The following is a 115,341-nucleotide window of genomic DNA, read 5'->3' as shown; positions in this document are numbered from 1 at the left end:
CACACACACACACACACACACACACACACACACACACAGCGCCCCCTCGCCCTGCAGCACTCACTCCTCGTCCCGAGCCCAGCCTGGGCGCTGCGTCCTCCCATCAGGGCCCGTCTGGCTGACTCCACACCCCCGTGTGCTCTAAGCTTCGCTTCGGGCCTGCTCTGAGTTCAGAGGCACGTCTGAAAAACGTATTTCTGGTTTTAAATTCAACAAACACACCACAAACTTGCACTCCATGTAATAACACGCTCCCCAGCTCCCAGTCAGCCCTGAAAGAATCTTCCCAAAGGTCCCAGGCCGAGGTGTTGGGGCGGGCGTTCATGCCACCTACTGTAGTGATTGGCACAGATCTTCAGGGTCTTGTCCCTCCGCATGAGGAGGCGGATGGCCCCTTTCTCCTTGTGCTTCAGGAGCTTGACGTCACCAGTGCCTCGCTCCTTCCATTCTGGGAGATCGTTCTCGGAGGCAAATCGGAACAGTTTTGCCCGCCTGCAAGAAAAGCCGTGAGGTAAGAGTGCAGACCTGCAGCCCACATGCAGGATCTGCATGGGAGGACACAGGACAACGCTGCACTGCAGGACCCCATGCCTCCACGAACGCCCCAGCCCTTCTTCAGGCTCCAAGAACTTCCCGTCACGACACCACCAGAAAGCGCAGCAGCCCAACAAACTCCAGGCCCAACGAACTCCAGGTCATCTTGAATTCCAGCTCCACAACCAAGAGAATTAGACGACTCGGAGCGGTGGCTCACTTGTAATCCCAGCATTCTGGGAGGCCGAGGCAGGCAGGTCATCTGAGGTCAGGAGTTCAAAACTAGCCTGGCCAACATGGTGAAACCCCGTCTCTACTAAAAATACAAAAATCAGCTGGGCGTGGTGGAGGGTACCTGTAATCCCAGCTACTCAGGAGGCTGAGGCACGAAAATCACTTTAGCCTAGCAGGCAGAGGTTGCAGTGAGTGGAGATCGCCCCACTGCGCCTACAGTCACAATATTTCCCCCAGTGGGGACCAGCCTGGGCAACACAGCAAGACACTATCTCTAAAAAAGATAAAAAAATTAGCTGGACATGATGGCTAACACCCGTTGTCTCAGCTACTCAAGAGGCAGAGGGAGGAGGATCCCTTGAGCCCAGGAGTTCAAGGCTGCAGTGAGCCATGATCTCACTGCTGCACTCCAGCCTGGGTGAGAGTGAGACCCTATTTAAAAAAAAAAAAAAAAAAAAAAAAAAAGCCGGGCACAGTGGCTCACGCCTGTAATCCCACACTTTGGGAGGCCAAGGTGGGTGGATCACCTGGCGTCGGGGGTTCGAGACCAGCCTGACCAATGTGGAGAAACCCTATCTCTACTAAAAATACAAAATTAGCCGGGTGTGGTGGCACATGCCTGTAATCCCAGCTACTCGGGAGGCTGAGGCAGGAGAATCCCTTGAAGCCAGGAGGCACAGGTTGCGGTGAGCTGAGATCGCACCATTGCACACCAGCCTGGGCAACAAGAGCGAAACTCCATCTCAAACAAAAATAAAAGAGGCCAGGCGCAGTGGCTCACGCCTGTAATTCCAGCACTTTGGGAGGCCAAGACAGGTGGATCATGAGGTCGGGAGATCCAGACCATCCTGACTAACTCGGTGAAACTCCATCTCTACTAAAAATACAAAAAATCAGCCGGGCGTGGCGGCACGCACCTATAGCCCAGCTATTCAGGAGGCTGAGGCCGGAGAATCGCTTGAACCTGGGAGGCAGAGGTTGCAGTGAGCCAAGACTGTGCCACTGCACTCCAGCCTGGGCAACAGAGCAAGACTCCGTCCCATGGTCACTGTGCAAGAGCACCCCAGCCCCAGAGATCTGCAGGGACAACATGGATCAGGTGCAGGCCAAAGACCTCCGTCACGACACCACCAGAAAGCACAGCAACCCAACAAACTCCAGGTCATCTTGAATTCCACTTCCACAACCAAGACAATTAGACGACCGGGCGCGGTAGCTCACACCTGTAATCCCAGCATTCTGGGAGGCCGAGGCGAGGGGGTCATCTGAGGTCAGATGACCCAGAGAAGAGGCCCAGGCCTCTAATCAGGCAACAGGCCCTGGCCAACACCCAGCCCTCCTGCCCAGGAGCAGCCCCTCCCGCTGGGGACCAGGGCACCCAGAATCCAGCAGTGCACTCAGGGCTCAGGCTGGCGCCCTCCCTGTGTCCAGCTCTGCCTGCCTCTCAGACGACTCTGCTCTCTGACCCAACATGATTCTGGCAAGAGACTGTCTCATAAGGTTCCCCAACAGGATGCCCCTGGAGCTTTACTGGGAAGACCCAGGCCCACCCTGCTGGCCTCACCTCCCTCAGGGAGGGCCTGGGCCCAGGCCACCAGAAGCACCTCCCACTCGATGTAAGCAGTGAGGGAACAGAGGCAAGCACTTCACCACAGCAAGGAGCTACTCCCAAACGGGGGCTGCGGCAACGCATCAGCAGAGTGGAGCCATGGCCACCCAGTGGCTTCAGGGAGATGTCCATCACCCTCTGTGACCAAAGGGTGACACACAGCTCTCCTTTCCCAGGTATCCCTCCTGGCCCCCTTCCTTGGAGAGGAAACTCACAGTAGGAATGACTCTCTGCTTCCCTCTCCCACCCCAGAGCAACCAAACCTTAACCTGGACTCTTAAAGCAACTTCAAGGGTGGGGGGGTTCCATGAACTTGAACAGGGAAAAACTACAACCTCATTTTCACTGAGGTGTGTAACTAAACATGATGTTTGTTGCAATCCTGAGTGTAGGCGACAGGCCACAGTCTCTGTGGTGCTGTGACGCTGTCACAAGACACAAGGCTGGCACCCACCACCACAGCTAGCTCTTAACTGAAAGCGTCAAGAAGCACACATACAGAATTTTTTTAAGTGGTTTTAATAACTAAACTATCACCTATTTTCATGTGTTATCACAAGCATTATGTTGTGTATTAAGGGTGGGCCAGGCGCGGTAGCTCACGCCTGTAATCCCAGCACTTTGGGAGGCTGGGGCGGGCAGATCATGAGGTCAGGAGATCGAGACCATCCTGGCTAATACGGTGAAACCCCATCTACTAAAAATACAACAAATTAGCCAGGCGTGGTGGCGGGTGCCTGTAGTCCCAGCTACTCCAGAAGCTGAGGCAGGAGAATGGCGTGAACCTGGGAGGCGGAGCTTGCAATGAGCCGAGATGGCGCCACTGCACTCCAGCCTGGGCTCAAAACAACAACAACATCAACAACAACAACAAACACCGGGTGGGGGATTTATAAGCTTCACAATGCCAAAGAAGTCTCTGCTGCAAAAACTTAAAACCCCCTGCTCAACCAAGGGACTCCCTGGATCCTAAGAAGCCAGTGGCAAAAAAGGGCAGTGGGGCCGCCATGCCAGTGGACACAGCAGCAATGATGGGATGCCCTTCATGCAAATGGCTGCAGGGCAGCAAGGGCCCCTGGTGAGGATTCATGAAAGGAACGGGTTAAATTTCCACATGGGATTAGTCACCAACTTCAGGCCCTTTCTTTAAGCAGCCTCAGTCTGATTAGAAGTCAGGCCAAGACCTGGACATCCATAAAAGTTGTAACCTCAACCTTAAAGAGTCCTATTTCTGGGACATCAGCCTACTTACATTTTAAAAAGTTCCTCTTCATCTTCTTCCAGTGTTTTAATTTCTTGCTCAGGAAGAGAAACTATTGGCTCAAACTGAGGGTCATGGTTGGACTCGTCTGTATTCTCAGTGGAAGTATCATGGTCCTCATGAGTGTCCTGTGGAGATACAAAGAGGTCACACTGCTGGCCTATGGATCTGGCTCACAACCAGAGCCCAACCAGTGCCTGCAGTGGTCAGCCCCTCGACAATGAAGGGACTTCAGACATAAGGATGGGCCCCACCCCAAAGCAAGAAATTAGGCCCACTCTTCCACACTAGGAAAGCTCTGCATTTACGCCCAGCTCCATACACTCAGTGCGTGAGCATAGAGTGAGACACCAGAGTTTGGGGCCCCTCCCCTAGATTCACAGACATCAATCAGATCCGTGCACAGACTGATGGGGGACCCTACAAGCCGCCAACACTTGCAGAGAGTGGCCTGGGAGAAACTGCCTCATCTCTTTTGAGCATCAGTTTCTTCCTCATCCATAAAATGCAGATGATACCTGCTGTGTGAAGATCAAAGGACACAATGATGGGTCGAAATAGATTTTAAAACGTTACTTTAAAGCAAAATGTAACTATTTCAGTTTTTACTAATTAGGAAATAGTTGTGCTCTTGCTTACTAGAACGAAAACAGTCGCTACAGGACTGCTAGTATTTACAATGGATTCACAGCTCTGCCAGCAATTTTTTCACAGCTCAGAAAATTAAGTTACTAACTAGATAAATTGTACCGGTGAAAGTCATGAAATCCTGGCCCAATTTAGAGGATAAGAGAGCACCAATAATCAAATTTTAGGTTCGAGTCTTCCAGAACACGTGCCTTGGTCACCCAGAAGTCCGTAAGAGACCCAAGACTTCACCACTAGAGTCAAACTGGAAGAGAAAACATAAGCTTTTCGCTGCTCTTCACTGTTCCCCACAACACTGCGGCTCTGCAGCGGCCCGCACTCAACCAAACACCGCAGCCAACAAAGCCGCCGCCTGGGTCGGCGCATCTAGGACCTGTGCCCTACGCTGGAACACGAGCTTCTGCCACAGAGGCCAGTGGCGGTTCCAGACCTAAGAACCGAATGAATGAAGTGCTGCGTGGGCGACAGAAAGAATAAATGCACCGTACTAGTGGGAGCCCCAAGTGGGCCGAGCCGGAGGAAACCCGCCGCCCGTACCAGTTCCCGGAGGCTGGGGCCGTCCCGCGTGTCGACGGCCGCTCCCCAACCACCCCAAGGTCACGCGGGCGCCCTGCAGCCCCCAGGCCTCTGCAGAGCCTGCACCCCTAAACGCCCCAATTCCGCAGGCCTCGAGACCCCAAACCCCACGCGCCCCGACTCCGCGCCACCGAGGCCCAGCAGACGGCCGAGCCTGCAGGCCGGCGGGGGTTGGTGGCGGCGGCGCGGGCCGCCCACGTGGCCGCTGATAACGGCCCCGGTCCCACCCGCCCCGCCCGCCCGCCCACCCACCCTGTCCCCGCTTGGGCCCGGCCGCACCTTGGCGGCCGCCATGGGGGCGCGGCGGCGGCGGCGGCTCGGCTGGGTCGGTCGTCGCTGGCTTCGCGGCCTCTCGGCGGCTACTCGTAGCTCCTTCCCTCCGCGTCTGGCGCCGGCGCCTCCCGCCCGCCCGCCCGCTCTTCCCTCCGCCCCACGACCCGAACCTCGACCCCTGACCCCAGCGGCGGGAAACGCGCCGCGATTCAAAACCAGTACAGCTTTATTGGCTCAGGAGGCGGACACTCTCATTGTCCGGCCCGCCCCGCGCTTCCCGCCAAAACGCCCGCGGCGCATGCCCGGCCCGCCCGTCAGCCAGGGGAGCGCGCACTCCCGGCGACCCCCGCGCGCTCTTCCGTCCCGGCCACGCGCGCCGCTAGAGCTGGCTAAAGTGGTTGGGGGTTGGATCCGGCGTGTGGCGATGACGTTGCCAGAAGCCAGGATCATAGAGACGCTCGGCCTCCGCCGCACGCGCTGGCAGACTAAAAGTGGCTGGCGAAGCGAGCGGCCGGCGCGGGCCCCTGGCGGGCGGGCGGTACAGCCCCAAGCCTGAGACCCAGACCTGAGCAACGCAGGTTCGAGTCCCGCCCCGCCTGGGGCGAAGCCGGGAGTGGCGGCGACCTCGCGGCGTTGCACCGGCTCTCTGAGCACCTCCCCTCTGAGAACTTCCCTTGTGACGGGCCCAGGACGAGGTGGCCGGGCAACCCCGATGGCACCCCTGGTCTAGGCGGAGAACCGCCTAGGCGATGAGTGAGAACCTCGACAACGAGGTAGAGTGCGGGGAGACGCTGGGTAGAGGCGGGGATGGGGTGGGAGGAGGCGGGGTGGGGCAGGAAACCTGCCAGAGAATAGGTGGGGACGAGGCAGGTGCGATGGGGGAGGAAAGGAGACGGGAATGGGGTCGGGAGGGTAGAATGGGGGAGGGGAGGGGCAGGGCTGAGTGCTGAGTGCAGAGTGCACCAACGGAGGTCTGGGTGTGCCATAGGGAAGCCTGGGGGGCCAGGCCCCAGGGCCTAGTCCTCATCCTAGCACCCCATCTGTCCCCACACAGGGCCCGAAGCCCATGGAGAGCTGTGGCCAGGAGAGCAGCAGCGTCTTGAGCTGCCCTACAGTCTCGGTGCCCCTTGCAGCCCCGGCAGCCCTGGAGGAGGTGGAGAAAGAGGGCGCTGGGGCGGCTACAGGGCCGGGGCCTCAGCCCGGGCTCTACAGCTACATCAGGGATGACTTGTTTACCTCTGAGATCTTCAAACTGGAGCTGCAGAACGTGCCTCGCCACGCCAGCTTCAGCGACGTCCGGCGCTTCCTGGGCCGCTTTGGTCTGCAGCCCCACAAAACCAAACTCTTTGGGCAACCACCCTGCGCCTTTGTGACATTCCGCAGCGCTGCAGAGAGGGATAAGGCCCTGCGCGTTTTGCATGGTGCCCTCTGGAAAGGCCGCCCACTCAGTGTGCGCCTGGCCCGGCCCAAGGCCGACCCCATGGCCAGGAGGAGGCGACAGGAGGGTGCGAGTGAGCCACCAGTAACACGAGTGGCCGACGTGGTGACCCCTCTATGGACAGTGCCCTATGCTGAGCAGCTTGAGCGGAAGCAGCTGGAGTGCGAGCAGGTGCTGCAGAAACTTGCCAAGTGAGTGTGGGTGCAAGACACCCCTCCTGGCCAGGGCTCTGCCCGGCCCTGTGCTTCCTCAGCCTGCCCATGCACCAGTTGGGAGGCCCAGCACAGGATCTGGCGGCCCCTTTGGGAGCTTGCCAGCGAGACACCCATGTCACAGTGGGCACAATGACATCCCAAAGGAGGGGTCAGGAGCCTGGACATTTGGGGAGTGGGGAGTGGCTTGGCATGGGTGGGGGGCAGTAGGTGGAGTCCAACCACAGATCTGCTCCTCTTACAGGGAAATCGGGAGCACCAACCGTGCCTTGCTGCCCTGGCTGCTCGAGCAGAGGCACAAGCACAACAAGGCCTGCTGCCCGCTGGAGGGGGTCAGGCCATCACCCCAGCAGGTCAGGCTAGACTTCGGTGGCCACAAACCCCTATCCTGGGTTTTGAAAAACTTTGCTTTTGCTCACCCTTCCTGTTGATCTCCCTGCTTTGTGTCTTCTTCTGGTAACTTATCGCATAGTTGTCAGCTGTTCCTCTTGTTTGACTGCCAGCCCCTGTGGGGAAATCAGGGTTTCCAGGCACAAGCGCTGGGCAGCCAGGGTAAGGTGCAGCTGTCTCTCCCTGCAGACTGAGTATCGTAATAAGTGTGAGTTTCTGGTTGGCGTCGGGGTGGATGGGGAGGATAACACCGTGGGCTGTCGGCTCGGCAAGTACAAGGGCGGGACGTGTGCTGTGGCAGCCCCGTTTGACACCGTGCACATCCCCGAAGCCACCAAGCAGGTGGTGAAGGCCTTCCAGGAGTTCATCCGGTGAGGACCTGTGACGGGGCTCCTGGGAAGTCCTATGTGGTGTGGGAGCAGAGGGTGGTGATCCTGCCCCGGGAATTCTGGAGTGCCTGCCATTTCAGCCAGATGAAGGAAGGTGTGGCCAGAGGAGAGAGCAGGGGGACTGCTTGCCCAGTTGTGGGCACTCAGGCCAGCTCGTGATTCCCACAGGTCCACTCCATACTCGGCATACGACCCAGAGACATACACAGGCCACTGGAAGCAGCTGACTGTGCGCACCAGCCGCCGCCGCCAGGCCATGGCCATTGCCTACTTCCACCCCCAGGTCTCAACGGGGGCCCTGCCGGGGGAGGGTGCCTAGCCTGGGTGGGACTCAGCACAGCCTGATGGGAACTTTGCACCACTTACTCCAGAAGCTGAGCCCTGAGGAACTGACAGAGCTGAAGGCCTCCCTAGCGCAGCACTTCACAGCAGGGCCAGGCAGGGCCAGTGGAGTGACCTGCCTCTACTTTGTGGAGGAGGGACAGCGGTAAGGAGCCCGAGTGGGGCGGGGCAGGTCTCTGCAGGGACTGTGACACTGAAGGACCTGCACCTCTGCCCACAGAAAGACTCCTAGCCAGGAGGGCCTGCCCCTGGAGCATGTGGCTGGGGACCGGTGCATCCATGAGGACCTGCTAGGGCTGACATTCCGGATCTCTCCGCACGCCTTCTTCCAGGTAGTCCTGAGTCCCTGGTGGGCATGGGGACATGTTGAGGGAGGCCTGACACACCATCAGGACGTGATGGGAATAGTGGGCTCAGGCAGTGAGGTTTAGGGGAGCATCCAGGCAGGGGAGCCACAGGGGAGGGTGAAGTAGGAAGGAGGTTGGTCATCACTGATTTGACTCGGGACAACCTAGAGGTACACACGGCAGTGGTCCTTGTCACAGGGAGGATGAGGAGTGGCCCTCAGTGCATTACCACAGGGCGCTGCTTTGGGCTCGGCAGGAGGTAGGCCATGGTGGCCTCTGGGCTGGGAAATACTGTTTCACTCTCTGCTCACTGCTGCAGGAAGGCTGTGGGGACCTGGAGGAGCCCTGTTTTTGGAGACAGGCCTGGCAGGACCTCCTGGAGGGCCAGGTGTGGGGGTGGGAGTTGCAGTTGGGTGATTCCAGGGGCCCTGGTGTGAGTTGTGGGAGGCAAAGCCCCCTTGCTGGGGCAGGGAAGGTGCAGCCTATTGGCCTGTGGGACCTCGTGACCCCTCAACCAAGTGGGGCAAGGAGGAAGCTGTGCTTAGCACGGGCTTGGCTTTTAAAGCCAGGGTGCCCGTGAGGGCATCAGCAAGGCTGGTGCAAGGTGGGGTCAGGGAAGACGTTGGGCACCATAGTGGGGAGTGGGCGCCGGAGGTCCCAGCAGGATGGAGGGACCAGGAATGTGGGCCTCAGGGGGCACCAGTGGCACCCCCTGAGAGGAGCCACTGACATCCTGGGCACCGTCTGCCCCCAGGTGAACACACCTGCAGCCGAGGTGCTCTACACAGTCATCCAGGACTGGGCCCAGCTGGATGCAGGGAGCACGGTGCTGGACGTGTGCTGTGGCACTGGCACCATTGGCCTGGCCCTGGCCCGGGTGAGCCCTCCTGCCCTGCTGAGGGCACCCTCTCCCCACCCCAAGACCCCCATTGACCCCAGCTCGAAGGTACCGCAGCTGACTCCATCATGCCCAAGGCCCAGCTCCTCTTTGCTGCCCACAGGGCCCCATGCACTCCCCTCCCTGGGTGGGGCGACACCACGCTTTCCTGTTTCAGAAGGTAAAGAGGGTCATTGGGGTCGAGTTATGCCCAGAGGCCGTGGAGGACGCCCGGGTGAACGCCCAGGACAATGGTGAGTGGCAAGGCCGTGGGTGGGGGTGGGGATGGGGGCGGGGATGGGGGCAGCCGCCACCCCTGCTGCAAGCCTCAGCCATGGCCAGGGCTTGGGGGCTGCCCGACAGGTACAGCAAGTGAGCAAGCTCTTTGGCTAGGGGTTCCCCAGGGCTGGCCCTGCTGGGAGGGCATGTGGCCCTCTGACAGGCCACGGTGCCATCTCTTCAGAGTTGAGTAATGTGGAGTTCCACTGTGGGAGGGCCGAGGACCTGGTGCCCACCCTGGTGAGCAGACTGGCCTCCCAACACCTCGTGGCCATCCTGGACCCACCCCGTGCTGGCTTGCGTGAGTGGCTTTTGCTTAAGGAGGTGGCACGGGAACGAGGACACATGGGGTGGCTCACCATGTTGTGCATTCTCTGGCTGTGGGGACCCAGCTGGTGTTTGCCTCCTCAGATTCCAAGGTGATCCTGGCCATCCGCAGAGCTGAGAACCTCAGGCGGCTGCTGTACGTCTCATGCAACCCCCGGGCAGCCATGGGCAACTTTGTGGAGTGAGTGTCTGCAGGGGCCTGGGTGGGGGCTAGGCCTGGCACCAAGCCCCCAGCTCCCACAGGAGCCCCTGATTAGCCTATCGGCTGACCTTGGCGCCCTCCTTTTCCCCCCACAGCCTCTGCAGAGCCCCATCTAACCGGGTGAAGGGCATTCCCTTCCGGCCAGTCAAGGCTGTGGCAGTGGACCTGTTCCCGCAGACCCCTCACTGTGAGATGCTCATCCTGTTCGAGAGGGTGGAGCACCCCAATGGCACAGGGGTCTTGGGGCCCCACAGCCCTCCAGCTCAACCCACACCAGGACCCCCAGATGACACCCAAGAAACTGGGGCCTTCCCCTCATCCTAGGCCCAGGACCCATCATGGGGACAGGAGCTGAAGGGCTCCCAGGGCCCCAGGGGCGGGGAAGGCATGGCTTGCTGGCCAGGATATTCAGAGGTAGGCAGCCAAAGGGCACAGACCAGAATTGGCCTGCTGCTAGGGGCCAGGGGCCCTGACCAGGAAGGCAGGTGGGCTCCTGCAGCCTGTTCCCCATCCCCAGGGCCTTTGTGGACTAGCCAAGGCCGTGAGGGCCAGAATAAACAACTGCTCGACAAAGGGTGTTTCTGTGATGAGAACCAGGGTCTGAACACAGGGCCGGGGTGCCAGGGAAAGGGCCAGACTAGGCCTAAGCAGCTCTGCAAGCCTCTCTGCATGGCTGAGGGAGTCAGGGCAGAGCTTACTTTAAAAAAGAATGTTGGATTTGATACTTAAACTTGAGGAGAGGCAAAGACAAGTCTGGGAACTGCACCAGCTGGGGGGGGGGAATGGGGTGAACACTGGGCAGAGTTGGCCCCTCCGTGGCCAGCCTGGCCCTCAGCCCGGCAGAGAGGGCATCAACCAAGGAAGGGGCCATGCTGGGGTGCTGCTCAGCTGTACAAAGGCAGGGTCCAGCCTGCAGGGAGGCTCCAGGAGGAGATCTGGCCAGTCAAGGGTCCACAGGGTGCCAGCCTCTCACCCTCAGAATAAAGACACCAGCCATTCCCTTCTGGACAGTTTGCTTTATGCGTTCAGACAATCAAGGCTCGCCTTCCAGGCGCAGCCCAGTGCCCTGGATGGCATCAGCACAGGCTCCCCTGCCCTGGCCTTGAAGCATGGCTGTGTACACGATTCACACCCACGCTTAGCAGACGGGGGGTGGGGGAGGGGGCACAGAGACCACAAGAGTATGGCAACACCGCTGTGGTGGTGCCTGGGAACAGCAAGACACAGCGAGGCTCCCCAATCTTTAGGGGAACACATGTGCACGAAGCTTTGGTTCACAGGCGCATCTGGCTGGCTAAGGGCAACAGTCACAGTCAAATGACTATTCACAGCTGCAGACAGGAGGCAAGACAGAAGCAAGTTTCTAATTATAGCAATTTGAGTTGAGGGTTTCTTTTTTAAAGGTCAACAGAAGCCAACCTTGGTCACACAGGTAGTGAGGGAAGGATATGTTGTGGGCGGCCCACAGGCCAACATTGTTTTCCTGACCAAAAAAAAAAAAAAGCGCCATCAGTACCACCTGTGGGAGGCATGGTGGGGGACAGACACGGCAGAACGCTGGACTCTTGCTTCAGATGGCGCACCAAAAGCACACGGCACTCTGCACAGGTGCCAATCCACCATCAAGGCCAGCCTTTGAGCACACCCTGGTGCCTCAGACTCAGGCAGGAACACACTTCCATCCCACACCCACCCATACGGGCCACCAGTCGAGAAGCAAGCTGGGCACCTGGCAGCTGCCTTTGACATCCAGAGAAGCCGCTGTCACAGGCAACAGCTCTGGATCAAGAATGGGCTACACTGAAGGCCCTTGCTTCCTGTTTAAACAAGTCCACTTGCTAAAATGCATGATTCCAAATCTACCTTCTACTCTCACTGTAAAAGTCTTTCAAAATGCTAAAATATCACAAAAGCTTTAAAATTCAATGGGTGGACATATGGACTCGACTGCAAAAAATCTTTGTAAAAAAACTGTTGCCGGAGGCCAGGAAAGGCAGGGAGGGCCTCAGTATCCAGAAAGGCGCTTTTAGGGCATTAAGACTTCATCAGAAAAAGGGGCCCTAGGAGGCCAGGGCAACTCTGGGAGGTGGCAGGACATCATCCTTGCTGGCATCGTGTCCAGACTGGAGAGGGACCACCTTGATGGTTTGCCTCCAATCCCAGAAAGGTAGTTCTGATGCTAAAATTCTGTTTAAGCCAAAAGGTTTAAAATATTCCTTTCTGTTCTACCTTTTCAAAGAAGGGGAAACACAGAGGGTGGGTGAGGGCAGGGCACCATGTGCACTTCCTGACCAGGTCCCTGCAGCAGCCCTGCAGGCGCCCTGGGCACATGGGCCACCTGGCATCACGGGCCAGCCACAGGACTCAGCCATCCCCTCATCTGTCATCCAAGCATCATGTGTCGTCAGTGCATATTACATACTAAAATTCGTGAAAGCCTTCATAAAAAGAGCCTGCAGCAGGTGCACAGAAGCAGGGTCCACCACTGTCCACAGTCACCAGCTGCCACTGGTGCAGTCGCTGAGTTCATCCATTCAGGCCTGGAGCTTTCCAGGGAGAGCTGCTGCTCCACATGTGTGCTGTGTGGCCATGGCTGTCCCTGTACACCAGAGCGTCCACCCTAAGGCCAGGCCCACAGGTTGGCCACAGGGAAGGAGCTTGGGTTGGAGGCCTGACACTGTGGTGCACGATGCATGACTGCTGGTCTCCTCAGAAGTGCCACTGGCAGCCCCCGCGCCCTGGCCCGTGCCACCTCCCTCACACGTCCACGGTGCACAGGGGCTCACCGCCAGGCTGGGCGGACGCCACAATGGACATCTTGGGCTTCTTTCGAGTCTCCTCCTGAAAGAACAACAAAGGTCAGGGGTACCAGTGAGGTGGGCTCGGCAGAGGCTCAGGAGGGCACAAGCTGGAGGAAGAGCCCAGCAGATCATGCCAGGAGGCTCTGGAGCCCCAAGGGCACAGTGCTTCTGATGCCAGGCTAGAAAGAGCAGGGAAGGCCTGAGGCAGGCCAGCCTGAGACTGCAGAGGCCCCCTGGATTGCCATCAGAGCACAACATGTGCAGCCTCCCTGGCAATCAGGACATGTACCAAGAAGTGAAGAATTTTGGGTGCAGTTACAGGGACGGGCCAGGCCTCCCCACTGGGTGTTCCTCCCTTGCTTGGCTTCTGCTTGCCCCAGGCCCGGCCAGGAGCACTGTGTCCTGCACCTGCTGCCCTTGAGCCCCACAGCCCCTCTTCCGACCAGGGGCAAACCAGGCAGTCCCACTGGCTCCAGGAGGCCAAGCCCCACCCCAGGGAGCAGCGAGGGAGCTGCTGGCCTGGGTGGCAGCAGATAGGTCCTGGGGCTCTCACCCAGGCCAGGGGACTGCCACACTTAAGAAAACTCCCACCCAGAAGGCCCAGGTGGGCAGGTCACGCCGTGGCCACACAGACGATGTCTGAGGACAGAAGACACCACTGCCAGCCTGACAGGCCCCTCTTTGAGTGGGGTTCCCAAGGTGGCTTTAGGAGGCTTCATCAGGACCAAGCCCTACAGATTCAACCCTGGCAGGTGCACTGACCTACCTCCAAACACCCAGGGAGGACATGGGACACAGGCGGCCCACCAAGGCTGTGACCTTCATGGTCCACCAACAGGCTGGCCTGCCAGCTCTCTAACAACAGAACCAAAACTGAAGTGATTTATAAAAGTATCACACATGTTGAAGCTCAAAGAAAAGCCTGTATCTGATTTTGGAAGGAGGATCCAAGCATTTCCAAGGTGTCAGCTAAGGCACAGGTCCTGGGGTTTGCTGTCCCTTCACAGCTGCCACAGGAATGGCTGTGGCCCGGCAGCTCTCCCGCTAGGGTGGCACTCACCCTCTCCTCGGCCAGCCTCTTCATCTCCTCTTGGAGCTTGCTGAGGATGTGCAGGTTGGGCTTGTTCTTCTTGGCATACTGCTGCAGCTCAATCACACTCTTGTCCGACGTCTCCTGGGAAGTATAGCACCTCACGCTCAGGACTGCAGGCTGTAGTTCTACGGCTGCCCGCTGCCCAGCAGCTGTGTGCCTGGGACCCTGAAGGCAGGCGTGCCCAGGGTCTGGCAGACACAAAACAGCCAGGAGCCGTGGCAACATAACTGCATGCTGACTGGCCCGCCTCAGTGATGCCAGGCCCACTGACAGCAGCGGAGAGCGAGAGGCAGTCCACAGCTGCCAGGCCTTTCTGCCCACACCATGCCACTTATATGGCCTCCTGCCATGGGCAGAGTAGGGAAGTGAGGTGCTTGTGGTGCCCAGAGTCCTCATCAAGGAGAGAAACCAGAGTGTGGCCGCAGCCAGTAAGAACAGCACGCTGCAGCCCAGCCCATCAGCCCCAGGCACTGAGTTCTCTGCATACTCCATGAATGCACAGCAGCATCAGGCTGGCCTCAGCCCCTTCCCGTCTTAGGCTAGCCCCAAGGGTGTTGTGGTTCCTCGGGATGCCAGAGCTCCCCCAAGCTGTGGCTGTGCCAGGCTGGGACTTTTCCTCCTCCTGCTCAGGGAAGTTTCCCACCCCTGGCCCAGAGTGGGGCTTGCCTTCTCTCCCTCTGTCAGAGCCAAGGACCATGCACAGCAAAGGCAGAAGCAAGTGCTACCTACATTTCAACTTGCTTCCCAAAAATGTCTCTCCTCAAGTTCCTTAACACGCCCTGGTGGCCCATGTGGGCTCCCTCACCCTCCCTTATCATGTCCAGAGTAAACGCCTCTTCAGGGACAGTGCCAAGGCCTCGGTCTCAGGGACCTAAAGACAGGCCCTGCTCTTGGCAGCTGGTTCGGGCAGAGGGCCCACCCACCACACAGTCCTGGGGCTGCCCCACCTGCAGCCCCAACCCCTCCACAACTACTTCCCCTTCTAATGACCAGGAGGGCAAGAACCCAGAGAGTTTCTGTAATCATTTGGGGAAAATGAGAAACGTAAACACTCACCTCCCCATGTTACCCTCCACCCCTCAGGAGTGGGCACTGGCTTACATTGCAAGATGTTGGCCACAACAGCAGAAACGAGACAGATGGCACACACATGCTCTTCTCTTAGAGATGGACCGGCGCTAGTACCAGGGAGAGCTACCCTGACACACTCGCTCTCCTTCAAGCAGGGAGAGCTGGCCCTGGCTCCTGAGCCTTTGCACACCTCCGAGCCGGGCGCACCTTCAGCATCTCCTGCCTGGCCCTGCCTTGCACTTCAGCCATCTCCCTACAAGCCACATAGCTGGGCCCAGGCTGCGTTCCCAATCACCCACACTTCACTGACCATTCCCAGCAGGCTGGGATGGGAGATGTGGCTGGGACGACCCCGCCCCCTGCCCACAAAGCCACACAAGTGGCCCAGGAGAGAGGCAGCTGTGAGCAAGAGCAGAGCTGCCCAGCTCTGCCCGCTCTGAGCACAGAGCCTCAGGAATATGCTCCACGGTGGCAGCACAGGCTCCCCTGGGACCTGCTGATGGCCAGTTACCTGCTTGACCATCTTGCTGCTCTCACGGCCGTACATGCGCAGTAAAGACCCCCAGTTCTTGACATGTGGGTGCAGCAGCTGAAGGATCTTCTGTGAGGCTAACTGCTTTCCAACTCTCTTGTTCTTACCTACACAGAGAAAGAGCAAGCATGGAGAGGGGGTCACAAACACCCAGTGCTCACGGGGCCCCCTGCCGCTCCCAGCCCTCCTGACCCACACCCCGAGGGCCAACCAGGGCACATTCTACAGGAACAGGCAGCACTCTGCCACTGCTCTGGGCACCTGAGTCTCACAGTACCCAGCTGCCACCTTGAGAGTGGCCCTCAGAGTCTAGGAGCTGAGGACACCACCACTCAAAGCCACGCAGCTGAGAGCGTCCCTCTTGCCAAGATGCACACCTCCAGAAACAGGGAGCAGCAGGATTCTGCTGGCTGTTCGAGGAGGAGGGCCTTTCCTCCTGTCACAGGGACAAGGGCTGGACGGAGACAGGGGTGGCAGCGGGGGAAAGGGAGAAGACAGAAAAAGTGCAGGCAGGGCGGCCGCCAGTCCGCCTTAGGCTGAACGTGTGGTGGCCAGCACACACAGCTGGTCTCAGGGACAATGCCAGGGCAACAGCTGAGACCAAGCCACAGAGGCGCAGGGCCACACCAGGGGCCGCCCGCCCGGCAGCCACCGGGCAGCAGAGAAGGAGTCCTTACACCACCCGCGCACTGTGTGCTTGCCACACGCCATGACGTATTCACTCTTCTGGTTTTTCCCAGGAACCACTTCAAACTTGATAGATGTGTCACCCATCCCATGGTTTCTTTAAGAGAAAACAGACAACAGATGGCATCCCCTGAGCATAGCAGCCAGCTGCCTCTGAGGAGGCCTGTTCTGGGAAGCCCTTAGGAAATGACCAAGCCTCTCCCCAGACTGCATCTCAGCCAGGGGAGGGAATTCTCCACACGACCGATTCAGGCCTGTGGGACTGACTGGTGGCCAGGGCCAAGGGGCTGCTGTGTACCCAGGGAAACCTGGCCATGCCTCTGCCTTGGGACAAACAACCACAAGAATATGAGACGCCAGAGAGGAGCTCCCCCGACCTGACTCGTGGGGGAGGCACCCCCCTACCCTACCTTTTAAGGCACTCGTGGAGGATCTGATATGGAGACAACAGCCCAGCCTTGCTGGTCAGCTCGTAGACCCGTGAGTCCTCGATGCTGATGTGGTTAAAATACTACAACACAAAGCAGAGGCTTGTGAGTCCCCACCAGGCCCACCGGCCTCTTCATGGCTGGGCCTGCGGTTGGCTTTCCCCAGATGCTTAATGCCTGTTCTTTCAAGCTCACCTAGCGCATCATACCTCAACTCTGCAAGGAACCCACCGGGTATGAGACATGCTCCGTACCTCACCGTCCAGTTGCCCATCTCGAGCCCACAGCACCCTTCCACCCTGAGCACTGTGGGACGGAGTCTGGCATCCCAAGAGGGCCCCAGGTACATGGCTAGCTGGCCAGGCCCACCTTAACTGGATCTGATTCTGATCCATAAGGCACCCTTCTCAGAACTCTATAAAGATAAAGCACCTTTGGAGAGAGGCTTTACTATTGCCACAACTGAGACTACAGGAGAGGGAAAGTCAGCCAGACCCAAAAGCTGGCCTTAAAAGGCCCAGCTCCCCAAAGGCCAAAGCCCCACACAGCTACACAGAGCCCAGCCCCAGGTGGCCTGCAGAGGCCCAGCCCAGCACAGCTTCCAACAGTGTCATCACCCTGGCTCTGCAGCCAACCCAAGAACACACATAGGAAGGGCAAGAGAGGCAGACAGGGAAACAAGAGGGGATGGGGAGATTCCACACAGTGAGGTGTAGGGAAGCTGCACCAGGCTGAAGTGCAGAGATAGCACCTGCTGTGCCTTCCCAGACTAGGCCTCTGGCTGAAGCTGAGAGTGCCTCCTGGGTGAAAGGAAGATGCCATCCAGCCCACTCTGGAGCATGGACAACCTCCCTGGTAGAGCTCCTGTGACAACATACCACAAACTCAGTGGCTTAGAACAAGAGGTTTATTCTCTCCCCATTCTAAAGTCTGAAATCAAGGCCTCAGCAGGGCCATCCTCTTTCAGAAGCCTCTAGGGAGCCTCTGCCAGCTCCTGGTGGCCCCAGCATCCCTTGGCTATGGCAGCATTGCTCCGATTTTCATATGGACTACTAGCCCTGCCCCTCCTCCCTCTTCTTAGACAAACACCAGACATACTGGATCACACTACTGCTCTGCTTCAGTGTGATCTCATGTTAACCTAATTCTATCTGCAATCATCCTCTTTCCAAAAAAGACCACACTCTTTGATACTGGAGATTACCCATCAGCCACACCCTTAAAGAGCTTCCCCCACCGGCCCTGTTCTGGAGGGGTCTGCAGGGACCTGGAGCCTGCCTGGCCCATGGGCAGCGAAGAAGCCTAGAATCAAATGATTCACACACCTCACCGTGCAGGCCCCACAGTTTGCCAAGCCTGCTTCACAGGGATACTGGCCCTACAGACAGGGCAGCGGGCAGCTCCTCTGCCCTCACCGCTCCAGCAAGCAGCAAGGCCAACTCACTGCAACTGCATGGAAGAGGAAGGCACTAGCCCGAGGTTGGCAAGCGAAAAATCCTCGAGGTATGACTTGGCTACTGTCTTCAAATAGGTCCCTAGAAGACACTGCTCCTCTCAAGTGCACAAATCAACATGGGTCTTTTTCCAGGGAAGGTCACTCACCAAGACATCAGGCCCTGGAACCTCAACAGTTTGTTAACCAGCCAACCAATTAGCAACATCCAGTGCTCTCGGCCCACAAGAACCCACATACCCCACGGCTTCGGGACTGGCCCTGGAGAAGCTGAGGCCGTGGCTGACACACACACGGCTAGAGAACACGCTCAGAAGTTTCTGGCAAAAGACCAACGCCAAGATGCCCTGCACCAAGCTGCCTGAGGCCACATGTGCTACTGAGGGTTAACCCGCCAGGGACAGGTGGAAGCTCCAGCTTGTGAGAGCAGACAGATGGCGGAAGTGACCTGCAGACAAATCCCTGCTGCTTCTGACAAACAGCACAGAAGAAACCTAAGCAATCAGTGCCTGGTAGATGCCAAAGGACCATGCGGAAGCACCACAGATGCCCGACACCTCTACATTCCACTATCTATATGAAATGGACCAAAGCCTGGCAAGACACAAACTATCTCAGTAGCCTCAACAGCCCTACACCTGTTCAAGAAACTCAACAGTAGTTCGGAGTAGTTGTAGTTATAGTTAGTAGTTCATACAGTAGTAGTTAAAACTTTCCCATTAGGAAAACTCCAGGCCCAAATTTTAAGGAAGAAATGATACCAATCCTGTATCTGTCTTGCCCTTCTGAAAAACTCAGGAGGAGGGCTACTTCCCACTTCACTTGATGACACTACCCGTACCATGACCTCAACACCAAGAACACAGATGCAGCAGGGAACTAGCAAATTAAAGCCATTAACACATGAAAAGGAACATATACCATGCCCAAGCAGGACTTATCCCAGGAACACATTTTTAAAAAAATAACATAATTAACTATATTAACAAATTAAAGAAGAAAACTGCATAAGGAATCTACAGAAAAACTACTAGAATAAATCAGTACAAATAAAACAAATTCTAGCTCTGTAAGCTAGCAATAAACAATCAATTGGAACTAAGGTACTATTCATCACAGTGCCATATATAAAATATTTAACTATAAATCTAGTAGAATATACACAGGGCCTGTGTGATGAAAACTGCCAACCACCCATGAAAGATATCAAAGAAGACCTAAATAAATGGACAGATGAACTATGTTTATGATTTGGAAAATCCAATATTGTTAGGATGTCCATTCTCCCCAGATTGATCTACAGGATCAATTCCAATCAAAATGCAGACAGATTTTTTTTTTTTTTCTAAGATGGGGTTTCGCTCTTGTTGCCCAGGCTGGAGTGCAATGGCACAATCTCGGCTCACTGCCACCTCACCTTCCGCCTCCTGGGTTCAAGCGATTCTCCTGCCTCAGCCTCCTGAGCAGCTCGAATTACAGGTGCCCGCCACCACGTCCAGCTAATTTTTATATTTAAGTAGAGATAGGGTTTCACCATGTTGGCCAGGCAGGTCTCGAACTCCTAACCTCAGGTAATCCACCCACCTCGGCCTCCCAAAGTGCTGGGATTAGAGACGTGACCCACTGCACCCAGCCCAGAATTTTTTATAAAAACTGACATATTGTTTCTAAAGTCTACATGGAACAGCAAAGGAGCTAGAATAGTCAAAACAATTTTTTGAGAAAGAATAACAAAGTTGGAGGATTCCCACTATCAAGACTTCAAGTCATCAGCAAAGTGTGGCATCAGGAAAAGGACACACAGCTCAAAAGACAGAAGACAGCCCTGAAACAGACACACTGTCACCTAATGACTGAGAAAGGTGTGAGGTCAACACTAACATAAGCATGCACCTGCCACACAGCCCAGCAACCCCATCCCAAGGGTTTACCCGAAGGGAACGAATCCGCCCATCACACACAGACCTGGACAGCCTTACAGCAGCCTTACTGTCCATCACCAAAACCCAGAAACCTGCCAGTGTCCCTCAAGGGAGAATGGAGAGACACACTGAGGGGCACAGCCACCTGGTGGCCAGCACTCAGGAGTACAAATGACCATACGACGGATGCATCACACCACGCCAAGCCAGAGGCCAGGTTCAAAGGCTGCCTACCAGGTGACTCCACTAAGAGGACATTCAGGACCTGGCAAAACTACAGGGGCAATTCAGTGCCCACCAGAGGATACAGGTGGGAGAGTCTGGCCAACAAAGGAGAATGTGGGAGTGTACAGAAATGTTCTGCATCTTGACTGCAGTGTTGGTTACATGACTGTGTATTTGTCAAAACTCACAGTACTGTACCAAAAAGTGAATTTAACTCTATGTAAATTTTAAAATAAGTTGAAAAAAAAAAAAAAAAAGAAAACACTTGGTCACTAATACCTAAATTTAAGAGCCATGAACCACCAACCCACAGCTAGCAACAAAATACCAAGAAGAGATCACCACAAGCTTTGTGAAAAGGAAATGACGCCAGTTCTGTTCCTTTTTTCCCTTTTTAATCAAGTAGCACACATGGGTGGCCACCATACCTCACAGGCATCAACCCGCCCCTCCCGACATGTCAACCCCACCTCCGGAGTCCACACAAGGAGGGGATGCTACCCCACGCCCCAGGCTGTCCAGGGGACAGTCCAAGGACAGGTGTTGGCACCTCTGCACAGGAAGCTGGGAGGAGCAGGGGGTGGGGGCACAACCTGAGAGCCTCGCTAGGGAGGACCAGCAAATAGAAACTTCCCAGGAACAGGAGATGGCCACCCCTGTCTAAACCCCCCCACTCTACAACTAAGGGAAAAGCTACTTTCCCCTCTGACAGATTTTAAAATGGGGATATCACAGATGACATATATACTTTTTTTATTATTTTTTATATTTTTTGAGACAGATTCTCGCTCTGTCGCCCGGGCTGGAGTGCAGTGGCGCGATCTCGGCTCACTGCAATCTCCACCTCCCAGGTTCACGCTATTCTCCTGCCTCAGCCTCCTGAGTAGCTGGGACTACAGGCGCCCGCCACCACGCCCGGCTAATTTTTTGTATTTTTTTTAGTAGAGACGGGGTTTCACCATGTTAGCCAGGATGGTCTCGATCTCCTGACCTCGTAATCTGCCCACCTTGGCCTCCTGAAGTGCTGGGATTACAGGCGTGAGCCACCGCGCCCAGCCCACAGATGACATATATACAAATAAGAGGGTCAAAGAGCTTCTCGGGAGGGGCACATACAAAAGGCACCCTAAACCAAGGCACGGCATCATAAAAACACACCGTCTTCTCTCAGGTCCCCAGAACAGAGCTCTTAAAACCCTGAGGATTTCCTGAGTGCTAGGTTTGTCTTTTGTGATTCAAAACAACCCCACCAGAGCTTATGCTGAGGAAGTGGCTCAGGGTGAGCTCCCCAGAGAAATCAAATGTGTCAGTAGAGGGGAAGAACTTTCAGCCCTTCATGAAAAGTAAGTTTCATAAGTAAAATTTTTCCTGAGTTCCCTGAGTCCTAGCAAATTTCCAAGAACGAGGAGGGGTCCTGTGCTGGGTGGCAGGGGCCCACATTTGCAGCTGGCACAGGAAGTGGGGGCAGTCCCACGGAACTGAGCTCCTTACCTGGGGAATCGCTAGCTCCAGACAGGCTGCAGTGTGGGAGGACCGGAGTAGGGGTGTGGAAACAGCCCCAGACAGGGGAGTCTACAGCGGAAGCCACCACATGCCCCACCCCCATGTCCTTCTCCACCTGGGGAAACCTCTTCTTTCTCAGACTACTTTGCAATGTGGTTTCTGCAAAGCCTCTCCACTTCACAGAAGAGCCCGAGTGGAGGCTGAGAACCTGACACCCAGCTGGACCCTTTCCTGGCGCCAGAACCCACAGTGGTTCATGGACATTTCCACCACCCCATAGCAAAGAACAGGCAGGAAGGTGGCGTGAGACCTACACAACTCAGGCACCATCATCTGCAGCAACCCATACTAAGAGTCCTGGTGGGCCGAGGTCTACGCAAGCACTTCCCCAGAGGGCCTTGGAAGCCTCCCTGGGAGGCATCTTTCCCACAGTTGGGTCACTCAGAAATAAAATCAAATGTGGCCAGGCATGGTGGCTCAAGCCTATAATCCCAGGACTTTGGGAGACCAAGGCGGAGGGATCACAAGGTGAAGAGATAGAGACCATCCTGGCCAACACAGTGAAACCCCATCTCTACTAAAAATACAAAAATTAGCCGGGCGTGGTGGCGTGTGCCTGTAGTCCCAGCTACTCAGGAGGCTGAGGCAGGAGAATCGCTTGAACCCGGGAGGCAGAGGTTGCAGTGAGCAGAGATCGAACCACTGCACTCCAGCCTGGCAACAGAGCGAGACTCCGTCTCAAAATAAAGGGGACAAATGTGACTCTTCCTGGAGCAGCTAATACTTGGAGACTGTGCTTGATCCACGTGCGGTCTGCAATCTGTCTGTAGCCTGTCCACGATGAAGCAGTTACATAAAGCACAGAAAACATGTAAAAACTTGAGAGCAAGAGGCTAGGTGTGGTGGCTCATGCCTGTAATCCCATCATCCTGGGAGGCTGAGGCAGGAGGACTGCTTGAAGCCAGGAGTTCAAGAAACTTAAGAGCAAGTTAGTACTACCATGGTCACTTAACCATATTTTATAACAGCACCAGTCCACAAAGATGAGAAAACTTTACAAAACCCATCCTAAAGTAGTTCTGGAATGGCCAAATAAGGACCTCCAAAATCTGCTCTCCTCCATTAAAACAACAAGAACACTAGCAAAAATGGTCAGAATCAATTCTTTCAGAACCCTGGAAACTAAAGAAAGGCTTTCAACAATCTGAGGAGTGTTGATTCAAGAAAGACAACGAGTCTTGCTAAGAACAAGGAGTTGCTGGCATCTTAACTCGCCCCATTCCCAGCCCTTCCCAGCTCTGTGGTAGCCACTCAATGGAGAACGGGTCCTCAAGGCCCCAGGCCCAGAGAACTGTCACTGTTGGGTCTACCTGGCCACCCTCTGGAAAAGCCTCATGGCAGGATTTGTCTTTATTTGACCTCACTCAGTGAAAATAGCCCAGTTCCTGAGGGCTTTTGTCAAAAGGAACCAGTGGCAACTGTTTCACCCTGCAGCTGCCAGAGGCTGGGGCACTAGTTGGGCAAACGAGAGGCTGGCCAAGAACCTGGGAAGGAAAAGCTGGAGATGTCCATGGGGCTCTGAAAGGCTCTAGCGTATGTCTGGAGATGGCTGCGCGCAGGCCCAGGAAAACCTCCAGCTGACTGACCTGGAGACTCTGTGCAGGCGGCAGACAAAGGCTAAGACAGTTGGCAGCCACTGGAGCACACCAGGTGAGCGCCACAGACCCACAGCTCTCATCACAGGCTGGGAGACTTACTGGCTCAGGGAATTTAAGAAAATCCCTGTCCAAGCATCAGGAGACCACTCAGCTAAAGGGCCAGTGTATTCAGTGGCCACAAGTCACAAAGAATACACACTTCACAGAATCAATCTAGGAAAGTCACTATTATGAGGTAAACCGTCACCCCCAAATTTACATGTTGAAGTCCCTCAGAATGCAACAGTATTTGGAGACAAGGTCTTTACAGAGGTCATCACATTACAATGAGGTCATTAGGGTGAGGCCTAATCCAGTGAGACAGGTGGCCCTATCAAATGGGCAATGTGGAGACCAGCATGCACACAGAGAGAAAAGCATGGACATGGAGATCGCTATCCTCCAGCCACGGAGAAAGGCCTTCTCTTAGCCTTCTGACACCTTCATTTTGGACTTCTGGCTTCCAGAACTTTGAGACTATACATCTCTGTCATTTAAGCCTCCCAGTCTGTGATACTTTGTTACAGCATCCCTAGCAAACTGATACAGTCACAAATAGAGAGCAAGGACATATGACAAAAACTATAAACTTAAGGGAGGTGAGGTAACGTGATTTCCAGAGTTGCCATATATTTTAAATGTCCAATTCTCAACAACAACAAAAAATTCTGAGATATGCAAAGAAATACGACAGTAGAGACGGCCCATACATGAAGGGAAAGGCAGTTTAATATACACGCTCTCTAAGGACTGGACTTACCAGAAACAGATTTTACATCACCTACAGAAAACATGCTCAAATGACTAAGAAACCATGTCTAAAGAACTGAAGTATAATGCCAGCACAGTGGCTCACGCCTGTCATCTCAACACTTTGGGAGGCTGAGGTGGGCAGATGGGTTGAGCCTAGGAGTTCAAGACCAGCCTGAGCAATATGGTGAAACCCCATCTCTACCCCATATATATATTTTTTTTTCTTCTTTTTTTTTTTTTTTTTGAGACAGGAGTCTCACTCTGTCACAAGGCTGGAGCGCGGTGGCGCAGTCTCGGCTCACTGCAACCTCTACCTCCTGGGTTCAAGTTGTTCTTCTGCCTCAGCCTCCCAGGTAGCTGCGATAACAGATGCCCACCACCACACCCAGCTAATTTTTGTATTTTTAGTAGAGACGGGGTTTCACCATATTGGCCAGGATGGTCTGGATCTCCTGACCTCGTGATCTGCCTGCCTTGGCCTCTCAAAGTGCTGGGATTACAGGTGTGAGCCACCATGCCTGACCCTATATATATAATTTTTTTTAAAAAAAAAGAATTAAAGTATAAAAACAATGCATTACCCAATAGAGAATTTTTTTTAAAAAGACAGAAATTATGAAACAGTCACTAGAGGGGTTCACCAGCAGAATGTGAGCCAACAGAAGATAGAGAAGCAAACTTGAAGACAGGGCAATTGAAATAATCCACACTGAGGAACAGAAAGAAAAAAGAACAGAGAAGAAACAACAGAGCCTCAGAGACCTGTGAGATATCATCAAGTGTAACAATTTACTGACCAAGAAAAAGAAGCTTCAAATTACTGAAATCAGAAATGACAGCAAGGGACCATCGCAACCACATAGAAATAAAAAAGGGTCATATGGGGATACTAGGAACAAATATATGCTAATCAATTAGATAATCTACATCAAATGGGAAAAAAATTCCACAAAAAACACAAACTATCAACACTGGCTCAAGAAGAAATAGATAATCTCAATAGACCTATAACATGGAAGATTGAATTAACAATTAAGTAGCTCTGAACAAAGAAAAGCCTGGTACCAGAAGGTTTCACTGAGCGCAGTCTATCAAACATTTAAAAAATGAACACCAATCCTTCACAAACTATTCCACACAACAGAAGAAAATGGAACATGTTCCAAATATTTTATGAGACCAGTATTATCCTGATACCTGTACCTGTTGTTACACTGGACAAAGATATCACAAGAAAACTACAGATCAATGTTGCTTATAACTACAAATGCAAAAATCCTTAACAAAATACCAGCAAAATGAATCCAGCAACATATTAAAAAATCATTATATGTCATGACTAAGTGGGATATATCCCAGGAATGCAAGGTTGGCTCACCATTCAAAAACCAATATAATACACTATATCACTAAAATGAAAGACAAAAAAAAACACATGATCATCTGAACAGAAGCAGAAAAACATTTGACAAAATCTAACATCATTCCTACAAAAACTCTCAGCAAACCAGGAACAAAAGGAAATTTCCTTATTCTGATAAAAACCTACAGCTGACAAAGCACACTAAGTGAAGGAAGCCAGTCACAAAAGACCACATATTGTATGATTCCACTAATATGAAATGTCCAGAGTTGGCAGATATATAGAGACAGAAAGCAGATTAGTGGCTTTTGGTGGTTGGAGAGAACTAAGAGGGAATGCTAATGGGTATGGAGTTTCTTCTGGGGGTGTTGAGATATTCTAAAATTAGGTAGTTATGATCGTTATACAACCCTGAATATACAAAAATCCACTTATATAGTTTAAAAGGCCAAATTTATAGTTGTAAATGATCTCAATAAAGCTATTATATAAATAAGAATGCACCCTTCAAAATTTCACAAGCCCCTGCTACAAATAACCATTTACCCAAAAAGGTTTACAGCTAGTTTTAAATGGTTCTTCACATGGCTGACCCTTGAACAACATGGATTTGAACTGCATGGGCCCACTTAATACAAAAATTTTCTTCTGCCTCTGCCACCCCTGAGATACCAAGGCCAACTCCTCTTCTTCCCCTTCCTCCTCAGCTATTCAACATGAAGATGTGGAGGTGAAGACCTTTATGATGATGTTTCCATTTCAAGAATAGTAAATAAATTTTCTCTTCCTTATGATTTTCTTAATAACATTCTTTTTGTAACTTACTTTAATATAAGAATATAGTATATATCAGAGGTCCCCAACCCCCAGGCCATGGACTGGTACCAATCCATGGCCTGTTAGGAACCGGGCTGCATAGCAGGACATGAGTGGTGGGGGCAGGGGGAGCAAGTGAGCAAGTGAAGCTTCATCTGTATTTACAGCTGCTCCCCATCACTCATTTTACGCCTGAGCTCTGTCTCCTGTCAGATCAGCAGTAGCATTAGATTCTCATAGGAGTGTGAACCCTACTGTCAACGGTGCCTTCAAGGGATCTAGGTTGTGTACTCCTTATGCAAATCTAACGCCTGATGATCTGTCACTGTCTCCCATCATCATCAGAGGGAACCATCTAGTTGCAAGAAAACAAGCTCAGGGCTCCCACTGGTTCTATATTATGGTGAGTTGTATAGTGATTACATTACATATTACAATGTAGTGATAACAGAAATAAAAAGTGCACAATAAATGTGACGTGCTTGAGTCATCCTGAAACCATCCCCGCCCCCCCAACACCGTCTGTGGAAAAATTGTCTTCCCTGAAACTGATCCCTGGTGCCAAAATTAGGTTGGGGACAGCTGTAGTAATATGTACATAACAAAATATGTATTAATCAATTGTTTATGTTATTGGTACGGCTTCTGGTCAAGAGTAGGTTACCAGTAGTTAAGGTTTGGGAGGACTGAAAGTGATGCGTGAATGTTCAATCACGTGAGAGGCTGGTGCCCCTAACCTCCACGTTGCTCAAGGGTCAAGTAGATAAAGAACAATCTAGGGCCAGGCGCAGTGGCTCATGCCTGTAATGCCAGCAGTTTAGGAGGCTGAAGCGAGTGGATCACCTGAGGTCAGGAGTTCGAGACCAGCCTGGCCAACATGGTGAAACCCCATCTCTACTAAAAATACAAAAATTAAGGCCGGGCAAGGTGGCTCACGCTTGTAATCCCAGCACGTTGGGAGGCCGAGGCAGGCGGATCATGAGGTCAGGAGATCGAGACCACGGTGAAACCCCGTCTCTACTAAAAATACAAAAAATTAGCCGGGCGTGGTGGCGGGCACCTGCAGTCCCAGCTACTCGGAGAGGCTGAGGCAGGAGAATGGAGTGAACCCGGGAGGCGGAGCTTGCAGTGAGCTGAAAACGCGCCACTGCACTCCAGCATGGGCGACAGAGCGAGATTCCGTCTCAAAAAAAAAAAAAAAATACAAAAATTAGCCAGAAATGGTGGCACACACCTGTAATCCCAGCTACTCAGGAAGCTGAGGTGGGAGAATCACTTGAACCCGGGAGGTGGAAGTTGCAGTGGGTCAAGATCAAACTCTGTCACTGCCTGGGTGACAGAGCAAGACTTTGTCTCAAAAAAAAGAACAATCTAAATCTTGTAGACTCTGCCTCAAAGATTCATTCCCATCACAAACCTACATGTACCGACATTTACAGTGCACACTCAATGCTGCAAAACAGAGGACAAAAATCTCTAACAAAAAGGACATTTTTCCCCTGCCTATACAAAGACAGGCAAGTTTCCTCTTTTATGAAATACAAACAGAAGAACCTGGAGGCTGGATGACTAACCTGCAGGGCATGGAAGGCATGGGCATGGCCCACGGACACCCCCAGTTCACACTAACAGGGCAGGGTAACCACACTGCATCCGCAGCTCCCAGTAGGGCAGGACCACAACACTCACCTCGAGTTCTTCACTGTCTTTGGGCTTCTCTTCAGAGGTCTGTTTAACAAAGTCAGGGATGAGGATTTCCAGGGTAGCTCGGGCTATGAAAAAAAAGAGCCCAAGGGTGAGGCTTGGGCACTGCCCTCTTCTCACCACCCTGCAGAGTGAACCGTGCACTGCTGCCTCCCATCCCCACAGCTCAGGGGCTGAGCGAGGGCCCTGAGGAGTGATGGCACTTCAGAGACAGGGTCAGGAGAGGACAGAAGGAAAAGCCCAGACGTGTGGCAGGCTGCCGGAAAGCCTCACGGGCCACACTGGGTGTGTGCGCTCTCACCCTGGGGTCCTGGGAGCAGGCAGGGAGGAGCTCGGAGCTGTGTGTGTTAGGGAACCACTTTGGTGGCACGTGAGAAAACAGCTTTGCGGGCCCTGGACCATGCAGGGAGGCCTGAGAGCAGGCTGCTGCAGGCACCTAGACCAGGTGGCAGCAGCAGTGGCTGGCATGGGTGGAGAGATGCAGCCAGGTCTGAGAGACACTAGAGGGAGCTGCTGGAGGGCAGAGCATGGGTATGGCCACTGGGGTTGGAGGTGCCATAGCTGATGGCTCCATAGACCCCACAGAGCTATGAGTGCTGGCAAGACATGGAGCCAAGATATCTATAGGGCAGCTGGAGTCTGGGCAGGAGAAGTGGGTTCCAGCACATAGGGAGGAAAGCGGGTGACCCCGCAGAGGAAAGAGCACACAGCCACGCCCAAGGCATCTCCACCCCCACACAAGGCTCCACTGCAAGTTATCTGTCAAAACCTCCACTACACCCCCTTTCTTGAGTTGCAAAAGTCTCTTAGGCAGAATCTAAGATGGGCAGCAGGCCTTCTGGAAAACACACGGCAATGACAGATACCTCGAGAATCGACCTGTGGGTGTGAGGGCCTGGGGTACACCCAACACCACCCTATAAGAGGCCAACTAACCCTGACGCTGAGGCAAATGGCTTTTTGTGAAAGAATGTCAACTACCACGAATGCAGGGCATGAATGCAAACGGCAAGGGCATGGTCCAAAAGGGCAGTGGGTCTTCACCAGGACACACAGCCTTCCCAGAGCCGCACTGTGCCAGGTGTTCTGTGTGGCCAGGCCCAAACATGGAGTGGGAGGACCCAGGAAATACTGCCGGTAAGAGCCAGCACCACTGGGGGAGGATGCCAACAGCATGCTGGCCCACTTCTCCTCCCTCCTGGCATGCCTACATGCTGCTCGGTTTAAAAACAAACAAGCACTACAGCATGTGCCCAGTACAGCCCAGTTGGCTCTAGGCACACCCCTGAATATGTGCAGGGCCAGGACTAGGGAGGGACGTATTGGCCCAGCTGTCACTCAGTAGAGAGGCCTTCTACTTTTTTTTTAGATGGAGTCTTGCGCTATCACCCAGGCTGGAGTGCAGTGGCACGATCTCAGCTCACTGCAAGCTCTGCCTCACTTGTTGACGCCATGCTCCTGCCTCAGCCTCCCAAGTAGCTGGGACTACAGGTGCCCACCACCATGCCCGGATAATTTTTTGTATTTTTAGTAGAGACAGGGTTTCACCGTGTTAGCCGGGATGGTCTCAATCTCCTGACCTCCTGATCCGCCCACCTCGGCCTCCCAAAGTGCTGGGATTACAGGCATGAGCCACCGCGCCTGGCCGAGGCCTTCTACTTTTAAGTCTCACATTTTGCTCTATTTGAGTCTTTTCCAATGAGCATGTAATTTTAAAAATCAAAGTAGATGATTACATAAATAAAATAAACATGCCCCACCCACATCCCCCACTTGTCACCACTGCTCAGCCCCTCCCTAACCAAGCAGCGAGGCAGATATGGCAGGCAGCACGTATCTTTGACACCCAAGCAAGCACATTACCAGCTTTATTCTTCGCAAGTTTTTTGCTGCTTGCAGTTCCAGATCCGTAAGTCACACCATCAATGGTCACCGAGGCACCAAAAGGCTCACTTGGGTTCTCTTAAAATTAAAAGTACTTGTTTTAAAACATACGAGTCAAGACATTAAAAGCGTGTGCACAGTCTGCCCACACCGACAGACAAGGAGCAGTCAGGGGCTGTCCCTGCAGAGAGTGAGCCTGTGCTTGACTGCAGAGACCTGGGGCTCCCTGGGACTGGAGACGGGCAGCAGACAGGCAGCAGCAAAGGGCACAGCTGGGAAAGTGGAGGGAAATGGGGCACGTGGGAGATGGTGAGCCAGAGGGGCAGCAGGAGGCTGGGGGTAGAGCCTCCTATGACAGGGACTGAGGTCTATGATGGACACAAGACTGTCGGAATGGGAAAGCACAAGATGTGGCTTGCCAAAGAAACACCACCTCAAAGGATGAGTGACCCCCAGGCTCCAGCTTCCAAGGGGAAGACGACAGACTGGTCTTCACAAAGGTGTGATGAGGGCACCCAAGGAAGACAGAGCTGGTGGGAAATGCATGCCCAAGGACGCTTCAGACACCCAGGGGCATCAGGAGACCAGGGAAAGGACCCAGTGCACAGTGGGGAGGCCTTGCTGCAATAAGGCTGTCCATGACAACACGGGATCAGAAACCAGCAAGGCAGATGGGGCAGGACAAGCGGAAGGTGGGGAGAGGGGACAGACTGGAAGGGGAAAGCAGAGCCACTCACTCAGATGGGGCGCGGCTCCAGGAAACAAGCCACCCATCTGCAGTACGCTGCTCTCTACCCTTCCCTTCCCTCCCGTCCCAGTAGAGTAGGGCTAGCGGTCAGCGCCTGCCTCCCCAGCCCTGACCGAAGTGACACCTTGTGATTCTTTAGGACTGAAATGGGGAAGGTTAGACTTACCACATTCAAAGAAATTATAGACAGGGCGGACCTTGAGGACACGCTGCATGTACTCGTGCAGGATGCAGACCTCAGATTTCCCGTTGGGGTTAATAACAAACTCTGTGACAAAAAGGACCATCTCAGCAAGTGTGAAGCAGTGCCACAAGCTAGCACACAGCTTCCTGTTACCATGTCAGTAACTAGGGGCTCACCACCGTGAATGTGGCAGACCCCTGCATTCATGGGATAAACATAAGCTTTGAACGAAATGCAACTCATAAAACATGCCCTCAACACATCACATTAGAAATAACAGCATAACCAGTCTGCTGATGTTAAAATGCAGAGGCTTATACCTTTCTTTGTGGGTGCATCTTGCACTGATAAAGTAATGAGCTTCTGATTGGCTGGCAAGATGGGCCTCTCGGACTCCGCCTGCTTCCGCTTCATTTCCCGATTGAATTGCCGCCGCTCAGCCCAAGTCCTGAATTTTTTCACAGTAACTTGCTCAAAGTCAAAACGTTTCTCCAGGTAGCTTCGAAATTCCTCGAGATCTGTCCCAGATTTACCAGAGAAACAAATTACTTAACTTCCAACATAGGAGTCAGGTTCTCACAGCCCAGTGCGTGGGGCAGCCCCAGGCCACATGACACTATTTCCCTTCCCCGTCCCTTTCAAAGGGGAGGGAAGCAAAGAATGAAGGCCTCCCTACACCAGCTCAGATTATTCTGGCAGGTCCCTTCTGGATGAATTTCTGAGATGTTCTTTTACTTTATTTGGGGCAGGAAGAATATAAAAATGAAAAGGAAAAAAGAAAGCTTAAAAAAGTCAGATGGCCATTGGGACTTCCTCCCTGTATCAAAACAGGTGCCCAAATGCCAGCAGCACCCAGGCTCCATGCGCCCGCCACCTCTCTGACCACCTCACTCTTTTCCTTCTGGCCATCCTGGCCACCTCTGTAGTCAGCAACACACCCAGGCAGCTCCCTGCACAGGGCCTCGCATTTGTCACATTTCCTCCCGGGCCACTTCCCCATCCTCTGCAACAGCCCCCATCACAGGCTCTTCTAGGACACCCCACACTCCACGGAGTTATGAGACAGGCTGGGTAGTGATGTACAGACAAACAGAAACCTAGAAAATGGAAAGTGCTCTTTGAAAGTAATCCAGCAGGTGGGTTCACAGAGACCTGCCACACCTGAAGAGAAAACTAAGACTTAAATGGTGGGACTAGGCTAAAAGACATGGAAGAGAGAATGGGAAATACCAGTACACATCCAGCAAGCAATTGCAGGATTGAAGAGAGAACTATCCACAGAATGGTGACAGTTTCCCAACACTGAGTCATGGATTAAAGAGGCTCACTGAGCTCATCAAGACAAATCAAAACAATGCCACATGAGCACATCCTACTGAAAAAGCAAGACTTAGGGAAAGATCATACAAACCACCAGAGAGAAAAGGGCCCACTGCCAGTGCCAGCAGCCATCTCCCCAGCAGCCTCAGCCATGCAGACGCCACAGAGCCCACAGACAGGAGCCTAGGGTGCTGCACCCAGGCAGGTTCTTGCAAGGACAGGAAGACAAGCCTTTCAGCCACACCAACAGTGGAGGTGTGCAGCCCCTTGCTCACAAGTACAACTAGGAACTAGGAGCAATTATGGCCTTCATTAGAAAAACAAAGCTCATGGGTCCCAGGAGGCAAGAAGGGAAGAGTCCTTCAAAAACTCACCAACAGATTCGTCTTTGCACACCTCGACTTTGGCCTTCACCTGCCCCAGGGCCCCAGGGGCTGCCTCAGCCCCTAGTGGGTCTTTCTCGTCTGGGGGCCCCAGGTCAGCACCCATAGAGTCAGGCTCATCCAGGGGAAACTCCAGCTCTGCAGATCGGCTCAGGGGCTTGACAGGGGACACATCCTCACTAGGGGTGAGGTCACTGCTTTGCTCCCGTTCCTCGTTGTCCTTCATTTTCTTATAATGCAGACAAGGGATGCTACTCAGAGGAGGGTCGTGTTTCTGTGGATAGTGAAATTGCAATATGGATTACAAGGACAACCCGAGAGTCTGAAACTCTGATGCCTTTCACCGGCCTCTGCTTGGCTGCGGTGCCATGTGTGTGGATGTGCACATTTTGGTCTGAGAACTTACAAGCCTAAAGTCACGACTGATGCCTCCCCTACCCGTATGCTTCCCGTTCCCAAGAAGTATGGCCTGGACCAGGTGACCACCCGAGACTCTCTGTGTAGGTACACCGGGACTCCAGAGTTATGGAATGTCATGATCCACCCGTCGGGCAGCGGCTCTGTAGGTGGGCGGCCACGACCTGCACGGGAAGACGAGAACATCCTATAATCACTGTAAAAACACTTGGAATTGTTGCCACAGCACCTCCTGCACAAGAAATTGTTGGGTACTATGCATGTGTTTATCTGGGTCTTCACAGAGAATCGAAGTTCCTCTCTGCCTTGCTCACTGCTATGCCTCCAGGCCTAGGACAGACAGCATGTGGCCTGAAGTGGGAATTTACACGTGTCAAACTAGCACATGAAGGAGCACAGAACAGGTCTGTGCAAGATACAAGTCCCAGCCTCAGCTCCTGCCTCCACATCTGGTAAGCACTGTGGACACTGGACTCCTCTCCTGCCTGTCTGGTTGTGGCCAGAGGTGCCTTGGGGCCGGGTGAGTTTTGCTAATAAACTGCATGGCTGTCAGCCACTGCTCCCAGTGACCAGGTGACAAGTCTTTATTGTAACTGAGCTGCACTCTCAGCAGCACACAAAACACTGCTTCAAATGATTCTGTTTCTAAGTCGGTTTAATACACTACTCCCAACCCCTTCTTTGCTTTATAGGCAGTTGTGAGGAAGAGGTTTACGACTTATCAACTTGACACCTGCCACCAGGCCTGACTGCTGGGAAGAGCGTAAGGCAAAGATGTAACCAAAACTTAATTTTCTCACAGGTATTGGGAACAAGTTAAAAACTTAGAAAGACCAGCCTAAGCAACACAGCAGGACTCCGACTCTACAAAAAACTTTTTAAAATTATCCAGGCATGGTGGCACATACCTATAGTCCTAGCTACTTGGGAGGCTGAGGTGGGAGGATCACTTGAGCCTGGGAGGCTGAGGCTGCAGTGAGCTACTCCAACCTGGGTAACAGCAAGACCTCGCCTCAAAAAAAAAAAAATTAGAAAACAGAAGAAAGCAAATGAAACCTTAAAAAATATACATGGCCGGGCATGGTGGCTCACGCTTGTAATCCCAGCACTTTGGGAGGCCGAGGCAGGGGGATCACGAGGTCAGGAGATCGAGACCACAGTGAAACCCCGTCTCTACTAAAAATACAAAAAATTAGCCGGGCGTGGTGGCGGGCGCCTGCAGTCCCAGCTACTCGGAGAGGCTGAGGCAGGAGAATGGCATGAACCCGGGAGGCGGGGCTTGCAGCGAGCTGAGACTGCGCCACTGCACTCCAGCCTGGGCGACAGAGCGAGACTCCGTCTCAAATAAATAAATAAATAAATAAATAAAAAACAAATAAATAAATAAATAAAATAAAAAATATACATAAGGGGAAAAAGGGCCAGTGACTCTCAGGGCCAGGTACCCACCAAGTGGCCCTGACCCTGGACCTGACACCTGTACCCAGGCCACCATCAGGTGATGATCCAGAGAGGGAGTGTTAAAGGCCAGGGGTGCATGCACACTGCGGGGGCGCTCTCCCCATGGAGTCAGGCCGAGATGGAGCTGCCTCTTGCCAGCTTTGGGCTAAGTCAGGAAAAGAAGCAAAGGGAATACGGAGCCAAGCAAGAGACGGGCCACGGGTCCGCTGGGGCTGCTCCTCTGTGACAGTGAGTGGTTACAAAGTTGGCCCAGCCACCTGAGGTGGGGGTCACATGCAGCTGTCCATCTGTGAGCGTCCAGGCATCCAGGCCAGAATGGCTGCTGGCCTGTGAGCTGTGCAGGACGACAGGTGAGTTTACCTTCTGAATGAGCCTGCTGAAAATGCAGCACCAAACCAGCCTCCTAGAGGCCCCGAGGTCAACACTCCTGCCCCCAGCCCCAGAAGCTGAAGCCCTAGGTTTACCCTGCCTGCAACCGTCTAGCCCCAAAGCCCTCCTGCTTAACTACTACCAACACGACATAGGCAGCAACATGTAGCACCTGGCATAGCTGACTTATCCCCTCAATAGCCCAAGGAGGATGGCCATGTGCCACCCGCCCCTTGCTTTGCTCCCAGTCGCACCCTGCCACCTTCTGCACCCCAGCCCTCAGCCTAGGGTCTCACCTGTGAGCCTGAGTCCCCGTGCATCTCTTCAGTCCCTCTACCGAGCCCCACATCTCCACCAGGACCCTCACAGGTGCCTCCAAGCCACCAGCTCCGATTCCCCCAACACTTGCACCACATCAATGGCAGAGCCTCACAGTGCAACTCTGGGCGCCTCCCAAGTGCTCTCCCCACTGCCCTCAACTCAAAGTTGAGGAAGTGCCATGTCTACCAGGGCACTTCCACCCTGCCCACCTGAAGTGCACGCACCATGCTGTGGCCCAGAAGCCATGTTGTTAAACAAAAATCAGGTAACACCACTTGCTTCTGGTGGCTTCCTGTGACACTTGGTCCAGAACTAGAACCTGGATCACAACTATCACCTGCCATCTCACTGTGTACCCACCTTGCCCTTGGCCTCCACACCCTCCAGCTGATGGTCATGCTGGCTTCTGGCATACACCAACATCGCCTCCTGACCCCCTCAGAAGTCCCCTCCCATTCCTCTGCACAGTGCCTGCTGCTCTGTGGTTTCCATAGCACACACCAGGATCTGCATCTGGGTCATGCATCAGGACGTCCTTGCATCCTGTGTTTCTCTCCTCAGATATTTCTGTCCTGTTCTCAAACATGCCTCCACCCAGCCCACTACCTAGCACCAGAGCTCTCTCAAAGCATTTCTGCTAAGGAAGCAACCACCCTTCCACCGCCCTGGAACACCCACTGCTTCTGACCCACACACGTACTTTTGAGCACTGTTTTAATCTTGGTCATCATCGGCTGCACACTCGTCTCTCCATCGGACGGATGGTCGCTGTCTCCGCCGTATTTTTCCTCTGTTCGCCTCTTTTTGGGGGCACAAAGGCCTTCTTCCAGCAGAGCATCCACATCATTGTCAAAGTCATCCTGCAAAACACGCTGTTCAGACACCAGAGCCCCTCGCGCTCATGCTCCTGCAACAGGAGAGCTCAACAGCATTCCTGAGAACAGACACAGAAAGGAGGTGCTCTCAGGGGGCCTAGATGTGCCCTTAGGGTGCATGATCATCTGAAAAACAAACGGGATGAAGCTACCAGCTGACACCAACACACCTGGTCCAGGGGCACACAGTGCCAAAGAGCGTATCTCAGCAGCACCTGCTGCCCCACACGCTGGATCAGGGGTACAGGGCCTACCCATGGGCCAAACTTTTCATTAGGAAACTTTAAAAATCTGGACTCCTTACATCTTTCTCTTCTCCACATTAACATTATTCCACCTCAGAGGAGATTTTGTTTTTTGTTTTTTTTTAATTTCCCTGCTTTCAAAAGATGCCGCAATTCCCAAATCTCTCTTTGGGTTTTGCTAAGAGCCCTCTAGAGGAGGGGCTGCCAACATACCTCGTAGGGGAAATTCAAGGCCTCTTCATCCACTCTGTCTCTCTGAACGATTGCTTTAGCCGTGAACCCGCCTGCTCCTTCTTCATCTAGCTCCAAATTGTCAGTAAAATCTTCTAACTCATCGAGCACTGCATACTCCACTCTCTTTTCCTGATCCAGCTCATTCTCCTCATCCTTCTTATCAGCACTCTCACCCCCTATGCCTACCCCGTCACCAATACTCCCGCCAAAGGGACAAGCATGCACGTCCCCACTGACAGGGCTAAGGAGCAAACCGCACTCCGCCCGCACGTCGCGCTCTGCTCCTGTGTACAGCACCTTCCTGTCCTTACTCCTGCAGCTCTCGGTAAAGCTCACGCTAATCTTTACATCCTTAAGCAACTTAAGGTCAGGGGAGAACTTCCGGACCGCAGGTGCGTGCCGGGCGGTGCGTGGGCTGTGGCCACTACAGTTCGGGTCTATGAGGAGGCGGCCCTTAGAGAAGGATCCTTTGGAGAGAAGAGAAGCTCCGTAGAAGTTGAAGGGGTCCTCAGCAGGGAGTTCGGACTGTCCATCACCACCAGAGCCAACGTCCATTACCTCTGCACCACTGGACGTTTGCAGGGGAGGTGGTGGAGACTGCTCACGGGGCAGCGCTTGGAAGGGGCGAGCTCGGCTCTCCATCACCGCTTCTCCTGCGGGCCCACACGGGAGCGGAGAGGGGCTCTCATCTGTCTCCATATTAAAAGCGCTTAAGACTAGTTTACAAGACCAGAGTTTTACAAGCCCTCACATAAATCTACACAGCTAACATGCACAAGTCCGCTGAGACCCGGGCGCGTCCTGCCGCGCTGTGCGCTGGCGGCTTAGTCAAGCTGGCCACATTGCTCTTTTCATTAATGTAGACAGCTTTTAGAACCACTGCCTCAATTATTGGAAATCACAATGCACTCAGCTTAAGTGACTGGCGACTAAGCGAGTCTGTCTTCATGCCGGAGTGGCACCTTTCTTCTTCCACCTGCAAAGAAATTTAAAAATATCGTCACAAAATGACAGAAACCTTCCACTTCCCTGGTACCAAGTTAAAAGCCAAGCACTATTAACAGCATAGTAAAGGGCTTCAAAATAATATTCCCTAAGAGGACCTTTTAGGCATCAAAACAAACTAACCTTACTTTTTTTCTTCAGAACCTGAATTATAACTTAAGTCCAAAGTTAAATATTTTGTTAACTGCCCACTTTAATTCCTACTTCAGAAACACAAAAACTATATAATCATAAGGGTCAAAAAATATTTTAAAAATTTACACTAAACTCCACCACAGCATTCTTCTAACTCAGATAAGCACGCATGCGGTGGGAGGCACCCTTTCTGGAACACACAGAAGGCGCGTGGCCTCCCTCAGGCCACCAGAGCACAGCAATCCACTCACCTGCAAGGGCTGGGTCAGTCAGAGGGCGAGCGCGAGACCCTCAGCTCAACTCTGCGGCACTAGGGGCCTCAGAGGCATGGCCAGGCACTCTGCTACCCAAGGACCCCAGGGCTCTCCTGGGCCCACAGGGTAGCACGTGGACGGGGACAGTGATGCAGCGTGCTGAGGTCACCAGAGGTGGCAGCATAGTTCTGTTCCCGATGGAGGAGAGGGGTGGGTGGCTGTGGGGAAGGGACCTGCCAGGATTTGGGGTGGGGAGCCACAAGAGACAGCTGGAGCCGAGGCACAGAGAGGCCTGGGTGCCATCTGCAGCCCGTTCCGCCCTGGGGACAATAAGGAGCCACTGAAGGTGAAGCGACTCTCATGCCACAAGTAGGTTCCTACTTGAGAGGGGAGACCCACAGCTGTGCCAGGCAGAAGCAACTGCATCCGAGGCACGGAGACAGTCCTCCAGGCCAGAGGACAAAGGTGTGAAAGAGGCCCTGGCAATGGGCCAAGAACAGTGTCGCAGAACTAACCGCACTTGTTGACCCAATGGAGGTGGACAGCAGAGAAAAGAGGGAACTAAAGACAAGGAAGGACACCCAAATTCCAGCATGCAGGCAGGAGCCTGGCGAGGAGAACAGAGGGGACCTCCAGGCAGGCTCTGAAGGTGCCGAGGCCACAACTCTGGAGCCATGACTGGCCCAGATACGGAAGGCCAGGACGCACTGAGGAGGTAGTCGCCAAACCCACAGGAGGAAGGCCACCCAGAGATGAGGGTTAGGGATGCAATTCTAGGAAGCCTTACTACAGGGGAAGCATGAAGAAAGGGACAACATGAAGCAGGGAAGATGGGTCTGAGGGGGCAGCCAGAAAACCCTGCATCAGAGCAGGAGGAGCACATGCAGACACACGCACATGCACACTCCCACAACGTGCACAGGAACACGCATGCATGCACATGCGTGCACACCAGTAAAGATGCACACATGCAAACCGCACTGCGTGACCTAACATCCTCCCAAGATTCCCGGAAAGAACAGGAGATGCAGACACCACACATTTAACAAGGGATAGGGCACGGTGGCTGTACTTCGAAGGGGACACAACATGAAAACCAGAGACTAGTTTAGGTTTAATCAATACATTTAACAACTATCCACTGGCAATCTACTCCAAGGAACGCACTATATGGACAAGAGACAAGGTCACAGGGCCTGGACACACTGGCAGGGCAATGACCACTGCACTGTCACCCCATTTCCTGGATTCTAAGATGTCCTAACATTTCTGAATCCAATGGGAATTTCACACCGTATGTCCCCAAAGATGTGTCTATCAAACTTGCTGAGGATCCAGGAAACACAGCACAGAGCTAACAACTGACTATAAAGTGCCGAAGACGCTCAAGAGGCTGTGGGCAGCAAGCAGGCAGGCATGAGGAACACTAAGTGGGGTGAGGTCAGTCTCCTGGCAACCAAGAAAGACCATTTCAGAGAACAGATCGAGGGGTCAACGCGCCCAGTGCCACAGATTATAAGGAAGACCAGGGCCAGACACCTCAGAACCTGGCAGTCCCACAGAGACCCTGGTGAGTCAATCCATGATTCTGGGACACAAAAAGCTACGTGAAGAAGCCACAAGGAGCAGGGGATTAGAGACCAACAGTGGGACGGAATGGGGAAGCCTGCTACCACAGAAGGCGAAGAAGCAGCCAGAGTAGACGTTCCAAGCAAAGGTGCTAATGGTGCCAAGCGGCAGCACTGAAGAAATGCACAGCAGGGAAACCTGGTGCCATACAAGTGAGTGAGCTCCTTGGGAAAGCAGGAAACCTGCCCAGCCCCAGAGCTCAGTGGTGGGCAGTCCTGGGCAAATTCCTTCCTCCCCTCTATAAGCTTTCTCCATTCATCGCACACACGCACCATCCTAGATGCTACAGACACAAGGTGGACAAAACCCTGCCCTACAGAGCTCACATTTTAGTGGGGGAGATGGACCGCTAACAACTAAGAAAAGCATGTACCCTGTCACATGCCAAGAAGTATTCAAGCAAAAACAAAACAAGGAAAGCGCCTGAAGAAGGGGAGGCAGTTTTAGGGAGGGGGATCCAAGAAGGCCTCATGGCCTGCGTCCACGTGAAGGCAGAGGAGTGAGCCCGATGGGTTACAGGGCTGGGAGGAGGGGATGTTCCAGGTGACACTGAGAGGAAAAGCAGAGGGCTGGGGTCAGGAATGTGGTGTGGCCAGCTGGGGCAGTGTGCTGAGGGGACATGACAGTGGGCCAGGTCCATGAGGGCAGATGGATCAGGGCTGGTCCTCCCAGGCTGCTGCCAGGACTTTGGCTCTTAGTGAGAGAGAGAAGGGCCACCGGATAGGAAGGCCCACACAGTGGCATCAGCTGATTCCAGGATAGCAGTGGCAACCAAACCTCAGCCAGACCCTGTTCTAAGCACTTTAAGCATTTTAGCTCACCCAGTTCTCACATAGCATTATGGAAGAAAGGTTCATCCACATGCTCAAGGTCACACAGCTAGGAAGTGATGGAGCTGCTTCACAAGCAGGCAAGCTGGCTTACATCTACACCACCTCTGTTTTATACCATCTTATGGTTTAAAAGAACCACTCTGGGCCAGGCGCGGTGGTGCACGCCTGTAATCCCAGCACTTTGGGAGGCTGAGGCAGGCGGATCACAAGCTCAGGAGATCGAGACCACCCTGGCTAACACGTTGAAACCCCGTCTCTACTAAAAATACAAAAAATTAGCCGAGCGTGGTGGCGGGCGCCTATAGTCCCAGCTACTCGGGAGGCTGAGGCAGGAGAATGGCTTGAACCCAGGACACGGAGCTTAGAGTGAGCAGAGATCGTACCACTGCACTCCAGCCTGGGCAACAAAGCGAGACCTCGTCTCGAAAAAAAAAAAAAGAATCACTCTGTGACCAGGCACAGTGGCTCACGCCTGTAATCCCAGCGCTTTGGGAGGCTGAGGCAGGCAGATCATTTGAGGTCAGAAGTTCGAGACAGCCTGGCCAACATGGTGCAACCCCGTCTCTACTAAAAATACAAAAATCAGCTGGGCGTGGTGGTGGTGGTAGACGCCTGCAGTCCTAGCTACTTGGGAGGCTGAGGCAGAAGAATCGCTTGAACCCGGGAGGCAGAAGTTGCAGTGAGCTGAGATCACTGCATTCCAGTCTGGGCAACAGAGTGAGATTCTGTCTCAAAAAAAAAAAACAAAACAAAGAAAGAAGAATCACTGTTTCCAGAAAAACTATAGTTGGTGGATAGGGAGTGAGGACCAAAGGTGACAGTAAAGAGAATTAGAGGCTCACCAGGTAGGCTGGGCCAGGATGTTAACCTGGAGGTGGTGAGAAATGGTCTGTGCTTATAAATAGAAGGTGAGCTGACAGGGCCTCCTTAGGACTGCATGAAGGTGTAAGAAAGAGAGGAATCAAAGGGACTTTAGACAGGCCAAGGAACGTTTTGGGATGGGTGAAGATTTGAGTTTGGTTTGGATATGGCTACTTGGCGCCAAAGTAACACACGGAGATATGGAAGAGGTGGCCAGAAACACCAGGCTGGTGCTCAGAAGAGAGGCCAGGGCTGGAGCTGTGAAGATGTCAAGGAAAGCTGGCATTAACGCCAGGAGGCTGGATGACATCACAAAGGAGAGGGCTACAACAAGAGAGTCTAAGACTGGGCAAGCCAGCCAGAAGCACATTTCCTACCTCAAGGTCACCATGAGACTACAAAACAACCCCTGGGAAGTGCTCCACACAGCGCCTGGCCGCAAAGGGCTCAAAGGGGAGTTCTCCACCGCCGGTAGGCCTCCCCACTGCTCCAGCTGACCAAACACCGCATGCAAACCCTGGCTTGCCAACAGGACTATCGGACAGGAACGGGCTCACGGCAAACTCCCCTGGACCCTTGGCACAGGGAGAAAACCCATACACTTGGACAGCACCCTTCCTCCTAGCCCACTTGCTGTGTTGGCTAACAGAGGCACTGGCTGTGATGGGCCAGCACCAGTGCCAGCGCCACGGAGGCTGCCTTTTGGTCAAGTCTCTCCCGCTGCAGCCTCCCGCCCAACCCAGCGGCAGTATGACCTCATCCGTTCCTTTTGTCATCCTCCAACAGGCCTCATATCCCTCACTTAGAGGCAACACTGGGTACCCCGGGCTGGCCATTCACTCCCTTTTGTGAGTGAAGGCCTGCAGCAGGGTTTGGGCCACTCCCACAGCTGGGAGTCTAGTCTGACCAGAAAACAGTGGATCCTCGCCTGGTGGTTGGCCTCGAACAGTCGACAGCCATAGACAGAACTGCCGTGCAGGAACAAGGTACATGCAAGCATGCAAAAAGGCAAATCAGACTCCTGCCACGAGAAACCCAAGTCCATCGGTTGACACCAGACAGGCATCACTGTCAACAGGTTGCCACCTTCCATTTATTTCCGCCATGCTCATTGTTACAATAAAACCGTATCCCAATTATCTACGTGACACTCAACCCGTGAACATTCTGTGGACAAAAAGACTTAGGCGACTTCTTGGATTTCCCAAACTGTGTTAAAGCCGGCAGGGTCCCAGGTGAGCACTGGCCCTGTCGACACCTTTCCCGCCTGAAGGCGATGCTAGGCTTCGGGCCCGCAGGGAGAGGAGCCTCTTTACCCGGTCGGACAGCGACGAGTGTCGGCAACGCCTGGGCCCGGGGCCCGGCCCCCAGTCCCGGAGAGGTCCCCACCCCGCGCTCTCCACCGCCCGCGGCCATGTTGCCTCACAAAGGCCGGGCTCCGCGCCCCCGCCCCGCCCGCGGCCTCGGTCCCGGAGGGAGGCGGGAGGGAAGGGCGCGCCCTCGCGCAGGCCGCAGCGCCCGCCCGCCCGCCAGCGGGGCGCCCCTTGCGCCCCGCACCTACCTGAGGCGCCCGCGGGCTGCCCGAGCCGCCCGCAGCCAGACCACAGCCGGGAGGGCCTCACCAACTGGCCGCCGCAGCCATCTAGAAAGCCTGTCCAGGCTCTCCGGTCGCCGGGACCCGCCTGCCGCGCCGGGCGAGCGGAGGGCGGGCCTTCGTGGCGTGCGGCCAATCCCCGCGCGCGGCCGCCCCGCATTGGGGGAGCCGCAGAGCGGGCTGAGGAAGCCGCCAATCGGCGGCGCGTAGCGCGCGTGTCCGCGGCGCGCGGCCCAATAGAGCGGCCGCGCGGGCGGGACCAGGCGCCCAGGCCGCGGTCTCGCTAACAGTCGCTGCCCGGGCGGGGCTCGCCGGACGGAGGGCGGTGGCCGCGAGGAGCGCCGGGAACGGGAAGCGCCGGGAATGCCGGGAGCAAGGGAGCGCGGGAAGCTCGGGGAGCGCGGGGAATGCCGGGAACAGGGAGGGCGGGGTACGCCGGGAGCGGACGCGCAGACAGGCCACCTTCGGTGGGCGCTGCAGAAGAGACCGTGCACACACAGGCGTTACACAACCCGGTCAAAAGCATCACTGTATCAGACATCATCATTTATAAAGAACGCGTGTGCTCAACTGTCTGGCGCTGTTCCATTTGCTAATACTATAACAGGATTTCCAAAACAGGGAAGGTTAGGCCGGGCGCGGTGGCTTGCGCCTGTAATCCCAGAGTTTTGGGAGGTCGAGGAAGGAAGATTACTTGAGCCCAGGAGTTCGAGACCAGCCTGGCTAACATAGTGAGACCCCAGTATCTACAAATTTTCTTTTTCTTTTTTTTTTTTTTTGAGGCAGTGTCTCGCTTTGTCGCCCAGGCTGGGGTGCAGCGGCGCGATCTCAGCTCACTAAAACCTCTGCCTCCCGGGTTCAAGCGATTCTCCTGGCTCACCCACCCGAGTAACTGGGATTACAGGCGCCCACGACCGCGCCCGGCTAATTTTTATTTTTTATTTTTTTATTTTTTTTATTTTTTATTTTTTGAGACAGAGCCTCGCTGTCGCCCAGGCTGGAGTGCAATGGCGCGATCTCGGCTCACTGCAGGCTCCGCCCCCCGGGGTTCACGCCATTCTCCTGCCTCAGCCTCCCGAGTAGCTGGGACTACAGGCGCCCGCCACCTCGCCCGGCTAATTTTTTGTATTTTTAGTAGAGACGGGGTTTCACTGTGTTAGCCAGGATGGTCTCGATCTCCTGACCTCGTGATCTGCCCGCCTCGGCCTCCCAAAGTGCTGGGATTACAGGCGTGAGCCACCGCGTCCGGCCCTAATTTTTATATTTTTGGTAGAGACGGGGTTTCACCATGTTGGCCAGGCTGGTATCAAACTCCTGGCCTCAATTGATCTGCCTGCCTCGGCCTCCCAAAGTGCTGGGATTACAGGCGTGAGCCACCACACCTGGCCAGAATTTCCAGAACTCGAATGAAGACACTGAGGGGTTCGTGAAACTGCTGATCAAGATCAAACAGAACAAGAGTAAATTACATGGCAATGAATAAACCAATGACAATTATTTATTTATTTAATTTTATTGTAGAGACAGGGTCTCACTATGTTGACCAGGCTGGTTTCAAACTCTTGGCCTCAAATGATCCTCCCATCTCAGCCTCCTAAGCGTTACAGGTGTGAGCCACTGTACCCAGCCAGGATAATTTTTTTATGTTTTGTTTGAAACATTGCTGGTTCTTTAATGTTTTGTTTTCCAGATTTAAGGAAACTTTTTTTTTTCTCTTTTAAGTTATCCATAGCTTACAGCAGTTTGGTAAAGTATGCCTTTGTAAACAAAAGTGAAACAATTACTTTTTCTCTGTACCTTATCCTTCCATAATTCGGAAACTATTCATGAGTATTTTTATTTTAATGGCAATATGGTTATTTACATAAGTTCAGTAAGAACCTGTTCTCTTTGTAACAGGACACAATTGGAAATGCTGTTTATATTACCAAAGCTCTGACTGGAATGCCGTATTTTCAGATATGGCCAGACAATTTTAAGTAACTAAGGATGACTTTATGGAACCAATAAAGCCCTTGGGGAAAAATGGGTTTTAAACCTTGAATACATGGGTCACATGGTTGCCTTGTAGGTGAGTAAGGAAAGTCACTTCCTGACAGGCCCAAGGATGTCAGGATATTTGGGGGGACCTCAAAAAGAGAGGAATTCACCCAAACCTATAACGATTGCAAATGAAGTATGATGGTGAGGCTTTGGCTTGGCTTCCTAGCCTGGCAAGGCTTTTAAAAGCCCAATCTGAGAGGCCTTATTAAAAGTCCTAGCAGGCCGGGCACGGTGGCTCACGCCTGTAATCCCAGCACTTTGGGAGGCCGAGGCAGACGGATCACGAGGTCAGGAGATCGAGACCATCCTGGCTAACACGGTGAAACCCCGTCTCTATGAAAAAAATACAAAAAAATATTAACCGGGCATGGTGGCGGGTGCCTGTAGTCCCAGCTACTCAGGAGGCTGAGGCAAGGGAATGGAGTGAACCTGGGAGGCGGAGCTTGCAGTGAGTGGAGATCGCGCCACTGCACTCCAGCCTGGGCAACAACAGTGAGACTCCATCTAAAAAAAAAAGAAAGAAACTTTAAGATGGCACCATAACAGATAATTTGTGGGCAGCCTTCATGACACGCAAACTGCCATCCATGATAGTCTGTTAGCCCCTACTCCATCTGAAGATGCTTCAAGCACAGCACCTGGAAATCTTGAGTAGCTGCCCTCTGAACTCAGAAACTGAGTTTATAGTTGGTTCCAACTAATATCTTTGTTTTTCTTTTATCTTCAACATGCAACCCCTGACGGCTCACACCCATGGAGGATATTTCCTCTACTGCTGGTCCCAGCAGATGATTCAGCTGGCCCTTAATGAACAAAAGGCAGCCCAGCAAGGAAATGGACTCGTACTATTCAAGGAAAGATAACCTCTTCTTTCCTTGAACAAGAGGAGGGACCGACAAAGATTCTTTGCTTGGCCAAACCAGGCTCCTGAACCTTCTTCTAGGCCCATCTGTGCACTTCCTTGTAAATTTCACTTAGAACAAGAACCCTGCAAAGTCACTTTAGCAAGAAGCATCCCCTGGCCCTCGACATCTGATCACCCTCCTTATCTAATCCGTTCCTACGCTGTCCCCCAGGTGAAGATGTCTGGTCACCGTGGCCTGTCTTCAGCAAAAATCCTGTTAATTGGTGTAGCCAGACTCTCCCTTACCCGGGATGTTTCTTCTTAGTCATTTTCCATGTGCTGACCCAGCTCCCACCCCCCTGCTCTTTGGCTATCAATTCCCACTTGCCCATTCGGAGTTGAGCCTAATCTCTCTCCCCGACTGCAGAATCTCATTCCCATGGTCCCTATACCTAGCAAGATGGTCCTGAATAAAGTCTTCCCTATAGTGCTTTAGCAAGTGTCATTCAGTAATTCTTTCTTTAACATTATCAGTGTTAATTTCCTGGTTGTAATCATTTTTCTGTGATTGGGTGCGGCATTAACATTTGGGGTACTGGGTGAAAGATATTGGAATTTTTTGTAATACTTTTAAAATCTTTTAGTAAATTGAATTTTTTTTTTTTGAGATGGAGTCTTGCTGTGTCACCAGGCTAGAGTGCAGTGGTGCCATCTTGGCTCACTGCAACCTCTGCCTACCGGGTTCAAGCGAGTCTCCTGCCTCAGCTTTCCAAGTAGCTGGGATTACAGGCACCTGCCACCATGCCCAGCTAATTTTTGTATATTTTGTAGAGACGAGGTTTCTTTTTTTTTTTTTTTTTTTTTTTGAGATGGAGTCTCGCTCTTGTCACCCAGGCTGGAGTACAATGGCATGATCTCGGCTCACTGCAACTCCTGCCTCCCGGGTTCAAGGAATTCTCCTGCCTCAGCCTCCCAAGTAGCTGGGATTACAGGCATGTGCCACCATGCCCAGCTAATTTTGTATTTTTCGTAGAGACAAAGTTTCTCCATTTTGGTCAGGCTGGTTGCGAACTCTTGACCTCAGGTTATCCACCCGCCTCAGCCTCCCAAAGTGCTGGGATTACAGACGTGAGCCACCGCGCTTGGCCATTGAAATCATTTCTGAATGAAAAAGTTTAAAGAAAGTGGGGAGAGGAATGTTGCAGATGACAAAGCTGTAGGCCTGCACAGGCCTCCCCCACCACCTCAGCACCGGACACCTCACAATGGGGTCCGTGCCCTGGAGGGTCTGGGACCAGGACACAGCTAGGGGATGCCAGCCTCCCTGTGGCTGGGCCAGTCAGAGCCCAGCACATGGCCATTCAACCAAAGCAACCTCTCACACTTGGTTGATTGGTGAGTTGGAGGCTCCACTGGCCCCTGTCAGACTTGAGACCTCAGACTTGCCCATCACAGCCAGTTTCCCACACAGCCTGGGACTGACTGGGTGACGGAGAAGTATCCTTACCATGGAACCTTATCCAGGTCCAGCCCCAGGGTTGCAAAGATTGATGAATGGAAGCTGGGACTCCAGCCCAAGCTGGGGGAGGATCCTTTCCCCTCTGAGCTCCTGTGTTTCCACCTAAGCCCAGCTCACCCATGAGCCAGGCATCTGCTGGCAGATGAGAACAAGACATGGTCTCAGGAAGTCGGCAGGCAGACCAGGAGCCCAGGTCTTCCAGGATGAGACCTGAGGCCATGCCGCATTCCTGGCCTGGCCATGTCTGTTCATAGAATTGCCTCCATGTTGGCCAGCCCCATGCCTCCAGACTCTATGTCTACACAGCTCACCTTGGCCATCTCGGCCAGAGGGCAGAAGCAGCTTATGTTGGGAAGGGGCATCTGAGAAGGAGGTGAGTTCCCCATCTGCCTGGGAGAAAGGGACCCATGCTGGGGACTCAGGGATCAGGTGCATCTGGTGACAAGCACAGAGGACTGGCTGGGCAGTGCAAGGAAGGCCATTGTCCAGGCCCAGCCATTCTTGGTGTCACGTCCAAAGCTCTTCTAGAAGGCACGGGCTTTGGGCCCCTATACCCTCTATTAGCACAAGGGCCTTGCATCAAGGGGTTGGCCCAAATAGATGGGGGCTTGGGAAGCACCAGCACTGTCATTCTTGGCTCAAATGCCTACCTGGCCTGGGCGTCGGAGTACAGTGGTGGGCTAGAGAAGAAAGGTCCCTGCGTTCCTGAAGCTCCCATTCTGATGGAGAGACAGACAAGAAACAGTCCTAGCACACAGCACGCCAGATGGTACGTGCTCATTGCCATAGAGAAAAAGAGAGTTCCAGCCGGGCGCGGTGGCTCAAGCCTGTAATCCCAGCACTTTGGGAGGCTGAGGCGGGCGGATCACGAGGTCAGGAGATCGAGACCATCCTGGCTAACACGGTGAAACCCCGTCTCTACTAAAAACACAAAAAATTAGCCGGGCGTGTTGGCGGGCGCCTGTATTCCCAGCTACTCGGGAGGCTGAGGCAGGAGAATGGCGTGAACCCAGGAGGTGGAGGTTGCGGTGAGCCGAGATCGCGCCACTGCACTCCAGCCTGGGGGACAGAGAAAGACTCCGTCTCAAAAAAAAAAAAAAAAGAAAAAGAGAGTTCCTTCCTTCATTCTTTCCTTCCTCCTTCCTTCCTTTTTTCTTTTTTTTTTTTTTTTTTTTTTTTGAGATGCAATCTAGCTCTGTCACCCAGGCTGGAGTGCAGTGGTACGATCTCAGCTCACTGCAACCTCCGCGTCCCAGGTTCAAGTGATTCTCCTGCCTTAGCCTCCCGAAAAGCTGGGATTACAGGCAACTGCCACCATCTCCAATTTTTGTATATTTAGTAGAGATGGGGTTTCACCATGTTGGTCAGGCTGGTCTCGAACTCAAGTGATCCACCCACCTTGGCCTCTCAAAGTGCTGGGATTACAGGTGTGAACCACCGTGCCCAGCCTCTTTATTTCTTTTTTCTTTCTTTCAAGATGGGGGCTTGCTGTGTCACCCACACTGGAGTGCAGTCGTGCAATCATGGCTTACTACAGCCTCAAACTCCTGGGCTCAAGCGATCCTCCCACCTCAGCCTCCCAAGTAGCTGGGATTACAGGTGTGTGCCACCATGCTGGGCTAAACTGAAACTTTAAATGAGTTACCTGCCCAAGACTTCAGTAAAGACCTGCAGGAATTGGGGGAAGAGTGTGGTTTGGATATCTGCAGGGGAATTGTGAGCGCAAAGACCCTGGAGCAGGAGCTGTGCAGAGTGTGTAGCTGTGAGCTGAGGGTATGGGGTAGGCCTGGGCAAGTAAGGTGAAGTGGGGAGCAGTGCCAGACATTGTGGGGACACCAGCATGGGAGGACCATGAATCTGTGGGGCAGGCACCCCCAGAGATGCCACCTTGTACTCATCCTATTCTGTCCTGGCCCATGGTTCTGCCTCTCCACCTGGCTGGGAACTGGGGGGCCATTATGGTATCACCCCAAGCTGCAGTTTCTTCATCTGTAAAGTGAAGATCACTACTGCGTTAGTCTGTTAGGGCCGCCTTAAGAAAGCACCACAGTCGGCCGGGCGCGGTGGCTCACACCTGTAATCCCAGCACTTTGGGAGGCCGAGGCGGGTGGATCACAAGGTCAGGAGATCAAGACCATCCTGGCTAACACAGTGAAACGCTGTCTCTACTAAAAATACAAAAAATTAGCTGGACGTGGTGGTGGGCGCCTGTATTCCCAGCTACTCAGGAGGCTGAGGCAGGAGAATTGCTTGAACCCGGGAGGTGGAGGTTGCAGTGAGCCGAGATTGTGCCAACATACTCCAGCCTGGGTGACAGAGTAAGACTCTGTCTCAAAAAAAAAAAAAAAAAAAAAAGCACCACAGTCTGGGCTCGGTAGCTCACACCTGTAATCCCAGCACTATGGGAGGCCAAGGTGGGAGGATCATGTGAGCCCAGGAGTTTGGGACCAGTTCAGGCAACATGGTAAAACCCCATCTCTACAGAAAATACAAAAAATTAGCTGGACGTCGTCGTATGCACCTGTAGTCCTATCTACTCAGGAGACAGGGTGGGAAGATTGCCTGACCCCAGGTGGAGGAGGCTGCAGTGAGCTGTGATCTTGCCACTGCACTCCAGTCTGGGCAATGGAGTGAGACCCTGTCTCAAAAAAAAAAAAAAAAAAAAAGCATCACAAATTGAACCACTTAAAATAACAGACATTTATTGTCACACAGCTCTGGAGGCTGGAAGTCCATGATCAGAGTGACGGCAGGCCTGCTCCCTCTGACGGCTCCAGGAGAGGCTTTGAAGCAGGCCCCTCTCGCAGCTTCTAGTGATGCCTTGGCTTGTGGAGCAGAATTCCAGTCTTTACACGGTGTTCTTCCTGTGTGCCTATCTGTCCGTGTCCAAATCTTTCTTTTTCCTTTTTTTTTTTTTTTTAAGAGACAGGGTTTTTCTCCATCATCCAGGCTGAAGTGCAGTGGTGCAATCACGGCTCACTGCAGCCTCCACCTCCTGAGCTCAAGTGATCTTCCTACCTCAGCCTCCCAAGTAGCTGGGACTACAGGTGTGCACCACCATGCCCCACTAATTTTTTAATTTTAATTTTTCTGTAGAGATGGGGTCTTGCTATGTGGCCCAGGCTAATCTGGGCTCAAGCAGTCCTCCAGCTTTGGCCTCCCAAAGGGCTGGGATTACAATGTGAGCCGCTGCGCCCAGCCCAAATCTTCCTTTTTTGTTTTTTTTGACAGAGTCTCCCTCTGTTGCCCAGGCAGAGTGCAGTAGCGCAATCTTGGCTCACTGCAACCTCTGCCTCCTGGGTTCAAGTGATTCTCCCACCTCAGCTTCATACTACAGGTGTGAGTCACCGTGGCCAGTTAATTTTTGTATTATTATTATTTTTTTTTGTAGACACAGCGTTTCGACATGTTGCCCCAGGCTGGTCTTGAACTCCCGAGCTCAAGCAATCCTACTGCCTTAGCCTCCCAAAGTGCTGGGATTATAGGCATGAGCCACTGCACCCAGCCTAAATGTTCCTCTATTTATAAGGATAGCCGTCATATTGGATTAGGGCCCACACTAACGACCTCATTCTACCGTGGTTACCCCTGGAAGAACCCTATCTCCAAATGCAGTCACATTCTGAGGTACTGTGGGTCAGGACACTGATATATCTTTTGGGGGGACACAACTCATAACACCAATAGAATCACCATTGAGGGCTGTGCTTCCTTAGGGGGCTCAGGCTGCTGGGGAGCCCTGGGCAGGGTGGGGGCATAGGGACACATGCAAGAGCAAAGACTGCTCTTCCTGGGCAGGCCGGGTCTCTGGGCAGAAGTGAACATCCGGGGGGCTCTTCATGAGGGCAGGGCGCCATCCAGGTTGGGGGCTGGCACTTGTCACCGGCACAGGACACGGTGGCCACTGGGGCAGGTGAATGTGTTGGCAGCAAGGACAGTGCCCCCAGCCGGGAGCCTGTTGTCCTGACTCAGAGAACACGTATGGGACTTGGGGCCTCAGTTTCTCCTCAGGCCTGGGGGTGCAGCCTGGGTCGCAGCTGGGAAACTCTTCTGAGTTCAAAGTGAGCCATGGAAGGCTCTGAGCCCAGCAGAGTGGTCTGGGCAGGAAGGGGAAGGGACGGGGAGGCCCCTGCTCCTCCCTAGGTGGACTCGCATCATGTCACAATCAGGCCGGGAAGCCCTGGCGCAGGTCCACACTCACCCTGCACTCTCATGGATCCGAAAAGGCCAAGTTAGGGGTTGGGTGCAGAGGCTTAGAAAAGTCTAGGTCTCAGCATTGGATATCCGGGACCCCCTTATACTCGGCCAGGCTCAGGGATGCAAGCTCCTTAGAGCTGGCCCCAAACCAGGAGCTCCTGGGGCTGAGACAGATGCAGACCTGCTCTCCTGCCCCTCCTACCATCCCCTGGCCCCCACCATCCAATAGAAGTCCAGGCCAGCCTGCCTCCCCCTCCAGTGGGGCCTCCATGGCGACCTGATAGACCTTATGGGTGGCTGGCCCCATAATCAGCATCTACCACATCGCACGCGCATGGGGTCTCTCACAGCGGCCCCTGCCCAAGGACAGATGGACTGACCCACAGGCTGCTGTGGTGCTGAAGAAGCCGTGGTGCTGAAGAAGCCGTGAGGAAAGGGGGAGGTGGGAAGGGCCTTGTCCAGGGTGTCTGGCTGCACAGGAGACGCAGCAGCTCCCACTGGCACCCTGCACACAAGGGAAAGGCCTCGAAATGCGCTCACCAAAGCCTCAGAGTTTTATTATCAGCAGCTCACATTCAGGTACAGATTCCTATGAAGTTTGCCTCACCTGGAGGGAGGAGGGATAGAGCAGGGCTGGCTGAGATGGGGCTGCCAGAGGCGTGGTCTCCAGCTGGGTAAGCGGGAGTCTGAGAGCCCCTGGTGCACACGGAGCCTCCCGGCACACACAGGATTGTCTCAAACACAGAGGACCTCTGGCACACTCAAGGGCACTGAATCTGGCAATGAGTCCGCACTTCTGTTATGAGAGTGGGTTTTTCGGCCGGGCGTGGTGGCTCATGCCTGTAATCCCAGTACTTTGGGAGGCCGAGGCGGGTGGATCACCATGTCAGGAGTTCAAGACCAGCCTGACCAACACGGTGAAACCCCATCTCTACTAAAAACACAAAAATTAGCTGGGCATGGTGGCACACGCCTGTAATCCCAGCTACTCAGGAGGCTGAGGCAGGAGAATTGCTTGAACCTGGGAGGCGGAGGTTGCAGTGAGCCAAGATCGTGCCACTGCACTCCAGCCTGGGCGACAGAGCAAGACTGTGTCTCAAAAAAAAAAGAGAGTGGGTTTTTCTCAGGTCTTCTTGGTGCCCATTCCAAATGTGGCTGTCTCCTCTGCAGAAGCAGGTCTGCTTGTCAAGAATCCAAGCACGCCTGTGCTCTGTAGCCACAGGAGAGGAGGGGCCGCTTTTAAATACAAGCCTACTCCTGTCATTGGACCAGAACAAAGGCCCACTGGCCAGTAGCACATGAGAGGTGAGAGTCGCCCTTCTGCCTTGTCCGGCATCGTGTGTGTGCACCTGTGTGTGTGTCTGTGCAACTGTGCATGTGTGCACATGTGTAGTACACCTATGCATGTACACGTGCATGTGCCTGTGTCCGTGTCCATGTATATGCCTTGCGTGTGTGCTTGTGCACGTGCAGGAGTGTATGTGTGTGCCGTGTGAGTGCCTGTGTACATGTGCAAGAGTGGGCTCAGGTGTATCCACATGTTCATGGTATACCTGGGCCGGTCCTAGACCTGGTATCAGACTCTGCTGCTCCCCGCTGGCATAAAGGCAGACCCTGAACTGGGCATGGGGACACAGATGGGTAACACACAAACCACAGGGCCCTGATCCGGGGGATGCTGGCCAAGCCACGGGCAGTGCAATGCAGTATGGCCAAGGAAGGTTTCCTGTCCACAGTGCCCCTCAAGGCAGGGCCCCCCAGGAGCCCACTGGCCAGGCCCAGAGGTGTGGTTAGCTCTGCAGTGTGAACTCATAGGTTCTGGTCTCCCAGTGGGAGAGGTCCTTGTCCATCATGCTACGCTCAGTGAAGGTCACGTGGCCGTCCGCATCTACCAGGATGATGGTGTTGGTTCTGAAAGAGAGCAGGGGCCCTCGTTCACCTGGTGTCCCTCAGCCCTGCCCTGCCTGTCACAGCCACAGCCAGGGCAAGAATGCAGGCAGGTAGAGTTAGGAACCCCATGCCTGGAGGCTGTGCCAAGTCACAGAGAGCAGCAGCCTCAGCCTTGGGGATGATGAGGGGCCATCAGTGGCGTGTGAGCTCTTGGCTGGCTCCACAGGCCCACACTTGCTGAGTCCTGCCACCTTCACTGGGAACCACCCCGCCCTGCCCTGCTCTCCCCATGTAGCATGAGCCATGGCACAGGGCAGCCTGCAGGCTGACCACACACTTCCCCTTTGGAGGCCCAGGTTCCCAGACACAGCCACGCTTGGTTCTTCCAAGAGGTCAAGCTGTTAACCACTTGGGGCCCAGGCCTCCTCTGTCTGGAAGGCTCCCCTCCTGTGCCCTCTCTCCCACTGCCCAGGCCATGCCAGCCCACCTGAAGCAAACATTCAGCACACTCTCCTCTCCTCCAACCCTCTCTGCTGTGGACTTTGCAGATGGAGGGTGGCACTGGATCCCCCAACAGTCCCGGCACAGGCTGGTTCCCAGGGCAGACACACACACAGTGTACCCCGTGGGGTGGGACCCAGAGGCTATGCGGCCTGTCAGGGAGTGGACTTGGCACCTGCCTTTCCCTCACACACAGGAAGATGAGCCTATGACAGAGGAGGGGCTGAAAGAAATGACACCCTGCACCTGCCAATGGGCCAGCCAGCCCCAGGCGGGAAAGGATGGCCAGCAGCCACCACCCAAGGGTACAGCCTGCAGGCCTAGTGCCATGGTGCCGGGGCGTTTGCAAGCAAGGATCCACCAATGTGCAGGCAGCCCTGAGGCCATCCTGGCCCCCTGTGGCTGTGTACTGGCTCCTTAAGCCTAGCCTGTGGGGCCCTGGGAGCCTGTGGTATCTGCTCACCCTGCAGCTGCGTCTGGACAGGGCAGAAGCTCTGGAATCCACTCAGGCGAGGAAGGAGCCTGGCCCTGGCTATGGAACATGGGGGCCCTCTAGCTGGCCCTCTAGCATGGGAGGTGGGACATGGGATAGGAGGTGGCGCACCCACGGTGCTGCAATACCTGGTGCCGTAGCCAGGGCAGCGCACGCACACAGCCGCGTACTTGCTCAGCATGGGCTGCACGTACTCCCCACCCTGGTCCTCGATGGCCGGGTCTGGCAGCTGCCTGCAGGATGGAGGGAAGCGGTGGCCATTAGTCCCTCTGTGGCCTGCCCGCAGCCGGGTCTAGCCCCAGCCCACCTGGTGGCCTAACTGGCTCTGGGGAGTGGCCGGGGAACTGCAAGCGTTATTTCTTTTCTTCTTTTCTTTTTTCTCTTCTCTTCTCTTTTCTCTTATTTTCTTTTTTTGAGGAGGAGTTTCACTCTTGTCACCCAGACTAGAGTGCAATGGCTCGATCTTGGCTCACTGCAACTTCCACCTCCCGAGTTCAAGCGATTCTCCTGACAGAAATCCACTCAAGCCAGCCATTGTAGCTAGCATCGGGGCTCCAGCCACCAGCTGCGATTACAGGCGTGCACCACCAAGCCCATCTAATTTTTTGTTTTTAGTAGAGACGGAGTTTCACCATATTGGCCAGGTTGGTCTTGACATCCTGACCTCAGGTGATCCGCCCACCTCGGCTTCTGAAAGTGCTGGGATTACAGGCGTGAGTCACCACACCAGGCCTGTTTCCTCCACATTTCTGCTCAAGGCGGAAAATCTCCATCTACCCTTAACTTATGACTCAATCGTGGAGCTTTGGCCCCAGATGGCATATACAAGCTCCCTGCCTGCCCCAAGAGGTGCCCTGTGGGCATCTGCCTCTGTGACAGAAGTCCACTCAAGCCAGCCATTGTAGCTAGCATCGGGGCTCCAGCCATCAGTGAGGGCAGCCAGGGCCGGTCCTCGGCCTGCCTCAGATGGCACATTGATGGGGGCTGTGTGGACTTACAGCTGGGAGGGGCTGCTGGGCATGCCCAGGTGGGGCTCTTCCAGTGAGGCAGCGATGCTGAGGCAGAAGGACGAGGCCGCCTATCAGAGGCCCAGAGGAGAGGGAGAGTAGGCAGGGGGCAGAAAGGGGCCCCAGGGGGAGGAGTGGGAGATGGTCTATGGGGGCTGGCTCCTCTGAAGGGGGCAAGCTGGACAGGGTGGGAGTGGATGCTGGGTCACCTGGGCAGGGCAGTGGTCTGACCTGGGTGGGGAGCGAGGGATGGGTGGGGCATCTCGTCCAGTGGGAGAAAGGCCGGCAAGGCAAGCACTAGGACCCCCGGCTGGGGCAACCAAGACCCCAGTGCCTGGCCCCTGAGGGGCCTTGAGGCCTGCGGGCAAGGAAGTGGGTGGGAGCTCCTACACCCAGGCAGTTCCCGGAACTGCAAGTCCCTGCCCAGCACTCAGCCCAGGGTCGCTGGGGACAGACCGCTTGCGGGAAGCCCCATAAACCCTGAGAGTGGTGACCCTAGCCACTCATTTCCATGATGTGTCTCTTCCGCCTGGGTTTGCTGAGTGTCTAAAATCTTCTGGAACTTCCCGCTAGCCCTCGGCATGCAGAGGGGAGCATCCATCTGCTCTGGGCCCCACGTGACTGCATCAAGCCTCTGGGCACACTGAGCCTCCCCTGGGCCTGGGCCTGGGCCTGGGCCTGGGCCCATCTCCTGCCATCAAAAGTCCCTGGTGTTGGAAACCTCAGCTGGCTCAAGGGGACAGGCAGGGAGGACAGGATGTCCATCAGCTTCCCTGCAGCTGGGGACCCAGCCTGGCCACCTCCATGCGCCTCCCGGGGCGGCAGGGCCTGCCTTTTCCTCTGCCCTGGTGGCGGGACACCGGGGCTCACCCCAGCAGGACCCGCCCACTCACGCCTCTTCATTGTTGAGCACATCCAGGAGGTTGGCGATGAGCACATCCTTGGGCAGCGCCTGGCTCCGTTCCACAGCCTCCAGGAAGAGCTGCTTCCCAAAGCATAGCTTCCTCCAGGGCGTCTCCAGCAGCGCGTTGCTCAGCCCGTAGGCGCCTGTGGGGAGCAATCAGCGGGCCATGCAGAGGCTCTGCTGTGCCATGTCAAGGCAAATTGCCACCTGCCACCCACCTAACATGGGGTACGACTAGGGACCATGAAATCAGGCCAGACTGAGGCCAAGCCGCTCCATGCTCCAGCACCTTCCCCATGCTCATTCCTGACCTGATGGCATGGCAAGGAGAGGAGAACTCAGCAGTAGGCGGAAGGGGGCACCCACAGGAGACCACAAGGCACAGATGCCCAGCGGCCTGGATGGATGGATGAATAAGAAATGAGCAACCTGAGATCTCACAGGCAAAGGGGGCAGCCAAGAGGGAACCTCTCCACCTCACGCCAGGTTGGGGGGCCACCTGAGAAGTTCAAGAGTGGGAGAATTAGCCACCAGAGGCCAGGAGGCACCCACCACAATCGCGTCCCTATTTGGGGAACCCCCAACAGCGCCACACAGTGGGCACAGGTGTAGGCTGGGCCTCAGCAGAGCATGGCCCACCTCTGCATACCAGCCAGGCCCCAGGTTAGGAGAGCCGGGGGGCTCAGTGCACAGACTCTGAACTGTGGCTTCTCAGTACAAGCTCCCAGAGTGTTGGCAGAAGGCATGGCCAACAGGAAAAGGGTTTCTCATGTCACAAAAAGTGAAGGGCAGGGACTTGAGGTGGAGAAGCACCTCACCTCAGAGGATCTTCTCTAGAGGCCAGGGCAGCAGAGGTGGGCTTGATGGGAGCCATGCACCCCAAATGATGCACCAGGGAGACCGAGACACCACCCGTCTCCCTGTCAGACTTCTAGGAGAATATCTTGGCCGAGGCATTTCCGAGGGAGACAGCCATGGCTCTGCTGGGGCCCCCAGAGCCAAGCTGCCAGCCCCAGGTGTCACAGTGCTTTTTCCATCATAAACGACATGGAAGACCGTTCAACTGCATAGTCATGGGCAAAGAATGGAGCTGCACTCTACCTCACACCATACACAAAAGTTAACTCAGGTCGAGAGAGGTGGCTCACTCCTATAATCCCAGCACATCGGGAGGCTGGGGCAGGAGGATCACTGGAGCTCAGGAGTTCAAGACCAGCCTGGGCAAAATAGTGAGACCTTATCTCTGCAAAACATTAAAAGTTAGCTGAACGTGGTAGCACACACCTGCAGTCCCAGCTACTTGGGAGGGAGGATTTTTTTTTTTTTTTTTTGGAGACGGAGTCTCGCTCCGTCGCCCAGGCTGGAGTGCAGTGGTGCAATCTCAGCTCGCTGCAAGCTCCACCTCCTGGGTTCATGTCATTCTCCTGTCTCAGCCTCCTGAGTAGCTGGGACTACAGGCACCCGTCACCACACCCGGCTAATCTTTTGTATTTTTAGTAGAGACGGGGTTCACCGGGTTAGCCAGGATGGCCTCGATCTCCTGACCTCGTGATCCACCTGCCTTGGCCTCCCAAAGTGCTGGGATTACAGGCGTGAGGCACCATGCCCGGCTGGGAGGATCTCTTATGCCCAGGAGGTTGAGCGTGCAGCGGGTCATGACTGCACCACTGCACTCCAGCCTGGGTGACGGAGCCAGACCCTGTCTCAAAAAAAAAAAAAGAAAAAAGTTAACTTAAGTCAAACCAAAGACATAAGTGAAAGAGCAAAAGCTATAAAACTCTAAGAAGAAAGTATTGGGGAAAGCTTCATGACCTTAGATTAGGTAGTGGTTTCTTAGACAAGAAACCAAAAGCATGAGCAACAAAAGAAAAAAAAAAGAGAGACATGGGACTTAAAAATTTAAAGCTTTGTGCTTTAAGTAAGAGACTTGTAGCTAGAATGAATGTATAAGTCACTCCTATAACTCAAAAAGACAACCCAATCTGAATAACCATTTCTCCAAAGAAGATACACAAACGGCCAACGAGCATGAGAATAGCTGCTCAACATCATAGCCATCAGAGAAATGCAAACCAAACCACGAGGCCATACCACTTCACACCCACTATCGTGGCTATCATCAAAAAACACAGAAAATAGCAAGTGTTGGTGAGGATTCAGAGAAGCTGCAACCCGCATACACTGCTGGTGGCAATGTATAATGCTGCGGCTGCTTTGGGAAACAGTTTGGATGTTCTTCAAAAGGTTAAACAGGGTTACCATACGACTTAATAACTCCATTCCTAGGTATTCACACGAGAGCCATAAAAACATATGACCACACAAATGCTGTGAGGTCACACTGTGAGCAGCACTGTTTCCAACAGCCAAAAGGTGGAAACAACTCAAGTGTCCATTAATGGATGAAGGGAAGAAACAAAAAGTACCAACTGGCTCGAGGGTTCAGGGCAGCTGGCTCAGCAACTCCCTAAATTCCTACAGCTACAAGAAAAACCACACTTTTTTTTTTTTTTTTTTTTTTTTTTTTTTTTTTTTTTTGAGACAGAGTCTTGCTCTGTCGCCCAGGCTGGAGTGCAGTAGCGCAATCTCGGCTCACTGCAAGCTCCGCCTCCTGGGTTCATGCCATTCTCCTGCCTCAGCCTCTCCGAGTAGCTGGGACTACAGGCACCCGCCACCACGCCCGGCTAATTTTTTGTATTTTTAGTAGAGACGGGGTTTCACCGTGGTCTCGATCTCCTGACCTCGTGATCCGCCAGCCTTGGCCTCCCAAAGTGCTGGGATTACAAGCGTGAGCCACCGCGCCCGGCCGAAAAACCACACTCTTGATAAACTCCCTCACAATAGTAGTGATCACACACGTTATCAGACCCTTCTAACTCTGACAGCCCAGACCACCACAACCCTGACTGGACAGAGAACCAACCTTCAAACACACTTTTCTGATAAGCAACTACAGACCGTAAGCCAGTTTCAGCAGTTCATAGAGGCTGCACTCCAACTGTGTCCTAGAGCTCACCTTCTGATGGAAAGAGCCAGATTCTACCTCATTTTAATGCTAAAACCCTGCCCCAAAGTGAACAGGGATGTATGTTACATGTGTGTTTATCTACTGCACATGATCTCGGGTCACCTCATAAATATGCATGGCTTTTCCGCAAACCTGCTGAATATGTATGACTCTATTGTGTGATATGGACCTCGGGAGGCATAAAACTCAAACTGCCCTTCGCCTCTTCAAAGAGAGCACCTCAGTCCATGCTAGAGACTCTCTCTTCCGGGTCTGCAAATTGATACAGCAAATAAAACTCTCCTTTCTATTATTTAGCCATGCTGGTGAGTTTTTCTTTGTTTTTTTTTTTTTTTTGAGACGGAATCTCGCTCTGTCACCCAGGCTGGAGTGCAGTGGCGCGATCTCAGCTCACTGCAAGCTCCGCCTCCTGGGTTCACGCCATTCTCCTGCCTCAGCCTCCCAAGTAGCTGGGACTACAGGCACCCGCCAACACGCGGCTAATTTTTTGTATTTTTAGTAGGGATGGGGTCTCACCGTGTTAGCCAGGATTGTCTCGATCTCCTGACCTCATGATCTGCCCACGTTGGCCTCCTAAAGTACTGAGATTACAGGCATGAGCCACCGTGCCTGGCCGCTGGTGAGCTTTTAGATGACAATACTAAGTGAAAAAAGTCAGTCTCCTAAACTACATATTATAGGATTCCCTTTATACAAAGTGTCCAGAATAGGCAAATCCATAGATAGAAGGCAGATTAAAGGTTGCAGGGGCTGAAGAGACGGGGAATGGGGAGTGGCTGCTGACAGGTATGGCTTTCTTTGGGGATCAAGAAAAGGTCCTGGAATTAGGTAGTGATGATGGTTGCTCAACTCTGTGAATGAAACGAAACCTACTGAATGATACAGTTTAAATGGGTGAAATGTGCTGCTAGTCAGTCATATTTCAATAAAGCTGTTATCAAAAAAAATAAAGGCAATGTGGACCAGGTGGGGCAGGCTCAGGGATGAGGCAGGATGTAGACAGGAATAAGTTCTCCAAAACAACAACTGAGCAGAAAATAAGCATCTCCGGCCACGGAGATCTCAGCCTCTGAGAACCGAGGGTGTCACGCGGATGGTTACAGCGACTGCCCCAGAGGCCTCTGGGCCAATGTTCACAATAAGGGGGTGGTAGGGAGTCTCTGACTGCTTTTGCACCTTTTAGTTTCCAATTCTCTCCTGGGCAGTCACAGGCTCAGCATGGCCCAGCAGCCACAGACCTACTTCGCCACACATTCCAACCCCACGACCCTGAACTGATGGGGAGGTTCTGGGGCAGGTGGAACAGCAAGAGCTGGCTGAGACAGCCAGAACAATCCTTTGCAAGCTCAGGACCTTCTGGGGCCACATCCCTGCCTCGCTGGTAGTGTCTGTGTCTGTGCCACTGCCCAGCTCTTGGGAGCTCAGGTGGGCCGCCCACAGTTGTATCCAAGGTAGGGAGGGGAAGACCAGGGTCACAGAGGGTGGCCGGAAGGATGAGCCCCAGGTGGAGGAGAGGGCATCAGCTGGTGTGCGCGGGTGCAATGGGTGGGACACACTGGAAGCCACCCTCCAGGCAGATGCCTCCTCTGGAGATCCCAACTAGTCCAGGGGTTCGGGCCTGGGCACCACCCTAGCAAATAGGGGCTGGGCCTATCTGTGAATGAAACATCACTGGGCAGATGTGGGAAGCTGGAAGCCAGCTCCAGTGTGGGCCAGGCAAGGACCACAGGACTCATGATGAGCCCATCAACACCACCAGCCCCCCAAGATGCAGGTGGGATGGGGCCACTCAGCTGTCCTGGGGACTGCTTATCATCTCCCTCTGGCCCCTCCAGGGACACCTGGGGCTTCAGCCCCACCGTGTACACCCAGTGGGAAGGTGTGCACCTGTGACCTGCAACCTCACTTGGTGATTTGTGCCAAATGCAAAAGGAAGTCTGTGTGACGTGGGCATCGAGCTTCAGAGGAGCCAGGGGTGTGAGGGAGCCCCCTCACAGAGGGGTGTGGGTGGCGCCAAGAGCACTGACACACTCCCCAGGGGCCGGAACACCCTGTGTGAGCCAGCAGCTTGAGTAGAGGGACCAGAGAGGGCGTCTAAGGCACAGAGTTCCACGATACCACCAGCGAGGAGTGTCTGTGGGCAGCGAGTGTGGGAGTGAGCGAGCCAGCGGTCCCCGGAACCTGGGCTCTGGTCCCTACAGTTTTGTGCACCCAGGGGAAATGCCATTTCCCACCCAGGAGTGCTGCTTTGTCCTGGCACCAGACCTGGGACAGGATGCAGACCTCCCTCCCAGAACATGGCTGCAGAGGGGGGCAATGTGACACATTCTGTCCAGGTTGGGGCATTGGCAGAGGAAGCTTCCAGGAAATCGCAGCACCCGAGGAGGGGGAAAGGAAGGGCATGTAGCAGGAGGCACAGCCTGGGCAGTGGTACAGAGCCAGGGCAGGAAGGACCCAGCCGTGGAGTGTGACCTGGCGCAGGGGGGCTCGAGGCCCTGAGGATGGGGACCGGGGATCAGACTGGGACTGGGTGCAGGAGGCGTGCATCTGTGTGGGGCTGGAATTGGGTGTGTACGTGTGTGTCAGGGAGCAGACCAGGCAAGAACCCTGGGTGGTGATGGCTCCAGAGGTTCTGAGAAGGAACAGGCACAGGGCACACTGGGACCGCACAGGAAGTGAGGCTGGGGGTGGCTGGCTGGGCTGCAGGGCTGCGGTGGGAAGCCCAGAACAGGGGCACACCTTACTCAGCAGGAAAGGCCCACGGGGAGGGGGTGAGCAGGGAGCCAGGGCTCTCTGAAGTGTCCAGGTGCAGGGCAAGGTCCCTACAGACCATCAGGCACTTAAATGGCCACAAAGTCGTCCCAGAAGAGTAATATGTCAAGGGCCTGGTCTCCAAAAAGCACAGGGGTGACCTCTGCATAGAAACAGTCCCCCACCCCATCAGGCTGCCAGGGCAGGCTCACCTGGAGTCAAAACGATGGGATCAGGCTCCCCTCGGTTCCCATAGTAGCAAATGATGTCTCCCTTTGCTGTGCTGCAGGCCAAGGGGAGAGAATGTCAGACTACAGCCATAGGGCGTCCTCCCCCTGACACTGCCCAGTGATCTCACAGCCCTGTTTCTGGAGGCTAGCGATGTGCACAGTAGCCCACTGCGGCCAGGTCAGGGGCTTGCAGGACCCAGCCCCTCGGGTGCCTGGCAGGGGGGTCATGGAGGCCCCAGCTCTTGTTCAGCATCATGGGTATGTTCCCAGCTCACCTCAGGGCCCACCAGCCCGGGAGGCACAGCATCTAAAAGGCCCTCCTGCTGTGCCGAATGCCCCATGGCATGGACACACAGTATCTTAGGAAAGTTGCCAAAGACCATGGTGAGGAAGAACAGGAATGGAATGTGAACGTAGACGGGGGGCCCTTGAAGCCTACCAGGGGTGGGGAAGGTGGGTCCCACCTGGGGGGCAGCACTTCGGGTAGGAAGGCACCACGCCTGGCTCTTTCTCTGCATCTGTTCATCTTGAAGGCCCAGGGCTCCATGCCCAGCATCTGGCCTGGGAGGGCATCTCACAGGCCACAAAGAGATCCTCTTCACTTCGCAAAAAAGGCACTCCAAGTTCTAGAAGACTTACTGTGGTATTGAGGATTGGAATATTTTCAGCTGGGGAGCATTTTGAACTATTTTCTTTTTTAAAAATAATTTATTTATTTTGTAGAGATGGGGTCTTGCTATGTTGCCCATGGGAACACAGAGGCTGCCCATGGGGACAACTGCAGGGCTGAGCCCCATCCCCACATCACCAACCTCTCCATCAGGCCCCCCACCACAGCTCATCTATGAGTGTTTCTGGACAGGTGGCCCCAGTGTGGCCCCAGGGTGATCGAGGCTTCCAAAGAAAGCACCAAAGACCACATTTTCCTACTCTCAAGTGTTAAGTGTACACTTTAAAACAGTTAAGGGACAGTAGAGCTGGGCATAGTGGCTCATGCCTATAGTCTCAGCTAATCTGGAGACTAAGGAGGGAGGACTGCTTGAGGCCAAGAGTTTGAAACCAGACCAGGCAACACAGCAAGACCCCATCTCTACAAAATAAATAAATTATTTTTAAAAAAGAAAATAGTTCAAAATGCTCCCCAGCTGAAAATATTCCAATCCTCAATACCACAGTGAGTCTTCTAGAACTTGGAGTGCCTTTTTTGCAAAGAGAAGAGGATCTCTTTGTGGCCTGTGAGATGCCCTCCCAGGCCAGATGCTGGGCATGGATTCCTGGGCCTTCAAGATGAACAGATGCAGAGAAAGAGCCAGGCGTGGTGCCTTCCTACCCGAAGTTCCTGCCCCCAGGTGGGAACCTACCTTCCTGCCCCCAGGTGGGACCCACCTTCCCCACCCCTGGTAGGCATCAAGGGCCCCCCATCTATGTTCACATTCCATTCCCATTCTTCCTCACCATGGTCTTTGGCAACTTTCCTAAGATACTTGGTTCATAATTTCAGAGACTGTTCGCAGGCAAAAAGCTCCTGTGGGCTTTCTGTGTAAGGACCTATAGAACTGGACATCCATGCTGCCAGCACTATACCACAGGCCAGGCGGAGGGCAGGCCTCACCCAGGGATAGCTGTGACAATGACAAGCCTCTCTCCCTCCCAGGCCTTGGCTTCCTCATCTGCACCTACCAGCAGGGCTGCTCACTGACCTCCGATGCCTCCCGCCCTCCAGCCTCAGCCCTGGCACCAGCTTTTGCCTGACCTGTGGTACGCTCTCCTGGCCACTGTCTGTATCCTCAGGCTAGGTCCAGGAGGCTGACCCCCACTCTGCAGCCTTTGGAGCCGGGAGAGTTGCACAGGCTCTGAGGAGCCCAAACCCCCAACCCCCAACCACAGGAGCCCGTGCATCTGCCCAGGGCATGGCACCCCTGGCACCCCACCTCCACACAGCTGCTGAGTGCTGAGTCCTGCTTGTGCCACGGCCACAGATCAACTCTCCTGAGGCTAATCAGACCCACGTGGAACTACTGACCGGGGAAAGTGGTTCCTGAGCATGGGGGCATGCAGAGAGCACAGGGGCTGTGCCACCTGGAATCACGAAGGCATGGGCAGGAAGAATGGCTCCGGACAGCAAGTGCCCCATGCCAGCCCTCGGCCTTCCACCTAGGGGACACCGCAACTCTCTCAGCCTCCACAGCAAGTGCGCAGACCCATGCGGGGCAGCGCTGGGCATGCCACACACAAGGGATGCTCAACGAACAGCAGGCCTGGCGCTCGGGAGCCAGGAGAGAGGCCCGTGGACCTGCCCTTGTGGAAGGAGGCAGCTTCAGGGCCCGCCAGTGTGCCGACCACTTCCTGTTTGCCTGTCCTGGCAGAAGGCCCCGGACTAAAAGCATTGGCCAAGTTCTGGGGCGTTGGAGGGGGAGGAGGGCAGGAGGGAGGAATGCTCACTTCACGGAAGGGCAAAACACACAAAACCTCCGCAGTTCCCGCGGCCTCATCTCCAACAGGAGCCTCCCTGGGAGCACAGCATCCCAGCCACTCCAAGCCAAGGCTGCAGAGGGCTGCTCTGCACAGCCTGCCCGTGGGAGGGAGAACACCCGGCCAGGGCCACTCTATGCAACTGTTCTTCACAGCCTCAGCTTTCTCCAGGGAGCCAGCAGCCCTCATGCCATCACAGGAAGCCTTGGGCTTCACCCCCAAATACCCGAGTTGGTACATCTGTGACAGGCTCAGTCCTCAGAATGTTTGCCAAGTCATGAGGAGCAACGTCCCTGGAGAGGCTGCCATGGCCCCCAGTGGAACTCCACTTCCTGATGAGCCTGAGGCCTGCCCCCGAGGCAGTGCTGGGCAGAGCCGCTATCCCCCTCTGGCAGACCCACCTCAGGTCGGCTGCTATGAGGTTGAAGCCATTGTACAGATGGCCCTCCATAGAGACTTTCTTCAGGTAGGACAAGCTGTCCACGTCAGTGGTCAGAAAGTGGGTGACAAGTTCACCTGTAGGCAGGGGACAGATGCTGTGTCCACAGCTGCAGGGATGTGCTCTTCTCCCAGGGACACTGATGTGGGGCCCCCTGGGGAGGACGCAGGATGATGAGGGGTCCCACTGGAGCCCTGGCCCGTCATGACTGCCGCAAGAGTCAGCCACACCTCATTAGCCTGGCTGCCACTCAGGTCGGCACTGCAAACTGCTCATTTTATTAAAAGAAATTTTTCCCCACTATGTCTTCCTATAGAAATCCAGCATGAAGTAAACAACACCTTTCAGTGGGGACAATGTGTGTCCACAGAGCTGTCGTCTCGGGGAAGGCATCTACTCTACAAACATTCCAGGCAGGGGACAGTGACACAGCAGTCAGGAGTGACACGCATGAGGACAAGTGGAGAGTGCACCCTGAGAGGAGTAAACAGTGCTGCGTGGGTCAGGTGGGAGTGGGCTCCCGGCTGCGATGCCAGAGAGCCAGGGTGTGGGACATGGAGATGCTCCCCTCCTCACTCTTCCTGTCTCTGCCACATACCACTGCAGCACACCTCAGTGGCGGCAGTGATATGCCCGCAGAAGCCACCCACCTGCCACGGGGCCCAGTTTGCCCCCTTCTTGTCCCCACCCTTACCTGGGCCCTGCTCTGCCACGCTTTGGCACCACCCACTCTGTAACCTGGCCCTGCCCCACGGTACCTCAGCCCTGCCCCATCCCACTCCCAAGCACAAGCACCTTGGCACTTCCTACCTTGGCCCGCCCCACTCCACCATACATTGGCCAGTCCCGTACTCCCTTGGCCCCACCTTGTCTCACCTAGGCCCACCCCACCCCACCCTGTCTCACCTTGGCCCCACCCCACTCGCCTTACCTCGCCCTCGGGCCTGCCAGTCCAGCCGCGGCTGCAGGTAGTTGGTGAGCGCTGCCAGCTTGCCACGTGTGCTGATGCCCAGCCATGTGCCTCCTTCTTTGCCTTCCTCCATGTCCAGCCCTGTGGCAGATGACAGTGTTACCACCATTGATGCCACCCATTCCAGTCCCCCATCTGGTCCCCAGCCCTGGGAGACGCATACTCGGCCCAGCTCTTGCCTCAAGCTCCTCGAGGACATTCGACATGCAGCTTGGTCCAGCAGCCCCAGCTGTGGAATTGTGGCTGGAACTCTTCAAGGCCAGGCGGCCCCTGGGGTTCACGGGTCGTGCAAGTGAGATCCCTGTCCTGTAGGACAACTATGACTCCCACCACACCTATCCCAACAGACGCCCTGCAGAACACATCCTCCCACTTGGGCCAGTGTCAAGGCTGAGGGGCAGCACTAGGCTCCAATTGCATGAATGGGGTGCAAGGACGCTGGCTGTCCTCACCCAGCAGGATGCACCAGGCCCAAAGGGCAGGCCCTTCACTAGGAGCCCAGCACACAACCAGGACCGTCACCCCTGCCAAATCTTCTGCAGGGCATGGGCCACTGCTAGTGCCACAAGGTTGGAGGGCCCTGAAAGCCACAGGAGGGCTCCTTCTTAGACCAGGGGGTCATTTTACCCAAAGATTGGGGCAAAAAAGACTGTCATTAAGATGTTATTTTTATTATTTTATTTCATTTTTTATTTTTTTGAGACAGAGTCTCACTCTGTTCACCCAGGCTGGAGTTCAGTGGCCATCACACAGTTTACTACAACCTCCACCTCCCAGGCTCAAGCAATCCTCCCACCTCAGCCCAAGTAGCTGGGACCACAGGCATGTACCATCACACTCGGCTAATTTTTGCATTTTTTTGTACAAAGTTAAGCTGTGTTGCCCAGGCTTGTCTTGAACTCTTGGGCTCAAGCGATCCTCCTGTCTCAGCCTCCCAAAGTGCTGGGATTACAGGAGTGAGCCACTGCACTGGCTAGGATATTATTTTATTTATTATTATTATTATTATTTTTTGAGACAGAGTTTCGCTCTTGTTGCCCAGGCTGGAGTGCAATGGTGTGATCTCGGCTCATTGCAACCTCTGCCTCCCGGGTTCAAGCGATTCTCCTGCCTCAGCCTCCTGAGTAGCTGGAATTACAGTCATGTGCCATCACACCAGGCTAATTTTGTATTTTTAGTAGAAACAGAGTTTCTCCATGTTGGCCAGGCTGGTCTCGAATTCCCAACCTCAGGTGATCCGTCTGCCTTGGCGTCCCAAAGTGCTGGGATTACAGGTGTGAGCCACCGTGCCCGGCCATAAGATATTATTTTTATAACAATAATCAATTATAACAGAAAAAGAAAAGATGTAAAGATCAAAAATAAAGAAATAAAACTGTATTTGTGGCCCCGTGCGGTGACTCACACCTGTAATCCCAGCACTTTGGGAGGCTGAGGCAGGCAGATCACCTGAAGTTGGGAGTTCGAGACCAGCCTGACCAACATGGAGAAACACCATTTCTATTAAAAATACAAAATTAGCCAGGCGTGGTGGTGCATGCCTGTAATCCCAACTACTTAGGAGGCTGAGGCAGCCTATAATCCCAGCTACTCGGGAGGCTGAGGCAGGGGAATCGCTTGAACCCAGGAGGTGGAGGTTGCAGTGAGCCGAGATCACACCATTGTACTCCGAGCGAAACTCTGCCTCAAAAAAAAAAAAAAAAAATCGTATTTGCAACCAGCAGGATCATATATGAAAAAAACCCAAAAGGAATACCAAAACCAATGTATTAGAACTTATAAGTAAATGCTAACAAGAACTGGAAAGTGAACATTTAAATATACCATTTATAACAGCATTTTAAAATCCTTAGTGTGATTAAAAAAAAAAAAAAAAAAGCCAGGTGCGGTGGCTCACGCCTGTAATCCCAGCACTTTGGGAGGCTGAGGCGGGCGGTTCACGAGGTCAGGAGTTTGAGACCAGCCTGGCCAATATGATGAAACCCCATCTCTACTAAAAATACAAAAATCAGCTGGGCATGGTGGCAGGCACCTGTAGTTCCAGCTACTCGGGAGGCTGAAGCAGGAGAATCGCTGGAACCCGGGAGGTAGAGGTTGCAATGAGCGGAGATGGCGCCATTGCACTCTAGCCTGGGCAACAGACCAAGACTTTGTCTCAAAAAAAAAAAAAAAACCAGGAAAATATTTAATGAAAAATGAATGACAAAGACTGAAAACTCCAGGGCACTGTTGAGAGTCTCAAGTTGAGCTGACCTGATTTAAGGAGAGATGTGCATATTTACTGACTGAAAGATTCAATAGTGTTCTGTGGTGTGATCTCAGCTCACTGCAAGCTCCGCCTCCCGGGTTCAGGCCATTCTCCTGCCTCAGCCTCCCGAGTAGCTGGGACTACAGGTGCCCGCCACCACATCTAGCTAATTTTTTTGTATGTTTTTAGTAGAGACAGGGTTTCACCGTGTTAGCTAGGATGGTCTCGATCTCCTGACCTCGTGATCTGCCCGCCTTGGCCTCCCAAAGTGCTGGGATTACAGGCATGAGCCACCGCGCCTAGCCTCAATAGTGTTTCTTGCTGTTGTTATTTGTTTCACTGGGTACTTCTTAGACAACTCAGTATTGCTAAGGTGACACTTCTCCCCAAATGACCCAAAGATTCAAAACCTGCCTAGTCAAAATCCCAGGAGGCTTTTTGTTTTATAGCAATTAACAGACTGACTAAAATATCTATGCATATGCAAAGGAACTGGGATGGCCAAAATAGTCCCGAAAAAGAAGGCAGACCCACATTGTCTGATTTCTTTTTTTTTTTTTTTTTTTGAGACGGAGTTTTGCTCTTGTTACCCAGGCTGGAGTGCAATGAATGGCGTGATCTCGGCTCATCGCAACCTCCACCTCCTGGGTTCAAGTGATTCTCCTGCCTCAACCTCCCGAGTAGCTGGGATTACAGGCATGGACCACCACACCCAGCTAATTTTGTATTTTTAGTAGAGACAGGGTTTCTCCACATTGCTCAGGCTGGTCTTGAACTCCCAACCTCAGGTGATCTGCCCACCTCAGCCTCCCAAAGTGCTGGGATTACAGGTGTGAGCCACAGTGCCCAGCCTGATTTCAAGGCTTACTAAAAAGCGGCAGCACTCATAGACTCTGTGGTGTTGGCATCAAGACAGATACATAGGTCAATGGGCCACAACAGAGTCAAGAATAGACCCACACATATATGTTCAACTGATGTACAACCAAGTTGCCATAGTAATGACCTAGGCAAAAGAAAATCCATTTAATAAATGATGCTGGAACAACTAGAGAGATTTGGGGGTCAGAGGCAGTAAATCTCAACCCCTACCTCACACCATGTACAAAACCTTGAGATAAATCACAGACCAAACATAAAAACCAAAATTAGGCTTCTAGAAGCAAATGGAGGAAAATATTGTTATATATTTTCCTCTGGGTAGGCAAAGACTTTTTGGATAAGATGCAAAAAGAACAACTTATAAAAGATAAGATAAACTGTACTTTGTTAAAATGAAATATTCTGGTCGGGCGCGGTGGTTCCATGCCTGTAATCCTAGCACTTTGGGAGGCCAAGGCTGGCAGATCACAAGGTCAAGAGATTGAGCCCATCCTGGCCAACAAGGTGAAACCCCATCTCTACTGAAAATACAAAAATTAGCTGGGCATGGTGGTGCATGCTTGTAGTCCCAGCTACTCAGGAGGCTGAGGCAGAAGAATCACTTGAACCTGGGAGGCAGAGGTTGCAGTGAGCTGAGATCTCACCACTGTACTCCAGCCTGGTGACAGAGTGAGACTCCACCTCAAAAAAAAAAAAAAAAAAAAAAATTCTGCTCACCAAAAGCTATCATTAAGGAAATGAGTAGGCACAAAGGACTCATATCCAGAATGGATAAACAACTCTTACAAATCAATAATTAAAACAAGAACAAAACTCCCAAATTGCCCAAGCAACAAGGACCAGATTTACCCTCCTGCATAAAACAACCAAAAATAAATAAATAAAACACATGAAACAATGGTGTATTTATTAGTCCATTCTCATGCTGCTACAAGGACATACCCAAGACTGGGTAATTTATAAAGGAAAGAGATGTGACTCATAGTTCAGCATGGCTGGGGAGGCCTCAGGAAACTTACAATCACGGCGGAAGGGGAAGCAAACATGTCCGTCTTCACATGGTGGCAGGAAGGAGAAGTTCCAAGCAAAGCAGGAAAAGCCCCTTATAAAACCATCAGATCTTGGCTGGGAGCGGTAGCTCATGCCTGTAATCCCAGCACTTTGGAAGGCCGAGACAGGCGGATCACCTGAGGTCAGAAGCTCGAGACCAGCCTGGCCAACATGGTGAAACCCCATCTCTACTAAAAATACAAAAATTAGCTGGGCATGGTGGCAAGCGGCTGTAATTCCAGCTACTCAGGAGGCTGAGGCAGGAGAATTGCTTGAACCTGGGAGGTGGAGGTTGCAGTGAGCTAAGATTGCACCATTGAACTCCAGCCTGGGTAACAAGAGCAAAACTCCGTCTCAAAAAAAAAAAAAAAAAAAAAACAAAACCCATCAGATCTCAAGAGAACTCACTCACTATCATGAGAATAGTGGCATGGGGGTAACTGCCCCATGATTCAATTACCTCCCACTGGGTCTCTCCCAGGACACGTGGGGATTTGGGGAACTACAATTCAAGATGAGATTTGGGTGGAGACACAGCCAAACCATATCAAATGGGTTTTACAAAAAAGGATATGACAGACAGGAAACAAAGTGAGCCCATGATTAGAGAGGCTCCAGGACCCACCCCAGGGAGTGGGGGGACCAGGCCGAGTTCAGCAGACTCCCTGAGCTGAGAAGAGGGGCTTAGTGTTTGGGGAAACTGAGACAACCAGAGTTCATGGCTGCCACAGTTTGGATGTTTGACCCCAGACCTCATGTTAAAATCTGATCCCCAGGCTGGGTGAGGTGGCTCATGCCTCTAATCTCAGCATTTTGGGAGGCTGAGGCGGGTGGACTGCCTGAGGTCAAGAGTTCGAGACCACCCTGACCAACATGGTGAAACCCTGTCTCTACTAAAAACACAAAAAATTAGCTGGGCGTGGTGGCAGGCGCCTGTAATCTCAGCTACTCAGGAGGCTGATGCAGGAGAATTGCTTGAACCTGGGAGGCGGAGCTTGCGGTGAGCCAAGATCACACCATTACACTCCAGCCTGGGCAACAAGAGTGAAACTCTGTCTCAAAAAAAAAAAAAACAAGGCCGGGCGTGGTGGCTCACGCTTGTAATCCCAGCACTTTGGGAGGCCAAGGCGGGCGGATCACGAGGTCAGGAGATCGAGACCACGGTAAAACCCCGTCTCTACTAAAAATACAAAAAATTAGCCGGGCGTGGTGGCGGGCGCCTGCAGTCCCAGCTACTCGGAGAGGCTGAGGCAGGAGAATGGCATGAACCTGGGAGGCAGAGCTTGCAGTGAGCCGAGATTGCGCCACTGCACTCCAGCCTGGGTGACAGAGCGAGACTCCGTCTCAAAAAAAAAAAAAAAAAAGCAACCAAAAAACTGATCCCCAGTGTTGGAGGTGGGGCCTAATGGGAGACAGATCTACCTAATGGCAAATCCTTCATGAACGGCTTGGTGTTGTCCTCACAGTGATGAGTTCTAGCTCTATTAGTTCCTTTAAGAACTGGTTGTTTAAAAGAGCATGGCGCCTCCTCCCTCTCTCTGGCTTCCTCTCTCTGCATGTGATCTGCACATACCACCTCCCCTTCCCCTTCCACTATCAGTGGAAGCTTCCTGAGGCCTGCATCAGAAGCAGATGCTGACACTGTGCTTCAGGTCCCCTGCAGAACTCTAAGCCGAATAAACCACTTTTCTTTATAAATTACTCAGCCTTGCGGATCACTTGAGGTCAGGAGTTCGAGACCAGCCCAGCCAACCTGGTGAAACCCCATCTCTACTAAAAATACAAAAATTGGGCTGGGGGAGGGATAGTGTTAGGAAAAATACCCAATGTAAATGATGAGTTGATGGGTGCAGCAAACCAACATGGCATATGTACGTATACCTATGTAACAAACCTGCACGTTCTGCACGTGTACCCTAGAACTTAAAGAATAATAATACAAAAATACAAAAATTAGCTGGGCGTGGTGGCAGGTGCCTGTAATCCCAGCTACTCAGGAGGCTGAGGCAGGAGAATCACTTGAACCTGGGAGGTGGAGGTTGCAGTGAGCCAAGATCGCACCATTGCACACCAGCCTGAGCGACAGAGCAAGATTCCGTCTCAAAAAAAAAAAATTACCCAGCCTTGGCTGGGCACCATGGCTTATTACCTGTAATCCCAGCACTTTTGGAGGCCAAGAAAGGAGGATCACTTCAGGCCAGGACTTTGAGATCAGCCTGTGCAACACAGCAAGGCTTTGTCGCTACAAATTATTTTTAAAAATTAGCTGGGCATGGTGATGTGCACTTGTAGTCCCAGCTACTAGGGAGGCTGAGGTGGGAGGATCACTTGAGGCCAGGAGTTAGAGGCTGCAGTGAGACAGGATTGTGCCACTGCACTCCAGCCTGGGCAACAGAGTGAGAACCTATCTCAAAAAAAAAAAAAATTACCCAGACTCAGCTTTTTTCTTTAGAGCAACACAAACAAACTAAGACAGTGGCACAAAAGTCCAGAGAGGAAGGAGCTGCACAGAGAATCTCTGATCAGCATCTCAGGGAGAAGACTATATGACACTGGGGCAAGAACCACCAGTGCTCACACAGAGCAGGCAGTAGGGCTGGCTCCCAGACACCAGGCTGGAAAACCTCAAGATCTAGGGGCACTGAGAAAAGTACACAGAGAGCATTGCAGAGGTGTCGGACAAGGGCAAGTGAACTAATATATGTGTGTAACTGGAGGGAAGGAGAGAGTGAGAGAGAAGACAGAAAAACTACTTGAAAAAGTAATGGCCGCCAGGTGCAATGGCTCATGCCTGTAATCCCAGCACTTTGGAAGGACGAGGCGGGCGGATCACCTGAGGTCGGGAGTTCAAGTCCAGCCTGACCAACATGGAGAAACTCCATCGCTACTAAAAATACAAAATTAGCCTGGTGTGGTGGCACATGCCTGTAATCCCAGCTACTAGGGAGGCTGAAGCAGGAGAATAGCTTGAACCCGGGAGGTGGAGGTTGCGGTGAGCTGAGATGGCACCATTGCACTCCAGCCTGGGCAACAAGAGCAAAATTCCATCTCAAAAAAAAAAAAAGAAAAAAAAGAAGTAATGGCCAAATTTTTATGAATTTAATGATTTTGATTTGCATTTCTTTTTTTTTTTTTTTCTTTTTTTTGAGACAGGGTCTCACTCTGTTGCCTAGGCTGACTGCGGTGGCTCAATCTCGGTTCACTGCAGCTTCTACCTTCCAGGCTCAGGTGATCCTCCCACCTCAGCCTCCTGAGTAACTGGGACAATAGACATATGCCACCACACCTGGCTAATTTTTTTTTTTTTTTTTGTAGAGACAGGGACTCACTATGTTGCCGAGGCTGGTCTCAAGCTCCTGGCCTCAAAGGATCCTCCTGCCTTGGACTCCCAAAGTGCTGAGATTACAGGTGTGAGCCACTGCCCCAGGGTGATTTCATTTCTAACAAGTTCTCAAGTAAAGCTGGTGCTACAGGCCCAAGGACCACACCTGGAGAACCACTGTCCTAAACTTTTGCACACAATCTGGTGACACCAGAGAGTGAGAGGATGTGGGCCTTAGTGATATGGTCACCCCGACACTTGGCAGAAGCCCGTGTACATCCGTGCACCAGCTGCCACCATCAAAACACCACGGGGTGAACAATTCCACAAGACTGGAGCTTCTGGGGTTGGCACTAGTTCAGAGGCAGCTGACAGACCTGGGTGCCAGGGTGGGATGGAGCCCAGGAGGGCACAATAGTCAAGGAGCCAGAGGAGGGTAACCCTCTGAGCTGCCACGTCTTCATCTACGAAAACCTTCCACCTTCCAAGGACATCAGTCTTGTGCCTTCACCCACCCATCCTGACCAGCCCTGTGCCCACTGCATCCTCCTATACCAGCAGGCCTAGGACCACCCTGCCTCAGTCTCCATGCACCCATCCTCCTCCCACACAGTGCCAGGACAACCCAGCCTCAGCAGCATTCTCACACTACTGCCAGGACACAGGCCTACACAGGAGTCCTCACAAAACTCTACAGCTGAGCTTTTATTTGATTGATTGATTGAGACAGGGTCTCGCTCTGTCACCCATGCTGGAGTGCAGTGGCACAATCTCAGCTCACTGAAACCTCTGCTTTCCAGGCTCAGGCAATTCTCTAGCCTCAGCCTCCTGAGTAGCTGGGGCCACAGGCACACGCCACCATGCCTGGCTAATTTTTCTTTTTTTTTTTGTAGAGACAGGGTTTTACCATGTTGCCCAGACTGGTCTTGAACTCCTGGGCTCAAGTAATCCTCCTGCCTCAGTCAGCCTCCTTAAGTATTGGGTTCACACCTATAATCCCAACACCTGCCCTCCCGGCCTGGGAGGCAGCACAGGGCACACACAGCCTCCGTGGGCCCACGAGGTCACACATCTGGCCTCAGTGGGCACCCTGGAGCATGCCAGGATGCCTCGGGCCCACTTGGCGCCTAGTACACAGGCAGAGTAACCCGTGGCCTCACCAGCCGTCTATGCACACCTTCCAGGTAGACTCCCACCACCCCATGGGCAGGAACTGCTTCCTGTCCAACAGGACTTCAATGAGGCTGGTATCTTTGGAGGGGAGGACCTGGTTCTCACCCCTACTTCTGCCCTAAATGAGTACACCTCATGCAACACAGGCATGGTGCAGGTGACGGGGTTTCAGCACCACCAGCTCCCCAAACTCAGCCCCGCCATCCCTGAAGCAAGGGTGCTCATATACAAACAGAAACACAAACACAGGCACGCACACGCATGCATACACACGCATGCACACACTCATGACTGGGTTGCTTCACAAAGTGACTGAGTGTGGATCTGTACATCACACAAATCCACCCACATGCCCTCAGCAAAAAGGAGGGATCCAAATAAAACCAACTGATCCTTTCTCATGATGGGGCCCCCATGCAGACACATGGCACAGGAAGCCACGCAGACAGTGCTGGGTGGGCAGCTCTGGCGATGCCCGGTGCTGGGGCTGGCCCTGACCACGAGCTCCATCAGTTCCACCTCTATACTCCGCCATCACACTTTGAAGCAGCACCACTCAGTTAGGGTCACTCGGGCCACGCAGGGGCTAGGGAAGCAACAAGGCGCAGCCACCGCCGAGCATGCAGGAAGACTCACCACTGAGGATCTCGTTGTTGTTCCCCCAGAAGTCAGCTAACTTGGAGGGTCGGCTGTAGAATTCGTCCCTGTTGGCCGCCAAGATGAGCCTGCAAGAGGAAAGCATCACTGACGGCTTCAAATGGAAACAAGTGAGCCAAGTCTTTTTCTCTCTTCACACACAAAACTGGCCTCAGTGGCAATAAGGGCCAGTCTCACAGAGGGCAGGATGCCAGCAGTCCTGCTGCACCCGCACTGGAGGAAGGAGCACAGTGGCTCCAGATGAGCTCTCGGGAGCCTGCAGCCGGGACCGCACAGGAAACAGCAGGATTCTGGGCAGGGACACACATCCACATCATTCAATGGCGGGAGACGGGTCTGCCAGGCCCTTAGGGGCACCATGGAGCCTGGGCTCCATGCCGGGAGCCCAGGCTGGAGGGTAGGGGGCTGTCCTTCCTTTTGTCCATCTGTCCCCAGCCCTGGGAACACCCACAACAAATCCGTGGCCTCCTGGAAGTGTGAGCTCAAGGATACAGATTGAAAGGCACAGCATGTGGGCCTCTGAGGGCTGCTCCATTCTGTGTCTTTTGGAGTTAATTTCTGGGGTTGGTTGGGAGTGAATGGGAACTTCACTGTTTTACTAGTTTTTTTGCATTATGAATCAAACAAATATTTCCATTTTTATTTATTTTTATTTTTTGAAATGGAGTCTCTCTGTGTCACCCAGGCTAGAGTGTAGTGGCATGATATCGGCTCACTGCAACTCCCGCCTCCCGGGTTCAAGCTTCTCCCGCCTCAGCCTCCTGAGTAGCTGGGATTAAAGGCACCCGCCACCACACCCAGCTAATTTTTTGTATTTTTAGTAGAGATGGGGTTTCACCATGTTGGCCAAGCTGGTCTTGAACTCCTGACCTCAAATGATCTACCTTCCTCGGCCTCCCCAAGTACTGGGATTACAGGTGTGAGCCACCACACCAAGCCTAATCAAATAAATATTTCTTTTGCAATTAGGAGAGACATCTAAACTTTAAGAGCCCTGGTCTTGAGGAAAGAAAACTGACTTTCAAGTCCCAGCTTGGACATTAGAAGAAAACAAATAAGGACATAGTGGTGACTGAGTGGAAGGGGTCAGTTCCTGCAATGTCCATTACACCTGAGGGTCTAAGAAGTGATGGCTGGGCCAGGCACAGTGGATGACACCTGTAATCCCAGCAGTTTGGGAGGCCAAAGTGGGAGGATCACTTGAGCCTAGGAGTTTTGAGACCAGCTTGGGCAAGAAAGTAAGACCCCATATCTACAAAAAAAAAATACAAAAATTAGTCAGGTGTGGTGGTGCATGCCTGTATTCCCAACTACTTGGGAGGCTGAGGCAGCAGGATCATTTGAGCCCAGGAATTTGAGGCTGCAGTGAGCTGTGACTGCACCATTGCACTCCAACCTGGGGAACAGAGAAGCCCTGTCTCTAAAAAAAAAAAAAAAAAAAAGCGATGGCTGAAGACCCCTTGAGCACTTGTGCCAGAGAGGCAGCTCCAAGGAGCAGAGCTCGGCTGTCCTGCCATCACACTGTGAGTCTGAAACCAAGTTGCAGTGGTGAGATCCTGACGAGTGTTTAAAAATAATTTCCATATTGATCATTGCACATCAATTTCATAAAACAACATTTGCTCCTGATTAAATGTGAAATAACAGACATTCATAAAATTGGGAGTGAAAGTGGTGCTCATAGTTGGGTGTGGTGGCTCATGCCTGTAATCCCAGCACTTTGGGAGGCCAAGGTGGGAGGATCACGAGGTCAAGAGATCGAGACCATCCCGGCTAACACAGTAAAACCCCGTCTCTACTAAAAATACAAAAAATTAGCCAGGTGTGGTGGCGGGCACCTGTAATTCCGGCTGCTCCGGAGGCTGAGGTAGAGAATTGCTTGAACCCAGGAGGCGGAGGTTGCAGTGAGCTGAGATCGTGCCACTGCACTCCAGCCTGGGCAACAGAGCGAGACTCCATTTCAAACCAAAAAGAATGTGGTGCTCGCACCCACCACTCATGCCCTTGGAGGCATTCACGCCTGTGTGCACATGTGTGCCCCCCATTCAGCGCCTGCCCCTGAAGCTTCTTGCCCGCAGAACCGGGGAAATGCTTTTGATCGTTGCCAGGGACTGTGCCATGCCCTAGAGCCCTTGAGGTCTGCTATGGAAGCCTCACCACCTCCAGGGTGCCCCATTCAGCCTGCTCGGACGCCCAGCTGGCCCCAGGGCTGCACCAGATCTCGGGGATGTGCTGCCTGGGGTAGGGGGAGGTGGTCTCTGTCCCTGATGAGCCTCAGCCTTTGTACCTCTAACTGCCATGTTTCAACTCAGACCCGGCCCAAGTCTCCATGTCCCTTCTGGGCAGAAGTACCCTGCAACCTTTGCAGCAGGGATGGCAGCAGAGCCCACCTTCCCTGGGCTGGACAGTGCTAGTAGAAGGCAGTGCACTTGCCCCAGACCTGGATGGGCCAGTCCTGTAGAAGGTGCCCATTGGTTGTGTCCCGGCCAGCGGGCAGGAGAAGGGGGAACACCGCAGTCCCTGAGTGCTATGATGGGGACGTGCCAGGGTCTGGGATGAGAGCTCCTCCACCTTATGGGTGGCGTCAAGCTCCATGTGGTTCTGCTCAGCATTCTCTCTTAAATACCTTCCTCCTCTGCTTCCACATCCCAGAGCCCTGCAGGTGAACAGGGGTTGGGGGAGCCAGGGACACCTCATCCCAGTCCAACCCCAAACCAGGCTGGGGCTGTTGGCTTCGGGTGCTGATTCTGACATAATGCTCTTACAAAGGGAAAATAAAGGGGAGAAAAGTAAGAAGAAAAGCTGACTGGGCATGGACTTTTGTCCTAAGATGTTCAGCTGTCTGTTTTTAAACAAGGAGCAATTATATATGTTTGCCTGATAACTCAGGAACATTAATTGCCAGGTTATTTTTGTCCCAGCAGTCACTGTTTAGCTGAATTGCTGGTGGTTTGCCAGGGATTTCATTGAATACATAATTCAGGGATGAGCCAGCATGCTGAGCACCCAGATCAAGCCCCAAAGGGAGGAGGAAGTAGTTCTCTCAGTCATCACTGGTGGGGCTGCACATGGATAGAAGCCTATCTGCGCCCCATGTCCAGAGAGACAGGGATGCACTCACCACAGCAAGGTCCCTGAGAATGGCAAGTCACCTCGGCTTTATTTTGTTCCAATAACTGAAACCACTAATTATCCATCACCACCTGACACCCTCGCTGCTAGGCAGGGTGAGTGCGTGCACTGTCTGGGGGGTATGTGCATCATCTCAGGGGATGAATGTGTTCTGTCGGGGGGTGAGTGTGTGCACTGTCTGGGGGACAGTTTGGTGACAGATAGATAGGAGGTACTCTGGCCTGAGATCCAGTGATCAAACCCTCAGTGGTGACCCCATGGAAGTTGCCCCATGGAGTAACAGCTTGTCCTGCAGCCACTCTAGGCTGAAGCCAGCAAGTGGCATTGCATGGGGCTATAAACAGGCAGGTTTTTTTTTGTTTTGTTTTGTTTTGTTTTGTTTTTGAGATGGAGTCTCACTCTGTCACCCAGGCTGGAGTGCAGTGGCACTATCTCAGTTCACTGCAACCTCTGCCTCCCAGGCTCAAGCAATTCTCCTGCCTTAGCCTCCCTAATAGCTGGGATTACAGGTATGCGCCACCATGCCAGGCTAATTTTTGTATTTTTAGTAGAGATGGGGTTTCACCATGTTGGCCAGGCTGGTCTCGAACTCCTGACTTCAAGTGATCCACCCACCTCGGCCTCCCAAAGTGCTGGGATTACAGGCGTGAGCCACCGCACCCGGCTGTAAACAGGCAGTTTTGAAAGAGATAGGGTGACATCATGAAGTGACTGTGTTATCTTGCTGCAGGGTCTTGGTTTTCTGTGATGGGTATCAAATTACCAAATACAGTGGCCGAGGTTGGGCATGGTGGCTCACGCCTGTAATCCCAGCATTTTGGGAGGCTGAGGCAGGAGGATCACTTGGGCCCAGGATTTCGAGACCACCCTGGACAACATAGTGAGACCTTGTCTCTACCAAAAAAAAAATTAGCCGGGCATGGTGTAGTCCCAGTTACTTAGGCATGCTGAAGTGGGAGGATCGCTTGAGCCGGGGAGTTTGAGGCTGCAGTAAGCTATGATCACACCACTGTACTCCAGCCTGGGCAACAGACAAGATCCTGTCTCTAAAATAATAATAATAATAATAATAATAATAATAATAAAAACATAGTGGCCTAAAGCACCCTACTTTTTACCCCAGTCCACAGGTGAGGAGTCCAGCCCAGCCTAGCTGGGTACCTGTATGAGGCCTCCCAAAGTGCTGCAGAGGTGCTGTCAGGGGCTCCATAGAAGCGCCTGTGCTCCCAGCCTGCAGCGTGCCCTTCCCCTGGCTGGACACCCCACAGCCAGAGCAGAAGCAGCCACCAGAAGTGTCTCACACCCTCCCATGAAGTCAGGAAAACACAGCGCACATTTGCTCAGTCACCCAGAGGTGGCACATTTCTTCTTTGGCTTAGGGCTTCGGAAAATAGTCCAGAGAAATCCTGAGGCCAACTGGAATGGCAGGACCCGCAGGACAGGTCCTGGCAGCAACACACAGGTTCTGAATGAAAGCAAGAGGGGCCCATGTCAACCCTCCTCTTCTCCACCCAGGAGGCTGGGTGGCACTGACCAGCACCCGCAGGCCGGCCATCAAGCTTCCTTCCCAGAGATGGGAGCACTCGGGGTGGGTTGAGTCTCTTCACCAGCCTGCAGGAGGCAGCCCTGAAATGCATACAGAGCTGGCCGGCTCTCCTCAGCGTGCTAGTTTTCTGGGGCTGCCGTAACTATGCACCACAGACCAGGCGGCTGCAACAACAGACACTATTGTCTCACGGCATTGGATGCTGGAGATCGAAGATCAAGGCGTCAGCAGGGCTGGCTCCTTTTGAGGGTCTCCTCGGTATGCAGACGACTGCTTCTATCTCTGTATACACACCAGCTTCCCCTGTGCGTATCTGAGTCACCCATCATATTGATTAGGGCCTACCCACATGACCTTATTTTACCTTAATCTTTTTTTTTTTTTTTTTCTTGAGATGCAGTCTCGCTCTGTTGCCCATGCTGGAGTGCAGTGGCGCAATCTCAGCTCACTGCAAGCTCTGCCTCCCGGGTTCATGCCATTCTCTTGCCTCAGCCTCCCAAGTAGCTGGGACTACAGGCGCCCGCCACCATGCCCAGCTAATTTTTTTGTGTGTTTTTAGTAGAGACGTGTTAGCCAGGATGGTCAGGATCTCCTGACCTTGTGATCCACCCACCTTGGCCTCCCAAAGTGCTGGGATTACAGGCGTGAGCCACCGTGCCCGGCCGGCCCCTACATTCTTTAGAGTTCTGTTCTCTCACTAGCCAGCCCAACACTACTCCAGTCCCTGTAGCAGTCAATAGTTCTTTCTTAACATTTCTTCCACCTTCCCTGCAGCATGCTGTCTGCTGCTTGAACCCTGGCCTGGCCCTGCCACTCACTCAACTGCAAAAGGGAAAACACCAGACACCCTTCCTTCCTGATTCCTTGGCCTGAAATGACTTCACTCAGCCTTGAAGTCAAGCAGCATGGTGTCTATGCAACTTTGCAGTGACTCAAATCTGCGACTCTCTTGAAATGGTTCAAATCATTTCTGGTACAGATTTTAAAATGATGAAAACTTCCCAAGCAGTGGCATTAGAGAGTGGTTACAAGTTTCATTTTGGATGTGGGTGACATCTCTGCCTCGTTCTCCATGTGGATAAATGCTGGGGTGTCCTGGGGAATGGAGGTGTGGCCGTCCTGAGTCCAGGGTCAGGGGTGGCTTCTGGCCTTAGTGTCCTGACTCTTTGGCTGGTCCTCAGCATCCCCTCTTCCCCAGGTTCTTTTTCTTCAGCTCAGGACCAACACACAGACCCCTAGCCTGGCCGCCACTTTGATTACTCACCAGCAGCCGCGACCCGCCAGCCCAAGCTGGCTCTCACTCACTGACACCGTTGTCCCAGTTCTGCTGCCCGACCCTCCTCGAAGCCCATAGAACTGCAGCCCGCCTGGACCCATGTCACTCCTCTGTCCTACCTATAGCTGCCTTCTGTGACTGAGTCTTCACGTCTTTGTATATCGACTGGAGTCCCCACCCTGAGAGGCATTCTGACAGCATCCCACACTGAGTGACCCTGTCCTGGATGGCAGTGCCAGGCCTGTGCAGCCCTGGCCTGGCCCACACACCTTCCTGCACACAGCAGCTCGGGTGGCATGAGAACTGGCTGGGCACCCGGGACCCTGCAGGGTGCAGCAGACGCAGAGCGAGGGGGTTACCTGTATGCGTTTTTGGAAACAGGGCGAGGATCAAACTTAAAGAAGATGATGCACATGGTGGTGCAGGGCGGCTCTGCTGACACAGGTCGCAAGGTCTGCGGGAAAAGGAAAACACTGAGTTGAGTGGATGGCAGACACTCAGGGCTGCCCTCCGAACCTGCAACAGGCCAGAACAGACAGAGCCACCTCTGTGGTGCCTGTACCGTTTGCTGGGTGTGGGGGAACTGGACACCACACTCCTGGCCATCGCCACACAAACACCTCCCAAACCCACGCACTCATCGGCACTGGCCAGACTGTCTCTCCACCACCTGCAACACCAGCCCTGAACAGAAGCATCCCATTAGCACCATGGTAGTCTTAAGGCCTGGATACACTGAGCTAGGGTGCTGAGGGGGCCGCAGGGTGGGCAGCAGAAGTGAGGGCAGGAGCCACACTGTGAGAAACAGACTTACCCATCCAAATCTAAAGAATGAACTCAGAGACCCAGAGAACAGCGAAAGTAAGACTTTTAATGACAGTCTTGCAAGATCAGGTGTCAGACAGGCACACCCAGCACAGTTTTGACAAGCAATTTATCCCCTAGTGCGCAGGTCCCTCCCCCAGTTCCTCATAGGCCAAGTACTATGGGGTCACAATTTTCTTGGACATCGCCTATTAATTGTTGGGTAGGGGCTTCAGGTGTTTTTTTGGGGGGGTTGTCTTGCTGTATTTTGTTGCAGCCCACAATGCATTGCAGTTCTAGTTAGCTCAGGAACTTTTTAAGTATTTAACTTACGACCTAAGTAGCAGGCAGGCTGATAAGAACAGACAAAACGAGCTATTTCGCAGGCTAGTAAACTTTTAGCTTAGACTAAACTTCTTTGGTTCGGGTGAAGGCAACTAAGTGGGGGGAAAGAGGAGGCTGACAAGCACGCATCAGCTATCCAAACAGGGGCCTAGTATATACTGTTTCTTCTGTAGTTTGCTGACCTAAGCCAATTTAAGACACTTTGTCTTGGAAATAGACCACTGTATACATTTTTCCTTCAAGACCGTCCCCCACATGCACATCTCCTCCCCTGCAAAAGCACCAACCCCACCCCACACGCCACCAGTGGAGGCAGCCCTGCCTCCGCCTCCATCCTGCCAGGCAGGACAGCATGGCCCACTCACCTGGGATGCACGCCCTACAGGCCCCGCTGAGCACACACACTCGCCATCCCACAGGACCCGAGGGCCCCACACAACCACAGCAGCTGGCATGGACACGTGCCAGGGACATGCTAGGTGACTGCACACTTAGCATACACCTCGTCCCCACCCAGGGACCTCTGGGGCCCAGAGCAGGCAGTTTTCCACAATGCAAATGAGTGCAGAATGGAGATTAGACTCCGAAGCCACCCAAGGGTGACACCCAAGTTCCCTGAAATGTGCACATGTGCAATGATTTAGTGACATGGCTCCAGGGCAGAGCCAGTACTCACAGCTGGGACATGGGACAGCTAAGAAGCTGTTCAAATACTGAAGAGACCCAAAAAGATTCCTCTGAGAAAAGTCTAATGAGTGGGGACGGAGGTGAAGAGGGCTCAGTGTATGTACCTCCACAGACACGGGCGTCAGGGATGGCCACTGGGGACCATCTGCTCCCGTGAGGAGCTGGTGGCTGTGCAGTTGAAGTGTTGGGATAGCAATGAGCGCCACGTGCACATCCACTGGGTGGGGGGGATGGGCAGCCATTTGAGATGGTCTGCTGGCCACCACTCTGCATAGGATGGGAAGCTGAAGGGTGTGTCGTTATAAGGGGTCCCTGTGGGAAGCAGACTGGGGGGCTGGAAGTGGGTTGGGTCCCCTTGCCGGATGCCCTGGAAGCGCCCACAGGGGGGCCATCATCCGAGGGTGGGCAGGCTACTAGGGCCAATCCTTTCGGTAAAAACAACTCAAGATGCTCGATAAGATATGAAAATATCTTAAAAATTGCCAGGAGCTGATGAGCTCATGCAGCATTTGGCCAACACTTCGGAGAGCGTGGCCCACAGAGGACAGCAGAACACAGTGGCCAATCCTGCCTGAGAGCGTTTGCCCACTGAACACGTTGGGGCTCATGCTCTGGTGGCCTTGGGGGCGAAGGAGACAGAAGACAAGGTCCAGTCACCCCCACAGGATGGAGAACCTAACAGAAGACTCTCCCCTAAGTTAGACTGGGACTCCAAAGAGCAATGCTCAGGGAGAGATGAACTACAGCCACAGCCACCCCCAGGGGTCATGGGGACATTGCACAAAAGTGAGGGAAAGTTCCTGAGAAGCTGTGGCACAGCCAGTCGTCCAGGTCCACACTGGGGGTACAAGGACCCGCAAGCCAAGCACAGTTTTAAGGGGCTCCAGCACTCGTAGTGCCCCTGTGCCTGAAGTTCTCTCTAGAGAAATATACCTTCATCCTATACTTCAAAGAAGTCTCAAAATCATTTTTCAAAGACCAGAAGCAGTATATAGTCAGAAAGAACCACATAATGAAAGAAGCAACATGAGCGAGAACCAGCAGAAAGATAACCGTACATGCATCATCAACCAACCATGCTCTGATGGCAGAAAGAAAACAGACAGCTCAGAAATGTCTGCAGGGAAAACGAAGTGATGAAGAGCAAACTGGGTTTACAAAGCAGCAAAAGGAACTCGTTTTTTTTTTTGCTCTTGTTGCCCAGGCTGGCTGGCATAATCTCGGCTCACCACAACCCCCGCCTCCCAAGTTCAAGCGATTCTCCTGCCTCAGCCTCCCGAGTAGCTGGGATTACAGGCATGCGCCACCACGCCCAGCTAATTTTGTATTTTTAGTAGAGACAGGGTTTCTCCATGTTGGTCAGGCTGGTCTCCAACTCCTGACCTCAGGTGATCCACCCACCTCGGCCTCCCAAAGTGTTAGGATTATAGGCATGAGCCACCATGCCTGGCCAAAAGAACTCTTAGGAAGCTATTTTAGAAATGAAAGCTTCAGTGACTGCACATTAAAGCTCAGCTGTGGGTTTAAGAGCAGATCAGGTGCAGCTGATGATGCAGAACCATCCTGAATGAAGTGCAGGAAGATGGGGAGCACGCTGGGCTTTGGGGGTGCACCCAAGTGTCCACCTGCTAGGTGCCACTGATGGGGTGGGCCCAGCACTCACCATGTGGCCAGAAGACACAAGTCCCTTCACTCTGGAGGCGCTGGTCTTTCCTGCACATGAGAACCCCTGGCTGTAGTCACTGGAGAAGCCCTGCCAGCTGGTCTCTACTGGAATCCACTGGTGTGGAGCCCAGAGCTGCCCAAGGCCTGCTCACCAGGGACATGCTTCTCTGGGGTGTTAGAGAAGGCCGTTGGTCTCAACTTCAGCCAACCTCAGCCCTCCCTGGGCAGCACGCCTAGCTGCTGGCAAGGCCATGGATGAGGACAGTTCTGGCCACTGATACACATAGGACAGACAGAAAGGCACCCGCAGTTCAGCTGCAGGACCCCACCATCCTAGCTGGCCAGGGTGCAGGGGCAGCAGACCAGCCCTCCAGGCACCTGTGGCAGGGAGGGCTATATGGTCCAAGGGAAGGCCATCAACAGATCTCCGGACAGCCTGGCACTGGAGGTGTGGGCGCAGAGCCAAGGGCTGTGGCCTCGACGAAGACGCGGTCATTGGGAGGGAAGGACCAGAGGAAAGCCAGCCCCTGGGGAGGGGACCATCAGGAACTGCCTTTCTCTCCAATCCCTCGCCCCCTGCTCGAGCCAGGCCCACTGCCCACTGGCCCCCAAGCCAGCTCTAGCCAGCAGGTCTCCCCCTCCCCCTGCCAGCTTCACCTCCCCCAACCTGTGACCTTGCCTTTGCCTGGGCCCCTGTGTGCTCCCTAAGCCAAGCCCTGCAGGTTCCCTAGGTCCTACAAGGCCCCCACACAGGCCCACCACAGCATTCCAACACCCTCTCATGCCTGCTGACTTGCCAGGCTCTGGGAGGGAGCCATGGATATAGTCCTTGTCCTTTTGGTCACCACATCTTGATCTGGGCGCAGGGCAGGTGGGTACATGGGCGGCCAGGACCACTTCCCACAACTTCCACAGATCCCATCACACCAGGTGAGGCTGGGCTCCTCAGGGCATCTCTTGTGCCACACAGAGCTTGCCCTCAAGGGTGCCCGAGTTGGCCAACTCTACAGGAGGGTTGGTGTCCCAGGGGGAATCATGCCTGGCTTTCCAGGTGAGGCCCCACCCTGCCTGTCCCCACCCCTGCCCTGGACTCAGCACTTGGGCCAAGCCCAACGAACTCTCAGCATGTCCTTGGCAGTCCAAGAAGGCCAGAGTGGTCAAAGTCATGCAGGGTTGGCCTTGAGGCCCAGGCGGCCAAAGCCAGACCACAAAGAGCAGCTGGAGGAAGAGGCAGGGAGGAGGGTCTGGGGTCCAGCCAGCAGCCTTGCTCTGGGTCTCAGAGGCCACAGCCCAGAGGCATCTGAACATCTGCAGGAAGCCATGCGCAGTCTCTGCATCCTGCACAGGACCCCGCCTGCCCCAAGGGGCTAAGACCACCAGGGCAGCCTGCACACAACCACCAGGCTTGCAGAAGCAGTCAGATGGCCACACGCCCATCCTCTCCAGGCAGAAAATGCTTATGCCCGCCCCCCCCCCCATCCCGTCACCTGGCCTCACGGCCACCGGGATAGCAGTTGGGCAAGTAGGTTACAGGGCGGGTGGGGCAGGCGCCGCAAAACCCGGCTGCCAGGGCGGGTCCAACCCCAACCGGAAGGAGGCTGGGCCAGGGCACCACACGTGGGAAGATGCTGATGAGCTCCTCCCGGTGCTGTGTGCTCTGCAGCTGTGATCTCATCCCACCAAGAGTCCCAGGTCACATGGCGGGGATGGGCAAGGTGAGCCTGGAGGGGCTCATGGTGGGGCACCTGCTGATTGGGCTACGGGTGAAGAAGCAGTGAGCTGGCCACCCCGAGCAGGCACATGTGGGATGCTGGGATCAAGTGGGCCTGCTGGACCTTGACCCACGGCCTGGCAGCCCCCGAAAGAGCCAGGATGGCCTCGGCACTGGATCTGTTCATTCGTAGCTCTGCTCTGCCCAGCCATGCTGTGGACACTCCTGGAAGTCAGCATGCCGCCTTCTGCTCTCCCACAGCAGGATCTGCTGATCTCCGCCAGGGTGCAAGAGGTCCCTGGGCAAGCTGGTGATGGGCAGCCAGCTTCCTCCTGGCCATGGTGGTCACTGTGCTCACATGTGGTCCTACTAGAAACATCATCTTGAAAGCAACTGGCATGACACAGGCACATATGGCCAGGCCTCACCAGGCCCACAGGGATGGAAGAGCCCAGATACGTAGCCCAGGCTGACCACAGGAGGCCGTGCGGGCAGCAGTCGAGAGGAGCCATATTCCAAGACTGAAAGCAGGGCCTGTGAGGTGGGCAAATGTCCTGCCACCGACCTACGACACCAGCACAGCACAGAAGGGCAACATGGCATGGTGGTGAGGTTCCTGAGCCAGGACAAGAAAAGAAGCGTTGTTCTCACGGCTACTGGAAGAAGCACATCACCTCCACTCTGTCGCTCCGGTGCAGTCGTGTGATCATAGCTCACTGCAGCCTCGAACTCCTGGGCTCAAGCCAACCTCCTACCTCAGCCTCCCAAGTAGCTAAGATTACAGCTGCAAACCACCACACCCGGCTAATTTTTTTTTTTTTGAGACAGAGTCTCGATCTGTCACCCAGGCTGGAGTGCAGTGGCGCAATCTCAGCTCACTGCAGCCTCTGCCTCCCAGGTTCAAGCGATTCTCCTGCCTCAGCCTCTCAAATAGCTGGGACTAGAGGTGCGCGCCATCACACCCAGCTAATTTTTGTATTTTTAGTAGAGATGGGGTTTCACCATGTTGGCCAGGATGGTCTCGATCTCCTGATCTTGTGACCCACCCACCTTGGCCTCCCAAAGTGCTGGGATTACAGACGTGAGCCACCGCGCCTGGCCCTAATTTTTAAATTTTTTTGGAGAGGTGGGGTCTCACTATGTTGCCCAGGCTATTCTCAAACTCATGTGCTAAAGTGATCTTTCCGCCTCAGGAAGTCTTAATGACTGGGTAGTATAAGTGACATCCTTTTTTAAAATTTTACAGCAACTGCTGGTTGGGCGAAGTGGCTCACGCCTGTAATTCCAACACTTTGGGAAGCCGAGGCGGTTGGATCACCTGAGGTCAGGAGTTTGAGGCCAGCCTGGCCAACACGGTGAAACCCCGTCTTTACTAAAAATACAAAAATTGTCACACCTGTAATTCTAGCACTTTGGGAGGCCAAGGTGGGTGGATCACGAGGTCAGGAGTTCGAGACCAGCCTGGCCAATATGGTGAAACCCTGTCTCTATTAAAAACACAAAAATTAGCCTGGCATGGTGGCGGGCGCCTGTAGTCCCAGCTACTCAGGAGGCTGAGACAGAAGAATTGCTTGAACCCAGGAGGCGGAGGTTGTAGTGAGCCAAGATCGTGCCACTGCACTCCAGCCTGGGCAACAGAGCAAGACTCCATCTCAAAAAAAAAAAAAAAAATTAGCCAGGCATGGTGGTGTGCACCTATAATCTTAGCTACTGAGGAGGCTGAAGCAGGAGAATCACTTGAACCCACGAGGTGGAGGTTGCAGTGAACCAAGATCGTGGCATTGCACTCCACCCTAAGAGACAAGAGTAAAACTCCATCTCAAAAAAATAAAAATTAAAAAAAAAAAAAAAAGCAACTGCTTACACGAGAATGCCCTCTTTACAAGAGTCCTGGCGCACCCTGGGAAGGAAATGCACTGGAGTGTGAGGCACTGGTGCTCTGGTCATATGGAGCGGCTGGCCTGTACCACTGCCTCCCGGAGCACATAGGGACTTGGTAGACACACAAGGGGCGAAAGGATGTACGTCGTGAGGCTCATCCATATCTGAGAAAGTCCAGCTCCTCTCACACAGATGTGATGAAAGAGGTCACCTTTGTGATGGTCAACACTTACCACCCCCAGTAGAGTGCCATCTCCATTCGGGCCAGGCATCCTGCCTCCCTGCAGCCCAGACAGCTAGAGTGAATGCCCAGGGGACACGCACAGCCTCTGTGCAGTGAGGCCTGGGAACAAATCACTTGGGACTTTGGTGTGGCCTTTGCCAACCCTGCCAGGGAGATGGGAGGGGGACAGTCACTGTGAGTTTACCATGTGACTGCAAATGCCACCAGCCTCAGCAAGGACAGAGCACAGGCCTCTTCAGGGAGGAAATCCCCCCCACACTCCTAGAGTCCCTCAGCACCCCTGAGCCTGGCCAGAGGATCTATGAGATATGAATGGAACGAGAGAGCCCTCTTCACACCACAGCCAAGGGCTTCCCGTCCTCTAAGAATACCAGTTCGGGTGGAATTCTTCCCAGAATCCCAGCATACGTTCCCCTGGCCTAACAACCTGGTAATTCTGCAAAACAGGAAGAAAGCCTGGACTTGGCATGGGTTATTCTTAGTGCATGGTGCCGTCTGTGAAGGACGGAAGCTTTCCAGGCACTCTGGGCCCATCTGCTGATGCTTTCGAGAACTCTCCCAGCATGCACCGTCCTCTCTGCCCACCTTCTGCTTCTGAGAGCCACCCCGCTCTGGAATCCCCTCTCCAGCCTAGGGCTCCTCCCCTGGCTTCTCAGAGGAACCAACAGGGCCTTCTGTTCTAAGGCCAAATGGAAACAGGCTAAACTCCCTCTCTAAGAATGAGACTCCAGTTGAGCCAAGCCCCAAACCTCACTCCATGCGGTATCTTAAAAAGGCACCACAAGAAAACCACTCAGACAGAATGCCTGGGCAAAGATGGGCCAGAGCCACAGGCAGAGAGCAGCAGCGGCAGTGACCCCAGCCAGGGCTGTGTGGGGACAAGGTCTGGCACCCTGATGGATGTGCACATGGCCTGCTGCCCAGCAGTGAGGATCTGCTTCCCTGGCTCTCAGTGCCCACCACACAGGCAGGTAGGTAGGGTGGAGGGTGGGCAGTGACCTTGCAGAGGCCCATGGGGAAAAGAAACAATGGGGACGAGGGCCATGCTGACAGGGCCTCAAATGGAGGACCCAGTGGGGAACAGGCAGACCTCAGTGGTGCAGGGCATATCCAGGCCACCCTCCTGCATGTCCCAGAACCCACTACTGCCAGCCTCCCCTTCCGAGGAGGCCAACAGGCATCAGGCACCTGACTGTGCCAGTCGCCCACCCCACACCAACCAGCACCACCTCCACTAGCTTTTGTATAATACCAAGAAACGCTGGTCCCTCTCATACGCTGCCTGCTCATTCACCCTCTATTCAGCCTCTCTGTGCCCCAGCCCAAGGCTGAGTCTCCTGCTGCCACAACTAGCAGCTCTGGAGGCTGGTGGGACCCACAGTTGTTAATCCGATTGCTCAGGTCACCCAGGAGCACATTCTGGGGGGAAACATTTCCAGTGACATTTAACAGGCCAAAGCCCCACCCCGGCAGGGCTCATGTCTGTCATCCCAGCAATTTGGGAGGCCAAGGCAGGAGGATTGTTTGAGGCCAGGAGTTTAAGGCCAGCCTGTGAAACCCAGCAAGTCCCTGTCTACAAAAAGCAAATAAAAACAATTAGCCAGGTGCAGTGGCATATGCCTGTGGTCCCAACTACTTGGGAGGCTGAGGTAGGAGGATGGCTTGAGCCTGGAAGATCAAGGCTGCAGTGAATTATGATCATGTCACTGCACTCCAGCAACAGAGCAACAGAGGGAGACTCTGTCTCAATATAATACTAATAATATAATAAAATAAGGTCGGGTGCAGTGGCTCATGGCTGTAATCCCTGCACTTTGGGAGGCTGAGGCAGGCAGATCATTTGAGGTCAGGAATTCAAGACCAGCCTGGCCAACACGGTGAAACCCGGTCTCTACTAAAAATACAAAAATTAGCCAGGCATGGTAGCGCAGGCCTGTAATTCCAGCTACTCAGGAGGCTGAGGCAGGAGGATCACTTGAACCCAGGAGCCAGAGGGAGCGGTGAACCGAGATTGTGCCACTTCACTCCAGCCTGGGGGACAGCGCGAGACTGCGTTTCAAAAAAGTAAAGTAAAATAAAATAAATAATAATAAAATAAGGCCGGGCGCAGTGGCTCACGCCTGTAATCCCAGCACTTTGGGAGGCCAAGGAGGGCGGATCACAAGGTCAGGAGATCGAGACCATCCTGGCTAACACGGTGAAACCCCGTCTCTACTAAAAATACAAAAAATTAGCCGGGCGTGGTAGCGGGCGCCTGTAGTCCCAGCTACTCGGGAGGCTGAGGCAGGCGAATGGCGTGAACCCATGAGGTGGAGCTTGCAGTGAGCCGAGATTGCGCCACTGCACTCCAGCCTGGGCAACAGAGCGAGACTCCGTCTCAAAAAAATAAATAAATAAAATAAAATAAAATAAAATAAGCCAAGCATGGTGACATGCATCTGTAGTCCCAGCTACTCAGGAGGCTGAGGCAGAAGGATTGCTTGAGCCCAGGAGTTTGAGGCTATAGTGAGCTATGATAGCACCACTGCACTCCAGCCTGGGTGACAAGGTAAGACTCTGAGTCTCAAAAAAAAAGGAAAAAAAGCCTCAGCCAAGGGCTGCCTGTGGCGCCAGAGTGTTCTTAACCTGCCTGCACACACGTGTGAGCAGACACATGTATGCTGTGGGGTTAACACACTAGGGTCCCATTGCTCTGTTCTCCCTGATTGGCCATGAGGTCTGTCTCCACCAGAGCCATGTCCTCACTGGTTCACCACTGCCCAGCTTTCCTGCTGCTCTGCCTCTCAGCTCTGGCTGGTGTCTTAGTCCCATCAAGTGACCACCCCTAGCACATGCTCTGCACATGGGCTGATTTGGCTTGGATCTGTGTCCCCACCAAATCTCACGTTGAATTTAATTCCCAGTGTTGGAGGTGGGACCTGGTGGGAGGCGATTGGATCATGGGGGCAGAATTCTCATGAAGGTTTAGCACCATCCCCCCTGGTACTGTACAGTGATAGAGTTCTCACGAGATCTGGTTTTAAGTGTGTGGCACCTCCCCCATCTCTCTCTTCCTCCTGCTCCAGCCGTGTGAAGTGCTGCCTCCCGCTTTGCCTTCTGCCATGATTGTAAGTTTCCTGAGGCCTCCCCAGAAGCTGAGCAAATGCCAGCATCATGCTTCCTGTATACCTTGCAGAACCGAGAGCCAATTAAACCTCTTTTTTTAATAAATGGCCCAGTCCCAGGTATTTCTTTACAGCAGTGGGAGAGCGGCTGAGGACATTCCTAGGATAGACCCAAGAGGTGGAATTGCTCCATCCACAGGTGACGCTTTCAGATAAGCAGACTTGGCCAAGTCCCCGCTAATGTCTAGCACCAGAACCTGATGCCACTCACCCACCTCCAGGGTGTATGCGGTGTAGGAAATGCTCCCACCAGGGTTTTATGGGCATCCCCCACTGGCTGGGCAACTTGTGACTTCCTGTATGTTCTTACCTACAATTCACCAACATGGATACTGACTGCTAGGCCTTTGTCTCACTGACCCGTGGTGCAGCTGGTGTGATGTGGGCAACCATGTGCCTGTCCCAGGCCTGCAACTGTTTTCTCCCTAGCCATCCCCTGCCTTTCAGCTCTGCCTGTGATGCTGCCTAGTAGAAATAGCCTTATATTACATGGGATTTTCCCATCATTACTGTACAGCAGTCATGTCCCGTCCTGCTAAAGAAGGCCCTCCCAGTCCCAAAATGAGAACTCCTTTTTCTTATCTACCTTGTATGGTTGCACAGTGGTGAAGCTCTTTTTTTTTTTGAGACGAAGTCTTGCTATGTCGCCCAGGCTGGAGTGCAACGGCACGATCTCAGCTCACTACAACCTCTGCCTGCTGGGTTCAAGCAATTCTCCTGCCTCAGCCTCCCGAGTAACTGAGATTACAGGCGCGTGCCCCCATGCCTGGCTAATTTTTGTATTTTTAGTAAAGACAGGTTTTCACCATGTTGGTCAGGCTGGTCTTTTTTTTTTTTTTTGAGACAGAGTCTCGCTCTGTCACCCAGGCTGGAGTGCAGTGGCGCAATCTCGGCTCACTGCAAGCTCCGCCTCCTGGGTTCACGCCATTCTCCTGCCTCAGCCTCTCCGAGTAGCTAGGACTACAGGCACCTGCCACCACGCCCAGCTAATTTTTTTGTATTTTTAGTAGAGACAGGGTTTCACCGTGGTCTCGATCTCCTGACCTCGTGATCCGCCCGCCTTGGCCTCCCAAATTGCTGGGATTACAAGCGTGAGCCACCACGCCCAGCGGTCAGGCTGGTCTTCAACTCCTGAACTCATGATCCACCTGCCTCAGCCTCCCAAAATGCTGGGATTATAGGCGTGAGCCACCCCGCCCAGCCTTGGTGAAGCTCTTGGATCTGCCCACTGTCTGCCTGTGCGACTGCTGTGAGGTGGGGACCACCCATGCTTCCCAAACGCACAGCCAATTGTCCTCAGGTGGCCGCTGGCCATCCAGTCTGGCCGACCTCAGCCACACCCTGGACTCCTAGTCACATGGGCCCCTTGAGGCCTTGCATGTGTCACCAGGCCTCTGATGCTGCAGTAGTCACCCTAGCCTCAATGCATTCTCAGGTGTCTGGAGGGCACCCTCCAGACTGTCTCCCTTGGCTATTCAAAGAACCTTCCAAATCCTGCCTAGATCACGCCATGCCCCAACCCCTGCTCACCATGCCAGGCACTCTACAGGTGCCCAAGTCCACAACGTGACACAGTAAGAAAGTCCATAACCTGGAAAGGAAGCCAGCCTGTGCCCTTCCATGGTGATGAACAGGAACAAGCCCCTGTTCCCGAGGCAGCAGGGAGGTCCCAGCCAGAAGATAGCACTCTGCTTAGTCTTTCATGCAGAGGCCAGAGATAAGCAACATCTGCCCATGGGGACAGAAGGCAGGGCAGGGCCACCAGGTCTAGGCAGCCACTGGGGGACACGAGGGAGATGTCTGGGTGCTGATGGTGGTGTGATATGGATGGTAGCTGTGTGGCTGGGTTCACTTTGTACAATCTGTCACGCCAGACACTGAAAGCGTGCACACCCAGTAGGCATGCTTCCCAGCGGGGAACAGTAACATCTACCCTCAAAAGAAAGTGCACTGGCCAGGCACAGTGGCTCACGCCTGTAATCCGAACACTTTGGGAGGCCAAGGCAGGTGGATCACCTGAGGTCAGGAATTCAAGACCAGCCTGGCTAAAATGGTGAAACCCCGTCTCTACTAAAAATACAAAAATTAGCAGGGCGTGGTGATGCACGCCTGTAATCCCAGCTACTCAGGAGGCTGAGGCAGGAGAATCGCTTGAACCCGAGAGGCGGAGGTTGCAGTGGCACGATCTTAGCTCACTGCAACCTCTGCCTCCGGGATTCAAGTGATTCTCCTGCCTCAGCCTTTTGAGGTGACAAAGCAAGACTCCGTCTCAAAAAGCAAAAAAAAAAAATAGAAAGTGTACAGATCCTGCCCTCCTTCCCTGCTGGGGCTGGGACATTTCTATGGGCAAGGCAGAGAGGGAAGGAAGGGCAAGAACCCAAGAGTCACTTGTTCACAGAAAGCAAGAGAAGACCCAATCAGCCCCGGTGCAAGACAGCTCTGCATAGGATGGGGTGCAGCTGGGCTGTCACAGCAACACCACACCTGGAGACCCTGGGGGCCAGAGGGGATGGGACACAGGCTTTTGGTGGAACCACTTCCCTTTGGCAACCAAAAAGGCAAGCATAGCACATGGGCAGAGGGGAGGTGTGCTAAGCAGAAAGCAGTGGTGACAGAGGAATGGCAAGCTATTATTACCACAGGGCCAAGGGGACTTAGACACTTGGGAGGGTAGCTGTCAAGTCGGGCTCCTATTGGGGCTGCACGTGGTGAGTCCCTGAACAGAGGGCGACTGAGCCCTACAGTCTGCTGCCCCCATTTAATGGCCTCAATAGCCACAAGGGCTGGTGCTGCGGAGCTGAGCACCCGGGCGCCCAATCCCCACCCCTTGTAATCCCCACCTCATCAGTGGTGGCAGCCCCCAGGGGCGGAGCTTGAAAGCTTGAGTTGCTCTTTTCAAAGGACAAGGCAGACACAGACATGTGACACGGGCTCCCGATGGCTGCCAGCAGAGGAGGTAAACACACATGGGAACACAGTGTCGCTGTTCATGGGGCCTGGGCGAAGAAAGCCCTGACGTCGGGAAACCCTCTGAGTCTCCAGTCCACTGCAATGCCCTGCTCCCTCCTATCTCCGCAGCAAGAGCTCATCAATCTACACTCTCTGGCTATTAAATGGCATTTTTTATTTTTATTTTTATTTTTAGATGGAGTTTTGCTCTCGTCGCCCAGGCTGGAGTGCAGTGGTGCGATCTCGGCTCACTGCAGTGTCCGCCTCCTGGGTTCAAGCAATTCTCCTGCCTCAGCCTCTCGAGTAGTTGGGATTACAGGTGCCTGCCACATGCCCCACAAATTTTTGTATTTTTTTTAGTAGAGACGGGGTTTCACTATGTTGGCCAGGCCGGTCTGGAACTCCTGACCTCAGGTGATCCACCTGCCTCGGCCTCCCAAAGTGCTGGGATTATAGGTGTGAGCCACCGTGCCGGCCCAAATGGCATTTTATTATGACACATTTTCTTTCTTTTTTTTTTTTTTTTTTTGAGATGGAGTCTTGCTCTGTTGCCCAGGCTGGAGTGCAGTGGCGCGATCCCGGCTCACTGCAAGCTCTGCCTCCAGGGTTCACACCATTCTCCCGCCTCAGCCTCCCGAGTAGCTGGGACTACAGGTGCCTGCCACCACCACGTCCGGCTAATTTTTTTGTATTTTTAGTAGAGACGGGGTTTCACCATGTTAGCCAGGATGGTCTCGATCTCCTGGCCTCGTGATCCACCTGCCTCGGCCTCCCAAAGTGCTGGGATTACAGGCGTGAGCCACTGTGCCCGCCCTATCATGACACATTTTCTACAGTGGTACTCTCTCCTCAGATCTTCACAATGCTTCCAGGGCATTACTTCAGCCTCACACCAGAGGATCACTGTCTCTTCCCAGTTCCAAAGAATAGCACAAACAAGAGGCATTGTGAGCAGACAGAAAGCTCTGGACACAGGGTGGCCCCATCCTCAGGCCCTCCTGGGAGAAACACTCAGCTTCCTCACAAGCCAGGGACAGACCAGCTTCGCAGCGGCCCCTGCGGCCTGAGTGGTTAGTAAAAACAAAAAAAAGGGGCACTCCTACCATGCCTGCAAAGAGGGTGAAGGCAAGCCCTTCAAGATCTCGATGGATGCACACCCAAATGTCAGGAAGTGCACCAGGGGAGCAGCCGCTGGGAGAAGGAGGCCGGCCTTTTTTATTTTTAAACATGCATAAACTATTTTTGCAGTCTAAAAGGGAAGTTGAGAGAAAAAGGGGAAAAAGCTATGATAACCTCAAAAGGCAGCTCAGTCCTTCTGGGGTGACCTTGTTTTCACAGAGCGCATCCTTATGGTAGGGACAGGCTTGTTTTCAAGACAGCCCAAGCCCTATGGTAGGGGCCAACAAAGGCCAGGCTCTGTCATGCTGCTGCCATGTGCTGACTGACACGACACCAAAGGATGGGCCCTGCTTCTCATGCATCTGGAGTGTCAATGACAAGCATGGCCCTACTTCGAGAAGTCTTCCCAGCTTCTCTATCCTGGGCCATTTCTCTCCAGACCCCTTCTGGGGTCCCTGAGAAGCCCCTCATAACTCCATGGGTGTTTTCAGAAGCAGCACCCTTGGGTGGGCACCGGGGTGCCCTCCAAGTTTGCCATCTGGTGCAGAAGCCGGGCACAGGATCAAGTTCCCAGGACACTGCATGTGATTACACACACTGCAAAACGTAATCAGAATGACAGCCCACAAGTGAAGACCAAGGAAGCACAAGGGGCTGGGCAGCCCAGGAAGAGCTGACAGCTGGTCACCTTAGCTCAGGGAAGGGCTATGGCCACCACACATCACAGCAGGTAGGGGCTTGGTCTGAGGGGCCTGCAGTCTGAGGACATGCAAGTAACACAAAGCTGTGTAGCGGTCCAAGGGGGTGGGGGCACCAGGGCACCCCACCCTGGAACACCAGAGCACTAGGATCTGTGGGAACAGAGGCTCTGCTGTGCCCATGTAACAACATGGTCACCCTCTCCAGCTGCCCCCAGCCCACCCGACAGGACACAGATGCAGGAACACTCCTCAGAGAGTGGCCCAGGAGTAGTAGAGGCACTGGGAGTGGGCCCTGGCTCTGAATGACCTTGGGAACACCATCTTCCCCCTTAGCCTGAGTTTTCCTTGTGTGAGCAGGATTGGATCAATGAATGCTTGCCCCAAAAGGCTGCCCAAAGGCAAATGAGCTAGTGTGAGAAAGCCTTCCAAAGAGCTACTCAGCTACCCCCTTACAGCTGCCGTCACATCTGCCTCATGGAAGAGGGCACTGTGCCCAGAGTGGCAGCAAAACAGTGGTCAGCAGGTCTAGAGCCACACGACAGGCCTGGCCAGTGCAGACAGGCCTGGCCAGGGCAGGGCATGTGACATTCCTAAAGAGTAAGGGGGCCTGAGGCCCAGGGACTTGTCCAAGGGCAGACGGTTCACTCTAAAGCTTGTGGCCCAGCAGGAAGCCAAGGGCGCACAGGAGAGGTGCTGGGGGCAGGGAAGGTGGGGGTCTCAGCAAACAGCCCTCTGTGCCCACTTCCCTAGAGGAAAACGGGCAAAGCCCAGGCTGCTACAAAGCCCAGCGGTGGGGAAAGGACTGCCCTGAGTGCAGCCCTGCCAGCCCCTGCCTCTGACGCTCTGGAGGTGGGGGTGGGGGATCTAACTACCCAAACCTCCCCAGGAAGGCCGCATCCAGGCATAGGGGATGACCCAGCACTTACTATCTACTCACACCCACATTAGCTGTCACCTGCTGGCCCGTAGCAGGCCGCGGGTAGGGGACAGAGTGACTGGGCGCCAGAGCTGTCCCTGATGCTGGCCAAGGCCGCGCAGCCCACCCACCCTGCAGGGACCATGCAGCTCCCAGCCCTGCCAGTCTCAGCCTCCCCGCAACGAATCCGGTCCCACCTGCCAGCGTCCCCCGCATCCCGTGCCAGCGGGGGTTATCAAAAACGCCTTCCAGTAACGCGCGGGGCATTTTCGTCGGCCTAGATCGACGTGGTCGCCCCTGACCCAGCCGCCTGATTCTATACCATACCTCAGAAAGGGGAAACTGAGGCAGGGGGAGGAGGTGCGGCCAGCCCACCCACCTTCAAGCAGCCTGGCCCGGTCCACGCACCCAGAGCCCAGAGCCCAGAGTCCGGAGCCCGGTGCCCCCAAGCCCAGGCCGGCCAGGCCACGAGCGGAGGAGTCCGCCAGCCCCGGAGCCGCGCACTCACCGCCTCCGCCGCCACCGACTTCCGGGTGCCGCGCCCGCGCGCCACCACAGCCAGCCCAGTACCCGCCCGACCCGAAGCCGGCGCGTTCACCATTGGGCCGCGGAGCGAGAGGCGGGGCGGCGCGCCTCATGCCGGCGTCCCGTTGGCTGGGCGCGCTGTCGCTCGGAGGCTGCAGACTCCTGGCGTCCCGCCCCCGGGGCTGCGCCAAAGCTTGGGGCTGCGCGGGCGTCTGAACGCTTCCTGATCCGGCGGCCTTCGGGGACTCCGCGGCTCCCTGCAGGACGCCCTGGGAGGTCGCAGCCGCCCCTGAGTCCATGCCCTCATGGACACCATCTGTCACCTGCTCACCCTGCGGCCTCTCTCAGAAGAGCTACAGGAATGCTCACTTCCGGACCGGCCCCCTCAGACTGCGTCCTGGTCTGCCCATCCTGTCCACTCAACCCCACCTCTGGACCTGGCCATCCTCCTCCTGGTCATCCCTTCCTTCACTTTATGGCCTCCAGGTCGGCTCTTTCCTCCTTGATGTCCCTGCCATTCCCAGTATGTACCCCCAGACCCTGGACTAGGCATTTGAGCACTATACCCTGCACACCCACCACCTCCCCCCTTCCACCCCACAGTGTAGCCTTTGAGCTCACGTCCAGGTCCAGGCCCCAGTGACGAGGGGCTGGCCCAGCTTGACTTGTGCAGGGTGAGCAGGTGGGCACTGACTGGAGCCCTCCCAACAGGACAGAGGCATTAGCTGGGACCCCTGCTCCTATGGCCTCTGGGCTGTGCCTGGGCCTTTGTGGCAGAAAGGTGGAGTCAAAGCCCAGAGGCTTAGGCCCTGCCTCAAAGTGAGCACTCAAAAAACTATGACATGGATGACAAAGACATTAGGGATAATGATAATGTGCAAAGCACTCTAAACCCAATGTCTGGGTCAGCAGTTCTTTCACCCCACTTTATAGATGTAAACACTGAGACTTGGAGCAGTTATGTCATTCAGTTGAAGTCAAAAAAGGTGGCAAGCAAGAGAGGCCACATTAGCTTCAACCTGCGTTGAAGACCTAGGTGCCCTGATGCCCTGCAGAAAACGGGCTCAGGGATGGCAAGAGCCTGGCTGGTAATCAGCAAAGGCAAGAGTCTAACCTGGACCTACATGCGGGCCCGTTGTGCTCCACACTTTTGTTGTCTTATCTGTGTTTCTCCTGGAACCCAACAGAACCTTTTACAAGGACTCCAGATGCCCAGGGACTCACGGCCAGCGGGCCGCAGACCCAGCCAGACATGGTTGTCTCTCCCACCATTCAGCACTGGGATCATGTGGGGCTGGTACCAGTGATTTCCCTCTGAGCAGCCAAACCTATGCAATCTATAGGGCCAAGAGGTGGTGGTGGTGGGCAAGTGGGATCTGGGGCTTGGGGATGATGGACTGTGCCCTGGGGTTCATGGCAGCAGCTGGAGAGTGGGCTTCCCCAAAGCACCAGGCCATGCACCTCAAAGCTGGACATGAGTTGACCAAGGCTTCCCTTTGCCCACAAAGAGGGATGCAGTAACATGTCAGATGGTGGTTTGCATCCTGTTCTGTCATAGCTTGTGGCCTTGGGCCAAACCCACCCCCAGCCATACTTTTCCCAGTTAGACAGAGCCAGAGCAGACACTCTGATGTTCCTTGTCACCACTGACACTCCAGTCTGGATGACATGCGATGCCAGGAAGCAGGCGACAGCAGATGAACTGGGTCTAGGGTGGGCACCTAAGCCCTGGGATCTTGGGGCTGCAACAGGCTCACTGGCATCCAACCTCTAATTGCACACAAACTCAGATAGGAAGCTCACTACCTTCTGTGGCCACTCTTTTGGTTTCAACAGCTCCAACTCTTGAAAAGTTCTTGACACCCAGCTGAAAGCATTTTCTCTCTGTGGCTTTCCCCGGGTGCCCCACAGCTGTCCGTATGGAGCTAGGTGAGAGGATGAGAGAGGGAGAACACCGGGCTACTGGTCCCTGTGGTCTCCTTTGCTGTGTTTTTCTTTTCTTTTTTTTTTTTTTTTGAGATGGAGTCTCGCTCTGTCTCCTAGGCTGCAGTGCAGTAGTGCAATCTCAGCTCACTACAACCTCCGCCTCCCAGGTTCAAGCGATCTCCTGCCTCAGCCTCCCAAGTAGCTGGGACTATGGGCGTCTACCACCACGCCCAGCTACTTTTTTTTGTATTCTTTTAGTAGAGATGGTGTTTTGCTATGTTGGCCAGGCTGGTCTCGAACTCCTGACCTCTGGTGATTTGCCTGCCTTGGCCTCCCAAAGTGCTGGGATTACAGGCATGAGCCACTGCGCCCAGCCTCCCTTGTTGTGTTTCTGACCCCTGGCAGCCTAATGGGCCGACTGCTGGACAGCGGTCCTGAGTCCTGTTTGAATTGGTGCTGCCCCCACATCCTCTGACCTCAGCTAGTGATCCTGCCTGCCGAGGGCAGACAGGTCTCTGCAACCCTATGGGTGGTAGGGGTGGTGATGAGGGGAGAGGTCGTCTCACTTGCACAGATTTTGGTGTATGGTTCTCTCTTTTGCGCTCTTTCAACAGAGGTCTGTCTAGTCCCTCTTGCAAGTGTGGGGAGGGGGTGGTGCAGGACTATGAGGTCACTGTGAGAAGAGGGGCTCCAGCAGAACCAGGGTCCAGTGGCCTTGGAGAGATGGCTGGGGACAGCTGGACTCATTACGTCTACTCCTAAATGGAGGAAACGACCGCTCAGCTACACAGCACCTGAGCCAGAATGTCACCATGGTGCTGCTCCACAGGATGACAGCTACCTGGCTTGTGAGGGCCCCTGCTGGTTCCCCCCCACACCACAAGGTTACGCGGGGCTGGCGGAGGGTCATGGTCCCACTCATGTCAGGTGCTCTCAATCTGGCAAGGAAATGCAACCTATGTGAATCTCAACAGGCAGTGAAGCAGCGTTTCTTCCTGACTCCAGGTAGGGTGAAAAAAATGGGACAGTAGTACGGGGTAGGGGCATAAACGCACAACTCTGCCTCCCCAGACGGAGAGCTGTGGGGCTGTGAGGATGCCAGGAGGAGGTAAGAAAGGGTGGCCCCATGGGGGGCCTGCAGGGTGGGACAAGCCCAAGAGGTCTCTACATCCAGGCCTGGTGGGGGAGGTGAGCCCCTGGTTTACCGAGGGGGTCCCTTCCTGCTCTCGGAAATACTGCAGCTCCTACCTCCACCGTCTCCCCGCTGCGGGGGCCCAGGGGCGGTGAGGGTGAGAGAGCCCCCAGGCCCCAGGGTCAGACGACTGTGTTCAAGCAACTGAGAACCTCTCTGAGGCTGTTTCCCAACTGTAAAATGGGGATAGCAGCAGAACTCTCTCTCGCGGTTTGCGTGAGGAATACAATTCGATGTCGACAGGCGGGCGCGGCGCGCAGCGCACAGCGAGTAGCAGGCGCTGAAGAAGGGTACCTGTGAACTGGGGATGGCGATGGAGGCTAGGCGGCCGGAGTCCAGGGAAAGGGCGCCGGCCCTGCCAGTCCCTGCTCGGGGCTGGATGGTCGGGGGATGTTCTCGTAAGTCGGCTGGGAGGGAGCGGTCCCGCGTACCCTGCCACTGCCGCCGCAGAGGCTCGGGCAGGTGCGGGGCCGCGGCCCCTCCGCGAGGGGGGCCGGTCATCCGCCGGGACTGACATCCCGGAGGCCCAATGGCAAGCCGTAATCTCCGCTCATCCGCCCAATCGGCGCCGGTTGCCGTGCCGCGCCGGGTCTCCCGACCAATGGGAAAATTTACGGTCAGATGGGGCGGGGCGGAGATTCGCGTCGCCGGCCGGGTCCGCTTTGCGCACGGGCCGTGTGAGGGCGGGAGGGCTGGCCCGGGGTCTCGGGTTGCGCGCTGGGCCTGGAGGGAGGGGGCGGCCCCCGCACCGGTCCGAGTTGCGGCCGCGGGGACTGCGACCCGCGCCGCCCCGCGCCGCGCCCTGGGAACGCCGCTCCCCGCGCGCCAAGGGACCCGGGGACGCCCTTCTGGGGTCCGAGGCCGCGCTGCGGGGCCGCCCACGCTGCGCGGCCGCCCACGCTGCGCTCCAGGTAAGCTTGAGCCAGTGGGCGGGGTGCGAGACTCGGGGCTGGGGCCTCGGGTCGGAGCCGGGACTGGGGGCGGGGCTACAGATACGGGACGCGTTCCGGGCAGCGGTCCGGACAGGGTCCTATCCCTGGAGTGGAGATCCGGGCGAGGGTCTGGGCCGGGCTTCGGAGCTAATCTCCGCCCCACCGGCGTCTTGTCCGCGCGCTCTGCAGCGCCCGAGACCCCGGGCTGGCGGGGGCGGGTGTCTTTGTGCGCGGCCTCCGGGCCCTACCCGACCCGGCCGGGCGCCTTGCACTGAGCGCTCCAGCTGAGCGCGGCCCGACCCCGCAGCCGTGTCCGCCCCGCGCGACGCTTGGCGCCTAGCTGCCAGGGCCCTGCAGCCACCGAAACTTTCCAACGGCCCGAGGGGCGGCAGGCCGGGAACTTTCCTGGGGCAACGCGCCGCCGGGAAGCGCAGGGGCACCGACGGCCCGGAGGTGTCCTCGTGCCGCGCTGCTCCTGCCGCCTCGGGGATGAGAGAGGGCACGCCACCCGGACCTCCGGCCTGGGTCCCCCTCCCCACGCCGCCCTGCGCCCCCTTGGGGCCCGTGTAGAGACACGTCTTCTCCGCTCTGAGGGAGCCTCTGCTCGGTTTGCTGGGGAGTCGCCCTGGGCAGGTGGCCTGAGAGCTCCAGCCTATTTTAATTTTTAAATAATTAAATATTGGCTGCTTACAATATTTCACCGTTTCTTAGCTGTGTGTAATGTAACATACTTAAAATGGAACTAAAGGACTTCAGCTCCCTTTCCCTACACCCAGGCATATTTAGAAATAAGGAAAAGAAAGGTGCCCCGTGGGTATTTTTTAGAGTAGGCTCTTAATGCTGCTGTTTAATAACCTCAGGTGGGTACCCACGCTGCTGTGGGGGAAACCTCCCCTATGGTATGGGCCAGCGGGGGTGCAGTGGGAGCCTCCACCTCTCCCGACCTTAGCTTCTCTGGGGTAGCTGCCTTTACTTCTTTCTACTTCCTTACTACTGCCTTATCTGCCTTTACTCTGGGATCCGGGCGGTGGTTAGAGGTCTGGTCCAAACAAGGCGGGTGTTACCTATCTTGTACTCACTGTATTGGAGCTGGGATGGTGCTGAATGCAGGGGGCAGTCAGCGCTCTCTTGCCCGGTGTGCCATGCCCGTGGCCGGTCAGTTCCTGAGCAGGTGATCCGGGCCTTAGATCAGGCCACAGTGTGAGCCGCAGCGTGTCTGGGAAGGCATTTCCCCCAGTCTTGCCCCATCCTATCCGCAGTATCTGCTCCCAGCTGTCCCGTGACCCCACCCTACTCCCATTCTGGGGTCCACCAGGGCCCAGCAGAGGACTGGGCACAGAACATTCGCTAAGGGACTCAAGTCCCAGCTGAGAGGGTAGTTGAGCACAGCCGAGCCAGCCCCTGCCTAGCTCTTGGCTGAGCTGCCCTGTCAGGCTTTTTAGCATAAACACAAGGATCTCTTGACCAAGGTCCCTCCTGGGAGAACAAGGTCTGACCCTCAGTCCTGCTAAATTTGAGCCTCCCCACCCACCACATCTGTGCTGCTTGGCTCCCGTGTTTGCTCTGGCACCCCCTCCAGAGGTGGCCCTGCAGTCTCCTCCCAGTCCTGGGGCCCTCTGCATCTCTGTGGCTCTGTGAGGGTAGGGTAGCACCCCTCCTCCTGTTTGTGCTACATAGGGATTCATGGTGACTTCACTGTGCTCCTTCACCCCAGGAGTCTGGCCTGGGGGAGTATGAGGCTGTCCTGAGTGAGAACAGAAGGAGGAGGAGCAGCAGGATCCCCAGTCTCTAGGTGGAACAGGGAGCTCTGCGCACAGATGCCAGGTGCCACCCTCTGTCCAGCCCGTCTGTCGTGCTCCCCGCCTGGCCTGGCAGAGGGAGTGACAGGGTAGAGCTGGGATAGGGAGTCAGGGCCCACTCTGTAGATAGGGCCAGGAATAGAGGGTGGGGGTCCAGGGACAGCACTGTAGGGCACCAGGTGGGCTTTGGGGGTCCTGGGGACTTCCCTGATGGTGGCTTAGTCATGGAGAGGCATCTGTTCTTTTGCTACCAGCTTCAATTAAGACCAGGATGAGGCCTGGTGCGGTGGCTCAAGCTGTAATCCCAGCACTTTGGGAGACCAAGGCAGGTGGATCACCTGAGGTCAGGAGTTTGGCACTAGCCTGGCCAACATGGCAAAACCCTGTCTCTACTAAAAATACAAAAAGTAGCCAGGCATGGTGGCATGCGCTTGTAGTCCCAGCTACTCAAGAGGCTGAGGCAGGAGAATCGCTTGAACCGGGGAGGTGAGGGTTGCAGTGAGCCAAGATCACACCACTGCACTCCAGCTAGGATGATAGAGGGAGACTCTGTCTCCAAAAAACAAAAACAAACAAACAAAAACAACCAGGATGGGCTGGTCATGGTGGCTCACACCTGTAATCCCAGCACTTTGGGAGGCCGAAGCAGGCAGACAGATCACCTGAAGTCAGGAGTTTGAGACCAGCCTGGCCAACATGGTGAAACCCTGTTTCTACTAAAAATACAAAAAAAATTAGCTGGGCCTGGTGGCATACGCCTGTAATCCCAGCTGCTGGGGAGACTGAGGCAGGAGGGTTGCCTGAACCCAGGAGGCGGAGGTTGCAGTGAGCCAAGATTGCACCATTGCACTCCAGCCTGGGTGACAGGGCGAGACTCTGTCTCAAAAAAAGAAAAAAAAAAAAACCCACAAAAAAACAAACAGAAAAACTGAAGATGAAGTCTTGGGTCACTCTGAGGAGACATGGGATCAGGGATCCCTTGGTAGGCTTTCTTGGCTCAGGGACTTCACATCTTGGCCTATTTCAGGTCGGGAAAATGACCCAGAGCTGGTGGGTGCCTGGGGCCACAGAGCTCCCCCCACTCCATAACCAGTTATGCACAGGCTCTTCCCACTGCCCCTGCTGATTGAGGGGCTGCCGCCTCTGGCAGAGCAACGGGGAGCTGAGCATGGCCACCAGAGGGCAGCTGGGACCGCCACGGCAGGCAAGACCGGCTCCACCCAGCTTCCTGCGGCAGACCAGGACCCTTTCCTAGACACCTGGCTTGGATGGCCGGAGCTCGGCCTCTGAGCTGCCTATTGAGGGCATGGAGTCGGAAAGGAGCCAAGCAAGGCCCCTTGGTGCCCCCCACGTGCTTGGTGCAGGCAGAAGGAGGCCTGAAGGCCAGATGGTGGATGACCACACACAGGCTCAGCAGGGACAGTGAAGGACTAGCCCCGTGCCTGAGTAGCCCCAAAAGTGCGGTGTCCTTCAAGTGTGTGCCCAGGGGCCTCCCAGGCATTCCCAGGTGTGGGCTGTGCCTCAGTGTCCACAGCAGAAGTGGGTGTGTTCTCACTATGTGCCCAGAGTGGCAGCAGGCCTAGGAGAACACTTGGTTTTGCTGTAGTGGACACCATTGTCATTGAGCAGCATGGACCTTCCCTGTCCAGTGGCCACGGGGCACTCCATGCACCTGCTGCATTGGCTGTTGCCAGGGCATGTTCTCAGCTACCTGCAGTCAGTGTCACCTCGCGCTCACAGAGCAGGAAGCAAGGAGACTTGGGGAGGGGGTGGCCTGCTGAGGCCACACTGCAGGGAATGCAGAGCGAGCTCACCTGGGCCCTTCACTGCCTACCCAGCCCAGGCTGCATCCTCCATCCCAGTTCTGGGCCCAGTGTGTACCCATGGGAGCTGCCCTGTGCCGTCAGCTATCCAAAGGGCTGTAGCTTGCCAATCTGGCTGTGTGGCCTGGGCCAGGCTCATGCCCCATTGTGAGACCTCTCAGCCCTCTGGTTGGACCATGGATACCGTGCCAGAACCACAGGGCTTCGTAGGGCATCAGTGGGGTGTAGCCAGGGGCTGACAGAGCCCCGTGGCCAGCCACCGGGTCTGGACAGTTTGGTGGGGAGCCCCATTGTAGGGGGGCCCGTGGCATGGGTAGGCCCAGGCCATCCTCACTGGGAAAAGGGCCCAATAAAGGGCGTGGTCGTTCCCCGGCTTTGAGGCAGCTGGTACTGGGTCCTTGGCCAGGCAGGTGACCCCAGAGCCTACAGAGCAGCCTTGAAGTGGTACTCAGGGGAACTCCCCAAGGTGAGCACATCCCCACCTTCCCATATGATCCTATCACTAGTTCTGCCTTCACATCACTGTCATGTCTGTCGTCCCTCTGTCCATTCACTGCCCAGAGCTCCCTTAGGTTGGCCACAGATGCTCTGCTCTGCCCCTGCCCGTACGATGCTGCTATGACTAGTGCACCCTTAGGAAGGATACCTGCAGCTCTGGCTGCTCCTACCGCCCAGCCTCCTGCGGTGCTGCTGTTCTCTGCTCCCACCCATCTCCTGGGGGAAGCCCTCTCCAATGCCTCACTTGGACCCCTTCCCAGGGTCTCCTATTGGCTCTACCATATGGTTGCAGGTTCTTGGCCTGGCTGGACCCCATGAGGTGGGAGGCCCATGAGGAAGGACCCATGTTCTCATTTGGCCACACTTCCCCAGCTGAGTTGGGGGGGCACTTTGGGAGGTCCTGGAGGCAGGAAGACTTGAGTTAAATCCTGGCCCAGCCCCTGTCTGGCCAGGACCCAGTTTCGCCATGTGTAAAATGGGGTATATAGCCGACCTGAGGCACCTGGTAGAGCCAGTGAGATGACGGTTCACAGCCAGTGTGTCTTGGATCTGTGGCACATGGTGACTCCTGGGGAGAGGCTGGTGCTTATCAGGGATAAAAAAAAAGTCACATGGTTCTCTGTGGTACAAAACCTATGTGAACACTTAAGCTAAAACCAGAGGTTTCCTAGAAATGTCACACTCAGAGCAAAAGCTGGTTCCTAAGCCTCAGACCTTGGAGTAGGAGCAGCATCTCCTCTTCCTGGGGGCGCAGTGCTGGTGGGTGGGCGCCCAACTGGGCCTGCCCATCTCAGGCGCACACACACACTCATATTCACATGCACACTCATGCATATGCACATGTGCCTGGCTTGGTCCCCGGTTCTTCCCTGCCTCAGGCCCTGCGTCCCACCCCCCATGATCCCACCCTGAGGCATAGCCAGTCGCCCACCCTCACTTGGACCGCTTCCCATGATGAAGAGGCTGTTGTAAGACAGGGAGACACACCGTTGGGGCACCAGAATGGACCGTGACCACGAAGGACTATTGGGCAGGGCCTCAGAACAATCTAGAAAACACCATAGAGCCGGGGGAGAGAGCTCTCATTACCCATGTCCCCCAGAGACAGCCTCCCGTCCAAGGCCCAGCCCTTCCCTGTCTGTCTGCGGTGTCCTGTTTTTCATTTTGACAACATGAACACTCTGGCAATATCCCCAGGCCTAGATATAACGAGAGGGAATGTGTCCCCGGGGCCATTAGCTGAGATAGGAAGCCGCAGGGTCCTCCCCTGAGGAAGGCTGAAAGCTGTGTGAGCACAGGCACCCCTTTGTCTCCTGCTCCAGCCCATAAGCCTGAGCTCCCCAGGCTTGAGTGCCAGGTCCCCAGTCCCAGACAAATGGTTATTCACACCTGGCCACAGCTCCAGGGCCAGGAACCTGCCTGCTTCCCACCCTCCCTGTACTGGAGACTGTTAGGGGCAGCTGCCTGCCTGGGAGGGCCCGGGATCTTTTTTGGCCTCAGGGAATCTCAGGAGACGCACATGGCCTGGCCCACAAGGCGGGAGCGGACTCTAGGGAGGTGGAGCAGATGCCTTATGGTGCTGTGAGCACCTGCGTGGGCCAGCAGGAACCTGAGCCTGGCTACCCTGGGGTAGGAGTACTGCTGTGCTGTGTGTGATGGGAAGACGTCATTATCAGTCCACATCTCTGAAGGATCACGTTTCTGAAGGATGGTCAACAGCATTAGAAATGCTGACAAGGAACCCTAGCAGCCCAGTGTCAGCTGCAGTCCTGGACACGTGGGGACAAGAAGGTACACATGAGTGTGTGGTTATGAGTCGGGAGCACCATGGGATGACCTTCAGGTCAGGCATGACAAGGTCCTGCTTAGAGGACGGTCTGGGCTTGTGTACCTTTATCCGGCAGGGACCTACCCAGCTGGATTGACCTCACTCGTGCCCTTTGGTTTCCCTGCAGGAGCCAGAGCCTGCAGGGTGGGCGTCGGGACATGCTGATCTCCCCTCAAGACAGGTGAGTGGCCTGGGTTTAGCTTGGGGACATCCTCTCCCACATAGGACAGCAGAGTGTTCTGGTGGGCCTGGCGGGTGGGGGTGACAGGGATGGACCTGGCCCTGGACACTGTGTGCTCCTGGTCCTTCTCAAACTGTGTAGGCACAGCCCCTGAGCTGGACAGGGTGGATGTGAGGGCCTCCTGCCACCAGCTTCGGTTTGTTACTGGCCTGAATATGGACAGCAGCCACTGGTTTGATGTCTGGCTTTGGAGCTGGCTGACAAGGTTGCTGGTCAGTGTTGGTTTGGACATTCACTGGGTCTGCTCTTCACCTGCCTGAGCTAGGATGCCAGCTGCAGTAGTATCCAGTATTGGCACAGCCTGCTGGGCCAGGCCATTCGCTTGCCCCCCAAAGACTGGAGCCACAGGGACAGAGGATAGTCCTGGAGGCCAGGCACACAAAACTTTGTTTGAAAGGGTCAGATAGTAAGTAATTCAATTTTGCAGGCCTTATGGTCTCTGTCACAGCTGCAGTGCCCTGCCATTGTAGGATGAAAATGGCTGCAGACAGCCCATAACTGAATAGTCTGAACGTGCTCTGATCACAGCCGTAGGCCATGTGTACTGGCCCGTGGCCTCGGGTGTTATCTGTGTTTGGGGTTCCTCTGCTTATCATGGCTGCTAGCTCCAGTGGAACTGAGCCATAGCGCCTGGGAAGCGTGGCAGGGTTGGAGGCTGAGTGGTCCATGTCCCCCAGGACCCTCTGAAGAGTGGTAAGGCATGCCTTGCTCACATCCATGCTGCCAGAGTTTTGCCGCGATGGGTGCTGTTCAGCAGAGTGGGTGATGGCTTAAAAGAATGGCTCCTGGCCATTCTTGTTCCTCCAGTCCCCACCCTGGCCATCTGCCTGTCCCTCCAAAAAGCAGTCCCTGTGGGAGGCATGGCTGACAGCCCTGTGGTTTCTCAGTGACACTTAGTGCCCAGTGTGGAGGCGTGGCCCAGCTGGTGCTGTGCCTAAGTGGTAGGGAGAAGGCCATGGCCTCCGGATGCCTGAGTGACCTGGGCTGAGGGCTCTAGGGCAGATGGGAGGGACAGGATGACTGACTCCTTGCCTGTTCCGAAGTCCTTGGGCGTGGAAAGCTGCCGGCCGGGCCAGCCTAGTGGGAGCTGGGTCTGCTGCCGCCTGGCTGTGTGGGAGGACCAGCATCTGGCCCAGCATGTCACTGCTCAGGCCATTTGGCCATGCAGGGTCTTCTGGGTTGGGACAAAGAGGCTCAGGCAGGGTACTTGGCTTGCTTGTGGCACAGGTGACAGGGCGTCTCAGGGTGGCAGGAGGGGCTGTCCCACTGCCCTTAACTCCTCGTACATCACCACACTTCAGGGAGGCCAGGTCAGCCAGACGCCAAACGACAGCCCTGGTAACAGGGTCCGCAGGAGGGTAGTTGGCCGGGCAGGTCTGAGGCTGCCCAGGCACACTTGCTCACTCTCCCTCCTGTTGCTTGCTCCTTTCTTGTCCCTTCTTTTCCCTCCCCGCTCCAGTTCTTGGTCTTCTCTGTGTTTCTCTGTGGCCTTCTCTGTGCCTCTTTCTCTGCCTTTCCCCATCTCCTGTCCTACCTATCTGGAATGTGGTGATTGTTTATTCCTGTCTGCTGTGGTGATTGGTTTTTCATGTCTGCCCCGGGCACTGGTGCGATGGGTGATGGCATTTATGCCATCTCTGCTCTGGCCTGGGCAACCTGGGCCCTGGCTTGTGGTTGCCTGCTCTGCTGGGCCCTGGGTTGTGGTCCTGTCCACAGCGGGAGGGAGCTGGGGAGGGAGCCTCAGGGCTCAGCTGGGACAGGGGCTGATGTAAACACCCATGTGTCACCACACTCAGCGTCCACTCACCCAGCCTCATGCTGGGTCCTGGGCATCACAGGCCAGGCCCGGCCCTGCCCCTGAGGAGCTCCCAGCCTGGTTGAGGAGATCTGCAACACACAGAGAAACCAGTGGCCAACTGTGGATGAGTAGCATGGCTCCCTTAGGAGGGGGAGCTGGGAGGGTGTGATGGGGTGATGCACACTGAGACCAGGCCTGAGTGAGAAGAGCTGGTGGGGACACAGATGCCCTGCCCTTTCCCATAGCTGGCCAGCAGTTGTGTCCTCTCAGAGACCAGCACCAGCCTGGCCTCCATCAGCCGCCGTGTGCCTGCAGGGGGTTACGGCTTCGTCTCCTGCGGCCGCCTGGCCCCCATGACAGGCTTTCTCTTGGGTTTTGATGTGTTTCTCAGCCATTGTATGAGTCTTTATATATTAAAGATATTAATTCTTCACTCCTCTTCTGCCTACTGCACATTTTTCGCACCCTTTTAGTTTTTGTTTATGATCATTTTGATGTCAAAAATGTTTCATATTTTGTGGTGAAGTCTGTTGGATTTTTCCCCATTTTTAGATATTCCATCTCTCTGTGTAGTCAGCTCTCTCTAGCATGTAGCCAGATAAAGATGCACCTGTCTTTTCTTCTAGAAGGTATTTTTACTTTAGTTTTGTACACAGGATTTAATCTGTCTGTCTTAGTCCATTTTGTGCTGCTGTATCAGAATACCTGAGACTGGCTAATTCCTGAAAAACAAAGACTTATTTCTAACAATTCTGGAGACGGGGAAGTCCAGGATTGAGGGGCCACATCTGGCGAGGGCCTTCTTTGTCGCTGCGTCCCCCAGGAGGTGGCAGAAGGGCAGGAGCACAGGTGAGAGAGCGCTGAAGGAGGCGGAACCCATCCTTTTATCAGTAACCTGCTCCCAAGATAACAGATCCACTCCCACAGTAACGGAATTAATCCATTCATGTGGCAGAGCCCTTGTGACCTAAACACCTCTTAGAGGTCCCACCGTCAACACTGTTGCGTTGGGAGTTAAGTTTCCAACACGTGAACTTTGGAGGACACGTTCAGCCCGTAGCACCAACCAGTATTTATTCTGATGTAAATGGGCGGCAAGGATTTAACTTTGTTTTTACAGCTGCATCTGAACTGTTTCCTTTTTGTTTGTTTGTTTGTTTTGAGACAGAGTCTCGCTCTGTCACCCAGATTGGGGTGCAGTGGCGCATTCTCAGCTCACTGCAACCTTCACCTCCCACGTTCAAGCAATTCTCCTGCCTCAACCTCCCGAGTAGCTGGGATTACAGGTGCCTGCCACCATCACCAGCTAATTTTTGTAATTTTTTCTTTTTTAATAGAGATGGGGTTTCACTATGTCCAGGCTGGTGTCGAACTCCTGACCTCAGGTGTTCCTCCTGCCTCGGCCTCCCAAAGTGCTGGGATTACAGGTGTGAGCCACACGCTCGGCCCGAACTGTTTCTTGACTAGTGTCTTCTGTCATTAGAAATTGGAAATGCCCCAACGCCCTCGTGTCTTAGGGTTTGTGGTTGCCGGTGTTGTAAAGGTCGGGGTGGGGGGGCCTCCTGGCTGTTGGTCTGCTGGCAGGCATCCAAATATCCTGTGTGTGCCTCTGGGGGTGTGTGTGATTGTTCTCTGCGGGTGTGTGTGGTTTCTTCTCCCTGGGACATCTATGGGACTCCCTGTGAGCTGGCACTGCTGGAGCAGGCCAGCTCCCCTGCGAGGGTTGTGGTGTGCCTGGGACCCGTTTCCTGAGAATAAGGCCTGGGCCCCCACTGTGGTGAGACCCTCAGAAGCCCCCACTGCCACCTGGCCCTCTCTGGGTGCCTGGCCTTTTGATGCTGTATGCTGACTAAGGTTGGGGACGCTGCTGGGGCCCCGGGGCCCACAGCCCCTGAGCCAGCCTGTGGTGAGGGGTGTGACTCTCCTGATGTCAGCTCACGTGGCCTCTCATGGGGAAGCAGGGGGGTGTCCCTTGCCCAGGCGGCTGGGAGGACTGGCCTCATCCTCGAGGGTCGTGGGCTCTGGTATCCTCGTGACCCGAGACAGAGTTGTTACAGGAAAGGGGTCCTGATCCAAACCCCAAGAGAGGGTTCTTAGATCTCGCACAAGAAAGAATTCAGGGTAAGTCCACAGTGCAAAGTGAAAGCAAGTTTATTAAGAAAGTAAAGGAATAAAAGAATGGCTACTCCACAGATAGCAGATCCAAGGGCTGCTGGTTGCCCATTTTTATGGTTATTTTTTGATGATATGCTAAACAAGTAGTGGATTATTCATGCCTCCCCTTTTTAGACTAAACAGAGTAACTTCCTGACATTGCCATGGCATTTGTAAACTGTCATGGCGCTAGTGGGAGAGTAGCAGTGAGGACAACCAGAGGTCACTCTCGTGGCCATTTTGGTTTTGGTGGGTTTTTGCCGGCTCATTTACTGCACCCTGTTTTATCAGCAAGGTCTTTATGACCTGTATTTTGTGCCGACTTCTTATCTTATCCTGTGACTTAGAATGCCTTAATTGTCTGGGAAGGCATCCCGGTAGGTTTCAGCCTCATTTTACCCAGCTCCTATTCAAGATGGAGTTGTTCTGGTTCACATGCCTCTGACAGAGGCACCGCCAGACCAGGGGCTCATGTGTGTCCTCCTTGTGTCCCAGCCTCGGGCTGGTGGGCGGGTGGTGGTCGGTGATCTGGCTGCTGCACGCAGACTTTACCTTCGTGGCTGGAGAGCCTGGTGTAGACTGGCCAGCCACCCCTGCTGTGCCACCCCTTGTTCAGGATGACTCGTGGCTGGTGGTGAGGTTGTGCTGTGGGGTCAGCCTGGGGAGGCCTGCAGTGCCCAGGCCACCAGCAAGGGCCCTGGCCGTGCTGTGCGCAGGGGCTCTGCTGAGCTGTCCACAGGCTGCAGTGTGGTGGCTGTTTGGTGCATTTCATTCCCTGTGTCTACCCCAGCTCCCACCTCATCCCTGTCCTCCCTGGAGCGTCCCAGGCCCCTGGGCTTGCCTCTCTGGCCCTGCCTCTCTGGCCCCTCCTTGGGCCTCCCCTGTCCCACTGGCTGCAGTTGGCTCTGGCTGTTTGTGAAGCCTCCCTGGACTCAGGCTGGGTGCCTGAGCCTCAGCGGAGGGCATCCTTTGAGTCAGGTCCAGTGCAGTGGGGGTGTTCCTATGGGAGTGCCCCACCTTAGCTCAGATTTGGGGAGCCTGAGACTTCTCTCACCTGCCTGGCAGAGGACGTGGGGACAGCTATATGGTGTGAGGCTGGGGAAGATGGGGGCTGGGCGCCCCAAACCCCCTCCCCTCTGGCCCCTCTTGCCAGGTTGACCATTTTGCAGTTGGTAAGTTCAGTATTTGAAATATGCCTTTAGTTAGACTTTCTCTTTTTAAAATATTTTTACTCTTCCTGAAATTCTAATTAGGCCATTTACACGTTTGAATTTACTTGCTGCTCTCTGCATTTTGCAAGCTAATGAGGCTGCAGAGATGGCTACCAACCCCATCTTCCCAGTCCTTCCCAGGGCCTTTGCTGTGTGCCCTGGGGGGAGGTGCTGGGTGCCCCCAGGGCCCATCCAGGGGGCCCATAGTGCCTGGAGGGCCAGTGAGTATACACGTGAAAAAAGTGAGGCCAGGCCACTGAGCAGTCAGGGACCGCATAGGTGGAGAGGTCTCACCCCAACAAGGCCCACCCTTCACTAGGCAGCATCTCCCTCCTCAGAGGCTCCACCACCCACCCCAGGCCTGGAGTTGAGACCTTTGCAGTGCTACAGACGTGTTTCCTGTATCCGCTGGGCCAGGATCCCCTGGGTGTGCCCGAGAGGCTGAGAGCCAGGGAGAGGCCAAGACACCGAGTGGCAGAGGCCAGGTGACTGTGGTGCCAGCACCCCCGCTTTTTGTTTTTGAGACAGAGTCTCGCTCTGTCGCTCAGGCTGGAGTGCAGTGGTGCAATCTCGGCTCACTGCAACCTCTGCCTCCCAGGTTCAAGTGATTTTCATGCCTCAGCCACCTGAGTAGCTGGGACTACAGGCACGTGCCACCACACCTGGCTAATTTTTGTATTTTTAGTAGAGATGGGGTTTTGCCATGTTGGCCAGGCTGGTCTCAAACTTCTAGCCCCAAGTGACCTGCCCGCCTCGGCCTCCCAAAGTGCTGGGATTACAGGTGTACGCCATCGTGCCCAGCCCTTTAAATAATGAAGCAATATGTGCTTGTTTATAGAAAATATAGAAAACACAGTAAAGGAGGAACAAAAACTCATGCCTGTTGTAGGTCCATAGCCCAGCACACCTGACCTCCCCCACCCTCCCCGATGTGTGCTTTCTAAGTGTGATATGTGCCATGGTCCTGTGCCCCTGGCACTGCCCATCAGCGCCCTCTGTTGTCATACCCATGGTGTCCCACTGCGCTGGGCTTGCCTCTCCCCTGGCACCCCGGCTCCTTCCCCTCCGGCCTTGCTCTTCTCCCAGGCATGTTCAGGAGATGGCTCCCATCCTGGATGTTCACGCTGTTTCCAGCTTTTCTCCACCATCAGGGCTGCAGCAACAAACATTTTATGCCCAGAGTGGCTTTTCTGTATTTGAACAACTTGGGCTTGGCCTTGAGGTCCCGGTGGGGCAGAAGATGTGTGTGTGCTGGGGGCAGAGCCTTGGTGGGATGATCAGACACCAGGGACACCAAGGCCTCAGGGAGCAGCTGAAGGAAGGGGCCACAGCAGCCCCTCTCCAGAGAGACAGCCACTCTCACCTTCTGCAGGCAGCGCCCGCCCAGGGCTCTGCACTGAAGATAGACCCCGCACTGGGAAGACAGACAGTTCAAGGATCCGCCCCTTCCATGAGGTGCTTCTACCCTGTACATGGCTCCTTATCTGTGAATTAGGAGCCCAGATCCCCCAGCGGGGGTGTAAGGTGACACAGTTCCTGGTCTGCTATGGGATCCAGGCTATCCTGGGCCTGGAGCTGGTCCCCACTGAGCCTGCCTCCAGCACCTCGCACAGTAGGTGTGGGAGCTTCTCACTCAGCCTCTGCTCCCCCTCAATCCTGTGCCCTTTCTCACCCCAGCCTGGTCCCTGTGGGGGTTGGTGCCTGGTGATGCCAGCACTCCTGCAGATGATCACCTCCCAGGCAGGGCTCTGGGACCTGCAGCAAGGGCATTGCTGGATCCTGGTTGTGAAGAGGGCACACAGGGCTGAGCCTCCTGTGCACACAGCTGGTGCACCTTAGCTCCCCCCCCACCTCCAGTTACAGGCCTCTGTGCAGGTGCGGGCGCCAGGGCTCTGTGGAGGGGATCAGCTGTGCCC

General features: G+C 54.4%; 4 protein-coding genes across 16 annotated transcripts; 1 reads left to right on the top strand and 3 right to left on the bottom strand.

Annotated features, from left to right (window-relative positions):
* Positions 1–106: 106 nt before the first annotated feature.
* RANBP1 (RAN binding protein 1) lies at positions 107–5,413 on the bottom strand. The gene is made up of 4 exons (XM_058431188.1): positions 5,142–5,413; positions 3,630–3,766; positions 335–492; positions 107–182 (listed from the first exon to the last, which is right to left on the bottom strand). The coding sequence occupies exons 1-4, from the start codon at positions 5,154–5,156 to the stop codon at positions 142–144; spliced, it is 351 nt and encodes a 116-aa protein (XP_058287171.1). The 5' UTR covers positions 5,157–5,413; the 3' UTR covers positions 107–141.
* A 104-nt stretch (positions 5,414–5,517) lies between these two features.
* Positions 5,518–10,511, top strand: TRMT2A (tRNA methyltransferase 2 homolog A). Its single transcript, XM_032139601.2, has 12 exons — positions 5,518–5,908; positions 6,190–6,764; positions 7,030–7,138; positions 7,365–7,546; positions 7,733–7,847; positions 7,936–8,051; positions 8,127–8,238; positions 9,008–9,130; positions 9,309–9,384; positions 9,594–9,710; positions 9,821–9,917; positions 10,034–10,511. The coding sequence occupies exons 1-12, from the start codon at positions 5,885–5,887 to the stop codon at positions 10,260–10,262; spliced, it is 1,875 nt and encodes a 624-aa protein (XP_031995492.1). The 5' UTR covers positions 5,518–5,884; the 3' UTR covers positions 10,263–10,511.
* A 428-nt stretch (positions 10,512–10,939) lies between these two features.
* DGCR8 (DGCR8 microprocessor complex subunit) lies at positions 10,940–42,939 on the bottom strand. Of its 4 annotated transcripts, none has more exons than XM_058431187.1 (15): positions 42,706–42,939; positions 36,407–37,403; positions 35,774–35,933; positions 32,944–33,086; positions 32,497–32,779; positions 31,741–31,899; positions 31,123–31,320; positions 30,785–30,886; positions 29,850–29,948; positions 27,972–28,054; positions 16,533–16,633; positions 16,113–16,219; positions 15,415–15,542; positions 13,800–13,910; positions 10,940–12,779 (listed from the first exon to the last, which is right to left on the bottom strand). In XM_058431187.1, exons 2-15 carry the CDS (start codon positions 37,124–37,126, stop codon positions 12,696–12,698), a joined length of 2,478 nt encoding a protein of 825 aa, XP_058287170.1. In that variant the 5' UTR covers positions 37,127–37,403; positions 42,706–42,939; the 3' UTR covers positions 10,940–12,695. The 4 variants fall into 4 exon arrangements, with proteins under 4 accessions (XP_058287170.1, XP_058287168.1, XP_031995490.1 ...); XM_058431185.1 differs by having other exon boundaries at positions 13,800–13,913; positions 42,706–42,936; XM_032139599.2 differs by lacking the exon at positions 31,741–31,899 and having other exon boundaries at positions 13,800–13,913; positions 42,706–42,920.
* A 7,098-nt stretch (positions 42,940–50,037) lies between these two features.
* TANGO2 (transport and golgi organization 2 homolog) lies at positions 50,038–103,925 on the bottom strand. Of its 10 annotated transcripts, none has more exons than XM_032139586.2 (9): positions 103,153–103,902; positions 81,672–81,766; positions 75,338–75,426; positions 65,988–66,107; positions 65,019–65,133; positions 62,128–62,198; positions 56,126–56,279; positions 54,354–54,458; positions 50,038–53,252 (listed from the first exon to the last, which is right to left on the bottom strand). In XM_032139586.2, the coding sequence occupies exons 1-9, from the start codon at positions 103,756–103,758 to the stop codon at positions 53,132–53,134; spliced, it is 1,476 nt and encodes a 491-aa protein (XP_031995477.1). In that variant the 5' UTR covers positions 103,759–103,902; the 3' UTR covers positions 50,038–53,131. The 10 variants fall into 10 exon arrangements, with proteins under 10 accessions (XP_031995477.1, XP_031995481.1, XP_031995479.1 ...); XM_032139590.2 differs by lacking the exon at positions 103,153–103,902 and adding an exon at positions 101,436–101,602; XM_032139588.2 differs by lacking the exon at positions 103,153–103,902 and adding an exon at positions 98,007–98,084.
* Positions 103,926–115,341: the final 11,416 nt, after the last annotated feature.

Source organism: Hylobates moloch, unplaced genomic scaffold (assembly GCF_009828535.3).
Source record: "Hylobates moloch isolate HMO894 unplaced genomic scaffold, HMol_V3 SCAFFOLD_19, whole genome shotgun sequence".
Lineage (NCBI taxonomy): Eukaryota > Metazoa > Chordata > Mammalia > Primates > Hylobatidae > Hylobates > Hylobates moloch.
Note: the sequence above shows the minus strand (reverse complement) of the source record. Positions and strands in the feature narration are given on the sequence as shown.

Bases quoted from the DNA above. Each gene is read 5' to 3' on its own strand.
- RANBP1 (XM_058431188.1), bottom strand. The intron at 493-3,629 runs GTAAGTAGGCTG...CTTTTCTTGCAG, and splicing joins GAAGAGGAACTTTTTAAAAT to GCGGGCAAAACTGTTCCGAT. The intron at 183-334 runs GTAGGTGGCATG...TACGTTTTTCAG, and splicing joins GATCTGTGCCAATCACTACA to ACGTGCCTCTGAACTCAGAG.
- TRMT2A (XM_032139601.2), top strand. From the start codon at position 5,885: ATGAGTGAGAACCTCGACAACGAG. The intron at 5,909-6,189 runs GTAGAGTGCGGG...GTCCCCACACAG, and splicing joins GTGAGAACCTCGACAACGAG to GGCCCGAAGCCCATGGAGAG. The intron at 7,139-7,364 runs GTCAGGCTAGAC...CTCTCCCTGCAG, and splicing joins TCAGGCCATCACCCCAGCAG to ACTGAGTATCGTAATAAGTG.
- DGCR8 (XM_058431185.1), bottom strand. From the start codon at position 37,126: ATGGAGACAGATGAGAGCCCCTCTCCGCTCCCGTGTGGGCCCGCAGGA. The intron at 35,934-36,406 runs GTATGTTGGCAG...CGTGTTTTGCAG, and splicing joins CCTTGAATTTCCCCTACGAG to GATGACTTTGACAATGATGT. The intron at 31,900-32,496 runs GTGAGTTTTTGA...TCCATTTTCTAG, and splicing joins GTGCAAAGACGAATCTGTTG to GTTTCTGTTTGTCTGTACAT.
- TANGO2 (XM_032139586.2), bottom strand. From the start codon at position 103,758: ATGAATCCCTATGTAGCACAAACAGGAGGAGGGGTGCTACCCTACCCT. The intron at 56,280-62,127 runs GTGAGCCTGCCC...TGCTCCCCACAG, and splicing joins TCCCATCGTTTTGACTCCAG to GCGCCTACGGGCTGAGCAAC. The intron at 53,253-54,353 runs GTATTGCAGCAC...GCTCTCTTTCAG, and splicing joins TGCCCTGGCTACGGCACCAG to AACCAACACCATCATCCTGG.